Source organism: Acanthopagrus latus, chromosome 7, assembly GCF_904848185.1.
Source record: "Acanthopagrus latus isolate v.2019 chromosome 7, fAcaLat1.1, whole genome shotgun sequence".
Lineage (NCBI taxonomy): Eukaryota > Metazoa > Chordata > Actinopteri > Spariformes > Sparidae > Acanthopagrus > Acanthopagrus latus.
Genome location: NC_051045.1, coordinates 3,311,748 through 3,417,812, shown reverse-complemented (window position 1 = coordinate 3,417,812; position 106,065 = coordinate 3,311,748). Strand labels below are relative to the sequence as shown.

General features: G+C 42.7%; 4 protein-coding genes across 8 annotated transcripts; 3 read left to right on the top strand and 1 right to left on the bottom strand.

Moving 5' to 3' along the window:
- Nucleotides 1-1,528: 1,528 nt before the first annotated feature.
- Nucleotides 1,529-28,944, top strand: lima1a (LIM domain and actin binding 1a). Its single transcript, XM_037103993.1, has 13 exons — nucleotides 1,529-1,577; nucleotides 2,541-2,630; nucleotides 7,613-8,065; nucleotides 10,359-10,552; nucleotides 12,100-12,145; nucleotides 15,450-15,833; nucleotides 23,401-23,467; nucleotides 24,656-24,750; nucleotides 26,009-26,074; nucleotides 26,183-26,234; nucleotides 26,544-26,596; nucleotides 26,677-26,810; nucleotides 27,082-28,944. Exons 4-13 carry the CDS (start codon nucleotides 10,428-10,430, stop codon nucleotides 28,169-28,171), a joined length of 2,112 nt encoding a protein of 703 aa, XP_036959888.1. The 5' UTR covers nucleotides 1,529-1,577; nucleotides 2,541-2,630; nucleotides 7,613-8,065; nucleotides 10,359-10,427; the 3' UTR covers nucleotides 28,172-28,944.
- A 3,500-nt stretch (nucleotides 28,945-32,444) lies between these two features.
- On the bottom strand, nucleotides 32,445-80,497 carry spryd3 (SPRY domain containing 3). 2 transcript variants are annotated; one of them, XM_037104311.1, is made up of 11 exons: nucleotides 80,380-80,471; nucleotides 78,026-78,156; nucleotides 75,707-75,782; nucleotides 72,469-72,593; nucleotides 70,651-70,786; nucleotides 70,361-70,549; nucleotides 57,907-58,056; nucleotides 46,338-46,395; nucleotides 38,247-38,366; nucleotides 37,574-37,716; nucleotides 32,445-36,255 (listed from the first exon to the last, which is right to left on the bottom strand). In XM_037104311.1, exons 2-11 carry the CDS (start codon nucleotides 78,151-78,153, stop codon nucleotides 36,121-36,123), a joined length of 1,260 nt encoding a protein of 419 aa, XP_036960206.1. In that variant the 5' UTR covers nucleotides 78,154-78,156; nucleotides 80,380-80,471; the 3' UTR covers nucleotides 32,445-36,120. The 2 variants fall into 2 exon arrangements, with proteins under 2 accessions (XP_036960206.1, XP_036960207.1); XM_037104312.1 differs by having other exon boundaries at nucleotides 36,054-36,255; nucleotides 78,026-78,153; nucleotides 80,380-80,497.
- Nucleotides 80,498-80,603: 106 nt separating this feature from the next.
- Nucleotides 80,604-87,173, top strand: igfbp6b (insulin-like growth factor binding protein 6b). 4 transcript variants are annotated; one of them, XM_037104314.1, is made up of 7 exons: nucleotides 80,604-80,736; nucleotides 81,383-81,508; nucleotides 81,842-81,958; nucleotides 82,930-83,438; nucleotides 84,324-84,358; nucleotides 85,126-85,245; nucleotides 85,613-87,173. In XM_037104314.1, exons 4-7 carry the CDS (start codon nucleotides 83,102-83,104, stop codon nucleotides 85,724-85,726), a joined length of 606 nt encoding a protein of 201 aa, XP_036960209.1. In that variant the 5' UTR covers nucleotides 80,604-80,736; nucleotides 81,383-81,508; nucleotides 81,842-81,958; nucleotides 82,930-83,101; the 3' UTR covers nucleotides 85,727-87,173. The 4 variants fall into 4 exon arrangements, with proteins under 4 accessions (XP_036960209.1, XP_036960211.1, XP_036960210.1 ...); XM_037104316.1 differs by having other exon boundaries at nucleotides 81,383-81,538; nucleotides 83,195-83,438; XM_037104315.1 differs by lacking the exons at nucleotides 81,383-81,508; nucleotides 81,842-81,958 and having other exon boundaries at nucleotides 80,609-80,736.
- A 5,693-nt stretch (nucleotides 87,174-92,866) lies between these two features.
- pip4k2ca (phosphatidylinositol-5-phosphate 4-kinase, type II, gamma a) lies at nucleotides 92,867-105,036 on the top strand. Its single transcript, XM_037104764.1, has 10 exons — nucleotides 92,867-93,411; nucleotides 94,526-94,623; nucleotides 94,901-94,997; nucleotides 95,401-95,550; nucleotides 99,308-99,454; nucleotides 100,073-100,111; nucleotides 100,209-100,322; nucleotides 100,684-100,948; nucleotides 101,911-102,014; nucleotides 102,212-105,036. Exons 1-10 carry the CDS (start codon nucleotides 93,253-93,255, stop codon nucleotides 102,290-102,292), a joined length of 1,254 nt encoding a protein of 417 aa, XP_036960659.1. The 5' UTR covers nucleotides 92,867-93,252; the 3' UTR covers nucleotides 102,293-105,036.
- Nucleotides 105,037-106,065: the final 1,029 nt, after the last annotated feature.

Below are 106,065 nucleotides of genomic sequence, written 5' to 3'. Positions count from 1 at the left end.
AATTGACCTAGTTGACAACGTTTAAGGACTTAGTGACTCTGTGGTAAGTCCCGCCCACAGATTTTCTGACGAATGCAGGCGGTGCATGCCAAAAAGGGGCGGTCTTGCTCTTTTCGCGCGTGAAGTTAGCGGTTTCCCTCCAAAAACTTTAGATGCCTATTAATGGCTGATTGATCATGGCTCTGATCAGAGCGGCTCTTCTCTGAGGTTAGTAAACTGTTCTGTCGTAATCTGCTTTATGTGAACAGTTACCTGCTCAGTTCAGGTGTATTCATGTCTGTGTGGTAGGTGTACAGATCAGTTATTACCTACAGATCTCAGGTGATTAGCCCATGATGATCCTTCATATATCAGGGATATATCCCTCTCATGTCTTGAGATTTGTTTTTGACTCAGGTGTTTCTGAAATAACTCTAAGACTTCTCATTTAAATGTTAAGTGTTGAGGTAAATTTGGCTTGAACATAATCCCTTAATTACATCCAATTAAATCAGTGATGGACATTATGTTTTCTTCCATGCACCAAACCTCCATTGTGATTTTGGTTGTTTTCTCTCTGCCATGTTTATAACATGAATAATGCACAGTTAATTAAATTAAGGTCGCTATCTCAAAAACAAGTCCCTAGTCTTGGTAAAGTCCGCAGGAAGTTTATCAAAACGTATTTATTAATTTGAACGGCATGAAAGCTCGTTAGCTAACGTTTACTGGTCAGTTTAAGTGAGTGTTTATGTTGTGTTATCTTAGCTAGCTGGCTTTAAAGTTTTTGGAGATGCACTGCACGGTTTGGGAAACACGTCAGCAGTGGCTCAGCTGCCTTTATTAACGGATACTGATACTACAGTGAGCTTATAAAGACGTCTGAGTCATTTAATCTTCGTGTTTTTACAGACAGGTTTGCATGTTAGCTAAACTCTGTGTCTGTTGGCGAGTGTTAGCATGACGCCATTATCGTGCTAGCATCAGTACAGCCAAACATTTGAGTACAGCACAGTTAGCTAACATGTCTTGTGTTTAATTCTATCTCAGTATGTTAGTATGTCAGCATCTAGAAGGTCATTTTGAGCAGCTAAAGTAGTTTATACACACAATATGCAACCTCATTGCAGTCTGCATTGAATGGCTTCACTGTGTTTGTCTCAGTTCTGGTTTAATGTCTTTTTAAAATTTAAATCACTGCACTGACTGCCTGTGTTTCAAAAGATAGATTTTCCTGTTCTCAGGACTTAATACATTTATTAAAACATATCATAGTAGATTTCACAGTGCAGAGTGATGTGAGAAATGTTGTCATGGTTACAGACTGCTATTTCGTTCTTCATTTTAAAATCCTCTAAGAAATCCCCTTTTGCCAGATGTGTCTGAATTCTGATTACGTCTTCTTTTTACTGCTATAATCAGAATATATATACGCAAACACACACACACACACACTTATGCATGTAGTCATCATGTTATACTAAAGTGCCTCCTCCTCTCTCCAGGTTAACAGTGGGACTTGTCTTCAGCTTCAGGTGGAGCAGCTCTGACCTGTATGGTGATCAGACCAGGGGAGGAGAGACACCTGGTCCAACAAGGTCAGTGCAGTGTAGGTGCAAAAATTAGAGGCAGAAAGTTTGAGATTTGTCAGTTGCTGTTCATTAATACTCTAGGATCAGTAAATGTTTCTAAAGGATAGTCGAGTCTCATTCACAGGTTGTTGAATACAGACAGTTTGGGTCGGCAGAGGCCACTACAGTGTCTCTGTTAGGACACTACTCTTTAAATTTAGTAGTATTTTAAATGTTTTTTGTTTACTGAGAGGAAGCATAAACAGTCTGTCTGTTTAAAATGCCTGTATTCATTTGACCTCATTTTTATATAATATAAATGATATAATCATGTTTTATTTAACATGTATATCTCCACTGTTCAGCCACAGCATTAGAACAGCTGACAAGTGAAGTGAGCATTGATCATCTTGTTACAATCAAATGTTCTGCTGGGAAACTTTGAGGGTTCTGTCATTTCTGTGGAGCCTCCTTGACAAACTCCACCAACCCAAACACCGTTCAGACCAACTACACATGTTAAATGTTTTTTACTCCACAAAACTCCACAAAACTTCAAAAATTCACAAAAAAACTTCCATAAATTCACACAAAACCTCCACAAATTCACTTAAAACCTCCACAAATTCACTAAAACCGCCACAATGACACACAAAACCGCCACAATGACACATAAAACTTCCGCAGAGAGACTTATAACCTCCACAATGACACACTGAAACTCTACAGACCTCCACAAATACACAAAAACCTCCACGATGACACACAAAACCTCCAATAAATCACCACAAATTCACTAAAAATCTCCACAATTACACATAAAACCTCCACAATGACACATAAAACCTCCACAATGACACATAAAACCTCCACAATGACACACTGAATCTCTACGAACCTCCATAAATTCACCAAAAACTTCCACAAATCCCCACAAAACCTGCACAAAGAGACTTGAAACTACCACTGCTCTTCTTTCTCATCGTGCAGGTGATGGACGGTTGAAAGGACGAATCACCAAGACGAACAAGACGAGCTGAACAATGGAGACGAGCCGCCACAGAAGCCTGAAAGCAAAGTGTGAGTATCTTTGCCCTGTGCTTTACGAGGGGGATCAAACATGGCTGATGTATCTGCAGAGTACTGATGGTCACTGTTCGTTTCTCCAGAACGAGAGCAGCCACAAACAATGTTCACATCTGTGTTTTCCTCTCACAAAAACTCAGTGAGACTTTCAGAGAAAGGCAAATCCTCCCAATACAAAGAGCTTGGCTAAAAGGTTTTGTTGACATGTCTTGGTTGAAAAACATTTCCCCTGGGAGCTGCTGTGTTCAGGTGGGGATGGACTGAAAAAAAAAATGCTTCTTACCTTTCTAACTCAACATCTTTTTAAGGATTTGCTTTAACTTTGCCTTCACGAGACTCACAAAAGGCCATCACTTTGCTAGCTAACATTAGCTCCTTGTTCCAGCTAGCTAATAAATACGGTGGCTGAGTTGGGACACTGTGTGTTAAATTTGAAAACTGATGACATTTGCTGGATTTCCACACCACCTGTTAACTGAATGGTGACTGTGCGCCTCAGGTTAGTCAGCCTGAAGTGAGCGAGTGTCTCACAAACTACCTGTTGCTTCTCAGGTGAGTATGAGCCGTTGTGAAATAGAAGTAACTTGTGCTCACATGACTTTTTCACACTTCAGCACTTTGAAGACCTGTGAGTCAGTGTTCACCTGAGCTGTAAAGTTACCTGTGTCACAGTCTGGTGGGAACACCTGTCTGCTCACACCTTTCAGGCCAAAATTTTGTCTTCTTATCTGTTTTTTTTGTTTGTTTGTTTGTTTTATCTCTGGAATCAGATCAACCAGTGAAAGAAGTACCAAGTTCTGAATTCAGTAAATCTTTTAAATTAAAAGTGTCTAAACAGGAAGACCATTTTTAGGAATCAGCCCACATTATTTGATTGTTAATTAATGTGTGAATAACCTTTTACTGCTTGATTTGAGATAGTTTTAGTTAAGTTATACACAATTTGGTTGCTAGTCCAATGTTTTCAAAAACTTCACAAGTGACTGAATATGCTGACTTTTCTGCCTTCACCTTCCTCAGACTGCAACATTCCCCTCTCCACACACTATAAACACTTTATATGAAGGTTAACAAAGACCAAATCAAGTTCAAAAACACAATTGTGACCTCAGTTTTTGAAATGAGTATACACCCTCAGTGAGCTGCAAGTGTGGCTAAATATTCTCTTTTTAAAGTGCTAATTTGGTGTTTTATACAATTGAGGAACTTGCAAAGACAGATTGGTCAAACTCAGTGCGTCAGAGGCTGAGACATATTGACCTTTAGTTTTCTGATATCGGTCAAACCTCAAGAACACAAGATCTTCTTCCCAAAATGCAACCAATTGCATCGTGGTTTTTATTAGACCCCCAACCCTGATGACATCACCAGACCAAACAACATTCCCCTGTAACCACAAAAGACATTGTACCTGTTGTTTAGTGGTACTTCCTGCGACTCTATGAACTCTGTTTCATGGGTAAAATCTGGATTCCCCCCGAGCTGAAGATATTACAACATCCACCGAGTATTACGAAAGTCTCTTCCAGGAACATGGGAAGGAATCCGTCTCTCGAGCGTGTTTACTTTCTTTCTGTCTAAACTTGTAATTCTGCTCCTGTTGAATTTTAACCAAGAATGGACGTGAGCCAATCTGATGATAGTAACCAGAAGAACAAGCAGAAAGGTGCAGGGTTGGACACATTGCGAGATGAAATGATAGACTAGTTGCGTTTGTTTGTTTGTGTGGGTGGACGTCATCAGTCTGTTCTGGCAGCAGATTATCTGAACATTAAAACAGGTTTTCTGTGCCTGAGAAGTCGACTGGATATAAGATGGGACTCATCTTTGTCTCTTTCCTAATGAAGCTGTGAATCACGACAGATGCTGATCAATGCTGATGTCATACCTGATGAGTGCGTCCCGGCTTGAACTGTTACTTTTGTGCATGGATCTGTTAAGATCATAGATTAGCCTTCATCAACTTAATAGTACCGGATGTACCACATGTGCACTGACAACCTTTAATCAGTGGTGGGATGTAGCCAAGTTCATGTACTCAAGTACTGAATCTAAAGTAGGAAAAGTGGTTTTATTGTTGGTGCAGCTCACATAAAAACAACAGGATTACTCTCAGTTTTCCTCAGTGTGGCAGCTATCAAAAACACTTGTCAAAACTGCTTCAAAATTATATGTTAAAAGAAAAAACAAAAAACCTTGTCAACTGCCAGTTCAAGCCCAATTTTGAGTTTCTTGTACTTTCGTTTTTTAAATTATTTCCATTTTATGTAACTTTATACTTCATCTCCACTACATTTACAAGTCACATTTAGTATTTTCTTCTCCAGTATCATTTATTAGCCAGTAAAAGCTAATAAATGATTAAGTTTTTTACTAAGTGGAGTTGCGATAGAATGATATTATCTCGTAACATTTGACGGTTTCACGGTGTTACAGCTCTTAATTCTTATAATTGTTCTTATCATTTAGTTACAGTTACAGTGACCTTAAAAGGAATACAACTTTTATTATAATTTCACAAAATATTATACCCTGTCAGACGTGATATAAACGTATAAATGTATATATTTAGTAAGACGTACAAGGTCGAATTCAAAACCTTAGATGATCAAATGTACACGGTACGATAACTATACTTATACTATAACTATACAGCCACCCAGCAGCACATAAAATACCAGTTGCAGCATTAAGATGTTCACAGAGGCTTAAAATGCATCAATTTAATCCAATAATATAATGTTACTTATTTAAAAATGGGTCATTTTCTACCTAATGAGTCTTATTTTTGGCACTTCAAGTATATTTATGTGAATACATGCACTACACTGTGGATTTGCTGATTTAATGTAAGTACAAAATCTGAGTAAAACTCTATTGATTTAGATAATGATTTTTTTGTAAGAAAATTGTGAAAAATTATATTCATATGTCTGCAAAATGTCCAAAATTGGAAGATTATTATATATAAGCAGGAAAAGCATCACGTCCTCACATTAAAAGGAAGCAAAGACGGATTATTTTTTGCTTTTACGGACTCAAACAATACATTGATTATCAAAGCAGTTGCAGCTAATTGATTAATTGTTGCAGTCATAAAAGACAAACAACAGTTACTCAGACAGCCTCTCCATAATGTCCACGCTTCACCCTTTTGTTTAAGTGTTGAAATTTGAGAAAGCGAAAGCTCAGTTCAAGTGAAGACTCCTTCCTGCTTCACCTCTCCTCACCTCCAAGCTCAGCCGAAACAATGAAGATGAAAACGAAACTTTAGCCTTTTTTCCGTTGGAAATTCTCAGGAATCCCGGGGGAAGGTTGTTGGGAATTTCTAAAGGTGAGATGAAGAGAAGCAGACCCTCTGTAGAGCTTAAGAATCTCAGCCATCATGTGTTTGGGATTAAAGACGTGACACTGATGGAGCTGAAAGTCTGTTGAGCCGCCACAGAGCTGAGAGAGTCTAATCACTCCCGGAGGGCCTCAATGTAAAGGGGATGAAAGTATTTGCTTTAAGATAACAATGATGATGAAAGCAATTGATTTAAGTCATTAGTTAAAGCAAAGAAAGTCACATATTTGATGTTTTTGGCTTCTAATATATCAGAATGTAAACATTGCTTCGCTTAGATTGTAGAAACTTGAATATATTTTGGTTTTGGACACATGAGGACGTCACTTTGTTCTCGAGGAAATGTGATGTTTTAGGGACCAAAATCAATTTATTTAATCAATTACTCTCGAGGTTGATCTACGGATTAATGAATACTGTAAACAATATATTTAGTTGCAGCAGTAACAGTGTACAAACAGGCTTAATGCATCTGTTTCATGCAGGTTGTGGGGAATTCTTAACACAAACGAAACTGTGTGTAAACGAAATGTTGTCTTCATTCCAGTGAATCAGAAATGAAAGCACACCGGCTCTTTGAAACATGAAATGAATTGAATGAATTAAACAAGCTTGTCCATAGAATATAAATAAAAACGGATTAAATGGCAAAATTAACTCCTGATATATTGTTTTTAATCACTGAAAACGTGTTTAAATTGAAGAAATGGGAGGCAGATTGGACAATAACCAGCCTGAGTCTTGAATCAGACCTGGGAATATTTTATAACCGTTTTTTACATTTCTTTACATTAATCAAAACAATCATAATGTTTCAGAGGTCTTCCAATGAAGACAAACACAAAATAAATGATGACTGTTAACAGAATATAAAGAGCGAGTGAATACTTTACCTAAATACTTTGATGTCTCTCAACATCTGGCATGTTTTAATGCACTATTATGAAAGATAAATATAGAAATACTGGAAATAATAGTATCTGAGAAATATCAAGTAACTTAGAAGAGAGTATTTGAGGGCAGCCCGATGCAGAACGGGTTCACATGTTGGTACATCTCTTAAAACAAAAGTCAGGTGTCTGTATCTGCATTAAAACAGGGTTTGTTTGCTGTAATCACTCTTCCTGTTCACACCGTGCTATATTATCACCAGGTGGTAAAAAGATCTCTTTCTAACAACCTTCATTATTCTGGAGTTGAAGGGGTTTTCTTCCAAAGTTAAAGTTTAATCTTTGTGTTTCACGTGAACTGCAGTGGAGGGAAAGTTGAGAAAAAATAGGTATTTCTGTTAAACCGACATGAGTTCGGTTGATTTTCACTGTATTTGTCTTAAGTCACATCGCTGAAGTTTCCTATTAGATTCAGAACAAGAATGTTAACTGGGCCAGTACGTTTCAGTCTACATGTGGACTGTTTTAATACGGATTTGAAAAAGTCTAAACCTTTCCTCTTCTCTCATCACTCACAGGTTAGATTTCCCTTTTGTGTCTTTTACCAACAAAACTTTTTTATCTATAATCAGCATCTAATTTTTCTCTCTCCACCTCCCTTCTTCTTCTTCTTCTTCTTCTTCTTCTTCTTCTTCTTCTCCTTCGTCTTCTTCTTCGTCTTCTTCTTCTTCTTCGTTCAGCCAGGAATTGTGAGTGAGTCACATCCTCTCATGTCCTGACCTTGTGAGAAAGTGGGCAGTCAGAAGTCTGCAGTTCACTCAGCTTCCAGGAATCCACTGTGGGATTCCCCCCCTCCTCCTCCTCCTCTCCCTCTCCACCTCCCCCTTTTCCTCCCACTCGTCTGCCATGTTGTTTAACTCGGGGGGCCCACAGACTGCTCGTCTCACATACCTCCAGGCTGCTCTGCTGATTGGACGGGGAGGGTTGAGAGCTCGTACCTGCCAGGTGGAGGTGGATTCTGCGTCATTACTGGCCGACGGGAGTTAAATGGGAGTGGTGGGACTCCTCCTACTTCCCTGTCTACTCAAAAGCACCAGTGGCAGCAGCTGAGGAGGTCAAAGAGAAAGAAATACACAAGCAGCGGACGTCTGAATCACACACACAGGGAGTGGAAACAGCTGGGAAAGCCACAGGTAGGCGGTTGTTTTGAAATGTTTTGTTCGACTTTTTGACTGTGGAAAAAATGGAAAATGTGAAGCTGCTTTGAAAAGACTGAGCTTCTTTACTGTGTGAAGACATTTAAAATCACGCATCCATGGATTCTTTTCATGTTTTAAAGAGTGGAAATCAGACACCAGCAGCGCCTCATTGTCCTCTTTTAGCCTCAGGGAAAGCTGCTGACACTGTAGTCCAGGACACTTTTTGTTGTTGACTCAGGACTTTAAAACTCGGCTTTGCATGTCGTGCATCAGTTTTACATGCTGCTTTGTTTGTAATCTAACTCTTGTGAGAAGAGGAGACCTGAGTCGCAGTCACTGTCATCCTTCATTTGTATATGGAGACACTTGTGACACTGAGCACAGTGATCATGTGAGTTTGAGATGAAGTTCAAGGACATTCGGCAAGACAAATCATCCATCAGCAGTTTGGATAATCGATTGATGTTTTAAATCAATTAGCAAAAGCAAAGCTGCCAAATATTTGCTGCTTCCAGCCTCAGAAATGTGAGTATTTGTTGCCTTTTCTTATGTTTTTTATTAATATCTTCAGAAATTATAGTGAACACAGCAAGACATTTAAAGATCTCATGTTGAGTGTTGTGCAATTTCATTTGCATTCCAATTACACTCAGGAAATGTGATTAATCAATTATAGAAATCCTCCTTGGTTGCAGCCTGAATCATCTAAAGAGACGACTTCTTCTGCGTGGAGAGCACCAGTTCTTAAATTTCTCAAATTCTTGTGGTTGTAGAAATGAATGAGCCGGTCCTTATTAGGCAACAACCCACAGTGTTTGAAAATTAGTCATTCATTTAATTTTCCAAGCAAAAAAAAAAAAAGCCAGAATTTCTGCTTTTCACATGAAAGAATGAGCTGATTCTGTTTTTGTTTTTTTAATTATAAGAGAATATAATCTCATAGTATAATGTCTCCTTGAATTTAAGTCGTCTTTTACTATTTTCTGATGTTTTAAGGACGACATGACTTATTAATATTGATAATGAAAACTGCTTCATTGCTGTTATTTAGAAAGAGACATATCTTGAATGCAGAGCACCAGTTCCTTAATTCTTTTGTGGTTGTAGAAATGAATGACCCTGTTCCTTTTTTTTAATTAGGCAACATCCCAAAATGTTAGTTAATCCTTAAAATTGCCTCAGTGAGTAACAGATTTTTAGATTCCCTTGTTTGTTTTTTATATGATGGAGAGTTCAATATATTGATACGATGACTTCATGTTGACAGCTGTTTGTCACAATTTTCTGATGTTTTTACAAACTAAAAGATGAATCTGTTAATCCTGAATATCAGAAGATTAATTGATAATGAAACGAATCCTCAATTGAAGCAATAATACTGTTATTTGATGTAAAGTACTGCAGTCATAAATGTCCCTAGTGTCACTGAAACGGTTCCAGTTTCAGAGGGATATTTCACACAAAGGAAACAGTGTTGTAGAAAAAACTAACGAGTCCTAAATAGGCAACGATCCCACAATAGTCCACCTGCTGAGTGACGTCGAGCTGATGAGTCTGGACCCCGGAGGGTTTGCCGTCACCGACCCGCTCATCGACCTCTTTGTTTAATTCATCCGGAGCGTGTATAACTCACAGATGACAGTTATTAGTCGCAGGCTGACGGCGCTGCTGCGTGTGTCTGCTCGCCCTCCGCCTCCGGGCTGCGAAAGTTGCGGAAGAGGCAAGCAGGTAGAGACGTGTGTGTGTGTGTGTGTGTGTGTGTGTTGTGAAAGTGTGTATACAAGAGTGTTTCTGTGTGATGCAGGAGTATCAGTTGTCTTGTCTGCTGGTTGTCGCCCTGGAGGCTCAGTTAGAGCACCGTCACTCAGAGAGCAGATGGTCAATGGCTGCGTGACGCGTCGTATTGACTTTCTGACTGCGGTTGGTCCATTCTGCAGCGGTGACACAGTCAGATGTGTAGCCTGGCTGAATGTATTGATTCCTCGGGTGAGGTTTCGTGCCGACAGAAAGTTCTGACTGGCACGTCTGATTTTTAAAGCCTCTGTTTAACCAGGCACATGTGGAGCAAAGAGGTAAGTATGATGGTTGTTTAGCAGAGGGAGGAGGGTGTTTTTTACAAATTTAGATATACAGGAAGGGTGTTTCTTGCAGTTTGTAAAGCTCGACAGCTGCAGAGGAGAAGTCTGCAGAGTCACCAGCTCACCACCAGCACTCATTTGCCTTTTTGTTTTGTTTCCACTTGGCTCAGCATCTTCCTCCTTTTTGTGCGCCCTCTCTTGTTCCTCAGAGTTACGACGTGTGTTCCTTACAAAGTCGCCCCGACGAGACAGATTGATCGCTCAGACGTGCAACAAAGATGGCCTCCGTCGCTCCGTTCAGCCGCAGGCAGTGGGCGTCCCAGTCGCTGAGGGTCACCGCCAAAGAGATGTCCATCGTCTCTACCCGGGCTAAAAACACCGCCATCGCAGAGCGCTTCTCCAAGTAAGTCTCGCCTTCTCTCGCTTCTCGCTGCGAGTTGAATAATTTACCAGCAGCCACTCAGCAGATCAGCCTTTTCCTTTAAATCTGTCACCTCACCCTGCTGCCTCCCACTCATCAGAAATTAGGTCACAGATCTTCTTCATGACACTGTCTGACTCTTCAGCTGATTCAGTTTCCTCATTTTTTCTTTTAAAAACAACATTATCACATCATCTGACCCGACCAGTTCCTCCAGCTGCGCTTGTGTCACGTCTGGTTCACAGACAGTTTTGTTTCAGTATAGAAGTGCATCACCACCACCCAGGGCTTCCCCCGATCACCTGTTTTAAAGATATGAAGTTACTCATTCCTGAAGTGAGAAGGTGGTTTCGTGGAAGGACGTTTTCCTCTCTGCACCGTCTCCATCTGACCACTAGGAGTTAGTGCTGCTCTGTCTGTGGGTCGGGAATTTACAGCTGTCAGTACGTTTCTTCCTTCCTGTGGAAAAAGAAAAAAAAAATAGTCCAGTTTGTTTTCAGGTGTTTAAGACAACCTTTTGATATAGAAGAATCATTTAGATTTCACAAATTGTGCACCAGTATATTCTACATGATATACTGATTAAAAACATGTTTCTGGGCTTTCAAATGATTTTTGTAATCTGTGCTCCTTTCTTTTGAATAAAAAATTGTTTTTCAAAAGTGACAAAAGGTTGCAAGGATGTGAAAAATGACAGGAGTTTTCCCCAGATAAGTTGATTAGCTCTGTTTGGAAATAATCATTCTAACATGAACCAATAAGGCCCTGCTTTGTATGATCAATTACTTGAGAGCATTACCTTTAAATCACACTCGAGAGGCTCTTTAAAACTTATCTGTGTGCAAAACTTGACAAAACACGACAAATCATAGGAACACGTGAAGATGGAAGATGTCATTTTCGCACCTCTTGCAGCCTCTCAGACTTTCCCTTCAGGTGTTGGGCATCTTTTTTATGTATTTTGTACAAACACTATGTTTATTTTGTGAGGCACAATTGCGATATACAAAGTAAGCAACAGAGAAACCTCATAATGTCACGAGTACTTGCGATTCTGCGAACTTAAATCTGTTATGACACAAACATCGAAGCAAGTACAGAGATTCAAAGTTTTCAATACTAACTAAATTTAAACCCAGTAAACCAACAACTACCTGGTTGTTTCTCGGGCTGATTTCAGGATTTCCCTGAACCACCTGTGAGACAAAGATCTTTTCTGAGGCTACAACTTGAGACTTTGGAGGACAATAGAGTCCAGATAGTCTGTAGTTACGAAACCGAGGTGGATTAGACACCGAATCCACTTCCTGTCTCCTCTGTGTGACCCGTCGTGGGCTGAAGATTTTCCATCCAGATTTCATTTACCACATGACATTTATTAAATGTTTTTTGGAGCAGCTTCATATTTAATAATTTCCTGGGTGTGGACCAGCTGCTGTGCGCTTTGTCACAGTTTTGTGGTGATGTTACGACCGTGAATGTTCGCTGTCTGTTCTCTGACTTCACTTCCTCTTCTTCTTCCTCCTCAGGTACCAGATGGCAGCAGAGGAAGGCAGTGCAGAGAAGAAGAAACTGGTAGGTACCATATTTAGTATGAAGTTTGTCTGGTGTCACAGATTAGCTGCTTCACAGTGGCAGAAGTACGCAGATCCTGTGCTTAAGTAAAAGTACAAGCATGTAAATACTTTCACAAGTAAGAGCCGTAAAATGTGCAAAAGATATCAAAAGGAAAGTATTCATCAGTGTACATCGAGCTCCTTCTCAGGTTGTTAAGTTAAAGAGCTACTATTTCTTTTTTTATTTTCTTGTGCAATAAAACAAACAGACTCTCCACTCAAATTATATGAAATACTGTTTTCATGATGTGTATTTGTAGCAGCCGTGTGTTGACGCGGATGGAGGTGCTACTTCCTGATCTGTCGAGTAATTCACATATTTCCACCCCCGCTGGTATTTTACCGTAGTGTGTTACCGCTGATAAGATTTTTTTTTTTTTTTTCGTGGGCATGCTCAGACACACTCGCTCGCTTCCCTGTTTTCTAGTTTTATACAAGACAAGTTTCAACTTTATCTCCATAAAGTTTGGAGAATCACATGAATCTCAGCATCTGTTTTGGCAGAAAACTCACCTGAGAGTTTCTAGTCAGCATCTCAAAAATTACCTGTTGACTCCACATGCTGCACTTTTAAGACTAAAACACAGCTTTTATTTAGAGACATTCATCTTAATGTGAGACATCTGCTGCTTCGACAGCTTCTCCACACACACACACACACACACACACACACACTCGCAGCAGGTAAAGTGGGCGAGCCATATTTGCATGTGCTGCCATGCTGCAGTGGTAACAAGACGCCTCCGTCCCACCTGATCCGTGTGGGAGGGCGTGTTAGTGTCTAGCAGACGAGTGTCTCGGTGGGGATGGAGCTCAGCAGGGTCAGACGGCTGCTTTACAGGCTCAGGTAGGTGTGCTGCTCTTCTTTTTAAACACAGATTAGAGATTTTTGGGGCTTTCAGTGTGCATTCCTTGGGTTCTTTTGTTAGTTGTATGACGGTGAAGATTGCTGCTTTTGTATCGTTGGTTTCTATAACGTTTAATTTTGTGTTTTCTTTCCCTTTTTTTGATTTTGGCTCTGAGGGTCAGTGTCGGTCAATATCTCAATAACCTTTTTAGACATGTTGACTTAAAAGATTTGCTCAGACATTTTAAAATTGAAAACAGGGTGAATTCTTCTGACTTTGGGGATCATTTTGTTGTTTTGCGCCACCATGATGAAACATTTCAACTGTTCGATCGATTGCCAAGAAAACGATTCGCTCCTGATGATTTCTAATCGTAAATTTACGTTTGTAATTGTGCTGAAGAGTCTGATATTTTCCTTTAAAACACTAATGACAGTCCGATCAGGCTCGGATTTACTTGACTGCTGATTGGTTTGTTCTTCAGAGAGCTGCTAGCATGTCAGCAGACTCTGTGACTTGTTGTGTGTTGCTGGTTATTTTCCAGTTATTTGTTTCTTTTTTTTTTAGAGTTTTGGAAGTTTTTATTTTTCTCTCTGTCGTCCATCAGTGAATAAACTGAATGGAAAGAAAGTTAAAGTGACTTGCTGGTGAATCTGATCCCTAAAAACAAACACAGGCAGAGATAACATCTTATCAGAGGATTATTATTCATCCAGGTTTAGTCTCTGTGAAAACTTTCTGTTTAGGTTTCCACCCCTCGCTCCCTTTTTTTTGTTTTACCTTTTTCTCTCATTTCCTGGACTTATTTTCCCTTTTTTTTTTTTCCTCTCCCCCCTCGCTGACTGTCTCTGTTTCTGATTTTCTCTCCCTCCCCTCACCCCTTCGCCCCCTTCACTCCCTCTCTGCTTCCTCTCCCTCTGTGTGTTGTAGGGGGTGGGCTAACTTACTTCATGCTGCTTCTCTGATCACTTCTCAAGACTCTCACATCTGGGACGGCTTGCAGCGTTTCCAAACCGGCCAGCAGACACCGACACACACACATTTAGACACACTTAGACACACAAACGCCAACTGGACAGCCGGGTCTTCTTCAGCTTCTCGTTCAGGTTTTTAAACTTCTCTTCTTTGGTGGTTTTTTTCTTATTTTTTTTTTCTTCTGGGGTCTTTGCAGCTGTGTGTGTTCAGCAGATCCAGGTTTAGACGTGCATGCTGAGCAGCTCTTTGTCTTTTTTCTTTTCTTGTGCAGTTGTTTCTGTTTCGTCGCTTTATTTTTTTTTAACTGTCTTTTCTCCCCTTCTTTCCTTCTTCTTGCTTGCATGAATACTCGTATGTAGTTTTTACTGTATGTGTTGGAGGATCAGGCTGTAACGGTGAACAAACTTGAAGAGAGCTTCAGAGAGCAGCTAGCATCCTTCAGCGCGTGTCTTCTCTGCCAAAGCCTTTTAGAAACAGTGAGTCATCGTATTTAAATTGTTGCCGTGTGACTGTTTGTGTGGTTTGGCAGTTTATCTTCTTGACTTTCTCACTCTTCTGTTTTAAGTAGTCTTTCTTACGTGCTCTCGTACTGCACATCTGCATGATTTCATGGCAAACCTCACTTTAGAGCTGTTAGAGTCTATTAAGTGATGAGTCGAGCAACAGGAATTTTAAGTCATCAGCAACTTTTTTACAATGATGCATGAAAGTTGAGACCAAATAAGCAGTTTGAGGCTTGCGACTTGAGTTTCAGGGATCATATGATGGTTGTTTTCCACTTTGTCTGACATTTATTAGACAAATAATCAATTATTCGGCTTTTATGCCTGAATATTTGATCATCCAGTCCTAAATCCTGAAGCTGACAGTCGTACAGAATCAGTGTCGGACTCCTTTTGTGTTGAAACGATTGAGTTGTTGTTTGTTTTAAAATCAGTATTGCCAAAAAGTTACTTGTCAACTGTTTTTTTAAAAAAAAATAATTTAACAATAATGTCATTTTTTTCCAGGATATTGTGATGGTGGTTTATCGACAATCGATCAACAGGTTTACTCACAAAGAAAATGATTGTTAGTTCGGCTCTTACATCTGGACTTCTCATGGCAGATATATATAAGTTGAATGTGGTGACTGAATTTCTACAACTTTTGTATTTGAGTTTGGAATATTTAGGTTGCCATAAAATTTTTATTTTTTTTGGTCTTTGGGGGAAAAATTACACTCAAAGTCAATTAATTAATTAATCAGTCGATCGACTGAAAATGAAAAGTGTCACAGACTAGTGATGTCAAAGATTTAGAGACGATCTCACACATTGTTGGTTTATGTTTTTAAAGGGTTGAATTTAAAAAAAAAAAAGACGTATCTTCTAACCGAGCCTGGGACTTGAGATTAAAATGTATTCTGTGTTTCAAAAGTATTTTTCTTTTTCTCCACAGGTTACAGAACCTTTACCTTCCTCAGTGCGAAGCGGGAATCTGAGTGTTTTAAAGAAACGCTGGGAACAACAACAACAAGAGCAGCCGTCCAGCCACAGAGTCCAACCTCAGACCCACATCAGTCAATCAACAGGCCCAAAACCTGCACCAGCGTCACAGATCCAGAACCAGTCCTCTCTGAAAACCACCACAATCACCCAGGACGAGGACACAGAGACCAGTGAGACCGACTCCAGCCAGCCACCGGAGGATCTGACTGACATGGAGCCCAGCAGAGACTCAGAGGGACGCGAGGCGGCAGCAGCTGAAGTACCCGAGGCGGAGAAGCCCAGCGTTCCTCTCACCAGCCTGAAGATGATGTTTGAGAGAGGAGAGGCCGACAAGGCAAGTCTTAACTTCATTTCACTGACGACAACGAGCAGGTTTTAGACTTCGATCAGGTGTTTTTAGATTTTCTTTTACGTGTGTGTGTGTGTGACTTCCTGAATGTCAGAAGTCAATGAGGTGTAAGCTGAAACTAGAGAAAGTTTCAGACTCTTCAAGCAGAACGATGAGTTTGAGTTCAAGTCTTAAAAAAAAAAGTCCTCTTGTTCTCTATGCTGAGGTCAAAGCCCTCCAGTGCTGTCATGCTGCAAGTCACATGGTGCCGCCTCACTTCACCATCCTTCACCCCAACACACACACACACACACACACACACACACACACACACACACACACACACACACACACACACACACACTCAGCTGACTTGCACATCCTCTCGACAAGCATCATTGACTGGAGCTCCATCACCCGCCCCGGGCAGCTAATTGTTTTCTGCGGGACATAAAAGTCGAGGTCTTTAACGTCCAGTCATGCATTTGCTCAAAGCGTGTAGAATGTAAAGCGCTCACACACTCGAGGTGTGACACGTTAACAACGGCCGCGCTGTGTCCGCGACACAGAGCGCCCATTTACGACAGGAAGAGAACATTACGGGCCGTTACGGCGCCTTTTAATAAGGAACCAGCTGTTTCAGCATCCAGTGTTTTTACATAATTAACAACCTTTCGAGCAGCGCTGACTTGAGTCATCTCTCTGATCGATTTAGGTCAGATGATGTGTGGATTGTTGTCACTGCACTGTAAATAACTGATCAGGATACAGAATCGTAACAATGGATCACATGAGCAGAGTGTCTGAAACGTCTCACTTGTAGTGAAAAACCCTCATCTAGCAGCTCATTGATTTAATTTTTACTACAACTTAATTCTTTCTGTTCACTTCCGCGTGGTTTTCTTCTGTAGCAGGCTGAAGGTTTTTCTGCTGAAAGGCTGTGAAAACTCTCTGTACGCTGCCTGCACAACAACAAGTAGGCTTTCACATACAGCGATGTAAAGATGGAGGGCAAGTCCTGCAAATGGAAAATCAAAAATGACATTAGAACATGTGTACAGATATTGTTGTTAGAGACCAAAAATGTCGGAAAAAAGACAGATTTTTGGACAGAAACAAGACTAAAAATGTATGACAGTGTTGCTATATTCGTCTAACGAACGAATATTTTTAATTAATCCGCTGATAGTTTTCTGAATTGATAGACTATAAAATGCTGATCAGTTTCCCAAAGCCCAAATGAGTTCCTCAAAAGTCTTGTTTTGTCCACAATACTGAAGATATTCAGTCAGCTGTCAGTGAAGAGGAAAGAAATCAGGAAAATATTTACATTTTAAGGATGTTCCCGCTGCTCCCAAGAGCCAAAACACTTATTTCGATTTAAGTTATTGGCTATTTTAAGAATACATAACTTTGAAAGAAGTTACAGATGTCAGTGTTGAGTGCTGAGAGTAGTTTAAAGGTCGACTGTGTAGGATTTAAGAGGATCTTTCGGCAGAAATGGAATAAAATATTAAATCAGGAGTGAGTGACTTTAAATTATGAGATGATTTGAGGGAGTAAAAACAAACACATCTGACTTTTTGTTGAGTTTTATTTTGTTTTTTTGCTTTGAGAGGCTTCCTGACTGGATGCTGTCAGCAGCAGATCCGAGAAAGCCTCATTAGAGCGGTTCAGCGAGCAGACTGCATCTCCAGTAACACTCCCGTAACTCGGAGCCAATTCCCGAAGGCATGAAGCCACTCCTTAGAATCTGTGCTCGTCCATTCCTGTAAATCTTTTTTACTTATCAGCAAGAACGAGTCCTCCAGGCGAACAGGCTCCAACAGTACCCATCACCGATCACGCACGGAGCGTTTCTAAAGCGTAAGGAGGATGTTGTTTAGTTTTCTTGCTGTCAGCACATCTCATCTCAAAAAAATGAGTTTTTTTTTTTATCTTTTAATGCTGCCTGACCTGCCGACTCTGATTGCCACAAACAACAAACCCTGCAGATTTTAAAGGAATAGTTTACCCTTTTGAGAAAAAAAACACTAATTCACTGTCTTGCCAAGAGTTAGACGAGATAATTGATACCACTCACATGTATAATAAGAATATAGATCTACACGCAGCAGCCGGTTAGCTTAGCTTATCAGATGACCTGATAACAGGAGGAGGGAGCTAGCCTGGCTATCTCCAGAGGTTATAAATGGAGGTCTTCATGCTAAGCTAATCAGCTGCTGACTGTCCCGCTGCTTTGAAGGTTTCATTGATCTTTCTCATCTAATCTAAGATATTACAAATCTCCTGAAATGTAAAATATAAATGTTTTTTTCTTTCACAAACTCTCCTTTAACAGGAGAACATTTTGAATTTGTTTGGAAACTATTTCCAGACGCGGATTAATACACATGTCGACGGCCAGATATGAGAGAGACTCCAAAAATTACAATGAACAGAAAATGTCATGTGGCTCGTTGAGATTTTTTAAAAAATATACATATTTTTGAACAACAGTGGAGCTTCCTGGTCAGAGGAAGAAGAAAGATGATGCCTGTCTGTAGGAGGAACTCACTGTTGCTTCTCGTTCTTTTCGTGGGATTTGTTGAGACTAAAGAAAAACAAAGAATCCCACCAGATTTATCCTTCAACTCTGAGACAGTTTTGTTGAGATTTCATGGGATCCAGTACCAACAAAGGGAGCGGCTCTTGGCTAAAAAAACCCAGAGACCTGAAGTCTGTTAGAACCAAACTTTGTTTCCCCTCTTAAAACTCAACACTGACCGCCTGCGTGGGCTTTTTTAAAAAATGTTTTTATTTAGGAGCGCTACAGGGAGCCGGAGGGATTTTGGGGAGTCTTTTTCTTCAGTGTTGCATAGTTTTCTTACCAAAGGGGGAATTGTTTCAGTGGAAGTCCTGGAAAACAGTCGCACAAGATCTTTACAGTTCTGCAGACACAAAGTCGAGAGGCCCTTCACAATGGCGTCCACTGTATAGCCGAGGCCGGGCCGTCTGCTTCCCTTTTGTTGAGGCCCCCCCCCCTTCACGGTGCAGATGATGTCATGGTGCAGGCTGGTCGGCTCATGACTGCAGACAGCTGATCTGCACTCTGCTCCTCTTCAGGCTGTCTCCCCCCTCCTTCACCTCCCCGAGGCCATCAAAGCTCCCCACCTCCCCTCCTCCACCTCATCAATCTTCCCTGTCGTCCACTCCTCTGCTCCTCAGCCCTCCGTTCTTCTTCTTCTTCTTCTGTTTTCTCTCTCAACCCCTCCGTCCTTCTTCGCCACACCATCAAAGACCTCGACCTCCACTCGCCCTTTTTTTTATCGACAACCAACAAACAATCATGTTCTCTTGGGATGGATTAGGAGGAAATGTGTTTTAAAGGCATTCATACCCCCATCGGGATGAATTTTAAAAACATTCCTGGTCCCTAAATGTTTATTTAGCGCCACTATCAGATCAGACTTTTTATATCTGTCCTCCTCTTTTGATTTCAATCATTCAATCAAACTTTTATTTTTAAGCGATATCTTTTAAAGGATAAGCCTCTTTTTATATTGAGTGAAAACAAAACTAATAATAAAGGAATTTGCACATCCTTCCGACATTAGATTCAGATTCAGACAACTTTATTTATTTATCCTACCAACATTCACATGTTGGTGTGATCATCAATCAATAAATTTGAAATAATTCTGCAGAGATTTTAAGAGGCGATTCTCAGAGGGAATAGAAGATTTCAAGCAGCTTAACAAGCAGGTAAAAAACGTAACGGCGTCCCGACGGCAAACGTTAAAGTACGCTTCACTTTCTGGAGGATTTGTTGGTTTCTGTCTCTGGGTGTGAGGCTGCGACACCAGCAGGAAGCACAGAGCTCCTGTTTCCTCGCGGAGCTGCTAACGTTGGCTGTCGACTCCCTCAGCCCAGATCTGAACCCCCCCCCCCCCGGCGTTCCTTCCCCTCCCGGCGTTCCTTCCCCTCCCGGCGTTCCTTCCCCTCCCTGGTGCGGGTGAATCATGAACATGAGGCGCTCTGAAATTAATTGACCCTCACCCTTCTTGCCGAGCAGACCGACCCCTCCCTCCCTCCCACACACTTGCACCACCCAGCTCAGCCCCACCTATCTCCCCCCTTCTCCCCTCCCACTGTCACCCCCTGCACCAGCTGCTCCTCCACCGGCCTCCCCTCCCTCATGACTCCACCCTGCACGCCGGCTGCTTTATTCTGAGGCTGGGGGACCATGACAGTAACACACCCCAAAAAACAATGATATTAAAACCACACACACACCGATGATGGGTGAAGGGGGGGTGGTGGCACACACCATGGCACACTTTGCCTCCTCTCCTCCTGTCATTATCTCCACCTTCATCCGGTCGCACCCCCCACTTTTTTTGTTTTTGTTTTTGGGAGCACCTGCTCCCTGTGTCCCCTCCTCCTCCTCCTCCTCCTCTTCCTCCTCCTCCTCCTCTAAACCATCACCAGACCCCACATCTCTCCTGTCATAAGCCAGATCGGGCTGCTCGGCTCAGTCTGCGCCTCTCCTCCTCCTCTTCCTCCTCCTCGGATTCAGTCAGACGATCAGACTCCCTCTGAAGGCTTTACTCGTCTTGTCTCTTCCGCCGACTCTTTGTCCCTCGTGGCCTTTTTTTTTTAATTCCCCCTCGGTTCATCTGCCTGCACGAGAAGGTAGCTATGCTTGTTCCTTTTTTTTGCTTTCTTTGTTTCGCCTCCTGAACAGGTTTCGGCTCCATCGCTCCGAGACAGACAGACAGACAGACTGTCTACTTTTTTACTTCTCCTGTCTGTTTTTTGTTGACTTCTCTGTTACTCTGACTCTCGCTGCAGCTGAAAGAGATCTTTTTTCTTGTTTGTTTGTTAGTTTCAAAGTGCCTGTAATGAAAACAGCTTCTCAAAAAGCCACTTCATGGGCTTTAACTTTATCAGTGGCTCCTTTTTTCATCTGTGTCCACTCACTTTCAGCTGTGTTGCTGTGTGGCCTGTGTCGGATATATTACCTCTTTAAAGGCTTTTGTTATTGATCCTGTAGTTGCCTTCATCCTCTCCGCCTTTTTGTTTTTGTTTTGGTATGAATGTAAGAGCAGGGATTGTCTTTGTGTGTGTGTGTGTGTGTGTGTGTGTGTGATGGGTTCAGGGACGGGGTGGAGTCAATAAGGGGAACTGCAAGTCAGTCTGTCGGTCTGAATGAGAGCTTTAATAGTATCAGGATTAGTGACAGATTCTTTGTCTGGCCCGTTGATCCAGCCTCGCGCGGCCCGGCTGCCTGTTTTTACATCCCGCTGACCCAAACATGTTTACAGCCCCTCCTCATGTACACACACACACACACACACACACACACACACACACACACACACACACACACACACACACACACACACACAGTCTCAGACACCCCCTCTCATCGAGGCTGCACCTCCGGTCCCTGGAAGATAATCCACCCCGGGGAATAGATCCGTAATTATGATGATGGTGACGGTCTCCTTTGTTGAGGTTTTTCCTCAGACAAAATCTCTCTCACACTCTGAATCACAACTGTGTGCAGGAAGTGGGATTAACACTCAGATTCTGTGTGTGTGTGTGTGTGTGTGTGTGTTGTCATATAATTCATGTATTATTTAGGAGTAACTCGCTCTCTGCTTTGGTAAAGACTCGCCCTCAGAGATGACATCATCTGATGGTCTCTTGGCTCAGCATCCTCACCAGATGAATAAAATGAATAAGTTTAAATTCACAGTCTTAAGATTTTAAGAGTTAACGAGACTAAAGCTGCTATAATCTATTTTTTAATTACCTCAGCTAAGGACGTTTTCAACCATCGGTCGGTTTGTCAGCACGATTACACAAAAACTGCTGAACAGAAATTTCTAGGAAACTTGGATGGAGGACGAGTTTCAGATTGGACCCCATTAACTCCTGGTGTGGGTCCAGATACTAAAAAGGACGGATCCATCACTGCGAGATGGGGAGTGTTTCGTATATTACTCAGGGAATACTACTGGATCTGGATGGATGAACATCTGGCGTATTGATGAGACTGGTATCGATTAGTTGAGTGCAAATGAGGACTGATGGTGGAGGTGTGCACTCTACGGAGTGCCGCTGTAGTATTAATAATGGATCAGATGACTTCATGTCTTGTGAAAAGTGTCGTTCGTAGATGAATTTGGAGAATTATAACATGACTCAGAAGCATCTTTAGCATCTTTCAGCTCCGTGTTTTTGGTTTTACAGCCACGACTTTATTCTTTTAATTCACCCTCGATAGATTTGTGTTCGTCCACGCCTCTAAAATCCGACGTACACTGTCTGATCAGCACCAAACTGCATGAAAAGTTAGCTTCCCTGGTCTGTGACTCTTGGCTTTAACTTAAGTGTTTGTGACCTTCTTTTTAATAGAACATCAAACTTATAACAACAACTACAACAAGGTCACTGTGGATTTTAGTTCAGAGTTCCGAGTGTAGTTTTAAAAACACGCTCCGTTGAGGCGAAGCCGAACATGATCCCAGAGCCAAACCATGATTCACTTTCTTTGAGCAATACCTGATGAGTATTAACTTGTCTGAACCTCCAGGTGTTATTTTTCTGTTTTCACCTCGACCTCCGCTTTTGTTTTCTCTTGTGAAATATGTCCCGACTTTTTTTTTTTACCTGCTGAAGCCTGCGAACACTCTGAGCCTCCTGCCAGCGCAGAAACCACCCGGTGGAACTACGACTCTTAGAAGAGTTAAATGTAACGCTGAACGGATCTAAGATGCAGGGAGTCATCTGAGGTCCTCACAGAGCGAAGGCTAAATGAGTAGCAGCGTCATAGCCGCGGTCTGATTGTGTAATCTGTACTTGGAGGAGAACGACGCGTGTCCTCGTGTTGGCAGGACCGGCGGTGGGAGGCTTTTGAATTGTTGGCAGACTTGACTTCACCAGATCAGTTGGAAATACTAATTTTAATAACATTTAATAATAAAACTTCCTTTTACACTCAATCCAAATGTCGGTGGCTCTCAGAGCTTCAGCGTCTTAAGTGACTGGTTTTTAAATACACCTAAGACGTATTAAATCCTGAGGCGGAGCCTTAAGAAGACATCTCGGCTGACTGATCTTTATAACATATGTATGAACGGACGGTCCGAGCGTAAAACCACAACAGAGAAATGATCAGTTCAGTTTGTTTTGGCTGAGTTGCTGTGAACAGACGGAGACGTCTGAGACTCCGACTTTCTGAGCTCATAAGGGGATTAAAGTGGTTTGGATGGGAGACACACACACACACACACACACACGCACACACACACACACACACACACACACACACACATTACTGATTCCTCGTCTTGTGTTGTCCGCCTGCTCCTCTACGCTTCGACCGTCCTGATCGACGGTGTTGCTTCCAGATCATTTGCTGCACCGGTGCAAACATGTGAGCATCAGATGGTTCTGACCGTTTGTGTCTTTTCTGCTGTAGAGTGATTTCACAGCTCACGTTAAAGCTGTTTTGTTTTTTGGTCTTTCATTGCCCTATTTTTCTACACATCTGACCTTCTGTGTTTGTTTGTTTTTTCTGCAGGTTTCCAGGGAGCCAACAAGTCGAGGAAGCAGCGGGAATACAGCCAACATGGACCAGCTACTAGGAGGTACAGAGTTCAGTGTTTCTAAGTGTTTCTTGGCAGTTGTGTTTCATTATCAGAGGGATTGAAAGGACACGAGGGGACAGAGAAACAACAAGCAAAACATTTGAAACTGGGACAAAGAGGAAAGTCCAATACACTTTAAACTTAATTATTAAACCCACATCATGCAGTTCACGACAAAAAATACAAAACATTGCCGTCGGCTTCAATGATTTGGTTCAGTCTCATGATCAACCTTGTTTCCAGCCACAAAAACAACAACTGTACACTCTCAGCCTGCAAACAGTCCAATATTCACCGTTTTTAGCCTTGTTTTTAAATATGAAATCAAACCTGTCTGCTGCTCATCAGGATTAACCAAAACTCAACTGAAACCTAAAACTAGGAGTAAGAAAACATTGTGTTCCAGAGCTGTGGCGCTGAGACATCTGTACCAACACGTCGAGGTGTTCTTCAGATACAGCGTTCACAATAATTAGACGCACAGATGAAACAGCCTGAAAACACATTGACGTAAAGATGAACTCAAACTGATGAAAGTCTCCTGATTCCTCGGATGATTGTAAATGACCTGTAAGGGCAAACGAGACCATCAGTAAAACCACCGTCTCCATCCGTCGTTAACACGATCAAAACTGCGTCAGAAACAGATTGAAATCTGAACGTCCGCTGCTCTAATAGTCTCACAGTTAAAATGCCTTTTTAATTGAATCAGCTCGTCAGCATTGTTCTCTGGTGCTTTTCTACGGGTCACAAACGGCGAGCGTCGTCCAGCCTTCCTCTGGATGGATTACATCCTTCCCAGAAGTAGGAAAAAAACACAAAAAAAACCCCTCAAGAAGTGACGACACAGACAGCTGAAGCAGCTCTGAGATCAGCAGACAGGAAGAGACAAAACCTCTGTTTCCCCTCCACACTGCACACGACTCCTGACCTCCTGTTCCCGTCCGCAGCCTGCATGACTAACCAGCACATTCTGCACTCAGGCTGAACCGGGTCAACGGGTGGAAAAAAATATAAGTCATCCTCATCAGGAGCATTTGTTTTTAAAGAGTCACCAAACTTTCCCAGCGATTAATGAACTCTACGTAATGCAGATGTTGTAAAAACTGAGTCCAGTGAGAAAGAACAAATCTTATCCAAGCTGCTTGGTTTGATTGTGACGTTCTTACGTTTTGTGTGTTGATCCAGATGGAAGTCTTGCAGAGTCCACTCCTCTCCGGGACAGGATGGCCCTCTACCAAGCCGCCATCTCCAAACAGGAAGTCTCTCCCACCTCAGTCAGTGTGAGTCCTCCTGTCCATCAGAGACAAAATGTTCTGCAGAATATCATTTCCCCCAGTTTATTTCGTGGTGCAATATTTACCTCTGAATTGTTGTGGCGTGGCAGAAAATGGAAAAACACTCAAGTAAAGTACAAGTTGGCCTCCTCAAAATTGTTCTTAAGTACTGTACTTGAGGAAATGCTGCCTTCTAATGCATTAAGAGGAGGAGGAGGCGCTCTACCTGCCACGTCTTCACTGCTCAGCCTGTGAAAACGGGTATAAAGTCTTCTGTGGCTCTGCAGGAACTTCCTTCAGTCAAAAACACTTATTGTGTCGCTGCAGAGTTTATATGTCGCTGCTACAACGAATACTGAGACGCCCTGAGAACTGTGATTTATCATCTCGGTCTGCGTGTGTCGCTGCAGATTGACGGTACTGAGGTTTTAGGCTCAAGGCCTTGAAGTTATCACAAACTTTTCAAGACCACTCTTTATTAATTATTGTTCCTGACGATCTCTGATGAGCAGGCGATGAGAAACCGGCCTAAGTGAAGGTCTGTTTTTGTCTTGATTAATCGTTTGACGTCCTCAAATGTTTTGGTTTTTATCCACAACCCGAAGATATTCACTTCATTGTCATAGAGACTTAGAGGAGAAACCAGGAAAAATGTTTACATGTGAAGAGCTGGAAACACATTTTTAACTCTTTTCTCCCACTCTTAAAAATACTCAACCTAATCGTTCATCTAAATGGCCGACAATTAATCTAATTACTGACTAAAGTAACCGATTTTAAACTTAACGGGCAGGAACCTTGAACAGAACTGACCCAAGACCTGCGATACAAACTGTGGATGTGCAGTTTGAAAGTTTACCAGACAGAAAGTGCTTTTTAACAAAAGTCGCCCACACACCTGACGGTGCAGCAGCACCTGAGGTCACTTCAGCGTTACATACACGACTTTATCTTGCTGGCAGGAGAAGCGCTCACTGTGCCCGACCTGTAGTCAAATCCAATCATCCAAACCAGCTCTGGACTGCAGGCGGCCAAGATGCATCTCATCACGGTGGACAAATAAACAGGCCACCGGCAGCTCAGACAGTCAAATGAGTGTTTGTGATGTCTCAGAGGAGCTGTGTGTGTTCACTGTGTGTGTGTTCACTGTGTGTGTGTTCACTGTGTGTGTGTTCACTGTGTGTGTGTTCACTGTGTGTGTGTGTTCACTGTGTGTGTTCAGTGTTTTTTATACTTTTGTTGTTCACTTCCTGTCTCGTCTCAGAATGATCAGATGGACGGTTTCTGTGGGAAGCAGAAGGAGAACGTTCCTCCGTGCTCTCTAGACATGGTGAGTTTTTAACAACCGCTTCATCGTCGTCCTCCTGTTTTCTGCTCACTTCAGTGATTTTAATGATCATGAACTGTGTTCACAACATCCTCTGTTTCTCTTGTTCAGAGTCCAGAGTCTGAACCAAACAGCAGGAAGGTTTTTACCCCGGAGACAAACGGTAATCTACCACTTCTCTTTTTACTCTCTAGATGACATGAATTTTCTCCTCTGATCAGAACTTGGTGATTGGACCATCGTCAGTGTTCTATTTTGGGTGTTGGAGATAAAAAATACACCTGAAGTTTATTATTTTAAATCCATTTTGTTCGTGTTATCTTAAAGTTATTCAGAGAACTCTGTCCACTGCTTGACTTTGGATCCCTGAGCGTCTGTCAGCTCTTTGTATTAAACATGTAAACGGCTCCACCTGGTGTTCGGAACACGTCACTGCTGTTGTTCTTACATTGGTCTTGTTGTGATCCGACAGGCTCGGCTACCGGCACCCCCGTGTCCTCCTCGTCTCAGCTCAAGACTTCCAAAGTGAGTCTTCACAGAGGCACCGTCACACAGAGATGTATGTATGTTATATGAGATTTAATGAGTTTATTCTGTGCGTGCAGAGCTTCCGCCTGCCGGTGAGGGAGACCTGTGTGTCGTGTCTGAAGACGGTTTATCCTCTGGAGAGGCTGGTGGCCAATCAGCACGTCTACCACAGCGCCTGCTTCCGCTGCTCGCACTGCAACACCAAACTGAGGTGAGGACGACGCCAGCGCACTGAGGATGTTTACTGGGGAGCCATTTTTAAGTCTCGTCTACACGTATACAAAGATTTTTGCATTTGTTCTTACTTACTAGAGGACAGCACTGCAGTTTTAGGTATAATATAACCTAATAAATGCATGAAGCACGTTACTGTCACTGTAAAGACTACAGGAAACTGATGGTCAGCTGACTCCTCCTGAGCGTTTGACTTTGACTTTCTCACCTCGTCACATTTCTAATCACGTCTTTTGTTCCGCCTCCAGTTTGGCGAACTACGCCTCGCTGCACAACAACGTCTACTGCAAGCCGCACTTCTGCCAGCTCTTCAAGGCCAAGGGCAACTACGACGAGGGCTTCGGCCACCGGCCCCACAAAGAGCTGTGGGAGAGCAAAGAGGGCGGCGACGCCTCGCCTCAGTCCAACGCTCAGACCCAGCCAAAGATCCAGAGCCCGGCCCCGGCCTTAGACCTGGACAGCCCCAGTGTGGAGGACTCCCCGCTGGCTAAGGTCAACGTGCTGACAGCCACTATGGAGGCTCTGGGACAGGGATCGTCAGAGAAGTCCGACAGACCCACTGAGACCCGCAGGCTGAAGATCTCCTGGCCGCCACGAACAGAGCAGGAGGACACGCCGAGCCGCGGAGGAGCCACGATAACCACGGACGGAGGCTCCGCCAGCAAGCCCCTCCGACCCAAGTGGCCCCCAGAGGAGGACGCCACCACCCCTGAAGCTGCCAGAGAGACGCCCTGCCTGCGCCGCACCTCCTCCCTGAAGGAGCGCAGCATGCCCTTCACACTGGCAGGACAAGCCGGCGACACTCCTGCCGCCGAGGCCAGAGGACAGAGTCCACCTCCTCCTGCGGACGACGGACAGCTCAGTCCTGAATCCTCCAGCATGGAGCTGCAGCACGACGGCCAGTCGTCAGACAGCCAGACGCCCACTGAAGACAGCTGTGTGGACGTTCACACCAGCTCAGGAGAGGAGGAGCACGAGAACATGCCGGAGCATCATCTCAAAGAGGACGTCAGCACTCCTGACGAACAGCCTGAAGAGGAGAAGATGGAGGAGGAGGAGGAGGATGGAGGCGTGTTGGAGGAGGAGATGCCGTCTCTGAAACGTCCGGACTCGCCAACAGACATCTCGTCTCCTGACGGAGGGGTGGAGGCCAGCCGGTCATCTCAGGATGTCGGCTTCTGGGACAGCGAGGAGGTGGATGACAAGGAGGAGGAGCAGCCTCAGCAGCAGGAGCAGCAGCAGCAGCAGCAGGAGGAGGAGGAGGAGGCGCTGTCTGTGGAGGAAATGATCAAACGAAACCGATACTACGAGGACGAAGAGGAGGAAGACGACGTATAAACTGATCGATCCGCTCGAGGCCAACAAGATGACGCCATGGACACTTTAGAAGACTTCTCGCCATTCCTCCTTCATTTTTAGACGTTTTCTGCTGCAGTTTCTAGTGTGAACTCTACTGAACTCTTATTCGTGCCTCTCTTAACACTTTGAAACCTTTACAGCCATTCCTACCAGAAAGTTTCGACTCCGAGCCTGTTTGGGAGAACGTGTCGTGCTCTGACACGGTTTGTTGTTTTTTTTTTTTTTAAATGTACAATATTTAAAATTACGCCCATGTAAGGAATATTTTATAGAACAGAAATGTGCGAAAGCTGTGACACAAAGACGACGAGTTTTATTTTTGTGTATGAGACTTTCTGTTTTCATTGAATCTGGCTTGAAACTGCTGTTGTGAGTGTAAATGACATGGTCTTATTTTATAAAGATGTGGGTTATTATCACAGCCGACGTAGCTCTGGTCAACTCAACGACCTCTTTTTAACAAAGTCACATTTATTGGAAAGCTCAAAGAAGAAACGGCACTTTGATCTGTTTTTCAAAATAATCGGGGTTTGGTTGTTTTTTTTTTGTGACTATTTCTGTCATTTCTCTTTTTCAGCTGCTGTTCTGTCTGTACATGCTCAAGTTTAAAAAAAGAAGAAAAAAAAAGAAACAAGAAATCCATCACACTTTGTTTTATATGAGAACTGGATCTGAAACTGTTGTACTGTTTTTAAACCAGGGGACCAAATATCCTAGATTGCTACTGTTGAAATAAATTGTTATATACAAAATGTTTTTGTACTTGTATTTATTTTGAATGACGCTCTTTTAGCTGATATCATCTTTTACCTGCTCATAATGTTGGTTTAGGTGGTGTAATTGTTTATCATGCTCGTTAACTTAAAGGTGCAGTACGTCAGAAATTGGCACCTGTTAGCTCAGTTAGCTGTGCAGATAGCGGTTCGTTTTCGTGATCTTACACGGTTGTGATGTTACGCTGGCGGTATCTGTGTCTCAGTTCAGGGTCTGTGTCCTCTGAGGGACTCGGTCTTTGAAGGCGAGTCCTTCAGAGACCTTGTTAACTGCGTCAGCCGTTGTTAAATGTGACGGTCGAGCCTTCAGAGCATTTCCTGGTTGTGTCACCAGATGTTTTACACTTATGTAACGATTTCTGCCGCCCAGGCCCGCGAAAGTGACAATCTACACCACACGATGTCGCCATTTTCTCTCTTTCTTTATTTCTTTTTCTTGTGTGCAAAGAATCTTGGGATACGTGAGGCCATGGAGGATCGTAGCGGTGCATCCTCCAAAAACAGGGAAAATAAGGAGCATTTGGAGGAGCCTTTGAGCGGCACTGTCCAGGATCATATTTTGCGACAACAGCACAGAATGTTTTGTGCACAGGATTAAAAAGAACAATACACGTCCCATCAATAAAACAAAAGATCTCTCAACTTTAAGTTTTACTGAAATTGGTTGTTTTTGGGATAAACGAGCTCTTGTAGATCTTTTTTGTTTTGTTTTCCTTACCAGAGGTTTTGTGTATCGTCGCCCCTGTTGGCGGTCGATTATCTTCCCTGCTGTCTTAACGATCCTACTCAGCTCGTTTTCTTTTTACGAAGGTCGGGTTCCCAAACAGAACTATTAAAGACAAGAACGCTCTCCATCAGTCTGACGTTCACACCGACTCCAAACCTCTTCAGCCTCCTCACTACAAAACAGTGTCAGACTGGCTGTTACATATAAAATCAACACCGTCTGTCAAACTCAGTTCATCATCTATATATGTTTTATATGTAAGAGAGCCAGTCTGACTTTTATTGAAGTTAGGAAACTGAAGGGGTTTGATCACACACACACACACACACACACAGTGAGAACACACACAGCTGTTGCGGCTGGTAACAAATTATTAACGACTAACCACAGACTTGATTACTTTACCAGCTGCGACAGCATCGTCTGGTAATGCTTTCACCTCGTCAGCCTCTGTGTGTGTGTGTGTGTGTGTGTGTCTCATCATGGCAAGACACATTTTGTAACAAGAACCAACAGTGATTTTAAGTATTTTGTCAGGTGTTATGTCGTCACAACTGTGTGAGATACAGTCAGGAAACTCTACAGGTGTGTGATGGTGATAAAAACTAAAGTTTAAAGATGTTTGTGGTCCGACCCATCAGCACTGAGTACTCGTGATAATGTTATCATGACTTCTGGGTGAACGTCCACGTTTGACAGGTAAGATGATCCCCAGCTGACGCCACAGTTAATACATTTAAAGAATATTTATGTTTCTCAGTCTGGTAATGAAAAGGTCCTGATTCTGTTGTGTAACTCATCTTTAAAAAATACAAAAGGACTATTAATAAAGCACAACTTTCAAACTCTACAAACACGGTGACTTATCATAAAGTGGTACCAGAGTCAGTCTGACAAACAGAAAAAACATCCCACGACTTGTGTTACATTACTGAAACCTTTATTGATAATCACACATGTACTGAACAAGGCCTTTATAGTGCAAGTCAACAAGGCGAGGAATTATTACAGGAGTCCTTGGTGAGTAAAGTCAGAGACGCTACGAACACCCATCAATCAGATTTAGCTCTAATTTGGTTGAGACGTGAAACTTTCTGTAAACTTAAAGATTCTGAGTAAACGTCAACGTTAAGTGAACTTTGATACCCTGAACTTCGACGTGGCCCAGACGTCCACATCAGTGTCTCGTTTAACATCTTTGCACAGTCTAGCATAAGCTCAGCTCGGGCTGAAAAAATAAAACAAAAAACAAAAACACGACCCGAACCGAACAGAAGTCTCGATCCAGCCCTGCAGGAGGAGAAACAACACGAGTGACGGACACTTTCACACGTCCTGAAGACCTGCTGAAGGTCGTCGTCATCATCATCATCATCATCATCAATGGCTCTAAAAACAAACAACAGCTACGAACAAAAAAATAAATCTCCAGCAGATATGATTTAACAGTTAAACCCTGTGTAGTCATTTTACATGGTTGTTATATTCTAGCATTTCTGTCTGCAGTATCAGCTGTTTGCACCCGACAGGAAGATACAGACAAGTTTTTTTTTTTTTTTTTTTTTTTCCTTCATCGTCAACTTTACAGGGCTGCAGATGTCGTGATGGGAGAGAATACAGATGTGAAGGACCTCGATGAAGAGTTTAGAGAACTGATTCAGCTGAAAACAGTATCACAAAATGTTGATATCGTGGTTCCCTTCAGTCGAACGCAACCCAAACAAAAAACAAAAATAACAGTTTAAGAGATTTAACAGATTTAACAGATTAAGTTGTGTGGAAACCAGCTCCCACTGACACGACGTGACAAACAGTATTTCTCATTCATCGACACAGATTGTTTTTTTTTTTTTTTTCCCTAAACTCCGGGGCCGGTTTCACAAAGTCACCTGACTTTAATCACTTTACCGCTGTCATGATAATCACCGACCAAGAATTCATGATAACGATATTTTCACTGATGCTATCAGTCAAATTCATACTTAAAGGGATATTCCGGCGTAAGTTTAATCCATAGTCTAACACACCATGACACCAAGTAAGACCCCCCTCGAGAGATCAAGTTTTCTGACCGCTAGCTTATGTAGTTTTAGCAACCGCACGATAACAATACACTGCAGTCTATGACTCCACCAAGAAACCGCCATCAAAAAGCCACAAATAATGCTCAGAACAGCACCAAACTTCAGCAACAGTACAAACAGGGTCCCAGCACATAGTTCGAGGCATCAAACATCTGCTAGCTTTGCTGGATTTCTACTGAAAAGAGAACACAGCTCACCACTCTCCTGCAGCAGCTAGCTCGCTGTGGGGAAGACCTGACGAGTCGATTACCGAGTGCAGTTAGAAATGCTCAATTCCGTTCTTTTCCCTGTCAGCTCTCGATAATAACTGTTATAAACTGGTAGGCAAGACACACATGAACTTTGATTGCATTTCCATGGAGTAATAATCACACATTTTCATCCTAGAGCTTCAGAAATCGGTAATCGACTCGTCAGGGCTTCCCCACAGCAAGCTAGCTGCTGCAGGAGAGTGGTGAGTTGTGTTCTCTTTTCAGTAGAAATCCAGCAAAGCTGGCAGATGTTTGATGCCTTGAACTATGTGCTGGGACCCTGTTTGTACTGTTGCTGACGTTTGGTGCTGTTCTGAGCATTATTTGTGGCTATTTTTGGTGAAGGGAAAAACTGTAGTGCATTGTTATTGTGCGGTTGCTAAAACTACATAAGCTAGTGTTTGGAAAACTTGATCTCTGGAGGGGGGTCTTATCGGTGTCACTGTGTGTTAGACCATGGATTAAACTTACGCCGGAATATCCCTTTAACTTTATTGTGTATTGTCTCTTTTACCCAAAATATGATTGTGGGGAGGCGGAGAGCAGTATTATAGCTGCACTGTGTGTTAGCAGCTAGCTTGCTAACATTTACTGCAGCTTCTTCTTCTGTTTTATGGCAGATGTTAACCAGTATTAAGGTGCATTTATCCACCTTCTAAGTATGTATAATTCAAAGTACTAAAGGGGAAACTGGTGACTTCAAACCTGGAGTCTATATTTACATGTTTTGGTGTGTAAATGATTCACACGTACAAACAGTTTCGGAGTTGGTGGCAGCAACAACATCTTTTCTTTGGGGCAACTCCGACTGTTATTGTTATTTTTTTTGTCTCTCATTACAGAAACAATTCCTACAGAAAGAGACATTTCTGTCAAGTTAAAATCCTTTTTGTTACCAGAAACGAGTCTCAACACATCTCGTGACAGGTTAGTTGTAAATATTCAGCCATGAATTTGGAAATACTTTCTTGGCAGTTCGTCCTCTCTCTGACTCACGTTTCCACCGTCGTCCTCCTGCACTAACTCGCCTCTCCAGACATTTCCGAGCAACGAATCTCCTTCAGCGAGACGTGAGTTTGAGATTACCATCAACAGAAATGTCTCCAACTCTGTAGGAATCGTTCCCGCTCGCTTAGAACAACAAGCTCAACCCGTCAGTGACGATAACAAGCAGGATTACGTTGCAGCTGGATTGTGACGGTCAGCGGAGTTTAAATCCGACCCGAGTTTTAAAAATAACGAAATTCTCCTTTAAATAAATAAACTGCACAATGTGAAAAACAATCATACTGTGATTATTTAATTCATGAATAGTGACGTGATCATTGTTGCATCATGATTTTAAACTTTAACAGGAGCATTTTTGACTCTTTGCTGTTTATTATCATCTCATATTGTAACTAAGTGATTATTTTTGTCTTTTAGACATTTGGTTGGACAAAACGAACAACATAAAGACAAAGATCGATCTGTGTGTTATAAAACTGTAACAGGTATTTTTTTACACAATCGAGAAAACAAAGGAAACGGCTGATTAATCCGTCATAAGAATAATAGTCAGTTGCAGCCCTGAGCTGAGTTTTTCTTCTCTTTGACGTTATTACTGCGTAAACGCTGTTGATTTTTATCTCTCCATCGTCTCTCGTTACCTGTTAACTCAGTTTACAGGTAACAGGAGCTCAGGAGAAAGAACTCCGTGTCTAGACCCCGAAGGAATGATGACTCAATTTTAATCCGATTGGCCGGTAGACGGGCTGTTTTGATTGGGTTTCGTTCTGTCCAGCATTAGTTACCATGGTGATCTAACACGATTAAAAGTGAGCCAGCTTTTTATGATACCAGAAAAAAAAAACAACAGAAAACAGAAGACGGCTAACGTGCTAAATGTGACTTTGTGACACGGGCCCCCGGTGCTGCAGACACACAAACACATCATTAAAGTCTTTAAACATGCAGCTCACGCAGCAGCCGAACATCATTGTCTTTATCGACATCCAGCAGTTAATTCGATATCACAGATGGCGTAGAGAGGAAAATCATCTCCCGACTATAAAAAGCGTGAAATGAATTGTGAGTTGATTTTATTTTTCTTGGCTCATAGAAATCTGTTAAACTATCTGCAAAATATCTCAGCGTAACTTTCAGGTTTAAAAACATGTTTCGGAGGAGAAAAATAAGACGGGAAATAATTGTTCAGAATCAGGGAAAATATGCACAATGACTTGAAAACTGTGGAAGAGGAGAACAAAATATTAAAGGAAGAGTTAACCAAAAACATTAACATTCAGTCGATATTAACTCACCAAAGCGCTGATGGGAAAGTCGGGAACTCCATAAAATATTTCTGGAGCTTCACAGCAGAACAGCGTTGCAGTTTTCTCCTGAACAACTGAAGTTGATGGAGATTTGTTTCAAAATATAAAAAAAAATCAAACACTTAAAACATTAAGTGGCTCCAGGTGTTGTCAGAGACTCCAGAAGACCAAAGATCACAAATTAATTTGAAAAGACAAACATGCTAACGTGTTTAGCTTAACCGCTAAGGTGAAGATTACAGTTTAAAATAAGGTTTTAAATATTATTTTCTCAAATCAAACCTGAGATCTCACGGCTTCCTGAGACTTGGATAAAAGTCAGATGAGCTGTCTGAAGCCACTTTATGTTTTTATATTTAGGCTAAAAAAAAAAAGAAATCCCCATCTTCCTCCTGATTTACCTTTGTCTCGTTTATCGTCTTTACATATTCATCTTTGTTTCTGCTTCCAACTCGTGAGCTGCTGTGACGAGTCATCTCATCTTACGTTACGTTGTCGAGGAGAAAGTTTTACTGCGAAGCTCCAGAAATTGTTTTTGCCGACTACGAAACTTTCCCCGACTTTCTCATCGGCGTGGAGGTAAAGAAGATAATGACGGAATTTCTTAAAACTTTTGTGTGAACTCGTCCTTTAACAACACAGTGACTCCACAGTGTGATGCAGTCCAGTAAACCTGTAACGTGAGTAACCTCAGTGTGAGTTAAATGTTGCTGTCAGAACTGTTTATTTGACTCTACGGTTGTTTTTATAGCTGCTGTTGCATCAGACTGGAGTGATTCTGTTTCTCCAGCTTCACGGAACCGTCTCACACTCTCAAAGTGCAAAAAAAAAAAAAACCCAAAACATTCCCTGAACTCTTGAATCATCAGGTAAACTTAAAAATTACCGGAAAATATACCTGACGTGTTTTTTCTTTGCAGTCTGGCTCCAAAATGAAACAATAAAATAAAAACTAAATTCGCTCAGAGATCTATTCATCCTCTCTAAGGACACATCTGAATCTGAGGCTGGCTCAGTGGGAGCATATCACGTGAGGGCTGTGACGACCAGACCGGTTAATAATAATAATAATAATAATAATAATAATAATCCTCTAAAATAATCTCATAGAAAATAAGCGTGGAAACAGATTCACTGTTCACATCCAGCCAAGCTCCAGGAGAGCAGCGAGCGAGGAGGGGCAACGGCAGGTCCCTGATCGCTCACAGGAGGGCAGCCTCACCCCGACAGAGGACGGGGAGAGGAGGAGGGAGAGGAGGAGGGAGGGTGAGAAAGAGTGTGTGAGGGAGAGAGAATGAGAGAGGGTGTATTCCCTGAAACTTAAACCACCCACGAGCTCTGACTCGGCACAACTGTTGGCCTCGCTCTGCTTTGCTTGGGGTCGTGACAAATGAAATAAACGAAGCGTGCCAGACCTCATGAGAGGGATCGAACAGCTCAGAGTTTCAGAGACGCGCTTGCATGCAGAAGGAGGTTAGATGTGACGATGAAAGCAGTACAGATTGCATAGAATTAACAGTTAAATATCTTCCAGGAGTCCTCAGCTCCCGCCCGCCTCGCTCTGCTGACGATCCTGCTCGTGTTTCTGTGATGGCGGTGAAATATACAAGTCTTATAAATTAAAGCCGTGGCGGAGTCGAGGAAGACGGCGGCGGCGGCGTGCGTGCATGTGTGCAGCTGAACTGAGTGTATGAGCAGCATGCTAGGCTACCGTGGGTGAGCTCTACAGTGCAGCCAGCTGTTTGCAGGGCGTCACGAGTCCAGTCGGCGCTCCCGGATCATCCGCTGAGGGGATGCAGGTCCACCTTCACCTTTTCACCGCTGCTCAGCATCCCCACGGTGGGGTAGAGGCCCCCCGGAGGAACCGCCATCTCCCTCCGACCCATCAGCTTCCCGTTCCTGGTGAAGAACACCTGCAGGACCACAGGGGGGCGACAGCGAGTTAAAACCCACAAACACAAACCCGCCTTTCACTGTGAATCCACTGACGGAGCGCTGGAGCAATTAGTCATGAAAGAAAAGTCTTTTCATAATGACTGATCGGAGTGCAAACTTCATTTGAGAGCTCTCAGTGTGCGAGTCCGACACGGGAATTATGTGCAGTTAGGAAATATCGTTAAACAAACAGGTGACACAGTAATGTCTGTCTTTTTCTGACGAGGGGGGGAGAAAAAAAAAAAAAAAAAGCCCAGTGTTTACAGTACATGTCTCTACTAAATCAGCGAGTGATCAAACATTATCCAGCTGTTCTCAAAAGAAACATCAACAAGCTTTTCAATGCTAATACCGAGGGCTCTTCTTTCCAAGTCTGAGAGCAAATACCGACACACTAAAACAACAAGTGAAGTACCGGAGTGTGTGTCTTCGATAAATCAGGCTGAGTCACATATCAAACATTTGCTGTACCACCCACTCGAAAAAAAAGAAGGGGGGAAAAAAAAAAAAGGGAGGCTTAACTGCTATTCAATTAGAGATGAAGGGCGAGTGAAACTGCAACAGGCCTCGTTGCTGCGAACACCAGCGGGCCCCCGACAGACGCGCACACGTGCAGCCGTGCCCACAGAGGCCTTCTGGGACATCGGCGAGCGGTGCATTGAGGGTAATGTGTCCTGCTGAGTAAATATTGACAAATCCCTGGATTACGGCTCGGCCTCTTCTATTCTCACCCACTTGGGTTTCAGCACTGCGTGAACCCCCACCACCTCCAGCCTCGACTTGCACAACTGTGTAGGCAAGTCGGCCCAGCGGGTACGAGTCAGGGCGAAGCCAAACTGCAATAATTAAAACAATAACAACAAACAACAGCTGGACCGTCGCAGCAGCAGCAGCGTGGAGGTGATCAGTGTGGACGGACCGAAGAAGAAGAAGAAGAAGAAGAAGAAGAAGAGGAAGAAGAACATCGGACACATTTGGCACGTGGAGATCCAGATGTTTCCCTCAGGAGATAATGAAATCAGTCAAAGGGAGAGTAAATATTGTTGCTTTCATCAGCTGGATACAAACACAACCCAGATGAATGCTCATGTTGACTGATATGTTATTAGTTGTTTGCTGTTAGGTGTAAGTCAGGTGTGTTTACAGTTTGTTTCACTGCCCCCAAGTGGTCACATGCAGGCTCACAACATGTCTGATTGATGACAGACTGATGATTATAAAACTCTGATTAATCTAAAACATGAGGTTGTGCAGTGATGGTTAACACAGCTGTGTTACGTCGTGAGCGTTCCTCACCGTGACCTTCCTGACGTCCTGCCCCTGCTCAGCTTCTTCCCCGTCCTCCTCTTCCTCCTCCTCTTCGTCGTTGAGGTACAGAACGTTCTGCACGCCGGCGTGACCCGGTCGGACCTCCAGCCGATCCCAGTCGTCCACGTCACCTGAGGAACGGAAGAGAGAGCTCGGTGTGTTTGAGGTTTACTCGAAACACAACACGGAGAAGCAAGACAGCAACAAAATGTCAGTCGATGCCAAAACCAGACATGTTGTGTTCTGTTCACGGGCCGCGTGAGGTTCGATGACACTAGCTGCTTTCATGTGGCGTCTGTAATTTTGATACTACAGACGCAACTGAACTGTAATCACAGGTTTGGTGATGTGAATCGGATGTTTTGAAATCACCTGAGAGCAGGAAAGACTATATTTGTCCCTCAAGGAAGGAGGGAGGGGGAGGTAAGAACTTCCCCTCGACTCTAGTGGCTCCTCTGTTCTCCCTGCGGGGGATCTTGGTTTGCATCCAGTTTCTTTCCCACAGGCAACACAAAGGACGCAGTTAAGACCGAATGTTGCCGCAACCTCCCCGCGCTAAACCTGCGATAAGCATGTTTAAAGAGCGCAACCTCCCACGGACGCGCCAACCGCTTCACTGAGTGGCGGCTGCGCTCGCAGCACCTGAACCCTGCGCCCTCACCTTCTCCATCCAGGATGTAGTCTCGAGGGAACATGATGCCGCAGCCCATGATGTCACCTTTGAAGCAGCGAGGACCGAAAGCGTCGCCGACCCCGCTGCCGTGAAAGATCTTACCATCGTCTGTGAGAGAGGAGAAAACAAGAAGAAAGCTATAGGTTAATTTAGTCAGCGGAAACATATTTCTGTCTGTTCTTCTGCAGCGTTCTCAGACTTAGACTGAGGACTAACCTTTCCTCTTTAGTCCCACATAAAATGCTATTTAACACCTGTTACACCTGTTAAAGAATGGCTTGAATTTCAGGGTCGGTTACTCTGAATATTTTCTTCTGACAGACAAATCTGAAAACCTTCGAGGGCGAAACGTTGAGGGATTCACACACACAACACACCTGTAAACCGCCTGCAGTAAACCTTTGTCCAGTTGGTCACAAGTGTTCATATTAATCAGGTATTTACTAGTCTCGTCTTTCTCGATACATTTAAAAATGCAAAATGTTACTGTGATCCAGCAGTTTTGCTATTACGTCAAAAATGTTGCAAAACTGCTGGTGATAAAAGATAATGACGGACTTTTTATGACAACATGAAAGACTAACGTAACCTTTGCTTGACTCATTACCTGTTACCTGTTTCCACCCGTGTGTCTGCTGGTTGGTCGGTCGGTTGGTTTGTCTGTCAGCAGGATTACACAAAAATTACTCAACAGATTTCCTGAAACTTGGCGGGAGGATGGGACTCGGCCCAGATCAGACCCCGCCTGGATCTTGATGGAAAAAATTTTTTTTTAAAAAAACAGGCGTATTTTGGTGGTTGCTATCTTTGAGCGAGCACAATTCTGTGCAGACCCAAATAACTGTTGGGCCTTGGCAGAGTTTCAGTTCTTGCGATTTATTAAATGAGATAAGATTGTACCGAGTAATTAGCAGTTGACGGATGGATGGATGGATTTGTGACGGGAGTCCCGGGTAAACGTGCAACTACCAAAACAGAGACGAGCAAATATGACGAGGCATAACTCGCTCTCGAGTACCGAAGAGAGACCGCAGTGTGCTGTCAAAATATTAGCCTCTGACAGCACGAAGTCAAAGAGGTTCAGATAAATACTATCTCGACTCTTTACTGTTCGCAAGTCAAAGACGTGTTTGTAAAAAGTTTATCCTCAAAATCAACATTTGCCTGTCGTCGCTGGGTGAGATTCCTCTCTCATGTTGCCGCAGTCGTGACAGTTTTCTGCTGCAGGTCTGTCGTTGTTGACTGAAGTTCCACAAGAAAAGATTAAATAACCTCCTGCAGCACAATCCTCACATCAATCCTACTTAAGGTTTGTAAGTGTCTCCTGACAGCCTGCAATCAGATGCAAAAACACTTTATAACACAACTGCCCGCTGCAGGGAAGTTAAGAAAGCATTTCAGACGACAATACTTTCTTCTGGAGGAAACTGCGGGTCTAGAAAAGTTCTGTTACGTGTTTGATTGGTGAAACTTCAGACTGAGACTTCAAAGACGCGGACGACGACGCGCCTGTTTAATGTTTTTACCACAGCGTGCAACATGTGTACATGCAATGTAGTGCACACATTCAGGACATCCTGACATTCCAGTCAGATGATGATGTGTAAAGGCGAAAGCAGCGCTAGTAAAAACACTTCTCGTTTAAAGCAAAAAAAAAAAAAAACAAGGACATCAACATCCAAAGGAAATCATCAAAACAACACATACTACAGTTGTGAGCGACAACAATGGAAAAAAAGGGCAAAAGAAAAACATTGCAGAGGTAGCTTGCAGACGAGCTCTCCTCAAGCGAAGCGGCGTGGCTGCGGCTGGTAAATATTTATGGAGTTGTCATGGGACCCGTCCCCGGCTCAGGATACTGTTTAAACAATCTCTATCTGAGCACCGGGAGGGAGACGGAGACACTGTATCATTACAGCTCCCATGCGGGCCCTTGTCACAACACCACACACAAGGCAAACAGTGGAGCCACGCCGGCACAGGCGCAGCGCGACTAAAAATAGCCGAGCAGGGTTTTGGAGAGTGACAACGGCTGGAGCCGGAGGTGAGCTGAGGTGAGGAAGTCCAGGTTTGGACCCACGGATGGAGCTAGTTCACTGGGGCAGGAGAGACAGGAAGAGCCGGGCGGAGCGTCGAGGACTGGACGGATGTTCCTGACCTTAACGGGAGAAATCGTCAAACTTCAAGCAAAACGTCTTTGATGATGATTCACTAACGCCTGCTGGCATTTAATTATCTACAAAACACAAAACTGTAGCTCTCTTTTACGAATCAGTTGGTTTTTTTAAGGTGGAAATGATTCGTAGCTAATCAGTATTAATTGTTGATTAAGTTAAAGTGCAGGTAACGCCTGTCTTATGTTTCACTGTAAACCAGTGTGGACACAAAGATGGAGGCTTGACAGGAGACGATGCTTCAAATATGGACGCTGCTGCAGAGAATCTACAAATTCTTAAATGCAGAGTTTTTAATTTCTGCCACCAGGAGGCTCTCAATCAGAACAAAACAAAACATGAGCCGGCTCAGAGGGGACAGAGGAAGGTGCAGAGCTCAGAGATAAGTTCTTCTCTTCGGATTTAAACTATCTTCACTCCCGTTTATCAGCCTGACTGCAGCAGGTGACCTGAACTGTCGGGGGTTTATGTTCTGTAATGCTAACTGCTGACTGGAGCTGGAGGGGAAACGTACTTTACACGTCATGACCGTAACATTTCTGATGAGTGCTGAGTTCGTTGAGAGTTTGACCTGAACTCCAACACGAAGACTTAGTTTACGGCTGACGTGCAGGAAAGTAATCTGGCTGTTAAGGGTGGAAAAAAAAGCTTGTTACAAGTGTTAAATATTTCTATTTAACAACCAGCCTCGCTGATGAGAATCCATCTGATGTGACTTCCCGCCTTCCGTCGCCACTCCAGCTGTCCGGCAGCGGTGCTCTCAAAACGCAGCCGCCGGGTGTTGACGGACGAGGGAACACGAAGCAGAACCGCAGCGGAGCCGTTCCACAACGCACATCCGACCAGTGGAATCCCTGAGTCAGACACGAAATGTTCCTAAACAAGTTAATGCCTTAAAGTTCAAATCATCTGAAGTTTAGTCTACTTCGCCGACCTCCTTCATCAAGCTCTCGACTCTCTCTGAACTTCGACGGGCGACCTAATGAAACACACATCATGAGTAAACAAGTGGGATTTCTTTAGGGTTGATCCTTGGTGGGATAATGTCAGGAGCACATAAACTCAATAATAATAAACAAGATGGCCACCTGAGATAATAATGTGAAGCGTTGTCAAGATGGATGGATAACCAAAAAACATAATGCATCAAACCACGACCATCGCTAACAAGCATAAAGAAAGTCTGTACCGAAGCTGCCGGTCGGTTTATCCTGACTACTATGATTCCCTTCCAAGACAAGTAAAACAAACCTTTAACGTCTAATAAATATCCTAGAAGACATAAATGAAATAACCCTAATCTTAGTTGTACTGAAACACATTTTGTCTTGAGGTTTTTGAGAATCCGTTGTCCTTGATGAGCAAACAATAATCTGCCTGTGTGCGCTTTGGTGCTCAAAAGATTGGAAATCGAGATTCAGGAAGCTGGCTCAATTTGGAGCTCGGCTGTGGCGGAAAATGTTAAAATTTGTGTTGGAGGCTGGGAGAGTTTAAAATTAGCACAGAGGTGTTGACCACGGTTTGGCTCCGACGCCGGTGAGAGCGTACGGAGCAGAATACGGGTGATAGTGTTAATGGGAACGCCAGGATCATAAACTGTGGCAGCTGTTGGAGAAGCCGACAAAGTTAGCTACCGTGACCGCCACCAGGTGCTGGATCCAAAGGTGATACTAGCAGCAACACGAAGGTGAAAAAAAGAAAAAAAAAAAATGGAGCTGATTTTTTTTTGGTGGTTTGGAGCCGAGCCCACAGGAGGAGAGGGCAGCGTCTGTGGCGGCGGAGGGAACCTGACTGAGAGCAGCTGGGAACAAGAAAACAGGCTTTCTCGTAACATGAGAGTTCGTCTGGAAAGAACTGGGCTTCCCTGCCCGGGGAACAATGACTTCACAGACTCCTAAAACATGAAAGATTAAAAATAAATATTGATATTCTTCCATGATTTCACCAACTCACACACACACACACACACGAGTTTGTTCCTAAGCATTTACTATAAATTCAATTTGCCAAGTGTTGAGCTGTTGATTTGTCAGTGAGACGCCAACTTACAAAAGTATACGAACAATAAACCTGATTAATCTCTGGTTACATTAAAGCTCTGAGACTCTGAGGTTACATGACGGTGGTGAGGTTACTGGTCTCTGTTATAACTGTAGGATGAACGGTGGTGATGATGATGATGTGATGCACAACACCGCGTTGATCGAAATACAAACAATCTGCAGCTATTTACTGTTTTCGTTTGGCGACCACAGAACAAACATGAGATACAACACAGGATGCCTCCGTCCTTCACTCTTGGAGCTCCACTAGTGTTTCTGCAAAGGGTCGAATAAACAATCCAGACTCAGATTGTTTTATTCTAAATCACCACCCTCTCGGATTCGAGGATTTTCAGACTTTTCTTTGTCTCAGTGTGATGTTAAACAGAATATTTCCTGGGGTTTTTTTTTTTTTTTTTTGACAGTTGAAAGGAAAATACAAGCACAAATTGCGGTTGAGATTTTTCACAAGATTATATCGATTACAGGATTAACTGGAATAATAACCATAGTTGTGGCTCTGACTCACTGGATGTAGTCTGTTGTTAAAATCAGCGTCTCTAAGGGGAAACAACAACAACAACAGCCACCTCAGAGCAACATACACGCTGAAAACTGCCCTAAAGGCTCATTTAAGCACGACGTTTGATACGCATACTGACGCAGAGAGCCTTCTGCCGCTACGTGTTAAATTCATCCATATATCAACACATTTTCTGAAAGTTTACAGGTACGTATGAATGGAGCAGCACCTCTGGTAGTCGTACGGGGAAATGTAGCGGTTTAGCCAATAGGTCAAGCAACAAGAAACCACAAGACAAGAGGGAGAAGTTTTAAAGATGGTGGAACTCTTTGACAACAGGTTATGCGAGTTGGTGAGAGGTTTTAAACGTCCGTGTGATGTTACTTTGCAAAACAGGAGATCGGACGGCGCAGCGAAGGAAAAAAATGGTGGTCCGTGCAAGACGAGACAAAAGTGCCTCGACCAACCTGAGTGACGCCCTCTAGTGGTGGTGCGTCTTTACATCCAGTCTTTAAAAAGGTCGACGTTTCAGGCGCAAAAGACTTTGCGATCGTCGACCATCTTGAATAACTTAATCAGTGCAAAGGTGGAAACTGTGTGCGATATTAAACATGATCGTGATCTGCAGCACACACACACACACACACACACACACACACACACACACTCTGGTCTAAAGTGTTTGGTGCGTCTTCCCAAAACTCTCTTTGTGCCGGTAAGTGTTTTAAGAGATGATGTCATCCAAGTCGATTTTTGTCCCATTAGGTAAGACGGTAAAATGATCCCCCGCCTAACACAACATGTCGGTGTTGAATATTTGTTTTTGTGGAACCTGAGCTGGAATCAGATTAGACCCCGTCAGTGATACAGAGCACAGAAGTAAGAATGAGCCCTATTATCTCAGGTTGGCTGGGTGGTGATGGATGGATGGAGGTGGCGGTGGTGGTAGGGCATAACCTTCAGCTGCGGGTGTTGAGTCATAGCACGTGTGAGTCACTGATGGGGGGTTTGGAAGGCGGAGGCGGAGGCCTGGGGGGGGGGGGTCGACAGGGTTAATGAGGCTTGCTGAGGAGCACTCACTGGTTGGATGGCTGGTTGCTCATGATAGGTCCCACAGGGGCCCACAGGGACTCGCAGTGCCCCACGGCCCATTAACTTGCGGAGCCAACCCGAGCCAACATACAGGATGGAGGTCCACTGCTGGGCCCGCTCCCAACACAAACACTCAGGTAACAACCAGCGCAGGCCAGCGAACTCAAACCTCAAACTATACAAGCTACACAAAAAGGAGCAGCGATACGGTGGACAGGATGTGTGTGTGTGTGTGTGTGTGTGTGAATAGAATATAAGTCAGTAACACAAGTCACGTGTGATCCAACACAATGTACCGCAAACCAGGCTGGGAGGAGGAGGAGAGCTCCGCAGTCAAACTGTTAACGCGAAGTATAAATTAGCAAAGAAATGATGTTGCACTGAATCGTTACGTAGTTTATGTATTTGCCTCCAGGCTGCATATTATAACTCAGAAAAACCATCTGCAGCCACTGACAGCTAATGATAAAAACATCACAAACAGTCACAGTGCGTTAAGGAACAGCATGGAGCGCGATAAAAGTGTAAAGCAGTCTGTACGAGGTTAACGCCTGCCAAGAAAATCCTGGCAGACATTTGCCCCCTTTAGATACTGAGGTCAAATACAAAAAACAAAACAAAAAACGAAGCATAAAAGTTAATAAACAGGAGGTACCACGTGCAACAGAAACACCTCTTCACGGCATTCTTGGCTCGCAGCGAGGTTACAAAGCTAAAGTCATTCTGTCTTTAAGTGATTTCTGCTGTGGTTATATGACCTGGGGTACATTATACTGTGTAGACATTGAGTTTTTGTCGGTCTGCCAAAGAGCGTCCGCGTGCAGTTCATGAGGCTCCTGCGCCGCTTAGAGAAAATCTTGGATGCATGGAGGATGATGAGGATGAGGAGGAGGAGGAGGAGGCCCTCACTGTTGATATTAAGTAGCTGGATCACAGCCTCACCTTAGGGAAGGCAAACCTCGAGCGCACAGCGTGGAAAACCACATACATCATTTTAGTCTCTAACAAATAAGATTAATGGGAGCTGTGCTGGGGCGCGCACATTTCTGTGGTGTCCGTCGGACGGCAGCCAAACCAGGCGGACCGCAGCGCGAGACCTGAGGGACGGGCATGGCGAGCCCCCGTGAACGACTGGCCTCGTCTGTCACTCAGCGCCGAGGCACCGTCCACAGATCCCCGAGCAGGACAGCAGACGGCATCAACTGTTATTATCGTAATTAATGCATCTCAAAGCTTAAATGGAATCAGCTGAGGGACGCCGGGATTTACGACCAGAAACATCGACTAGGAAACACGAATGGAATGTGCGGATTGAACAAGAAAATGTGTTCTGACGGCTGATTTGGAAGAACGGTATACAAACATTCCTCTTTAAATGAAATCATACACATTTCCTGGTGGGGGAAAAAAAAAAAAAACATACGACAGAAAGTGACATGTGTGGCGTGTGAATCACTCAGAGCGAGAGCAGCTGAAATTCCCCTGTGAGAGAGATTAACAATGGGATGCTTCAGACCGAGATACTGCAGATAGAAGGCAGCTAGATCCCTAACCGCTTCGGTCTGATAGGGAATAACGAGATCTTGACTGTGACAGTGGATTGTCAGATAAAGAGGCAGCAACCTAATACAGTTTGTACGCTGTAATAACAACCACCTACCTGCCTGCCGCTACTCTCATATCATGGCAGCTAGCGTTTGATAGCTTATCTCTTAGCACTGATAGTGAGGGGTGCTGAGGCCTGGAATGGGAGCTGTGGGGGTTCAGTGCAGATGCCCGTACAGATAATGTTCACAAGCCTGTCGTCGCAAACAACCAAGACTGAACGTGTGTGTGTAAGCATAAAAAGATAAAGATAAATAAACTCTTTTTTTTCTCCGAGCCATGTAGAGAGACATATTTAGAGAGAGAGGGAGGGAGAGGGAGATGGAGATATGATCCCCATCCTCTTTCTGATGCTGTCACCGTCTGTTTTATCTGGTTTTTTTTCTCCCTTTTATCTACCCACAATCCTCCTTGATCTCTGTTTGTGCAAGCCACCTTGACTTCCAGCTGAGGCCGGTGCCCTGTGATGTTTGCATCTTAAAAAAGAAAAAAAAGAAAAAAGAAAAAAGGGCAGCAGATACAGTAGATGCTTTAGAGGAAGTTTTATCACAAGACGACAGAGGAAATTCCAAACTATCTTCTTTCTACGAAATCCAGAGCGACAGACGGAGAAAGAGAAAGAGAAATAAGCCTGAAATCTCACCTGCATGGTACGCCACAGAACCTCGGCTCCATCCTGGGTGTCTGTTCCTGGGGTAGTCCTGCACAGACACAAACAGACGCAGGTCACAAACAAAACGTTTTGATGTTTTGGACGACAGGTACTACAGCTCACATATCTGCCCGCTGCAGTGGACACCGTGTACGACAGGGTTAAAAGCAGACTATCGCTCTTACGACACCAAAGTCCGTCAATCAACTCTGAATTACAAAGCAGAGAGCCAGTAGCAGTTGTACATTGTTTCCCTGCAGCACAGATTTAATTAATATTGTTGTATTCATTGACCAACGTGGATGTGTCTGTCTCCCTCCTCGTCTGTCTGCATGTACAGTATGATTGCTTTTCTTCAGGGTTTCACCATGCCAACAGAAATAAGTAGAGGGCCAACTTTTGGATAAGATCTGAGCGTGACTCAGAGGTAATTACCAGAGATTTTTATCTGTTTTCTAGGCTGCACCTCCATCACTGTAGAAACACATTACCGAACGACAGAGGAAGGAGAAAGAGGACAGTCAGTGACATTACTCTCCTTCCATCTTATAAAGGCTTTACTTTACACAAAGGTGTAACAAAGTAGAATATGACCAGAATTCAAAAAAGCGCCTCTCAAACATTGAGGGAGCGAATCACCAGAATAACAGATGCTGCTCGCTTTCCTCGGCTGTAGCTAGCTTCTACTAGCTAATTGTTTATCGCTCAGTTAGCAGTGAAGCGAGTGGCTCGAGAGTTCGCCAGTGTCGAGACCACAGATAACTGGGGGCCCAACTCAACTGGATTTGGCGGCAGGACCTGAGAGTGAACATGGAACAGAAGGTCAGTTTGACCCCAGGAGTCGCAGTACAGCGGCGATAACTTTGGTGATGACCAGACGTGTCAGGTAACGACGGGAGGCGAAGCAACAGAGAGTCGGACATGATTAGCAGTAAAAACAGAATGTAGACCTGGAATATTTTCACATCTCACTCTGGGAAACGAGGATTTATTTCAACCAAAGCAGAGGAGATTGTGGAAAAGCCAAACCACAACTGTTTTGATGAGTTTTATTCAGCTTATGTCGAATTTTTGTTAATTTATCACAGGGGCTATTGGCCTTTAGTCAGTACAAAGTGGGACGGGTCAGGGCTAGCTGGTTAGCATGCTAACTTCAGCAGACATCTTGAGCACAGTACATAGACGTCTTTTCACATAACCGCCAACACTTGTTGCTCTACACTCTGTTGACAATGTTAGTCCGTTTTTCCAACGCTTTAAACCAAAATTCCAGCCACATCTTACATACCGCTCCTGTCACAGACTAAAAAAAGGGCAACAGAAATACTTTCATTTAGTCTCAGGTCAAAGAAATTCCAAATTATGAACAGGATTGCAGAAAAAGGAGAAAAAGTCAGCCTTTGGCGAGTCGCAGTGAGGGGAAAAGTTATTTCATCCAAACAAAAGAACGGCCAATGATGACTGATGTAGACACCGAGACAAGAGACAATACATCACTCAACTAGAATTACTGCCTGGCGGTTGTACAACTCTCCAAACCCGTCAAGTTACAGTTTAGATGCATGTCTGCCCAGAATCATAGTATATAAAAAAAAAAGGTAAAGACTTCTAAGGAATTTAATGAAAAAAGCTCTTACATTATCACTACCGTTCACATGTTTGATTCCAGCAAATAATATCCAGGGAACAAAACGGTCAAATTCCTTGTGTGTGTTCATGTTTGGCCAATACAGCTGATTCTGATAGAAGACGCACATGTTGACCCTGGCAGCACAGACACAGACAGACAATCTCCCCACAGTTTCATGGTGGACACCCAAGTTTAGTGTCATCAATTCAGTGCTGAACGGCCCTTCATGATGTCACAGTGAAGCTGAACTTTGACCGTGTAGATATTATGACACTATATCATCCCATCAGACGTTTGTGTGAAGTGTCGTCACGGGCCGTCTGTGAATTATTGGGTTATGGACAGAAACGGTGTCACATTACGAGGTCACAGAGACCTTTGGCCAATATCTGGTTTGCTCTGGTTCCTGGAGATATTGTGTTCTGAAGAATGGGAGGGACAGACAGACAGACAGACGGGTGGATGGAGGGAGGGGACAACCCGAATACATAACTGTTCCCACCAAGCTGCCGCCAGCATGGAGGCATAAAGACCCAAAAAAAAAAGGGCAGATGTAATTATCATTGTTAGCACCTGTGTGGAGCAGAGAAATGAGTAACGGACACAACGCAGACCGGCAGCTTCGGTCGGGCCAGGCAGGCAGACAGAGCGCAGCATTTGAGGACAAGACATCAGGGAAACATCAACGATACTGTCTGACAACCCCATTGGGGCTTGAGGAACAGGAAATGGAAATGAATGGGGGGGAAAGTGAGAGAGAGAGGGAGAGGGAGAGGGAGGAGAGGACGGAGTGAGACATCAGCAGAGGAAGACAGAGAGACATGGAGGAATGCAGCTACTGCTCCAAGCCTGAAAACTCTTGATCCGCCAAGTCTGCTCCTCTTCCCCCTCGTCTCAACCACAAGCCGGAGGATTCCTCTGGCTGACTGGCATGTGGGCTGCATCTCCACAAGGAGGAGAGGGGCGTCTGGGTGTTTGCTCCCTGATTGATGATCCGCAGCCCCTGATCTGATCAGACATTTTGAGGAACTCTCTGAAATAAGACAACATTAGGGACGACTGCACAAATAGCGGGGTGGATTTATGGTGCTTTAATGTAGACCGCAGACTTGGGTCTGATAAATGGATCAACTCCTTAAATGCCTGTTTTCATAGCCGGCTTCTTGGTAATTGTTGCGTCCATCATCTCCAATTCGAAAACATCTACTCAGTGAGCTCTTTTCCACAAATAAACATAGTGGGTGAGTGAGGGAACTGAGGCAGCACAGCCTTCTCTGCACAACAAGACTGAGGCTTTACAATATTTCAGCACTACGGTATCTCCTTTTTAGTGACGAGGAGCAGGATGAGTCTTTGGAATCCCAGCAAGTGAACAAAAATACTCAGTTCGGGAGCAGCTGGCCAAGAAAAATAAAGCCAAGCGACGCCTCTTGCTTACAATCGACAAGCTAAGTGATTCTCTGACAACTCAGAAACATCTACATCCCCCGTAATCTGGCCTGTGAGCTGCTGTCAGCCCTCAGGGACCGACAAGGCTGAGAGCAGGGCGGTGTCACGGTGCGTCCACCGAGAGGAGAGAGTCGGACTTTTTGGCTCACTGTCATGGGTTGGCAAGCAAATCCACGATCACTCTGAGAGGCAAACTGAGCGTCTTCCACTAGTGTGTAGTCTAATGTCTCATATTCTGCTGTGCTGATTAACTTGCAGAGAATAATCTCCCAAGTTAAGTTCCAGCCTGTAACGTCGCTGTTTTGGTTCATCGTCAACGGGCAGTCGGTTGGCTTGCCGCCGTAGCTGAAGGCGCACATAATTATATTATCTTGACCACAACCCCCACCGTCGCTTAGCTTCTTGTTTTTAAATCAATATCTAGTCAAATGATGAACACAGTTATAACTGAAGGTGTTTCCTGTGACAAGTCTAAAAGTCAACACGTATTTCACAGGTTAAATGCTTTTAATGTAAAGCTGCAGCAATCAGAGAAGTTCGCTTTGCATTTGAAAAAAAATTATTATAATCAGTGTTGTCACAAGCTTATTAGCCGGTGGGAACGTTTGATTATCGTGGCAGCAAACTGACGATCGCTGCTGTACGTAACACCTGAAATCTGGGTGGGACAGCACAATTTTTAACAGCAGCCTACGTAGAACCGAAGCACCAGCATGAAATCTTTATTTAGCGTTTCGTGTGGTTGATAAATGCAGAACATTTTTAGACGGGCTGTCTAAGTACCTGAAAAAACAAGCTTACAGTGTAAAAGTAAGATTTTAATCTTCTGACTCGTCTCTGACTGAATATAATGTTTTTTTTTTTGTTTCTGCCCATAAATTGTGCAGAGCAGATCGTATCATCTTGTGGGACTTGGAGCAGGTTTACCTCAGATAAAAATAAACATTCCAGCCGACTGTGGTCTAGAAATGACAGCAGCTAATGTTGTGATTTTTGTTTTTCAATCAGCGGTGGCGCCACAAGACTCATACCTACGCTCCTTTCTCTATCAACATACGAAGGAATGTATTGAAGACGGAGAACGCTGCGTTAACCGGCCGGCCCGCTCGCACGTACAGCGAGCTCTCAGAACACGGTCACTACTAACCGTTGGCCTGCGGAAGCTATCTGACAAACGCGAGCTGCATCTAAGAATAACAAATACTGCACAGTGGAGCGAAGGCCTGCAATATCAGATCCACAGCTGCTACACCGGTGTCATCAGAGCAGCCTGCATTTCCACACGGTGGCAGAGTAAACAAGTCTGAAAGAGTAAGAGCGGAAAGGTGCGGGCCGAGCGGGGGAACCATGTGGAACAGATACCCATCATCTGCAGCGGTTATCACAGAGCTGTCTAAAAATATAACTTGAATGTAAGCCATGAGTTACAAACGGATGCGAGCGTATGGGTGTGCGTGTGTGCTTGTAGGGAGGGAAAGTAGCACATTTTTGTTTTGTACGTGCCCACACAACCTCGCCTATAGGGGTTGGGCAGAGACAGTGTAGGAAACTAATGCAGGTCTGTTTGTTTAACCTCGTGTCATCGGGCTAAGGCCTAGCGCTTCACACGATAAAAACAACCGTCTGACTTCAGCTGACGATCTGACTGCAGAGAGGAGAACAACAGCCGATCCGTGCGTATCTGTCGGGGCATGTTCGTCACTTTTTTATGGATGCGAGCGAATATGCAAACTTCTTGGTACAAAAGACATAAAACTGCTAAATCACAAGGTTTGCTCTGTTCCGAATGTTTGGCAGAACCTATTGGACAAAGTTCACACAGTGCTGAGCGTAGCAGCTTCTGATTCATACTTTTTTTTTGCCCAAATGTGTCCTGACAACAACACTCCTGCTTGGGATCTGCCAAATTCTGCATTTATATACCTTTTGGCAATCACTGGAGTACTATCATTACATTTCACCTGCAGGAACGTATGTCCCGTGTTGCCTCAAATACAGCCTAGCAACCGGTGTGTGTTTGTGTGTGTACCGAATGAAAAACAACCGCACTATCAACCGTATGTTTGCTGTACATTCATGTAGACCCTTATCTTTATGGGAATAGGAGGAGGAAACAAGGTCAGGTCTAGTAATTGCTGTGGGGGGTCTAAACAGATCTTATATTGCAAAACAGACAAAAACAACACATTAACCTTACATTCAAAGCATTCAGACTTATCAAGTAACACAACTTCCTCCAACTTCTCTTCAGGAAATTTGATTTAAAACGTATTGACTTTCCCTTTATTTGGCGTCTTTGCATTGGGAGAAGCGTGCTGGCGGCTGCGTCAGGGTTTCACTTCTGCCAAATTTCCCTTCATCTTACCTGCAGGAATCTGGGTCCAAATTTTGATTTAAATACAGCTTAGGTTGCTGCCTGACTTCCAAAAACTGCTTGGTTCAGAGCCGATGCTCTCCAGCGGCCGAGGAACTATTGGGGGATGTTTGTGCAGGACTGAGCCTCAAGACTGTTACGAAATAATGTCAATAATAGCATCTGGGAAGAGAATCTCATTGAATGTTGAACACTCTTGGCCACTTGGGGGGGCAGATGCAAGTTTTAAACACAACATGTCATCTTTTATGCTGATATGCCAAACTGTTTTTTCCCCTTCACTTTCTTTCAGCTCTCTTCCAGATCCTGAGGGGAATTATTTGGCTCTTTAGCTGCTAAATGCTCAACTACGTTCACAAGCTAGCTGCTAACCGTGCCTGTCATTTGTTTGGCGCTGCGCTGATAGTGTGCAGACGATGAAAAAACACTATAGGGTCAGTGAGAATAAACCAACAAAGTGAAGTTACAGGTAGAATAACTCGATTTTTCTAGATAAACCCACCAGCCGACTCCCTGCACTCTTCTACCCCCAAGACAAAAGTGGCAGGAAAATGCAGCACAGACGCGAACATTAGTTTTGAAACCGTGTCTCCGCTACACAGTTCGACCAACTGACCTTGTGAACCCGAGAGCCACGCTAGCAAAGCTGTTTCCACTTCTGCACATCTGTTTCCCAGCATTCATTCAATCATCACAGAAGCACAACAAATTGGATCCCGATGAGTCTGAAGGTGTTGACTTGTGTGAAATAATTGCATCCTGGAGTCACACGGCTGTTCTCTAATTCGTACGAACTCCAGTTCTTCATTGAAAACCACAAAGTTGAACGCGCTTCAGAAACAGCGAGTCTTTAATTCAACTAATTTGACTCTTAACAGACGGTTTTCTTAATGATCAGTTCATCGTTCTCTATGTAAAAAACTCCCACTAATGGTCCAAAACCCAAAGATAGTTACGTATGACTAAGATAATCATCAAGATCAAACACCTGAGGTGTTGAACGCAGCACGTTTGGCATTCTTTGCTCAAAACGATTAAAATATTGTTATTAGATTATCAAAACAGCTGCCAATCGACAAAGAATAGTTCACTAAATCGTTGCAGGTTAACATCAGGTTATACCGAGGAGCACATCGACCACTGTTTTTGTTCTGGTGGTGTGCTGTGTGTGTGTTTTTCAGCTTCCAAATTAGAGGCACAACAACAAGAGCAGCAGTGAAAAACGGTTAGTAGGACTGCTGCGTCACAGGAGGAAGAGGAGGAGGAGAGCTGTTCCCAGGACCTGGTCTCAGGGCAAACCAGGACAGAGGAAACGTTTCCATTCCAACCTCCTGAGCAGTTTGAGCCATTTTATTATAATTTTTTTTTTAATAGCCGTCTTGCTTGTGTGTGAGAGTGCACAGTGTTGTATGTGTGTGTGTTTGGTTTTATGACTGCGTTTATGTGCACAAACAGAGAGTGAGTCAATATATGAATCAGATACAAAACATCAGTCTCATTCAGACGCTGATGTCGGCTGAACCGTATCCGTCCCCTCAGACCTCCATCACACGGATGACACCTATCCGTCCATCTTCTCCATCTTCAGCCCTCCTCCCTCCACATCCTCCCACAGCCGTTATTCTCCTTTTTTTTCGTAGGATTTTTGGGGTTTGTTTGTTTTTCAGGACATGAGGGTTTTCCTGCTTTTTTATATTCTGAATAGCTTCCCTTGATTTTTCTACCTCCCAACGTTTCACCTTGCTGCCCCACCTCCTCGACCCTCTCCCACTCCCCCCACTCCCCCCACTCCCATCTATCAGCCACACTCCTCCACCCCATAACTAAGCCGAGATCTCTCTTTGTCCCACAGCCTAGCAACCGGTGTGTGTACCGGATGAAAAACAACCGCGCTACCAAGCGTATGCATGCTGTACATTCATGGAGTCCCTTATCTTCAGAGGAATGAGAGAGGAAGTGAGAGGTCATGTCAGGTCTAGAAAATTGCGACGGGGGTCAAAACAGATCTTAAGATTGTAAAAACACACACAAACAACACATTTACCTTACGCACAAAGCATTCGCACTTATCACATAACACAAATTCCTCAGACTTCCCTGTTGGACAGGAAACTGGCAACAGTGGCTTTGGGGATTCAAAAATTTACTTCCACCTTTTTGAAACCAGCTAATTTGATTTTAACATGTCGACTTTGCCTTTATTTGGCATCTTTGTGCTGGGAGACGTGTGAAGACGCGTACTTGGGGCGCAGTGGTGTTTTGAGGCCAATGCTAATATCTGTGTGCTAATATTCTTATGCTGAAGATGCTAATATTTGCTAATAGGCATTAAATAACAAGGGCTGGTGCAGGTTGTCCACTAGTCAAGTGACCATGGATGGCACCCTAAAATGGATCCTCAAATATTCTACGGCAAACAAACAAATATACTATGTGTCGGAAACACTGGTCAGAAAAATGAGTCGTTGGGTAAAATCCTAAATGGAAATGTCAACAGTTTTGCAGAACAAAATTACTGGACTAACAGAATTTTCACCTGGAGGGAGAAGTCAAGGACTTACAAAGGTTAATCTAATTAATCTTGATGAGAACATGAACGTCTGTACCGAATATAATGGCAATCCAATTTAACTCAAGACATCTGATGTCAATCCATGATGCAGAGATGTTTCACTGGATAACGGAGTGCTTGTAATTCTTGTGGTGCTAAATAAATCAACAAGGGATCAACAAGCGAGCGTCGTCATCGAGGGAACATTACCGTCTGCGCCAAATTTAACTGCAATCTATCCGATATTTGCTGCAACATCCCAGCTATGATTGTAACCAAAACTGTCTTCATAGGAGCCATGCCAAGAACTAAAATGTGTTAGTTTTCCTTGAGACATGACTGGTCACTGTGGATGTTAAGATGAGAAGATGGCAAGCAAGTCAGCATCAGAGGGAGATTTGGAAAAAAAAATAAAGAAAATTGAGTTGAGACTGAAGTCAGCAGCCACAACATACAGAAAGTGAGACACAGACAGGCAGGCAGACGGACAGACAGACGGGCAGAACATGGCTGTCTGCGGGGCATTAATGAGAGGATTTGTGTTCATGGTCGGGCCTTCTCTCTGACCACAGGATGCTTTGTGAAAAAGTCCAGCATGCAAACTTGCGTCTGCTGTTGAGTAAACAGTCATTACCCAAGCCATTCAATTTGCTGCTTTATCACCTCTCCTGGACTTAAGCTTAATGTCTTTATAATGAAACCCAGATGCAGAGAGAAAACGCAGTGGAGCAAAGAGAAAGGAGAGGAGAACTCTGAGGAGGTAATGGGACTGGAGTTATCACCACTCAACGTCTTCCTCACCCGTGGGACCACGTCTGTATGTGCTTAACTGAGAGCATGTGTGTGTGTGTGTGTGTGTGTGTGTGTGTGTGTGCATGAAGTCTAAATTCATAGAAGAAGAAAAAAATTCAAATATAATGGATGTAGATTTGGAGCATACTGTAATTGAGGCTTTAAAGCACACCTATTATTAGTATTCTCTGTTATATATTTATAATGTATAACGACGGAGGATGTATTAAACTTAACCAAGGCTTTAAATAATTAGGTAAATATAGGAAAAAGTAATCCCTGCGAGCAAAGAACTCAGGATTCAGACTGCTAGGAATGTTACGTTTCAACTGAGTTTTTCCTACTTTCTAGGCGACCGAACGTGTTTCATCGTCAGCTCGTTTCTTGGTCATCTGCTGCAGGCACAGCACTGACAGGAAGTACAAGGATGAGACCCGCCACCCACTCAGTCGCTGTGTGTGTTTTATCTTTCGTCCAGAGGTGATTTGCAGAGGCTCTGACCAGGACTCTGAACTCGATCGTATATTTTTTGGCGAAAATACCGTCTGGTTTCAGTCTGATGCTCCGGCTGCTCTGTGTGGACTCGCTGTGTTTTGCAGAGTTTCTGTTGGATAGAAAGCTCAACATGTTGCTCAAAGTAACCGCCAACTGCTGCTTAATGTCTCGCAGTTGGCTCCCGGTCCAAGCAGAGTCAGCTAGCCAATAGGAACACTAGCCGTAGCTGCTAACTGAGCTAAATAGCCAAGTAAATCTGTCTGTTCACCAGGAAAAGCACTAAATCATGGAGTTACTTTTTCCTAGAAATGAAATCGAATTTCGCCAAAATCAGTAAATAAAGTTATGAATAAGACTTAATATTTCGTAACGTTGATGTCCTTTTAACTGTTACTCAACTTAACTGTAAATGAATGAGGGCCTTCTGTTTCTTTAAGACCCCATTTCTGAATACTGCGTCTGCTCTGAGCCTGCACAGCTATAAAAAAAACACTAGAGCGGCTTTGTTTGATTAAATTTTATGTGCCAAACAAGCTGCTGTGCAGAAATCATGCAAATGTCTGACACGGTGACATAGTGTGATGTCACAAAGTCACAGAATTATAGAGGGGGCTACTGACGAGGCGTTTCAGGAGCGGCGTTTTCTGTGGGAGAGACGAGCTCTCATTGATTTTTTACTGTCAAGACCTTTCTACATGCATAAGAACCTTAATGAAACACTGAAGGGAAATAAAAAGTAAAATGAAAAAGCATAAATAGGTCTCCTTTAAAGCATTGTGACAAACTCACAACATATCTATGACGATGGTAAGTCAATATGTAAGTCAATAATTAGGGCACATACATACAGTGCCAGTTTGTTTCTTTTTCTGGATCTCCCGTCTCTCTATAGCTCTCTTTGTCTTAATAATTCAGTGACCTGTGCATTCCTCTTTTCCTGTTTAATATAAATTGCCTCCGAGACCTTGAAGGATGTCGTACAAGTTTCATCTTTTATTTTTTGTTATTAAAAGGAGCAGGAGTTTTGACCCTGGGAGAGACAGTGCTGGCAGCTCTCCACAGGCCTTGGCTCCGGCAGTCACTAATATTTCACGCTCATAACACTTTCGAGGCTAAACCTACAGGGTGTAAAACACTCACAAATCATGAACCCATTCTGTCGAAGAAATAGTTCCCGAGTCAGAAGAATAATGTAACGTGAAAAAAACAAAAAAAAACAAAAAAATGCAATGCAAATAGCTTCAGTGAGAGAATCCATCTATCTGAAAGCAGCAGGCATTTATACAAGTTTAATCCTGCCCTTTATAAGCTTAGTAAGCAGATTTCAAAACAGCTCGAGTGTAACTGCTGCAAGATCCTGAACTAATACTGCTCGTACTCTCTGTCCTTGCATCCGTGCGTTGTAATGTGTTGATATATTAACTCTCGCTCTGTTTGCTTGGTGCATCTCGTAACCTGCATCGGCCTCGCTCGGTGCCCAAAACATCACGTTGTCTGTTTTTATTCTTCAAAGCAGAGCTGCAGTGTTAATGCAGAAATGGGAACCGCATGTGCATTCTTTGGAAAAAGAAATAAGGGCTCAAATGAGAGGTGTTAAAAATTTCTCTAATTGTATTTTCCTCTGGGGGTGTTTCATCTACCCAAAGTAGGCCATTAGATCCAAAGAGAACTGCTAAGCTGCTGCATAATGAGAAAGAAAATAAAAGCCCATGACAGAACCACAATGTTTACAACTCGTCTAGTCTATTTAACAAAGTTTCTGTCCTCTCAAAGAGGCTTTACGGGCTTATCCACTCATCATCTTTCCTACATATACTGCAGTTTACAAGTATGCAGGGTTTATTACCTTTGAAATTGAATTTTTTAAATTAAATAAAGAGTGCTGCTGCTCGTCTATTAGGACACGCTTCCAACATTCTCAAGACGGGGCCTGAGGTACATTTTTGTACATGCCAATTACAGTCCTTATTACCAATTCAGGTTATTGTCAAAGTTTTCCGTCATTAGCATGTCTTCAGCCCAGCAACTTGTTGAACTAAGGGGACTAGAGAGGGGAACGAATAAGAAAGCAGCAGGGAAGAGTCAGCCAATGGAAGGCCGACGGTCCATATCCCCCGAGTGCATTGAGCTTCTATACTGCCTGATAAATATCAGTATGGAAAAATGGTGGAAAGGGCCAAATGCACAAAAAAAATAAAAATAAAAAAAAACTGTTCAGGGAAAGTATGTGTTAACTTGTCAAAAGCTGTTCTTTTCTTAGAAAGCTCACCCTTCTTGCCAGGCCCAGCGCGATGTAGCACTTCTCCCCAGCATCAACGATCTCCAGTTCATAGTAGTGGCAGCGGGTGGTGAGTGGCTGGCGGGCCTGAGCCAAACCCACGTCCATGATGCTCTTTCCTTTTCCAACATACTCCAAGAGCTGAGGAAAGGGACACACAGCGGCCCAGAGAGAAGGATGGGAGTTAATATGTTCAGATATAAACACAAACATGGACACATAGACGCTCAATCCTACACTTGTTACTGCCCGGTAAACTCCAACAAAGAGGCTGAATCACCCTTGAACAGATAATGAAGATCAATACTTCTGATGATGACATGTTCTTGGTGAAGTTTTTTAATAAGATAACATTCTCCATGCTGAGTTCAAGGTCCAAGTCCACATAAATTTTTCCATAAAGGGGGGGGATGGTGGAACAACACATCGTACAAACTTTTGTTTGTTTGAAGCTTTCCTTTCAGCATTAATCTTCTCAGTAAACTTTGTTGCTGCTATTATTCACTTATTCCGACTTTCATTGTTTCAGCTTTATTTTATTTGGTTATTTAGGTGACGCAGTAAGCAGTAATGTAAGTGTTTGTTAGTGGTAAGCGGCAGATCGTGCTTGGGCAGGATCCTCGGCCCGCCGTTGTTCCAGAGTCGAGCGACTTAACCGCACAACCTGCTTTTGCAAGTGTGTCCTAAGTGAGTGGGCAGCGTGACAGACTGACACTTCCAAACACAGGCAAACCCTCGCTGCACCACCCATGGCGAGCATCCTACAAGTATCAACAGCCACTTGAGATTTACATGCACAGTTCCCCCGATGAGAATGCAATTACTTTCCAGGTCTATTTTCGGGTCTTAAGCATCTAAAACAGGTGAGGATGGGTGGGTACAGGTGAGTAGGTGGGCAGCTAGGCAACCACAAAGCCTTTAGGCTGAGCAGAGTTTCCATGCCCTGAGTGTGAGTGTGTGTGTGTGTGTGTGTGTGTGTGTGTGTGTGTGTGTGTGTGTGTGTGTGTGTGTGTGTGCGAATGTGTGAGCGTGTGTGCCAATGTCGAATACGCCCCCGGCTTGAAAGGCTAGGATGACAGACAAGGAGGGGGTGGACAAAATTACTTCTGTATTAAGCTTTTGTGTTTGCCTGTGTGTTTTCCACTAGCCAGCCACTTGAAGGACACACCTGGTGGGAACATTTATTCAACAACTGAAAAGTCAAGTGTCTCAATTAACTCGCACCATTTTCCCTTTTTGTTATTCTGTGTTGCTTGGAGATGCATCAAAATGAGAAATACCTCAGAAATGCAGCCGAGGCTCTGGAAATGTTTAATTTCCGTTTCTGGACTTGACGAGTGAGAACAGTACTCGCACAGTTCATGATGGACAGTAACAAGATTCCTTTGTTTAAAGGGATAAAAAAAAAAAAAAAAAAATACAACCAACCAATTTTCTCTGAGCTAAAAGTACATTTTAAATTCAGAACTTCTTTTAACGACAGCAAACACAAATGCTGTGCGCTGTACTGAAACATATTTCTAGGTTTTCTTCATCAAACTAGGACAGAAAAAAAAAGCATCTGCTGCCTAGTTTGACACTTTTTAGCTCCAGAACCGCAGCCAAGATTGATACGAGCGAGCAGCATTTTCGTTTATTAGGTTTCATTCTTCAAAAGCATTCATTACTGCAGAAGAAGAGACACAAAAATGTAAACCTACATGTAATTTATAATCATAAGAAACATTATAGGGTTGACCTGGAAACCCAACATCACCCGTCCAACCGATGACCTTTGCTGAATGTCGTTCCCGTTCTACCTGCCTTCCACCTTCCACCTGTCAGTGAGGATTTCATGTCCTGTAAGGGATTCTTGATCTTTCCTCCAAATACCGAAGGTCGTGGTTCAAAACTAAAAAACATTCATAAGCTTAAATAATGGATATGATATTGATGAAAGTCGGGAAGTTCCCACTCTTCTACTTCAACCATCAAGTATCCCACAGAATTACCTTTACCATTTTAAACACTCTTTGTGGTCAGTATGTCTCTTTCTTTTTACCAGCATCCAGAAGCAGCCAACCTGTTGTAAGATTATAACGGAGAACTTTCCCTCAAAAAGATCCAGGCAGACCACACGAGGTGATCACACCATATGAAGAGCAGTGAATATATTGAGTTGGATTACAGGAATATTAAACCAGAGTCTGTGTCTACAGTTACATAAACCCGGCAGCCACCGGCTGTCAGTCGGGTTGCATAAAGACGGCAGAACTACTCTTGACAATTTCAACGGCGAGGAAAACGCTGGCAGACCTGGGCAGCAATTATCTAACAATTACGCCGTTAAACTGAAGTCATTCTGTGATTCTATAAAGTTTTGCACAAGCTGTCTGTTCATTACATCCATCAGAAACTGCAGGTTATTCACCATCATGAAACTAAGTGCCAACTTCTCCCCAGTGTGCTGTTGCTAAGTGTTTTTACAGTAATACAGACAAAGTAAATCTCTTCACATTCCTCGAAACCAAACCCTATTCCTTTATAGTTTGTTTGTACGACTCGGCTGATTAATTGATCACACGGATGCCAGTATTAACCTCCACCTTATTTGCTGCAGACTGCCCTTTTGTGTGCACTCGTGTCTCCTTTAACCTGCTGCACTTTCATGCCTGGACAACTACTCGTCTTTGGGGAAAGAGGAGGAAAGAGTTTCGGTGTGATGAGCACTCAGTCACACCTTTTTTCTTTTTTTTTTCTTTTTTTTTTTTTTATTGCTTCTTGCTGCTGAGTAATAGAAGGAGGAGAAGAGACGAGAGGGCAGAAAAGGGAGACGTAGCCTTGAGCGAAGCATGCCTCACTGAGATAGCTGACAATCTCTCTCTCCCTCCTTCTCTTTCACTCACTTCTTCAATTCTGAGTGCTGAGAATTGTGATGTGCAAGGCCGTGTTTTGTTGAGCTGCTGCCTGGGAAACAGATGTAACGCCCAGAGAGTGGTCCTGCCAGGTTCCTGTCACACCTAATGGGGGAACTTAAAAGAAAGGTGAAGCTGAAATTAAGACACATTAGTCTTTTTTTATGTGGCGCACAGATATGTGGTGATTAAACATCACGTAACAGATGTTGCATTACCTTTTTTATTATTCTTATTACATTTTGTTTGCTTCTTCGTGCGTTTCTAATCGTTTCCTCATTTTCTGTTCACTTGCTGTCGTTGTGAAAGTGTTTTTCCTTCCCCTCCTTTTTCATCTCATTGTCCTGCATATTTCTTCTTCGCTGTCATTCTTTCTCTCCAAAAAACATCGGTCCAATTCATACGCTTAAAATAAAAAATGAAAAAAAACAAAAAAAAACAACTACAACCTGGACATTAAATGTGGAACGATCTAGGCCACATGTGCCACTTTAATTTGGAAAGAGAGCTGGCCTTGTCCTTGTCCAGAGGCTGTGATTCCCTGCTCTAATTCATCTCTCACTTGGGTTGGATGCCCTCCAGTAGCTAAATCTGACTTGTCCATCAGTCATATTTTTTTCTGTGCATGAGGCAACCGAGATGAATATCCTCCTGGACTGAAAACCACCATCATAATGCCACAGCTGGTTCCAGCCACTCTGTCACTGCTGGGTTTTTTTTTTTTTTGTTTTTTTTTAAAATGAGCTTGTAGCCAACAGGTGATGTTTTGTACTGAATGTATCCACTGGTGCTAAAATTACTCTACCTAAACCATGTCATGACTTTGTTTATACTACCATGAAACACACTACATTAACTCGTTTTTATGAGATATAAATCACCTGAGCAAAACCGCTACAACTCTCTACCGCCTTGTCATTAAAACCTCAGATAATTGCTCACATGTTCGACCTTGACAGCAGGTTCCAAAAGCTACACACACACCATATTTGCAGTACATTTCTATATATGAACGCATGTTTACTCTATACAGCACATCCAAATCAAATCACTCACTCTTTACAGGGATTGAACAACTTTCTTGTTCAAGCATGTGATGTGTCGTGCTAACCGACTGCAGTGGGACCGGCCTTATATAACCAGAGCAGGGAGTTCAAAGAGACACTTGAAATAAAAACAATATACGAAATCAAAACACAACCTGTGTTTACCATAACGCTGACACAAATGAGGCAGAGTTAGGTCATGTAGTATCAACTGTTATGTTAGCATAAGATGATACTGGCTCGGATCCACGCCGCGTGCCTTACAGCAGAATCTCTCCTGCAGCAACACTGTTTTTTAACGTTCTGCAAGACTGCCAGTGACTTCACATAGTGACAACATGCGGTATTACACACCAGCAATAACATCTGAGCTCTGGGCAACCGTCACAAGTTATTTCACTAAACAACACCCAAAAAGAATAGACATGCGTCTTCACTTTGCAGGTTTAATCAATCAATCGTCCCGCTGAGATTTCAGTTGAAACCTGTGAGAACCGAGGAACCACATTGTTGCCCTTCACTGACACCTCATCACTCGCTGGCCAAGTGCAGCTTTTCATCACCTTTTAATACACTCCATTTATTTTTCACCATTACAACTGCTGGGAGGAGGATTCCCAAATTAATTTACTGCTCCAAATCCAGCCATTGCCACCAGGGCTGATACATTTATACAAAGTCATAAAAAGGTTACAACTTTACAAGAAGGTTGCCACCTTTGAAAAAAAAACAAAAAAAAACATAGAAGCTCCTGAGTAAAACGTTAAACACATAATACAGGCTGAAAGTAACGTAGTTAGAGTTGCCAAATGTTGGAAGGTCAGCTGACAAAACATCGCTGACGGTGTGAATGTGTAAATTATCCATCCATCCATCTTCATCCTCTTATCCAGCGTCACAGTTAAGCAGGTCCTCCAGACGTCTTGGGGCAGATGAGATATATTATCCCTCCAGCAAGTTCTGAGAGTGCCCAAGGGTCTCCTCCCTGTTGGTCGTACCTGGAAAACCTCCAAAGGGGGGCGCCCAGGGGGCATCCTAATCAGATCTCTGAATCACCTCAGCTGTCTCCTTTAGAAGTGAAGGAGCAGCGGCTCTACTCTGAGCTGAGTCAAGCTAAGCTACCATTTGGAGGAAACTCATTTCCTTTGCTTGTGAACAGAACCACAAGATACTTGAACTCCTCTGCTTAAGGCAGAGGTTCAAGGCCCAACACATCGGGGGGGAAATCCATGGTTTTCTGGCCTCAAACTTGGAGATACGGACCTTTATTCCAGCCTCCTCAATGCCTGGTGGAGGACACGGACCAAAGAAGCCAGCAGAAACATGTCATCTACAAAAAGCAGAGACGCAACTCTGAGGTTCCTGAACACAACACTCTCCTCACCACGGCTGTGTCTTTAGATCCTCTCCATGTTTATCACAAACAGGAAAAGATAATGTTTTGTGTGCCTACGACTTTTTTCATCTTTGAGCTGTGATATCAAAAAGAGGTTTGGAGTGTTTTCTTGATGCTGGTATTGTGTGGAAGTAAAGAATTCTGTTATTGTGACAACCTTATCTGAGGCTTAACTTCACATCATGGTGGGACTCAGTTAACCCCTTTAGCAGACAATCCAGCTCGGCTCCAGTCAACTTGTGTGACGCAGGTCCACGACCAGTCACCCAGCCTCCGCTCAGCCCATTGACTCTCCTCGGATTAAGTTTTTCATAGTTTCCTCTTTTCTCACGCTGCTCAGTTCTGAAAAACTGGAGGCAACCGTGACGGTGCCACTGCTCGGCCCGGGTGGTTGCAACCACAACAACTTGATGGGAAAGCTGTGAACTTTCATCCAAGAGCAGTGTCATGTTGGGATTCATGACTATTGTTCCCAGAGGAAGGAAGGAAGGAAGCAGGCAACCTTAGAGGGGCGTTGGTACTACAGCTGGCTCTGGCAGCTGGAAAAGGTACAACGAGGAACGGAGCAATAATGATTATTACTTGACTGATGATTGGTGTGGCACAAATTCACACAAACTTTGGGGCAGAGGAGGAGATGATGTGGAGATGATACTGCAACGTGTAGCCAGGGTTTGAAAGAAGAAGAAAAAAAAAAAAAAGGCTCCCCTGCACCTCTAAAGCAGAGGGTCAGATGCATCATGGGAATTTAATCTCCACATGGAGGTTAGAGGTGGAGTGAGGGCGAGAGCGTGAGATATGTGCTGTGAGGGAGCGTTGGTACACTTGGGAAAACTGATAACTGCAGACTCAGGTGCTGTCCACTTACTTGTCAGCCCGCTCATCCGCAGCTGAGGGGATTAAGTTGGTGGGCACAGCGACTGCTGTGACAACAGGAAGCAGAGGATTGGAAGCTCGTGTTCGCACTGAGTCGCACGTACGCAGTGGAAAGCCAGCCAAATGTCTCCTCTCAAGAAAAACAGCAGAGCAGGAGCATGGTGGCAAGCAAAAAAAGAATTAAAAAAAAAAAAAAAATCATTCATGTGGGTTATTATCAAACATGCTGTGTTTGCCCAAGACACCTCCAGTTGACAGTCATGAACAAAAGGTAGAAGAAAAATGTGCTTTAATGTTTGCGAGATGAGGTAATCTAGAAGCAGTTGCATTTGTAAAGGGACGTTAAAATGTATTGGTGTTAAACAAAAGCCCTGAAAACTGAATCCAACAGATGAATCAAGTCATTTTGAACACAGTTAGTAGCTTCGGAGGAGTTTTCGAACTAAACTCAGGAGAACATGTCGGAGCACTGACCTCTATTGGTTAACGGCTTATCGTCTGTTATTGACCCTGTTGGGTGTATTCAGGTGACGACTGCTGTACCTGAGCACACACCTGGCTGTAAGGTACCGTACCATTGCACTATAGTCCAGTGTTTAAAGCTCTCATTTCTCTAGGTTTGGTTCCTGTCACATGTTTTGAAGAAGTAGGGGGCAAATTCTGTGTTATGCAACATTTTTTGTAGGTGTAATAAAAAAGGAACACTGCTCAAGTTAACTTCGCTCTACAGGATAATGATGTTTACTTTGTCCAAATCCAGATGACCTTAAAGTCACTTAATTGGCAGTAATATACCAGTGAATATTGCTTCTGGTACCTAACCTTTAATGGTTATGTTAGGCTTGAACAGGACCAGTTCATGGAGAATGTCAGCTGGCCAATACTGGGACAACAGCACACATATTCAGAGTCTTTCTTGGAAGATAAAGAGGTTTAAACTGGCAATAGACCACTGTTATGATTCAACTTATCGTTCTGCAGTAAATACTGATTGCACAGTGTATAGATTGGTCCCTATAAGTCTTGCTTTCACTGTGCTATTCAGTCGTATTACAACACAAAGGAAGTGTGTCTGCTATTGGGCAACTTAATCAAGACCGGACTGTTTTAGCTGGTCACATCCTCAGGTAACAGTGGGATATCTGTGGACACTCCACTCCAAAAAAAACCCCGTTCACTCGACTGACGATGCAGGTGTTGAGCCAAAGTCTGTTACCCAACTCTACCACCATGACTCGAGACGGTTCAAAACCTCCATTTCTACTTGATAATCAGATGACACTGTCTTTGTGACAGCGGCAGCAGCAGTAACATGAAAACGGTCGGAGGGGAGGAAGTTATAAAGTTGTCTATTTCTGCTTTAAAACTGCAGCAATGTCTAACTGTAACAATCGCTGGTGGCTGGTAGCTCAACACATCTCCATGTTAATGTTTACTAATGCCATTATAATACATTTTACGACACAATACACAGTATTTTGCCATTAATGAGGCTCTAGATGACCTATTTTTAATGTATGGAAGATGTGAAGTTTACTGGCATGAGACCGTTTGTTGTTGAAACACTGTCATGTTGGTGTCCAGTAAAAGGGAAGAGATTGGGAAGAGCTTGGAGTGTGCTGTCATTATCAGAGATGAAACTATTTTTAAAAATCCCCATTGGATGTGTAAATGTAACGGTTAATATTGGTAAAACTAGTGGTTTTCTTTTGTTTTGTAGAAGCTTTGGGGGTTTGGTCACTAAATAAAGGATAAGGAATCTGTTTACCAGCTTGAATTAACACAGATGACAGTGTCATCACACTGCAGAGAGAAAAAAACTTGCTGTTGGTCTTTTGGAGAGTTAATAAGTTGAAGATCGACAGGCATCATGCATTTATATTTATAATAGTTTTCTCATGGCGAAACTCGCTTTTATAACTTATCAAGCTGCCACTGAAAGAAAACAGAGCCAACAAGGGCACAACCATTATATTAAAAGAATATTCATTACCCTGAACAAATGGCCTTCAGATGAGTGATTAAAAGGGTTGAAAGGAACAAAAAGTGAAGTAAAGTGAAAACAGTAATGTCCCCCACAGGATCCTCAAGGTTTATCTGACACCAACTTTATCCGGGCTGTTTCGAGGACAACCAAACAAAATAATGCTAATGAAATATTTTGATATAAAAAAACAAAGAAGAAGAATGAAAAGGGTTATAAAACAGACAAACACACGAGCGGAAAAAGAATAAAGCAGGACTATTAGCGAGGGTAGGTATGATGGGAGCGGGCAGAAATCTAGGATCAGATACCCACCTATCTAAACAGGAGTGGCCAGCCTTCCCCCCACCATTGTCCTCTGTGAAGTCTGCGGCTTTGCACTTCTCAGTACTGCCTCATCAAAAGCATACCAGTCAGAGAAGTCATTTATCTTGCAGCAATCTTTTCCGTCACCATGTTCTCTCCCCCCCCCGAACACTCAGTAAGGACAGCCGTCATCCGGAACAGTTATTATCCGCACTTAGCAAATAGCAACGTATAAAAACTATTTCACTGTTTTGACCAAATGTTTGTGAGGTGCTGCCGTGAGGTGGCAACCAAACGATAGATCCGCAAGTTATCGGAAACCAACAAGACTGGAAATATCTGTTGCGTAGCCGCACATGTAAGGATGGAGGAAAACATTTTCCTAACTAAAACGTTACTGGAATCCATAGGAGGGGAGGAGGGGAGGGAGGAGAGGAGGCCAGAGGAGAGGAGAGGAGGAATGGAAAGGAGACAAGCAACATGGAATTTCAAGGATTCAAGGATAGACAAAGGAGTCATAAAAAGGAGATGAGACAAGGAGAGAGGAGACAAGTAAAGGATAGTGGAGACGAATCAAGGATAGAGTAGAGGTATCAAGGACAAAGAGACGAGTCAAGGATAGAGGAGACGAGTCAAGGATATAGGAGACGACTCAAGAATAAGGTGCACGAAGCAAGGACAGAGTTGCTTAATCAAGGATAAAGTTAAGGAGTTAAGGAGTAAAGGCTAGGGAGACAAGTCATGGAATGGGGAAGTAAGGAAAGGAAAGACGAGAAAAGTCAAGGAAAGAGGAGACAACACAAGGATAGAGGAGACAAGGCAAGGAATTAAGAGATAAGTCAAGGAAAGAGGAGACCACGCAAGGATAGAGAAGAAGATACAAGGAAAAAGGAGAGGAGGCAAGGAGAGATGAAAGGTGACAATGATTGAGACCAAGGGTGAAAACACGGATATCTTTGAAAATAAGGAGAGAGGAAAGAAAGCAAGCAGAAGTGAAAAGAAGAGACGTTTGGAAAAGTTGAGGCCAACTGGTTAAAAACCACACAACGAAATGAATTAGAAGTCAAAACCATCGAGGAGATTAGGCGAGACCACCTTGTGGCGGACATAACATTCTGCCCTTAATCTTACCTCACACTAATCCTGCTACTCAGAGATCTCTACCCTCAAAACAAACCCTCGACTTTCCCTTCGCTTCTCCTCCCATCATTTAATTTCCTCGGCCACACTTTCCTTTTCTTTCTCTCGTTGCTCCACAAACTAAACTTTCTGTTATTTAGAGGAAGCAGCTATTGTCCCACACCCTTCCCTCGATCCAGTGTCCATACTAAATCCTTGTACTTGTCAAAACTTTTGACAGCCTTATCAGTTCTGAGTATTAAAGCCCCACCATCACGGCCCCATGATGGACCTGAAGTCTAACGGCAGCTTGCTCGTGAGAGAAAACAAAAAAGAAACGAGAGAGAAAAGAAACTAAGAGAAAGAAATCACTGCTGGACGGCTGAGTGGACCATGCAGCCGGGCACCCCAGCTGTGAAAACCTCCAACCACATGAGAAAGAGTAAAAGATTCCTGCGAGTCCCGTTACTCCACTTATTGAATTTTTACAACCTGGTGGGCTGCCAGGCACTTGGCTCCACAAACACATCTCATGCCATTGCCACTCCTTGGTCAGAAAAACAGAAAGGCAGAGACAGACAGAAAGACAGAGGGTAAGACTGCTGGTTGAATCATCCTCCTCACCCACAGCTCTCTGCTTTTATGACCTCTGTCTGCTTTCAGAGAAGATGACGGCCTCTGTATTGTGTGTGTGTGTGTGTGTGAGTGTGTGTGTGTGGCTGATGATTGTGTAGCACCGCGGATAGACACGTTTATCACGTAACCACATACGGGACCCACACACACAGCCGGTTCTCCACCTCTTCTGTGTCAATGACAGACCTGTCTGTAGTCTTGTGGTTTTATTCTGAAGGTGCAGGTGGGTGGGTGATGAGAGCTCACACCTTAACACAGAACAAAGGTGTTACAGTTCGGCACCGCACAGGAGGGAAATACAGCATTGTGATACTGCTGATATCGCAGTTGTTGCCAACAGTGAATTCCATTCGAGAGGCGAAATCAAACTAGTTGAATCATAGTTTGGTCTGCGTCTGAGAAAACCGCCCCGAACCTGAACTTTAACCCTCTAACCCGAACAGGGCCAACGCCAGTCGGTATTAATCACTGTGGGAGTGTCACTCCATGTCCTGTTTGTGTGACATCATGTTGTGAACTTTAACCCCACCCGACAAGTTTGCCAAAAGCGAATTTTCGTCCACGTCGACAGATAAAAAAAACAGTTGCAAATCAACTGCAAATCATTACAGCGATTCAATGTGGCAACCATTCTGCCACATCCGGCGACCGAAAGCTGATGGAGCTGCCTTGCATCAGATAAATCTGAAGGTCCCAATCCTAATTTATCCGTAGATAAAGTCGGTGTGTTACCCGGCTTGTGTGCCGAGGCTTTGCAGGTAGATCTGCCAAACTGTTGCATAATCCTCGTCTCTGATGTAGCAAAGAGGGAATGAAACAGACGTCTTTACTGTGAGTCTGCTGTTTATCTTGTTACTGAACCTGTTTGCTACAGAGCGTGGAGGAAAATCCTTGAGCTGATGTCAGGGAGCAATCTGCAAAAACACTCAGAAGGTGACCCAAATCCATTAATAGCAAGATCATTCAATGACTGAGACAATATATTTCAAATTCAAGAGTGTCTGGAGCTTTCCCTGAATTTTAGCGAGCATTAAGTGCAGTTGTCAACAAAGAGGGATTTGCTAAAGAACAGACAGTTGAAGGATCTTGTAAGAGCAACAAAACAAACACGGGAAACTGGCAACAGCCACGCAAAAGTACAAGCAACAGAAAAACCACACTATAATCTGTCTCATTCAAAAGACGTGTGCTAGAAAAACACACAAAATATATGTGATGTGTGCATTGTCACATACACCGTCTCTGTGTTCACATCACCACAAACTCAACCACTAATGAAGTGGTACGATGTGTCATTATGTTCAACATCTCTGAAAATAGTGTGCAAGTGATTAATAGAGAAAATTACATAGATTATGCCGTATTCTATATATAGGTTTGGCCTGAAAAGGGTTTCAGCATCATGAAGTGAAGAAGATTTGTCTGCTATTCGATCTCACATGCAGGAATAGTTTGTAGTTTGTTTGGTTACCGTCGTTGTTTGTTTGAATTGGGTGGGCAGTTCACTTTTGTCTCTGCTGATGCATTTGTCACTGGCTGCTCCGAGAAGGTTTTGTTTTCACCCCCTTTGTTTGTTGATTTACTGGTTTGTTAGTCAGATTACACAAAAACAAATTAACAGATTTCCATGAAATTTAGACGGAGGATTGGTTTCTTGTTCGGATTCCAGATTAAAGGGACGTAACCGGGCATTTCTTTTCTTACTTTCTTTCTTTGAGACAGGACATGTTGTTAATGTGTCAGAATAGTCTTAACAGTTTAATTAATGAATCTAATGAGGGTGAGGCAGAAGGACAGGAGGGGATACTCAGCCACTGTCTTGTTCTCGTCACATGTTTTGGGGACTGTATTTGTGTGCGACGCAGAAACACTCCTTCAATCGTTAGTTGACCACTCGCAGTTACGTGGGTTTTGACGTCTATTATAAAGCTGTAGGAGCAGCTCAATTTCTCGTTTTTTACTAGTGTATTGCCTCTTTTTCATTACAGCAGACACGGCGTCTCCTTCCTCTTAAAGAAAAACTAAAAAACACAAGCAATCAAATAGCGATTTTGACCTCGATTTCCATGTCAGAAGCAGAAGCTCTGAAGCTTTGACGCATGTAGTTCAGCCCTAGAAACAAGTAGCGTTGTGTCTGACCTGTCCTTTAAATGTGAATAAACCAATAGGGTCTTTTCCTGCTTCTTACCGTGCCGCTCACCCTGACGTCATACAGCCGTCCCCAGTCATCTTCATGGCTGTCTACCATCATCATACTATCGTCTTCCTCCAGGAGCCACTCGGCCTGCAAGTCAACCTTCACCTCCTCCCCCATGGAGTGCATCCCTACAGCAGGGAACAGCCCCTCTGCAGACACAGGAACCTCCACTGAACCAACCTGCACGAGAGAGGAACGTAAGAACACGGTACTCTACTGCCAGAACTAGTAACAGTGCATGTCTGCGTTTGTAAGTCATTCAGATTAAAAAAAACGCCTACCTCTTTACCATTTTTGGTGAAAAAGACTGATGTAAAACCTGCTTCAATATTTTCAGAGTGTATTCCACAGCCGATTCGGTCGCCCCGAGCGCACTTTGGCCCAAACTGCTGTCCTACAGGGTTGCCATTGTATAATCTAGGAAGGATGAAAAGAATGAACATCTTCGTAAAGTCAACAAATTCAATCACAATTCTTTTAAACGACTACAGGTTTTTAAGTGACGTAACAGAAAGATCCTCACGCGTCATGGTTAAGTCCTGTTTGTACACACTGTGGTTTTTTTCGTGCACTAAATTAGCACGTCAATATTTGTGTTAAACTGTTGTTTTCGTCTTGAGTAAGCTGTTATGTAAATCTGTGCCCTCTTTAAATCTGCCAGACTACTTTGTTTGTGAAGTTTTTACTTTGTTTGTAAATTTGGTGTTTTATGGCATTACTACATCCCAGCAGAGCAGACCACACTGGAGCCCGTGGACAGGCAGCTGGGTTGAACCCGGTGACACGGTTTCACTGCCCTTCCCTGTCCTGCTCGGTCTGAACCAAGTATCACTTTAACCTGATAACCAGCTCATCGCCAGGGAAGACCGAAGAGCCGGTGGTGGATTTCCGCAGGCGCAGACAACCCTGCATACAGGTGAACATCCAGGGAACGGACATTGAGATGGTGACATCTTACAAGTACATGAACAACAGACTGGACTGAACTTATCAAGAAGGCCACCTCCATCCTGGGACGCCATCTTGACCCAGTGCAGGTGGTGGGAGAGAGCAGGATGATGGACAAGGTGAAGGAGTCCCACCCCCTGCAGGTCACTATCTCAGCACTAAGTCTTATAAATACCCATATTTATTATTAGTTGTAAATTCACTGCCACAGTTTTTTGTCATTTTTGTAATTTTGTGTAACTTCTATAGAATAAATAAGTTCATACGTATATGGGAGTTTATTCTTTCTATTCTATTCTTACCTATTTGAATTATTTTGTTTATTTTTCTCTATTGTTATTGGGTTTTTTTTAAAGTACCACTTTCCATTTGCTGCTGTAGCAAAGAAATTTCCCTGTTTGAGGGACAATAAATGAATACTGATTCTGATATGCCTCTGTCACCATTCACACACTGAAGCACACAATGGCAAATGTTATTGCTTTTGATATGAAATATTCTCAGGTAAGAATTTCACATTTTCGTATGATTTGGTTCGTCACATCCCCTGTTGTCTAAAGGACTGAACTCAGGACAGAACCTGCATTTAACATGGCAACAAAGCCTGTGTGGGATACCACACACGATGAACAACATGAACTTTCATTGAGTCATTGGCCTCCTGCCTCCTGTGTTTTCTCCAGCAAGTTTCCCATACCAGTAGGGTAAATATATATGTCACTTTTCCCAGGCAAAAATGCAAAACACTCACAGCTCCTCAACGTGAGCGTCGGCTGCTGTAATCTGCTTTTGGATTTCGGTCAGACAAAACAAGCAACAAGCTCTGAAAAACTGTGAAATGCAGTCGTCACCATTTTCTACTGTCTTTCCTTTTATATTACTCCAAATCTATAGACTAAATTACTCATCATAAAACAAATTCTGCAATGAAACTAATCGTTAGCTGAGGCCTTAAAAAACAATAAGTAGGTGTGTGCAATTCAGAGCCATTAAGCCAAAAATGCCAAGTAAGACTTTAGGAGAATGATACAATTATTCCTGCAGTAACATTATGTGCAGATGCATCATCAACAAACCACAGTCCATTTTCTGAAACCATGCAAGAAACCAACGCTGTACTTTAGAGTATAGATGACTGTGGTTTGACTTACTTGCCGTTGTCAGCGTGGTAAGCTACAGAGTATGGCAGCCAGCCAGGCTGGTGGTCCAGCCTGTAGAATTTAGGCACCAGGCCCACAGCAATGGTTCCCCTCACCCCTGTGTCCACTATTGTCACCTACAGACACACAGAGACATAAAACACTGTTAGTACTGTTTAACTGTGGTCCCCAGTTGACTACTTTAGTCCACTGCAACACTTCAGAGCAGGACTTCATCGTTTATTCTCACCTATGTGGGCTGATTAGAGCTATTTCAAAGAAACAGAATGGATTCAGTGGAGAAAACTTGACTCGGGAAAAAAGAAACTCTTTAGTAAATCTCTCCGTCTGTCTGGCAAGTGTGGCCCTCTTTCAGATGCCAGAGTCTGAATCCCAACAAGGACACACAGCTGTCAGGGGAAGTGATGTACCGATTTAATGGTTTTTATTGCATACCATGGTGAAACATTATGATGACAGCAATGTGGCAAATAATTCTAGGTACTCCCCTCCAGTTAGTTAGAACCGAAGACGCGTCTTGGATGAGAGGTGAAACTTCTTCAAGAGACTGAGACACGTCCAGGTCATGGTAACTTAGAATTTCCATGACCTGGATGACTGAGGAGCTTCATTAACAACGCGGCAAATCATTTTTATTAACCCTCAGTCGATATATTTCATGAAGTAAATGATAAGGTGAATGGGAGGGATCGACAATATGAAGCTGCTTTGTCAAAGATACTGATTTACTGAAAAATACATATATATTCTGATTATTTAAATAGTTTCTCTACTAATTTTCAGCATTATCGATACACAAGCACCAACTACGACTGAGTTGACACACATCACCGCCGTGCCCACATTGCTCCGCCTCATCCAGAAGTAAATTAACTAATCGCTGCTCTGCTGAACTCAGAGTTCGCAAACCTTGTTATCTTTATCTTTTAATTTCAAATCAAAAGTCGCCCTCGCTGTTTCTCTCACCTGAAGTATCAATCATGATATCAAAAACGGTATTTTGCAAGGTGCTGTATCAAAGATAGAAATAATGGCATGAAAATGTACACATGCCCTTCTCTGGTCCAGAGCCGGTCTGCTGAATGAAGCTCAGTCGTGGCAGAGTGACACAGACTGAATTAGGTGGAAGGAGAACAGCCCCGCCCACTGTGAGTTCCCCGTCTTCGTTGGTGACCTCTCAAAGTTATTTCTCATCACTCTTTCTTTGCCCTCTCCATCATTCCTTACATGTCTTCTTCCCCTTCTCCAATTATCTCCCTCCATCATTCTCTACCTCCCTCTTCAGCCCAGACCCCCAAATCACCGCTCCTGCAGGACGGCTTTCAGCACATGTGAAACCAAACTTCTTGGGTTTCCTTGACTAAAAATTCCAGGCTCGATTCCTTTCCAGTCTGGCACTTTCAGGATAATACTCTGTACCCCTCCCTTGTTAAAGAACAAAATTCTTGGCCTTGGCAGGTCACCACTCCCACACTTAAACTGTCTCTTTTGTGTTTGTATGATAAAAGTAAAAGTTTCAAAAACACATGAAATGATATGTGGGATTAGGAAAGCGCAGGAATCTGCTCGCTGATGAGCTGTTAAGTTATGCCGGTATGGATTTTTTGAATACATTATTAAAACAAGTGGAATGCTGCAGATGTTCAGCTGGGCTTGAAGACAGATGAAAAAAAAAAATGGAGAAAACGCAGCAGCAGCAGTGACAGAAATGAAATGGATTCCTTGTGAAAGCAGAACGTGGAGAAACACGAGGATAGCAGTGACGCATACGTCGACTGAGGCCTGACCTTTGTCAGAATAAACGCTCCCAAACTTTCAAGATATCTTGAAACTGACAGCATGTGCGTCACAGCGGGGAGAATAATGTAGCATAAAACTCTGGGTAATGATCGCACTAAAATCCACTTATTTAAATGTCAGAGAGATCTATCAGTCTCCAAATGTTATTCTCATTTAAATATAAACATTGTTATCGTCAAGCCTTTCTTGCTATGGAGAGAGAGAGAGAGAGAGAGAGAGAGAGAGAGAGAGAGAGAGAGAGAGAGAGAATTGGAGGTCACCATGAGATGAGAGTTTGGCTTCACATTTAAAAGAAATGTCACATCTGGACCAAATCTAGGACACCTCACAGCCACAATAAATAATGTCCAAGCACATTGTCATGCTGCTTAAGGTCTCACTGAAGCGGATCTGAAATGTTTCAACATAAGTCTGAAATGGTGTTTCTCAACTTAAAAAGAAGAGAAAAAAAAAATTCTGAAAACAATAATGGAAGATTTTAATCATTTACGAGAGGTAGCTACGAGTCTCTGACACTGCCTGGTCCTGTCTGGCTCTATTTGCAGCCCAGCAGAATGACGTAGGTTCGCAGGATAATGTATGGCCTGATTTTTCCTCTTTAAGCCTCAAAAACCCAGACGAGGAAGTGCGCCCGCCTCACCTGCCGTCTCTAAACCTCACGTCACAAGGCCTGCTCTGACGTGCAACATCCACAAACAAGCTGCCTCATAAATAACACACTGCAGCCCTCTGCACCTAATTTATGACTGAACTTGAAGAACTTTCCTGTGCTAAATCACCAGGAGTCTTTTTCCCCCTCATGCTCTTCTGTATGTATGAAAACTGATGTGTTTTGATATACAGGGGCACCTCAGATATGCTAAATGCACAATAGCTTCTCCTGATGTCCACGTGTCTGCCAGTCTGCTGAAAAACACTGAGTGTTAGACTAATCTTTGTGCTCAAAAGATACCACCTAACCCACACCCTATCCCTCATTCCAATGCAGCTCGGACATTTTTGAGGTAGTGGTTTTGCACTGTTGAACTGGGACTGTAGGGGGGCACACAGAATTTAATACGAAGTTGAGAAAATTGTCAGCAATGGGATTCCAGGGGGATAAAATTGCTGGCTGGATGGTAAAGCAATCCTGGGCACACACAGGGACGATGGTATGTGGTGAGCCAATCATATTGTGAATAATCGCCCTCCCCACCCCCCCAACATTTCAAAATGAATAATTGTGCAAAGGATCAACGGTCTACTTGTTCTCTAATGATTACCATATCCAGAAAGTTGATGAACAAAACGTGTGGCACAGCAGTTGGTGTCGATCAAGTCAACAAATCCTGCACAATAAATAAAAAAAAAACCTTGGAGAGCTAGCAGAACTCAGTTTCAGTAACAATGTCAGAGGCTGGCTTACAGCATCACTATCAACGAGCCTTACCTCAAAGTAGCAATTTCCCTTTGATAAAGGATGGCCAGCCACATAGCAACCCACCTCTTCAGAGTTCCCTTGGTAACTAAAGGGAAAGAAATTACAGGTTAACAATAGGTGACTTCTATCATGTCAGACTGCTGTATGCACAATCAGAAACACATATCGTAAAAACAACCTCCTCTTTTGATCAAGACACTGTCAAGACACTACGCCTGCAACCAACAATTATTTTCAGTGTCGATTCATCTTTTCCTCCATAATATTTGAAAACATTGTGCAAAATGTTCATTGCGATTTCCCAGAGCACAAAGTAATGTCTTCAGATTGCGTGTTTCGTTTAACCAAACATCACAAAGACAAAAGACAAAGAAAAGCAGCAAATCCTTCGATTAAAAGACACTGGGATCACCAAATGTTTAACATATTTGCTTGAAAAATGACTGAAACGATTGATTTTCAAAATAGTTGGCAATTCATTTTCTTTCGATCAATTAATTAACTATTCAAGCTCTAACTGCCCAACCCAATCACCAGAATAAACACTGGCAGCGTACGTCTCTGCAAACCACAGATACATTCAAACCTTACATTTCTTTAGGTTCAACTTTCAGTTTTAACTTGTGACGAGACTGTGCTTATGATGAGGTTGGTTTAAGGGTTACCCAATCACTTAGTTAGGGGCGAGGAAAAAAATCTTGTTTTGGCTTGAATTATCTGGTTTCAACACAGCTTGAAATATCTGGTTTGGTTGCCACAAAAAATGGCTGAAGATGTCCAAAGGTTTTGTTAAAAACACCTGTTTTGTTCTTTACAGACACGGCTTGAAATTGTCCTGACTTCCCATTAAAAAGTTCTGGTTTTTGTTGCTACAAACATGGCTGGAAACGCTAATAAAATTACAAATATTCAGTGATTTCATACTGAAGTGTTGTGTTGAAACACAATCTTGAACTGCCGTCACTGGCTTGGCAGCCTTCCCGCCAAACTCGCCCAACATCCCGTCCACCTCCCAACATGGAGGTCGGGTCATAGAGGCTGTGATGTGAACATGATATGACACGTATTGTTGAAATGTCAACATGGTACGTGGCCTACGACACGTACAAATGTGAAAATATTACTGGTTTGCAACATTTTATTCAGGCGACTGGGCTGAATTACCAGTATAATCACGGAAGATGGCACAAAAAAATGTGCCCTGTGTTCACAATTACAAGAGAATGAACGCTGATGAGGAAGTGTTGTTTCAGCCAGATGATGAAAGAAAAGCTCTATCAAATGAAATGCACATTACTACTGGCTATGTATCCTTCAAAAGGGAGGAGAAACCGGACATGTACGAGAACAAACACAGATTTTTCTGAGAACGACTGGACCGTAAGGAGCTTTTGTATCAGCAGCAAATTGTTTTGAATGTTTGACACAGTATTAAGCTGCCAACATGTTAAGAATAAAAAATTACATTTTCAAGTTATTATCAAACCACATGTCTGGGCTCTGAGGCATACAGTCAAACCAAAAGACTATGGTCGGACTAAACTAATCACCAAAACTGCTCATGAATGTGTGGAAAAATACTGTGTCTGTGTTTCATGTCATGTTGACCTGACAACAGATTTTTTAAATCATTGTTTTCAGTGAAGATCTGTTTGGGTTTATCTACTGCAGGAGGAAAGCAAATGCGCACACATATTAGACGTCCTTTATCTTCTACCTCTGTTGTGATTCAGTGATATTTAACCACCTACCCTTTTCCCAAAGACATATTTTAAAGTTTTAAGCAAACAGGGGGAGACAGATAATAACAAAGAAGTACAAACTAAGAAGTTCTTCTCATAGGCCAAAGAATTCCTTGCATTAAAATGCACTGATCTGATCTGTTATATCCCATCAGGACAGATACTGACACTGTTAAGTGGACTGGATGCAGATTTTTAGTTTGGGGAAAAAGAGGGTACCTGGTACATCCCCACTACTAGCATAATGGTGGTGGAGTTTGTTGATGATAACAACAACACACTAAACTTTCAGGATTGCCATTACAGCAATAGATTCTGAGCCATTTCCTTTTTAAAATGCAGGAACATGTGGCCCACAAGACTGATAACTAAATAGGACAAAATTCCACTCAATACATTGCGATCTAAAACCTACATAAGACAGACGGCACACACAAGTTTTACATGTCATTATAAAAACGCCCCTAAGTACACAGAGAAACCAACAAAATATAACACAGCAGCATCTTTGAGATAAACTACCCTAACTAAACTAACTAAATCCACAAAGCCACATAATCACTTCAGTTCAAGACCTGAGGCTGACCTAAGTGTGTCTCCATCCTTCTGCAACCTCATATATCGTTCCTGTGCAGGGCGCCCATCCCCGATATCTCTGATTCGACGCCTCAAATTCAGGAGGCATCTGTGGTGTAGTACGTTGATGTCATCCATCTGCTTGAAGAAAAATGGGACATTGAGTGGAGGAAAAAAAAATAGAAAAACTTTACCATAATTTCAGCAGGCTGTGAAATGTCCACTGTCCTGACAGTGTGTTGCCCAAGAGAAGAAAACACAGCTAGAAGGAGGCTGAATCACGGTGTCATTACAATATATCAACTACCCAGCTCCTCTCACGCATGTGGCTCCTGAATCTTTTATACTAAAAGATTCTGACAAGCGAATACGCTCGTACATTTATCTTGTCATACCAAGATGTTGATGATTAAGAGAACTTAAGCTGGTTCAAAAAATATCAACAATTGGAACCATTGTAGTGTCATTGTTTCCTTATGGTTAATTATAAAGAAACAATTTTTCTAATGTTTTAGAGCCCGACCATTATTGGATGTCTAGGGCCAACACTGATAAAAATACTGGGGAGAAAAAATACATTTTATACAGTACACACAGAATATATAGTTAAGCACACACTTTTATGCAATGATCCCTCAAATGTGGTTATAACATTGGTGAATAAGATATGTATAGGATAGCTAACAGCTTCAAATTGCAAAAGACAACTTGTTTTTGCTGCAACTTATCATTCCACCAGGTTGGATTTTTCTCAGTAAATATATCTATCTATAAATCCATGATAGTCCAATGTCAGCTGCAAACTGATATGTCAGTCACGTAAGACTGCAGAAGAATCGCTGTTTAACATGAACAGTTGGACACGGACTGCTATTGTAATGTCTCTAGTCACTCCAGAGTTTGAAGGTGTGGGGCTTCATGGCACTGATGCCATAAAAACAGAGACATTCATTGGCAAATATATCAGTATATTTTTGATTTACAAAAACCAAAGGACAGAGAAAACCTCATCAACAGGAAAGCCACAGCTGCCATAACACAACAAATCTTGAAAATCATCTCATAAGACACTAGTCAGAGGTATAACAGTCAGCTCTGAACTGGCCATTTACACATGTGATGCCACCTATCTCTCTATGTCTGCTGGAACTTCTAACATGAGTATATTTGGTCTTAAGATGAAGCAAATCACTGACATATTTAGGGCTTCAATTAGCAATTATTCTCTCAACTACTGTTCGCATTCTTTTTGCTTTCAAGAGTCCAAAACCTAGTTATAGATTACAGATGGCTTTTTTGTCTTTATATCTAGATACATTATTTCACAGGCATATTTGAGTTCATCTGTCATTCATAAATCTATTCAATTCATGTATAAAATAAGACATTACAATACACGTGCCTCTGCCCGCTGTTATTATCAAGAAACATATCGAACAAGGGACAATGTCTTTACACGTGTCTTATTGTGACGTGACTACCTCTCCTTGGAGGTTTACTGTTATTTTTGCACCACCATTACTCTCCTCCTTCATATATGGTTTGATAAGGAACTTATCTGCTGCATGTTTATACGACCCACATGTGACATAATTGTATGTGACGTTATGTTATGCTGCTAAGTGGTCACGGGGTGATAAATAAATCTCTCTCGTGGGCCAAGAAACGTGTATTTGCTAGAGGAAAAGGGTGACACACACACTCTCCCTCAAATATATACAAACAGATCGAGCCACCCTAATAAATACGCATCCTATGCATCAGCTGGAATGACTGTATTCGTCTGTTTGGTTCGTGATGTCGGTCAGTGACGTTGGATGATGTCGTGAGGACACAACAAACACGTCAAACTTACACACCGAGTGTTTTCTTTTCTTTTCTTTGAAACCTTACAAAGGCATTTTGCCAGTGGGTGCCGGGAATGAATTAGTCATTTAAACAGACAATGTGAAAAAAAAACAAACACGAGACGAGGGAAAGTGGGCGTGCCAATGTTTACATCTAACGCTGTCATGGTTTGTAAGCTAGCAATCGAGCTAACGTTAAAGCTACTGTCAGCGAAGCTAGCATGACTGTTCAGACAGCTAACAGTAAACGGCTGTAGACTGAAAACGGGATGTAAGCTTAATGTTGATCAAATAATGTCTTAAAACGGCAATTATGTATTCGTCGGTTGGTGAGCGGGGGTTCAGTTTGGTCGCAGAGCTGGCTGAGGGTCGTTAGCTAGCGGCTAACGTGGTAGCTTCTTTGCTTGAAGCTGAGGTTCAGAGCTCAGCAAAATGATGACGGGAGACCGTTCCTGACGGGCAGAGAGCGGGACAGTGATTTATCACAGATGTCGTCATCGATTAGTCGATCACTTACCTGTTATCTAGGCGGCTAATGAGACAGAAACTCACTTTTGTCCATCAGCTATCCATAGCTTCCACATAAAACTTTGGAAACTAGAGTTCGGCGCTTCCCAGTGACGTCACCCCCCCGCTCCCGAAATAGCCAATCGCATCGCGTTTTGAGAAATGGTGACAAGCGCTCGGCCAATCACATCTCTCGAATTGTCTGCCTGTGAGTGTGGGTCCTATTTTGACTCTGGGTGCAATATGCGAAATTCATCAACATGTAAAATGATGAAAATATTAGCTTAGTCTCACAGTGATGAATCATTTAGAATAAAACACACATTTAACACTTTTTGGACCAACTGGTCATCTGGTCCTGGATCAGGTGAGTGCAACATTCCTCCCCTTTCTGTTGACAGTGTGTTCCATGAGCCTAAACTGAAATGTTACTATCAAAATCATGGAGGTAGGTAGGTTGTTTGTGGGGATTCTACGCAACAAGCCAGAACAAGGTCCCACCACAGGGTTTATATGGATCTGGTTGCTGTGTTGAAAGCACAAGTGGCAGCAGGGAGACTTTCAGGGCCAGCTGAAATAGACCTGAGCTGAGAGAAAGAGAGAGTGAGAGACTGAGGAGAAAGAGTGGCTAGAGGAGGAAAAATGAATAACCCAGGGCTGGGTGGAAAAGAGAGCCCCCGTCGGTCTGGCGTGCGTCTTGGAACATTCTCCTGATGTGTGGAAACAGACTTTTTCTGTAGCTCGTGTGCTGATGGGAACACAAGACGGCAGGTGATTTCTGCCCTCCATGCCAGGATTAATCAGAGCAACAGGCTGCTGATGGCGAGGCAGGTTTTGGCCTCAGGTAGCCCTGAATTCCAGCAAGTACAGGCCAGTGGGTGCGTCATGTCTGTGTGTGAATGTCCTGCACACAAGCTTATTTGAAAGGCTGCACGTTACAGCGTTGCCAGATCAGTATCCTGTTCTATTCTCTCTTTTTTTTGGTATCATGTGCGAGTTGTATCTGTCCACAGAGCACCCGTGGCAGCAAGGCAATGTCAGATAACGCAGGAGACAGTGGGACTCTAGATAAGAGAGGAATTCCTCAACACTCTACCTCCGGCCATCCTCCACCAATGATCTTCATGTGCAGATCCTCGGTTTGCTTTCAACTTCTCATTAAACACACTGTATGTACGTGTGTGTGTACAGTGGTGTAACTATCTAAAACACAACATAAAAGAAACGTTCATACCTTAAATGTTACTGCTGTTATCATTTATGACACTTATTGCCTTTATAAACTCCTCAGAATTGGAGTAAGGAGGCTTCACAGGCTACTGTAGTGTTAGCTGCAGTAATTGTAAAGTTTCTTTTTGCGTCAGTATCTTATGCCTTATATGTTTTAACAACATAATTCATATACACCAAGAAACCTGTGGGTTATTGTCGGAATACCTTACAGAACAGTTTTATCATGTTAATAATGGCAGGATCAAGTGCTGAGCTGGAGGATGAAGGACTCAGTAGCGATCTCTTCAAGATGGAAAATCCTAACTGGCTGAGTGGAGCGATGGATTGCATTATTAGCAATGTGCATTCCTGGAAAAGTGAGTCCTCCCCCCCTCCTCCTAATTATCCAGATGATTACTCTTCCAATTCAAACAACTGGTGAGCAGTCGCCTTCAGTCCCTTCACACTTTATCGTCTAATGCAGTCCATGAAGTCAGTTAATATCTGATAGCTGCTGAAATGTAATCTAGAAGTCTAATTAAAGACAGGATTAGCCTTCTTGTAGAGGGAAATGCATTACAGATCTGACTCAGCAGTGATTTGATTATCCGGAGGCACAGTTTCATGTCATGTGTGCAACATAAAGTAAGACCAGTAAACTTCGATATGTGTTTCTGTGATTGACAAAAAAAAAAGACAGAGTATCAGAGTTGTTGAACTGGAGCATTGCATGTTTGTACAGGAAACATTCTCTGTCATAACCTCACACAGAGTCGAGGCAGCAGAAATGACACAGCTTTGCATTTTCTCTGAGGAAATGGCATTGCAGTGGCGAGGCTGATGGAGGCACACAATATACGTTTGTGTTTGTTACCATGGTAAAAAATCTTTTCCAGAGAGGTCCCTGACATAGGAAAGAAAAGTGCAAGAAGCTCAACGTGACTACTTCTCTCTGTGCATTTGCAATGTGGAGCATAAGTGTAGGGAGAAGGGCTAGATGTATGTGTTGGTATATAACAGGAAAGGGTGGGGAGATTTTGATAATTTCTGAAAGGAACATAATCCACCCCCCACTTGCTCTCTCCCTCCATGCCACCTCCCTCTCTCCCTCTCTCTCTCTCTCTCTCTCTCTCTCTCTCTCTCTCTGAGTCCCAGCCCCTGAAGGTGTCATAACTGTGCTCTCTCTCTCCCTTTCTCTCTCTTTCTCTCTGTCTCTCTCTCTCTCTCTCCCTCTCTCTCTCTCACTCACTCACTCACTCACTCTCTATATCACCGCCTTTCAGATCTTTAAAAGCTAGTGCTTTGCTGTGTCTCTCTCGATCTCCATTTGTCTCCTCTGGCACTGCAGGGGACTCAACCGGCAAAGCAACAAGGAAAGCTACTGTATAGAAAACGGGCAGAAGACTGAGGAAAGGGGAGAGAAAGGGAGAGAGAGGGAGAAATATACATCCAGAAATAGCATCAGCCACATTTAACTGACAGAGAGTGACAGAGTGGAGAACCTGAGACCTGGACAGAAAATGCCTATCCTTTCTAACTTAACAACCGTTGTTTTGTTGCTGATTGCTCACTGCGGATCGTGGACCGGGGCAAACCGCTTGGGCCCCTTCAAGGTCTGTCCCTCCTGCAGGGATCCACTGGGGGCAGGTCGGCCCCCCAGGGACCATAATGCTGCCGGTAGCACGTCAGTGTTGGCCCAGGGAGAGCCCTGTGGTGTGTACACCCTGAGCTGTGCCAAGGGGCTCCGCTGTGTTCCCCCACCACGGGAGCACAGCCCCCTCCAGGCTCTGTTGCAGGGAAGGGGCATTTGCGCCAAGCACAGCAGGACTAGTCCCACTGAGAGGCCCCACCCCACAGGTAAGATACTGTATACACACACACGCACACGTGCACAAATCATGTATGCACACATACATGCATGCGCCTACAGATGCACACAGACACATGCATGGACACTGCAGGCAGGCTAGTCGTGTGCACCGCACATAACTGTATTTACAGTGTGTCCCCTGTATTGCTCTGTCTTGCATGTGATGCTGTGTCACTCACCAACAAAAAGAAAGGCCAATTAGTGGGTGACATTTAAGCCTGGATGCATTTTGTGCACCACAGATGAATTTGCAAACCTCTAGCATCTCGTACTGCTCAGCAGTGCCTCTGGAGTCACTCTGATAAAAATGTCATTTGTCATTTCAGTCTTAATGTAAAGGATTGTGATCCGTTAATCAGGAATGATGGCAAATTACCCCGAAACAAGCAGCTTTTATTCGCTCTTGAGGTGTTGCAACAGTGTTCATGTAAAGATGTGAATCCCTGCACTGATATATTTCATCCATCTCACTGTCAGGGTGCATGACAATGATCTGTCCTACAAGTCAGCCTCTCTGTAGAGAATTTAGAATGAATGTGAAACTGTCACAGTGTCACCTACATCCTGATCAAGCAGCTTTTTATTGCAGTGATCTCCATCTACTGTTCAAACTGAGATACTGCGATTAACTGCCTGAAAAGGAAATATACTGAAGGAAATTAGGTCTCTCATTGAATGACCACCACAGAAAGATCTCATCTCAGTGACTGCTAAGAAATGTCCAGTGCAAAAAAGCTGCAAAGATCGATACCACGGTCTAAATATTGTACATGAAGCAAATATTGTAAAATGTGACGTTGGATGTGGTTTGATGTTAATGGCTACAATGGTTTAATATCACATTCTCATGCCGGTCTGTCATTTCCTCTCAGGTCCCCATCCCTCACACAGTGGTGACATTGAAAGAGTAAGTTCATGCTTTTTTGTTACAGTCCTTAACGAGTCGAGTTAATGGATCATCACCTAAATGATCAAAAATCTGAGATGATTAAAGCATTTCGTGTAACAGGATTGTATTCATATGTGATGATGAGGGTTGTATATCGAGCCATAATGTGTTATAGAGCGTTATTACCATAGATTCTTTGCTGTTTGGGGTGTTGCAGTGGCATGTACACACACTCTGCCCTGAAGCCATGCATTATGGTGCATGATGTGTGTGCTGCTATGCGGCAGAACTAATTGAGCATGATGTGAATCAGGAAAGTTTCAAGTCGGCCGCTGCCGCCACAGATTTCTCACTTTTGCGAAATCCGCAGCATTTGAACTAACACGTTTGTCATCACGGCAACAACAATTGTCACATAATTGGTCAAGATGACAGTTTAATTTTGCAAAGTGACACCAAAAAAAACGCACAGTCACTTCAAACCATTCAGTGACCTGAAAAGCTAAAGCATTGTGTAACAATATGGTTATATAATGTTATACAATATGTGACATCTGATATGTATAAATATACATATTCTCTGCTTCTGGCTCTGATGCTGCATCACTGTAGCTAATCCTTTGTGATTCACATCCACACGTGTTGTGATCAAAGAGGATTTCTGCCAACACAATCACCTGAGGGGGGATAGCGGCGTGCCACGGCCACTCTCCAGATGAAGACAGGTTTTTTTTGTATTTGCCTCTGGTGATGTTTGAAGTCACTCTCTGTGTTGCTGATTTCAGGCACCCTGCCGCAAGCTGCTCAATAGTGTCCTGAGGGGTCTGGAGCTGACAATCTTCCAGTCTGACCGTGACATCTATATACCCAACTGTGACACCCGTGGCTTCTACAGGAAAAAGCAGGTAGAGTGTTACAGTCATGAAACGTGCAACTTTATCGACTGTTTGCTCTTGTGATGTGAGGTGAAAATGAGTCTTTGCTGCACTGACTTGGTGTCACTGTATGTATTTCTCAGAGTGTGAGAGCTGCACTCCACTGCAGCTTTCTTGTGCGGTGCATCCAGAGATTTGTCTGAGACCACAGGGGCTGAGAATAACTGACACTTCTCTCTCTGAGCCTCTCAGCTGTGAGCTCAGAGAATCAGTACTGCGCTATGATGACATATCATTTTCTCTCTTCTCCTCTCTCACCACCTTTCCCACTCTCCCACTCAATCTCCGCCCTCCTTCCCTTTCAAAATCTCCCTCTCTGTCTTTTAATCTCACACAGTGCCGCTCCTCCAAGGGCATGCAGCGTGGCCACTGCTGGTGCGTGGACGAGCTCGGCACGCCCGTGCCCTCACGTGCCAGCGAAGATGGTACTTTACCATGCGATGGGGAGTGAGGGATGAGTCTGTCCTATTGCTCTGAGCCTGGAGGAAGAGGAGAAGGAGGAGGAAGAGGAGGTGGTGGTGGAGGAGCAGGAACACAGGGAGAGGGGGTGGCTTTAGCATGTGCTAGACACTGCCTGGACAGGAGGTAGCAGGGATAAACCACTTCCTATGGAAAATACACACCAGTTAACGTTCATGTCCTCTCTAGAAGCAAGACACACACTCTCTCACAGTCCAGCAGCAGCAACAATAACATCTGCCTGAATGTTCAACAGTTGCAGCAACGTCCTCTGCGTCGTCCGGTGACATGCTGCATGCTCACATCAACGCTCCGTGAACTGCCTCAGTGATCCAAGCGGTATTACTCCGAATGATCTCTATATTCCCTGGCTCTTGTCCTGGCTTTCTGGTAGATTTTGATTTTTTTTCCCTCTTTTCTTTAGGATAGCTGACACTGCCTGTGTTTGTTCTGATCTCAGTGGGCTGAAATACTGTTACGCAGGTGATGTGACACAAATGTTTGAAAAACGTGTCTCCCTCACCCTCCTCTCTCCCTCTCTCCAAAGATACACTGATATCAACATACCTAATTGACAGATTATTTTCTTTTTCTATTAATTTATTTTTGAGTCTGTATGTCCATCAAGTACTGCTTGAATCTTACAGTATCTTATATATATCAAGTCAGAAAAAAAAGAATAGTCATACGAATATGATCCTGGATGCTTCTGTTCATTTTATTTGATGGCGATCTGACTGCTTATTAGTTGATTGTTTGTACATATGTTGGAATTTTGTGGTCGACTGTGTGTTCTGAAGTGGCAGACAAAAAGCTTACGGCTGTTACCCTTTTCAAAAAGTTGTAAGGCATATTTTTATACACGTCAATATAATATTTTATATATGAATTGTTGGTTTATTTAATGAACTACAGTACAATGCCATGTATTTTTATATTGTCAGCAGTTTCTTATTTAAAGACAGAGATTATTTTATTTCATGTTAGGGGAAGTGTTGTGCTTTAAAGGCACCTTTATGGCAAAACTCATCACATTCATCAGAGCTCTATTCAACTGCTGCACATCTTATGGTTATATCTCATGTTTTTAAGTTCCTTTTTTTTTTATTTATGCTTTGTTTATTTGAGAATTGAGAATGTCCATGTTGCTATTATGTTTAATGTTGGCACATCATACTACAAATTCTGATTTCAACAGAGGAAAAAAAAAAAGATCAAATTTGTTATTGTTATAGTATGTCTTTCCCAAGTCCTTGCAAAAGTCATGAAATTGTGTGCTATTAAAATGTGTGATTAGAATTTATCTATTTCTGAACAATCTTGTTGTGCCAATGTGTGTGCCGTGATGATAGGTCCGTGCACAAAGGACCTGTAAGATTTGCAAATATGAAAATAAAACATAATGATAATAAAAATGGAGAAGAATTAAACATATATTAATATAACGACCGGTGTCGAGTGTGTCCTTTTCATGAAATACGGGAGAAGAAGATGGGAGTTGCCATCATGACAGTGATAAAGGGACAAAGACAAACATCAAAGGCCAGATGCATCAAAATATGTTATAATTCCAGTGATTGAAGGTAACTTAGTACATTAACTCAAGTATTACTATGTTTTCTACTGCACTGCATTTCAAGGGAAATCTTTAATTCACATGCAAACCATGTGGTTATCTCATAAAACATGGTACACAGATTATAAAGTAGTTAGAATTTGCTCCACCTCGATCAATTCAACATTAAAATGCTGCTTAAATGTGAAGGTATCAGTAATAATAACAATGATATTAATAACTGAAGTGATACCAGACTTTGAAAGGAGCCATTTAAACGTCAATAATACTGGTGTACTTTTACTTTATTGTAATATAGGGCTTTTATTTCTAAAGGAGTATTTCATATTGTTGTATTACCAATAATATCTTGGTAAAGGATCTAAATATATATTCCACCAATGCAAAAATCTGAATTTAACAAAAATGTGATGACAAGATCATGAAAATCTGTATAACACAAAGGATGTGATCCTAGATGTCGCCCACCAAACAATCAAGAAGCCGTTGAAAAGCTACGAAAACAACCGTCTCTACAGCCATGTGAGCTCTATGAGGCTGTACAACACACTTTATACTGTGCATAAATGCTAACGCTAGCATGACAACATGCTCACAATGATTGACAACTGTGTTTATCAGGTATAATGTTAACAATGTTCACCATCTTTTCACATGTTAGCATGCTAACAGCTGCAAATTAGCACTAAAACAAAAAGTACAACTGTGGCTGGTGGGAATGTTGATAGCTTTGCAGATATTTGGTTATAAATCAAACTACTGGACAACATGTAGGCCTGACCTGATGATGCCACTAAAAAAAATGAGGATCATCCTACAGTTTTCCTGACGGGGACATGAATGTCTTCACCACATCTGGCAAACATTTAGGCATCACAGTGGCACCAGAGGGAAAGTTCGGGAGTCACCAAAGTCAATATTAATCTTGGTGCCCACCCATTGAGTAAATGTAGCGTGATAGCATGCTAACAGCTGCGCACAACAGTTAAAACACAAAACACATCTGGGAAGTTGAAAACCATAAATGTGAACTTCACAATGACAGGTGAGGAAAAGTCAGGGGGTCAACATGATTCAAAAAATGTAAACTTAATGTTGAGAAGCTCCTGTTGTATTATATGAAGATGCAAAATGTTACCAGGATTCCTTTAACTGCATGACTACCTCCCGAAGAGTGACTCCTCCAACCATGCTGACCGATCCTACATATTTACAGAGGATTTATCCTCAGAAAAAAAACAAAATACTGCAATATTTTGTTCACCAGAAGCATCTGGCTGGTTAAGTTAAACCTTGTGGCGGGCCAGCTTTGTCACACGGGCCTCACTTTGACCAGCTCTGGTCTATCCTGTCTGATTCTGACTTACTGATCCTTAATCTGTCTGAGGTTTGCGCATGTTCTGAAATCAAAAGTACAAAAAAAGTCAGTCTGCAAGGTGATTCGCAGGTGATACAAACTGATCACCTGCTGTGGATATGTGTAGCAAATCTGCATTGCCATCCACCCAGTAGACATTTCACCAAAAAACAAAAATGTCATCCTCATGGTGGCATGAGAGGAAAGGTCAGGGGATTTACAACTGCACTCAGTCAGAGAGCCAGCTCATAATTGCCGTGATATTTCAGTCTAGACCAAAGTGGTGGAACAACTGAAAAACAATAAGTTAATGAGAGTGACGCAGCTGCCAGAGGAGATACAGTTTCTGCAGCAGTGATGTGAAATCACAAAAATTACATCTAAAAATCTGCCCCAAGTGGATCCCTGCAGGAGGGAGAGGCCGTGAGGAGGCCCAATCAGTTTGTTTGCTCAATCATCTGCAATCAGCAACAAAACAATTTGTTTTAGAAATGATCTGCATTTTTTTTTGTCTAGGTATCAAAAAAATGCAGGCTTCGTCTCCAAAATGAACACCCAATTCCACCTCTGGCTCTTCCACGAGCCGCTGAGTGTGGAGCTTAAACAAAAGAGATTCATCTAGAATAAATCATAAATATTCATAAGAAGAAGCGATGAAGGTAATGAAGGTGTGAGCGGTTAAACCCTTTCAACAGAGACTTCTGCACAGTCACTCCTGAAGCCTGTGAGGGTTTCTCTGAATCACCACCAGCATAAGAACGGGTTAGTCTGTATTACTGACTCAAAAAAAAAAGCCTCGATTTGAAGGCTTTATCCTCGTATCCATTCGGTGAGAATCCCTCTCTGCAGTCCCAGTAACCCGTCACCAGCAGTGAAACAGAAATTACACATTAGAGCACATTAGAGTCATGCTGCTTTTTCTGCCATTACGAGGCACATAAAGGATCATTTTCTCCTGCTTCGCAACACAGGGACCCGATACATGCCTGTTTCCAAGGTAACCGCATAGAATATCCAATTTGTCCATGCGTGATATGAAATGAAGGCCTCGCAAGAAAAACGCAGGAGGAAGCATGATCCTTTGTAGAATCACACCACCACACGTCCTACTTCTCTATCTAGGGTGGTTGCATTTGCTATTCTTGGAAACTCTTTTCTGTGCATTGAGCCTGAGATGAAGCCAGCAATATTGTCTGACAAGGAGGATATAACACAACGTGCACAATTATGATTGCGAAAGACAGCACATTCCCGTTTAAAGATTAAACATTTTAATCAAGAGTCTTGGCAGAAGCAGATGGATTGGAGAGGTCTGATTATTTAGGGGGGCAAAGTTTACAGGATGTCCAGATTATTAAAGGGGAAATGTTTAAGACATCGCCAGAGTTTTATTCAAAAAATTAGATCACATTTAAAAAAAGAGTGTGAGAAAGCGACATCTATGTACTGCATTGCAGAGATATCTACCGAAGTTAGCATGCTAATCAGCTAGCCTCCTAATACCAACAGTCTGACAGCTCCTGTAGTTCCAGCTGGGAGATATTTTACAAGCTCTCTTAGCTTTTAATATAAGAAGAAGAATATTTTTTCCTTACCAAACAAAAGAAAAGTACAACTCTCCACCTTCTGAATTCTAGTTTCTCTCTTTCAGACGAGCTTAACTGCCTCATAACTCACAAAACATGCTTAGTTATAACTCAACATAAACAAATAAAACTCACAGAAACAGTCTTGGTTTCTCTTTCCACAATCACCTCTAGTTTGGTTGAATTAAATCCTCAATTCACAGAGTAATTTGAAAGATATTCTGTGACTAAACAACGTTTTCACCCGCTGCTAATGCCTGACTCTTTCTCCACCCTCTGCCGCCTCTCCAGTCGCTGGTTGCTCACCTTTCGTCAAATGCTGTAAATCACCTCTGTACTGAAACCCACCCCCACTGCCCCTGGAAGCAGCTCTTAGCCCCAGTTCGGTGTATCCTGCAGTGACTCCTCTGCGACTGGGGGTCCTGGTCCAGAAACACTCTAGGCCCGCTGGCTCTATGGCTTACATGACCTATGAGCTGATTAGCTAACGGTAGCTAGCTAATCATCAGGTGCTTTGGATAAACTTCCCTTAGCATTGTCATCAGGGTTATCTCAGCTTGGGCTCGGAGACAATAAATTCATAACAAACTCTGTGTCACAAATTGGAGGTTTGGAGTTTGAAAGATGTGCGTCTGTATGAGTCAGAGGGAGCTGAATGAAAGAAAACAGTCTGTTGCATAATGTTGACTGTGGGGATTCAGTGTTTTTGATTTGCACATACAAGGGGACTAAAAGGCGATTTCTCGAACTCTGCTACATAAAACTGAACAACAGCTGCAGCGCCACCTTTAATGACGAATCTAAAACTAATACTGTTTCATTCAAACTGGGCAGCTCTGTTTCTGTAAGGAACCTCGAAGCATGATGATGTGACTTTGTTTGTGATCTTACTGCCCCCTAGAGGCTAATAGTCTCTTAGGCTATACATAATGTAAGCTGTCGTATACATCTGCATACATCTGGTCCCTCTTATTAAAGTAGGACACTGAAACACACAGCTGAAAATAATCTCTTTAAAGTTCACTTACTTTCACTGTGTTCATCTGTTGATACCACCCAGCTGCCTATGAGCAATGTTTCACTGTCAATCCATCAGTGGTGGTAAAAAAAAAAAAAAAAAAATCAGATCCATTAATTAAAGTTATTAAAGGTTAAAAAGCAAATAACTTCTTCTTCACTACTGCTGCCAACTGTCAATCAAAGCCTGCCTCAGACCACACACTATAACACAGCACCACCCTTTATAATAGGTTTATTAGCTGTAATTTGTGGCTTCACTAATGTGCAATAAATCATTTGTATTTGCTTTGATCACTGGTTTTAAGCCACTGGGAAGAACTACTTTTTGTTCTCCAGGTTGTAAAAGAAAAAACAATCTCAAACTGCAGCTAAATTTAGAATGAATGAAGGGTAATAAAATTAATGGAAAGTACCTCGTTAATATCAGCATGACAGCTAAGGGAACAGTCCGCTTATTATCTGTCTTCTGCGCACAACACAGGTGATGTTAACTTGGATAAACTCCTGTTAAAGTGACCAGCTGAGGTCACCTGCAGCCTGGCTGGACATCTGTTGCTATGGTGATTAATTGACTTGACTTGAGTCTTTTTCTACAGCACCCTAATCAATACACACTTAATGGTGATACTTTGACACCTTGGCTCTTTATGTTAAAAGCAGCCATACAGCAATTCAGAAGTGAATCCCTTCCAGACCAATACATCATAAGTAAAATGTGTGTCAGGAAGAAGCAGCATTTTACCATCGTAGAGGGCTGAAGTGGAGCTAGTTTTGCCTTATGCATTAAGATAGTTTAGTCTTGTGATCAGGACCCTCCGAGGGTTAGTCAGATACATCTGAGGGGTCATGAAATGATTACTGGAAGAGCAAGCAAGAAAAAAATAAAGCTCTAATATGCAGTTCTAACTTGTGGTAGGTTTTCTCTGATGTTTTCTTTGTAAAATTGGCCTCTTTTGGCCTCAAACAATTCAAATTAAAGTTTTTTAAACATTCCTTTTTTTGGAAGCTAAGCATGATTCATCTAGTGATATATAAGAATAATAACCTGATTTTTATTAATGAACACAAGCCAAAAAGGTGTGGGGACACTTGTTAAAGCTTTATTTAAATGTAATCATCCTCTCTGTATCAAAATCAGTCAGTGGGACAACAGAACAAAGAAGAACAAAATCATCTTTCTTATTTTCTTGTATTTTTTGAGGTTATCATTTCACACATATATTAGCAATATGCATTTTTTTTATCTGGTTATTGTTTTTTTTTAAATATTTTGTGTGTAATTTTAACTGAAAATCAACATTTATCTACTTTTAACACATTTTGTTTACCCATTTGTTTCAAAGAAAGAAACTATTTATTATTATTATTGTTATTATTATTATCATTATTATTTAGTATCACACTTATTTTGTCAACATCTGTTTCTTTCTGCAAATAAAACTCTGAAATTCAAATATTGCGTTATAGAGTTCATAATTCCAACCGTCAGCGTTAACATGAACGCAACATATAAAAAAATGCGAAGTACCCGCCCATCTCTGCGGTCACCTGATGCAGCAGCGTCGACTCTAATTGGCCCATGCCACCTGTCGATCACAAACTCACCACGTGGTTAATAATAACATGGGTGGGCTCGAGGGGGCGGTGGTGGACTGTCAGCGAATTATTTGGGAACATGGAGCCACGCATGGATGAAGTTAAGTAATGATTCATCTCGCGGGTTGAAAACGTTAATTTTTACTTTTTGGTAAAACAGCTCCAGTGACGTTTGCAGCCCAACCGGAGCTCGAGCGGGTGACCTTTGGTTTGCCGTTGCCGTGTCGGAGCGCGAGACACCCGGGGAGGAGCGGTGGCGACAAACGTTCACGAGCTACCGAGTAGCTCAGTAGCGGTTAGCCATCAGGAAGAAGTGTCACCGCCTGCACCAGCGCTCTCTCTCTCTCTCTCTTACAGGGGCGAGAAGGAGCCAGTCTGTGGTCATGGCTACCCTCGGTAACTCTGGGGCTGTTTCCAGTCCCATGGTGATCCTGGCGCCCAAGACCAAAACGAAAAAGAAGCACTTTGTTCAGCAGAAGGTGAAAGTGTTTCGAGCGAGCGACCCCGTCCTGAGCGTCTTCATGTGGGGCGTCAATCACTCGGTGAGTCAGTGGAAGCTAACGTTGCACTACATGCTAATGTTAACGCCGAGAGGAACCGCACCGTATCACTGTGCGTGTCTGTGCCATGGAAATTAGGTTAGCAGAGCTCAGCTAGCATGAGCGTTAGCAAGCGAGGCTAGTGTCACAGCGATATCTGTGACCGGTCAGATAGATTCCTGGACTACCAGAGGGGTCATCCGCAGAAAACACTGCTGTTTAGACCACATATCGACAGGTGGAGGGCAGCTGGCCACAGACACACACACACATATCTAAATATGAACGTCACAGTATTTGCTAACAGCTATTATGATGTCATTCAAATTACATGGACTCACCATTTTTGCTAACAGCTGTCTAAACATATAAGGATTCATCATTATTACAGTTTAATAAGTCATTTTTTTCCTGCCAAGTTCCAGTTTGCCTCGGATTTTTAAATTGTTTTATAAAGTTGGACCTCAGGACGTGTTTAATGTGGATCAAAATAAACATATGAATCAAATAAACTAATGAAAAAAAATGTAAGTATTGGAGTCGACCCACATTTTGATTTACAGAAAACTGATCTGGAATGGTGTTTGGAGATTCTAAGCAAACATTCAAAGAAAGAAACAAGGTGAAAATATTAAAGTTGTTATTATTGTTAATCATTTATATAAAACTTCAAAACACAACATTAAATGCCTTTCACAGGTTTCCAGAGTCAAATATCAGTTTTTTGATTGTATTTGTACTTGAATGAACCCGCTGCTATGATAACCTAATTTCTTGTCAGGGATTAATAAAGACATCTATCTATTTATTACTCAATTTATCCAGTCTACAGTTCAAACTCCAAAGATTCATTTTGAAACTATAGAAAACAAAGAAAATATGAGACATTGTACCCAGAATATTAATGTTTATAACATGTAACATATGTTTGCTTGTAAAAATGGTCTAAACTATTCATAGATGATTAAGAAAGTAGAAGAAGATTTGACTTGATTAATCTACTCATTACTTTGGCTTTACCATTATTAGTAAATGCTGAAATTAAACGTTTTATTCACTCCCCTCTGGGCTGTTAAAGTATTTTGAAGCTTGCATTGATTCCCTTTCCTATTTCCAGATAAATGATCTGAACCAGGTGCCTGTTCCTGTCATGCTGCTGCCCGATGATTTCAAAGCCAACACCAAGATCAAAGTCAACAACCACCTCTTCAACAAGTACGGCGCAAAAATAAGCACATAGCGAAGCAGGACTGGTTGAAATGTAACTAAATTAGACTTGTAAAAAAATGTGCCAGACACTGTCTGGTGATGTTTTCAAGAAACTTGTTCCTCAGAGATATAATCAGTGGCAGTTAGTTCAGAACATAAACAGATGGCATGTTCTCGTTCTGTAGAGTTCGGCAGATGTTTTCTTTCTTCAAGAATTTGTCTACAAGTATGAGTGTGATCAACCAGCTCCTTCTCACTGACCTACCTCCTCTTTTCTTTGCAGAGAAAATCTTCCAGGACATTTCAAGTTTAAAGAATATTGTCCTCAGGTGTTCAGAAATCTGAGGGAACGGTTTGGCATTGAGGATCTGGACTATCAGGTATGTGATGTGATAATCTACTGTTCTGTGTGCAGACGCTGGGCTGTATTTAGAGGAGCTAATTTACCTTAAACTGTGTTTCTTTGCTTTGATGCATCATTATGAAGTAGTTGCGGATTGCACGGTGTAGTGGCTGTAGAGTAATGACACCATTGATGTTAACATTGGTTCCCTTGTCTGCCTCCGGGTGGGAAATCTCCTTGGAACATGAAGGCTGGCACCATTTTAGAATTTAAGAATGAATGAACTCACATTTTGTCCTGTGTTTTTGGTATTTTCTGCTCTAAGGGAAACTCAACAGTCCAGTTGTCTTTGTCTTTGCCACAGAGAAAAGCTGTGGGGGGTAGGGAGAGTTGTCTGTTTTGTACAGTTACCAACATGCATTTTGTTTCTCGTTCTCCAGGTTTCGTTGACGCGCAGCTCACCAATGAGGAGTGTAGATGACCAGGGAGATTGTCTCCTCCTCAACTCCTACGACCGCGCGCTGGTAATCAAGCAAATCTCCAGCGAGGACGTCGCGGACATGCACAACATCCTGTCTGAGTATCACCAGGTAAGGTCTGCGTGGTTGAAGAGAAGGTCTGCCGATATTCTGAAGTTACTCTCTGTCAACAACTCACTTCCTGTATCTGTCACTGGCACTCAGCCGCGAGCTTATTGGTTACTGTTGTGGACTGAAATATTTAAAATGGTGTTTCAGAAATATAGTTTCCAAGTGTTTAGTCAATTGGACTTAATATCAGTAAAATATCTACATGTTGAAAATCAATAATTATATCATGTACAAAGGTGTGTTGTCGATGTAAGCTGGCTACGTTCGCTGTCTTTCGTCAGTTCAGCCCAACTTTGATGCCAAAAGCTACACAATAAACGCAGCTGCTCAAGTTTATGGTGCTGCCGTGGTCACAGGTGGTCAGCTGACTCAGACAGCCTCTTAGTCACAGCTACAGAGAGGCAGAAAAGACGAGAGATGGACTGATATGATTCTCTTTCTGATGTTATGTTTGTTGATGAGGCATTGTTTAGTCACAGGAAGTTACGGGCGTGGCCTGAAATGTCTGCAGATTCTTTTATGCTCTGTCGGTGGGACCAGGACAGCAGGTGTCGGTGAGCATCTGTCGTTTCAGTTGTTGCGTTGTGTCTTGCGCCAGTGATACTAGTCACCTCTTGTTGGCGGCTTTTGGCCCAACTGAGCGTGTAGAATTGGCGGTGGAGCCCGTCGGTGAGAACACGAGAATCTGTGCACAAGAATAGAAGTGAAAAAGAAAGGAGAAGCCCCTCGAGCCTCTCGCTGTAGTATCTATAATTTGACCCATTTTGTGCGGATTCTCCTTTTTTTTTGCCTCTTTCCTTTTTACTAGTGCTATTTACAATATTTTTTTTATCAGGCATATTCTCAGTTAGAAGTGGTTATATTAGCAACAGTGGTGTGAAAAACTGCAACAGTTTGTATGTTCTCAGTCTGGAGTTTTCCTCTATCACTCTGTGAATGACGACTACAGAGTACAGCTTCCTGGTTGTATGGAGAGTTATTTCCTCTCACGGAGACGCAGAGTGTTCAAGCTAGTTGCCGGTCATCTTGTCAGTGTGTTCATGTGCAGCTTTTTGATCGGGACATGGGTGACCTGACCTGATGTCAATACACACAAAAAAGCAGTAGCCGAGGGAGTATCGTGGCGAGTTTTCTGCTCTGATCTTTACTGAAACTGCTTTTAAACTGCGTATTCATGCTCAAATTAACTGAAGCAATTTGGTAATATCATAATGTTCCTGCATTTATCAGGGAGGGGAGTAAGAAATCAATGAAAAATGAGAGTTGTGCTCAAGCTGAACTGAACCTCATTCATTAATTCACTTCAGGTTTTTCAGTCAGCCTCCAGACACGTTCACATCTCACACAGCGACGGGACTGTTCACCTCTCGTCTGCTTCTCTGAACTGTGTACAAAGTCACACATCTACAGCACCGTGTGTCCTACTTTCTATATTTTCTCTTTAACCTTTGTTTGGACCCTTTTGTAGCCAGAAACCCCCGAGAGTGTTTGTCATAGAGTTCCTATAACAAGAACTTCCTAGGGGGATTTTTTTTTTGTTGTTGTTGTATTTTTTTCTGCCTCATAGGTGAGGGAAGTCGACCCAAATATGACTATTTATAGATTTAACGTCTTGCCTGGAGCAGCAAAATGGTGCAGTGAGTTTAACGATGGCATACACATATTAAACCCGAGGATGGCAACAAACATCCGTCCTGCTGAAGTGTCCTTGAGCAAGAGCTTAACCGTGGCATTAAGGTCAAACTGAACCTGGCTGCTGAAAAGCTAAACTGAACGAGAATATATATAAAAAAACAAACAAAAAAAAACAAATGTTAGTTGTTGTTACAGCAGCACTGAGTGAAGGGGACGGAACAAATGCTGTGCTACATTCAAATGCTCCTATCAACACATCTATGTTCATGTAAATAGTAGATAACATTAGAAGCAAAGATAAGAGTAAGGTGACACACTTTTCACCTCTGCTGTGTTTGTTTGTTTGTTATTCGGCCTTATTTCAGTGCCCGGCCTGGTATCAGTGCTCGTGCTTGTGCGGCTGAGTCGCGTGGGTACTTTTTGAAAATTGGGTCTCACTTCGGGCTAAACATACCACCGAGTAAACTTTTGGCTGCTTTGAGCTCCTATTGGAATGTGTAGCCTGTGGTTACGCAGCCTACATAGAACTGGGAGGGTGATGAGGAAAAATGGCAGCTCTGTTTCAGAGTGTTTTTTTTTTTTATTCACTCGGCCCTGAATGAACTCTTTGTTATCAGAGACAAAGTTTCCTTTTTTTTTTTCGTCATGACAGTTTACAGGTTGCCGTTCTGTAAAGGAACAAAAAGAACAAATGAAATATTGAATTACTGGGATGTCTTTGTTTTTCAGCTGAACCGTATCTGCAGAGGAACAAATTATTGAGATTATTTCTAAAGCAGTTGTGCCGGTTGTGCTGTAGAGGGCTTCATCGTTGTGGCTTTTAGGCATTATTTGGATGAATTTTAAGAATGTTGAGGATCAGGTTTTGTGTTTGTTGGCAGCTGCAGGGATTTTGTCTTGAGACCAGCTTTTCATTTCATTGTGTGAGAGCTTCCAAAGAACCAAATCAGTAATTTCTGACCGCACAGAAAAGTAATACTTACTCAAAAACTCCACATTTTTGGGTGAAACTTGGCATCACATGTCTTATGAAAACACTCATAACATTGATGTATTTGTTCAGTTGTTGTTCAAGGCTTCGTTCAGCACATAATGTTGCTTTTAATTTAATGAAATGGTCCATAAAACATATGTCACCTTTTTGGATTCTGTCATTACAGCAAGTGAGCCACAGGTTGAGAAAGCTTGCAAATCATGTAGCTGATCAAAACTAGTGCGCACCAAACAACGACTTGCACTTAAACGTTTGCACAAACCAACAAAATCGGCCTACGTTCAATAGGAGTGGTCCCATCACAGTCATTGAAAAGCATGTGTGATTGTCAGTAGACAGGAGGGGCAGAGCGAGGGCAGATCGTCTATTTCTTAAAATTACATTGTTCTCTTGCACTGATAAAAATGTTTTAAGTACGAAATGTTAAAGTGGCTCCAGTGGCGTCTGTGTTCAGGAACACAAATGCAAACTACAAGCTTGTCGTCCCTCTCACTGGATGCAGACTTTTCACTTTCCAACATATTCAGCTGCCCTGAATGACAAGTTGCAGCTTCATTGACAAAAACAGGATCCTGATTGGCTCTCCAGCACTTTCACTGAACTCCTGGCTCATCCTGAAACGCTGTACCTGGGTTTGAACCCCGGCTCTCTGCGCCACCTGAGCCAAGTCAGTTTTAATTTGTGTAACGCCAATTCACAACAAAAAAAGTTATCTCACTCTCCAATTTGGAGTCAGTCCAGACCGTACTCTGTAATGTATTTATTTACAGAGAACCAACGTTTCCCCCATGAGCTCGCACTTGGCGACAGTGGCGAGAGAAAAAAAAGTGGATACACAAAACAGTGTTCAGACATTTAGAGTGATGTCTTTTAAAATCCTGCCCGTTCACTTCAGGGGACGCTGAATGAGGTCAGTCCGAAGTGAGAGTCTATTTTAACTGGCTGCCAGTGAGCACGGCTAACAACCTAACCTGGATAACACTCAGTAACTGGCTTACAATCAAAGCAGCATTTGAAAGTAGCTGACTGTCCTTCTACTCTTTTACTGTATTCTACTGTTTCTATGCCCGTGACTGTATTCCTCTTTCTGCACTGACATGCAAATCCGCTGTTGTTTCCTCTCTGCAGCACATAGTGAAGTGTCACGGCAGCACTCTGCTGCCACAGTTCCTGGGTATGTACCGGGTGAGCGTGGACAACGAGGAGACGTACCTGATCGTCATGAGGAACATGTTCAGCCACAGACTGGTGGTACATAGGAAGTACGACCTGAAGGTGAGGAGGAACTGCACGACAAACAGTCTGACCTTTTTTAATCGCACGTCCTATTTTCTCATCACTGCAATGTGGAAGTCCTGCAGAAACCGAGGTGCTAACAACCTGCTTATTCATGGCTTTTTGAACAGAAGTGTTTAAGATGTGAAGTATCCAAAGGGGAAATTCAGATGTTGCAGCAGCACGTAGACAGAAATAAGTACAGATAGAAAGTAAAAGATAAACAATGCTAATAATAGGGATGAAAGTATAAAATGTACAAGATTAGTTGAACTCAAAACTTGCCATGGGGAAGAAATTGAACCGCTAGACATTTTAAAGATATTCGTTAATGATGCTTGATGTGCACTTACTGTGATTTTGAACTTAAGATCTTCAGATTTCGCCTTTACATTGCACAAAAATGAATGTTTACAAGGGTTGGTACATCACACTGATCCCAACAACTGTAGCTGACTTCCACAGACACGTTATAAGCGGTGCTACCATCATTATGTTAGACTGTCTGTTTTAATGTGTAAATATGATCTAGTATGTAATGTAATAAACCGTGTGATTCAATCAAGCATTAGATTCTCTGTTTTCAGTCAAAGTATTTATACCAGTTTGTTCTTGCAGGGCTCTCTGGTGGCTCGTGAAGCGAGCGACAAAGAACGGGTAAAAGACACATCTCGTATCCACATTTTAAATTATGAAGTGACCAGCTGTCTCCGCCTGAAGGCATGTGTCTGAATATGTATTTTTACTCTTGAAGGGAAAGGAGCTTCCTACCTTCAAGGACATGGACTTCAGGAACAACATGCAGAAGGTGTACGTAACGGAGGAGCAGAAGGAGAAGTTCATGGAGAAAGTCAACAGAGACGTGGAGGTACGTGACGCCTCGCTGCTGTTGCACTTCTCCGCCACACGGAGGCAGCATCAGCTCATCAGGGATGAACCGGTGCAGCGATGCCATTTTGGCCGCAGGAGGATGGATTCATTTTTTACTAGTTTAACAACCTCAACATGATTACCAGATTAATTTTCAACTGTTTTAGTTAAAGTTTATATTGTTTTTTCAGAGCGAAATGCCCAAAAAACATAATTGTTGGACATTTGTCTTTGATATTGTTTATGGAAGTCCATCTACAGTAGCAGTGGGAATAAATTACATTGGCAATCAATGAATAAACTGCCGTATTTTACATTCTATCTTCTATTACAGTAAATCTGTGTTTTCTGTTTCCCAGTTTCTGGTGAGACTGAAGATCATGGACTACAGCCTGCTGCTCGGTATCCACGACGTGGGTCGAGCTGAACGGGAGGAGGAGGAGGGCGAGGAGGTCTCCAACGAGGAAGAACCGGAGGTGGAGAACGGCCTGGCAGCGGGCGCCACGGTGGGCTCTTACGGCACCTCTCCAGAGGGAATCGCTGGTTACATGTCCGCCTGCAAGCCACTGGGGCCCGGGGAGTTCGACCCATACGTGGACGTGTATGCAATCGGGAGCTGCCCAGGTGAAAACTCGGCTCAGGCCTCAAAATAAGACTAATCAAAGTAAAGTTCAGGTCTGATAATATATTTTGAATCTGTACATAATGTGTCCAACAGTGGCTGTGTCTCAGTTCAGGGTCTGCATCCTTCGAAGGCCGCATTTGAAGGTCAATTATGTCACAACACCGCGCGAAGCCTGTCCCAATTCGAAGGCTCCTCCAAATGCAGCCCACAAATGCTCCTTCCTTTCCTTCTTTTTGGAGGATGCACGGCTACAGTCCTTCGTGGCCTCACATATCCCAAGATTCTTTGCGCGCCCGAAAAAGAAGAAAGAAAGAGAGAAAATGGCGACATCGCGTGGTGTAGATCGTCACTTTCGTGGGCCTGGGCGGCAGATATCATGATGTAAGGGGTAAAACATCTGGTGACGCAACCAGGAAATGCTCCGAAGGCTCGACCGTCATATTTAACAACGGCTGATGCGGTTAACGTCTTTGAAGACAGCAAAGGTCGGGTCCTTCAGAGGATGCAGACCCTGAACTGAGACACAGCAAGAGTTATAGGAGGGCTAGACAAGCAGACTGCTTTTCAAAACCTGGTGCCTACATTACCCACGATGCAACTCAGCCACCGAGTGACATCACTGGAACTTACTTATCAGATTACATGTAGCTTCCTCTGGAGCCAGAGAAGGTTTTATATGACTATTACATATGCAGTAGTACTCCCCAAGACAAATGTGGTGGAGTTGCCCTTTAAATCTACCTTGTCCTCTTCTTCCTCCATAATGTCCATGTTTTATAATTTCAGCTTAACTATCAGCATCCAGGTCATCTGGAGAGTTATGATATTGGTTTTGATATTCACTTCTAACAGGGATCTTTCATCTTTATGATTGTTGCCACGAGGCCCGTCACTGCCGGTACAATACTGTCAGTCCAGGCCCGATAACATCACCCTGATTGTTCTCTGCCTTTCATCCCAGGAGCCCCTCAGCGGGAGGTCTATTTCATGGGCCTGATTGACGTACTTACTCAGTACGACACAAAGAAGAAAGCCGCTCATGCAGCAAAAACTGTCAAACACGGGGTGAGTAGCACGAGCGACAGGAAGGAAAGAGGTGGAGGGCTGCTGTCAGGCTGCTCAAAACACCGAGTCGTACCTGCACGGAGGGCGATGTTTGATGTTTCCTCTCCTGTCATGTCATAAAGCGCACGATGTGGAGAGACGATGCTGATGACCTCTTTCTGCTCTCTGTCTCCTTCCTCCTCTGTCTTTTGCTGCAGGCTGGCGCTGAAATCTCCACAGTCCACCCCGAGCAGTACGCCAAACGGTTCCGCGACTTCATCTCAAACATTTTTGCGTAACACTCAGCTATGAACACTGCCATAAGTCGATCCAACTGAGAGCTATTCGTCTATTTTATCATTGACCAAAAAAAAAAAAAAAATAGGACGCACACGGATCATTATTTAAGTGTGGTGATCTGAGGCGAGACTACTTAACATTGTAGCAATATAATGTACTACTTCTGATGCATATATTTATTTTTAAGATTTAAGAAGCATTTCTTCTAGATATTAAGCACTCTTAACTGAATAACTTTGGAGATGTAGGGTACATGGAAACAAACTGCTGTTGATCAGTGTTGGAAGTGTTAGAAGCACGTCAGTGCAAGATCAAATATTATTTTTCTTTCTTTTTTTCTTCTTTTTTTTTTTTTTCTTCAGTCTGGGTCCTCAGGCATGAACTGAACTTAGAAGGAGTGTTTTGAAGTTTTGGGTGATTGATTTTATTTCTTTCTTAAAAGTTAGATGAGAAGATTAAAGCCAGTAGCATTATGGAATTTATTTATTTATTTTTTTTAATTGAAAGCACCTGTGTTGTTTGTTGCGTTCATGAGGTTGCATGTGGATACACAGTCGCATTATTCCACTGTTCAACAGGTGGCGCTAACACGCTAAACACGCTAAAATAATTAGCTATGCACCAACAGAGGCAGTGAAGAAGAAGAAAAGCGCACGTTAGTAAACATGGGGTGCAGTCGATTAGTCGAACAAAGTCCTTTTATTCTTCCTGAACACTTTTTATCTTGACCTCGATGGAAAACATAAGGAGATCTGAAAAGAAAACTGATGCTGAGTGAACCCGGCTGCATTTACACGAATCAATTAACCATTTGTCGCCGGATGATTGGTGCATCTTGTTGAATGTTGCTACTGCAAGAGATTGTGGGACGTCATTGTCCTTTTCATAAAAGTGTTTTTCTATACTTTAGGAGACAAAGGAAGCATCGACACAACTAGCTTTTATCACCGCAGCTACTTCTAGGTCATTTCACTCACGGTGTGTTCAAGTGGTGTCTGAATAATCGGGAAAAAAACAACTTTAATATCAGGGAAAATTTTAGTACACGATGGGGCTGCAGGATATAATTTGGTTTTCAGAGATAAATATATATTGTGATAGGAAATAATATTGGAATTGTCTCTGAACAGCTCACTGTGGAAAGAATTAGTCTTTCTGGAGTGATTGGAGTAGTTTTGTCCCTGCAGGACTGAGAGTGATTGTGGTTCTGTTGTGTATGCAGAACCTGCATGTCTAACAAACTGCCATGTAACCAAAAACCTTCAAATCTGACTAAATCATGTTGCATCGGGGAGACTTTACTTGTAGATTAATCATTGAAAATTAGCATCGTGCCAGTTTTCCTTTTGTACCAAGCAGCAAAAAATGTGTAGCAGGTTTGTTTTCCTCACCTGACGTGATTTGATTACAAATCCAGTCAGAAGAACGACTGAGCAAACTTGAGGAAAGAGACCTTTTTGGAGGAGCACATGAATTCAACATCCTGGAGCAATAAAATACAAAACCTCCACAGGGCGTCTTTTAGATATGTTGTAGGAGGACGAGGAGACAGTTAGCATTGATACTGGAGACAGTTTGTCTCTAAGGACATGAGAGGATTCCTGCACAATGTGTTGTTTTTGGGTTTTGCGCGGATTAAACAAATGAGATGTTAATCAGTGAGCTGTAGAGACGCTCGTAGGTGGATGTTGTTACCTTTGGACAGACTAAGCTAGCTTTCTCCCTTTGCCTCAACTCTTTATGCTAAGCTAAACAACATCTGGCTGGATCTTCTCATCTAACTCTTGGTAAGAAGTAGAATTCTGTTTCCCAAAATGTCAAACCATTCCTTCGATCTTAGAATAATGAATAAACTTTAATAGAGATGGGTGTTAAAATAGTGGTAGGTTAGACTCCACAGGGAGGGATGATGTTATTTATCTGTTGAAGGAGGCCATTTGAATGTTTAGAGTGCCAAACATGTGGGATCAGATTTTTTAATCCAGGCGGGATTTGCAAATGATTAAATCAGCTTTATTGTGTTCAGAGAACCATAATTAGAAAGGATCAAATCCAGGTTTCTACCAAAGTCTAAAATTTAATATAAAATGTACAGAACAGCTTTGTTAATTGACTCGTTGGACGTGTGGTTTTCAGATACAAAGCACACAGTATATTTTTCAAGCCTGTAAAGATTTTTTTTGCAGCCCTGCATCTCATAGTTACAAACAGCCTGCGAAGAGAATCTGGACCGGGCTCAGGATCAGTCCTGCCTTTTTTTTTTTTTTCTTTTTTTGAATGAAGAACGTCTCGTGTCGACTTCTAACTCGACATCGAAAACGAGCCCATCCATCTCTATTCTGGACACACTCCCTTTTCTGAGCATTGTGTAGTGCTTTGTGCATTTAAATGGCAAATGTGCGCTATGTGAATCATCGTGATAGGATAAGATATAAAGACTATAGCAATAGAACTAGGAACTATTGTCTGTGTATTGTAATGATGTTTGAGATTTAGTGATAACCAAGGTACTGTGTAAAAAACAAAACAAAAAAAAAATGTTATTGACAGTAACACTACATCTGAGTAGCTTGTGCAGTTCGCCTTAACACAGTGACATGAAACAGCTTTCCTAAAAACACTATGTAGGCAGCGTAGATACAGGAGACTCTGTATGATGCCTCATCCTCTGATGATTGCACATGTTGTATTTTTGCAAATCAGCTTTTGGACCAAAATATATTTTACAAAGAACTTCTGAAAAGTGTTGTGACTGGTTATTTACTTGGGGAAAATGTCCGTGTGGGCGTCTTCATGACGACATGCGCGAACAGATGTGTTTTCCTGCTGGTGTAATTCAGTCGGTTCATATTTTGTCTGACGTATATTCTTCATAAACTATCGGACCGATTCTGTAAAGTCTGGACAATTTCTGAACTTAAACTTGTGACCTGTGAGGAGACAAAAACCCAGATATAAATGCTCAATCAGTCAGATTTGTTGCCGTAATTAGAAGTGGTGTTAGAGTCTGGTTTATTCCGGGAGATGACGACTCTAAACCTGCCTGATACGATGACATAAGAAGTTTCACAGGTTGCTTTTATTTACAGTTTATTTCAGCTGTTTGTCAGGTGCTTCAGCTCCACAGTTTATCTTTGGTTCATGTTCAAAAAGATCCTCAGAGGTTGGCTGAATGAAATCCTCCACTAAAGAAGACGTATTGTAATTGCATCATATCATAGAAAGCAGTGACTTTCACCTTACACCAGAATACAGATCTGTGAGACTCCTCAACTCAACATCAGCACTCGGATATAAATACGTTTTGATTTTAGGGGCCAGAACAGTGACACTGAAAAATGACCAGACATCTTTAAAAAAAAAATCACTATCACTGATAAAAGACTGACATGAGGGACACTCTGAATATTGAACACCGTAAAACATCAAAATCACCAAAAATCTAAATAAATGAAATAATTTTGACGTCTGTTTTATTTGTCAATGTAGTTTTTTGTCAGTGCTAAATATTTGTTTCAGTGCTAAAACAACTTTTTTACAAATACACCCATTTCAGTGTATGGAAGCCCAGAGGGGACAAGTGAGACATTTTCTTTTTCATGTGTGAAAGACTGAAAAAAAAAAAATTTTTCACTCGTCTCGACACATAAAAAACATCTTTAGAACTCAGAAAATGGAGCACTGGAAAAGAAAAATGTCTCACTTGGCCCCTCGAGGCTTCCATATGAATGTTTTTCCTTTTGTGAGTTCAGATTTTTGTTTTCAGTGTTCA

Excerpts from the sequence above, each read along its gene's own strand:
- lima1a (XM_037103993.1), top strand. The coding sequence starts at position 10,428 with ATGGCCTCCGTCGCTCCGTTCAGCCGCAGGCAGTGGGCGTCCCAGTCG. Across the intron at positions 15,834-23,400 it reads AGAGAGGAGAGGCCGACAAG|GTTTCCAGGGAGCCAACAAG; the intron begins GCAAGTCTTAAC and ends TTTTTTCTGCAG. Across the intron at positions 26,075-26,182 it reads CTCCGTGCTCTCTAGACATG|AGTCCAGAGTCTGAACCAAA; the intron begins GTGAGTTTTTAA and ends TCTCTTGTTCAG.
- spryd3 (XM_037104312.1), bottom strand. The coding sequence starts at position 78,153 with ATGGATGACATCAACGTACTACACCACAGATGCCTCCTGAATTTGAGG. Across the intron at positions 58,057-70,360 it reads ACGTCAGGGTGAGCGGCACG|CTCTTGGAGTATGTTGGAAA; the intron begins GTAAGAAGCAGG and ends CCCTTTCCTCAG. Across the intron at positions 46,396-57,906 it reads CGCTGGGCCTGGCAAGAAGG|GACTACCCCAGGAACAGACA; the intron begins GTGAGCTTTCTA and ends GTGTCTGTGCAG.
- igfbp6b (XM_037104314.1), top strand. The coding sequence starts at position 83,102 with ATGCCTATCCTTTCTAACTTAACAACCGTTGTTTTGTTGCTGATTGCT. Across the intron at positions 84,359-85,125 it reads ACAGTGGTGACATTGAAAGA|GCACCCTGCCGCAAGCTGCT; the intron begins GTAAGTTCATGC and ends TGCTGATTTCAG. Across the intron at positions 85,246-85,612 it reads GCTTCTACAGGAAAAAGCAG|TGCCGCTCCTCCAAGGGCAT; the intron begins GTAGAGTGTTAC and ends AATCTCACACAG.
- pip4k2ca (XM_037104764.1), top strand. The coding sequence starts at position 93,253 with ATGGCTACCCTCGGTAACTCTGGGGCTGTTTCCAGTCCCATGGTGATC. Across the intron at positions 93,412-94,525 it reads TGTGGGGCGTCAATCACTCG|ATAAATGATCTGAACCAGGT; the intron begins GTGAGTCAGTGG and ends TCCTATTTCCAG. Across the intron at positions 99,455-100,072 it reads ATAGGAAGTACGACCTGAAG|GGCTCTCTGGTGGCTCGTGA; the intron begins GTGAGGAGGAAC and ends TTGTTCTTGCAG.